The sequence below is a fragment of the Mustela erminea genome, chromosome 6, assembly GCF_009829155.1.
Source record: "Mustela erminea isolate mMusErm1 chromosome 6, mMusErm1.Pri, whole genome shotgun sequence".
In the NCBI taxonomy this organism is placed as follows: Eukaryota; Metazoa; Chordata; class Mammalia; order Carnivora; family Mustelidae; genus Mustela; species Mustela erminea.
Genome location: NC_045619.1, coordinates 114,515,614 through 114,659,792, shown reverse-complemented (window position 1 = coordinate 114,659,792; position 144,179 = coordinate 114,515,614). Strand labels below are relative to the sequence as shown.

General features: G+C 37.6%; 1 protein-coding gene and 1 long non-coding RNA gene across 7 annotated transcripts; one reads left to right on the top strand and one right to left on the bottom strand.

The window, feature by feature from the left end:
* Positions 1 to 29,138: 29,138 nt before the first annotated feature.
* On the bottom strand, positions 29,139 to 137,905 carry ARHGAP12 (Rho GTPase activating protein 12). Of its 6 annotated transcripts, none has more exons than XM_032349344.1 (19): positions 137,797 to 137,905; positions 121,314 to 121,349; positions 118,865 to 119,619; positions 90,554 to 90,817; positions 82,603 to 82,743; positions 81,377 to 81,457; positions 69,904 to 70,029; positions 66,542 to 66,616; positions 57,830 to 57,891; positions 51,647 to 51,728; positions 44,954 to 45,055; positions 41,920 to 42,018; positions 38,669 to 38,768; positions 36,760 to 36,876; positions 34,365 to 34,463; positions 32,997 to 33,074; positions 32,760 to 32,894; positions 32,385 to 32,487; positions 29,139 to 31,531 (listed from the first exon to the last, which is right to left on the bottom strand). In XM_032349344.1, the coding sequence occupies exons 3-19, from the start codon at positions 119,540 to 119,542 to the stop codon at positions 31,357 to 31,359; spliced, it is 2,517 nt and encodes an 838-aa protein (XP_032205235.1). In that variant the 5' UTR covers positions 119,543 to 119,619; positions 121,314 to 121,349; positions 137,797 to 137,905; the 3' UTR covers positions 29,139 to 31,356. The 6 variants fall into 6 exon arrangements, with proteins under 6 accessions (XP_032205235.1, XP_032205236.1, XP_032205237.1 ...); XM_032349345.1 differs by having other exon boundaries at positions 69,904 to 70,008; XM_032349346.1 differs by lacking the exon at positions 66,542 to 66,616.
* On the top strand, positions 49,446 to 59,524 carry LOC116594232. Its single transcript, XR_004287108.1, has 3 exons — positions 49,446 to 49,483; positions 52,754 to 52,759; positions 59,453 to 59,524. It is a non-coding gene; the product is annotated as an uncharacterized LOC116594232 (long non-coding RNA).
* Positions 137,906 to 144,179: the final 6,274 nt, after the last annotated feature.

Below are 144,179 nucleotides of genomic sequence, written 5' to 3'. Positions count from 1 at the left end.
CTCGCGCCGCCTCCAGCCCCTCTACCCGCCGTTCCGCGGCTCCGCCCCACCCTGGACTCCCCGCCTCCTCGCGCTTCCTATTGGTGGCCGGCTGCGGCGCTCCCCGAACCCACCAATCACCGCACGCGTCTCCTTACAAAGGGTGGAGAGACACTTCCTTCCCTAATCCACGCTCTGTGCGGGAAAGCTAGGCTTATGGCTTAACTGAGATAAACGTAAAGTCCAATCAGAGAGGCAAAACGCCAGCAGGATTATCTAATCGTATTTACATAAAGGACCAATACGAGAGCCCGAACTGGCCGCAACAGCCGGCCTTGGAAGGGGGTCCGGAGCGAAGAGCCATCAGATTGCGCTCATCCTGTATGCACACCTGTGTAGGTTCGAGTTTGGGTTCCATCCCCAACTACTTCTGTGTCATTCTCCATCTGGGTATCTCTGTCTCTTCAATTTAGAGAGCACTGGATAGTCTGTCGGGACCCTTCCAATTCCAAATTTCCAGGAGCTGCGGAAGCTGAGTCACCCTCTCGGAGCCAATGCTGTTTAGCATTCAGGCCTGAACAGAAAATCATCGAATGGGAGTCTGGTTTGACTTTGTTTTTCTCTTTCCTTCTGTCTGCAGAGGAAGAAATAGCTGTCTCATTCCCCTTTGCCGGGGGTGGGGGGGAATCAATAGGTGTTTAATCTGCAAGGGAGATGAATTTCCCATCCAACCCAAGGAGATGCGGACTGGCTCTGGGATGAGGATTGATTGAAGTGTCAGGTATCAGAGCCGGAAGGGGCGATAAACAATCTCCTTCAGCAACCCCTTGCTTTACAGATAACAAGTCTGAGGCCCAGACAGGCCAGGGTACTTGTCCAAGGCAGGCCAGCTTTCAGAGCAGAAATACTATGTCTTTTCTGCCCCACCATGCTGGACAGCTCAGATCATTTGCTTTCCCCCTGGGGACTCTGGTTTTCTGTGCCTTCCTCCTCTTTTTCATCCTCTCATACTGTCCAATAATAACTGGCAACGTACAAATCCAGCCCTCAAAAACTGGAGTCAAGGACCAAGCTGAGTTCTCTGATACTAGCCAAGGTTGATGCCTTGAAAAAAGCAGCTGCCTTTAACTTGGCCACAATCTAAACTCTGAAGCATTCCAGTGATTCTGCAACACATAGGCTTTGACTCTGCAAGACTTGCAGATGATTTGACAAGCTTTCCAAATCTTTAAAGGCAGAGTGATGAAGCATTAGGTCAGCAGTATAGTGGCTAATGGCTGGATTCTCTTATTCCCCAAATATCCCAAACCCATAACACCGAATCCGTTGGATTTGGGACCTGTGAAGTCTTGCAGTCATCCAAGGATAGACTTCTTCATTTTACCAAACCCACCTCACCTCATTCCCTGTACCTACATCTTCGACCACCTGCCGTAACCTCAGCAGCAGGCATTTACTGAGCTCCCCTACAAACTCATCAAACAATAAAGCTTTTGTGAGGCATGGGAAGAATCTCAGAAGCATTCCTCTGGCCTATCCTTGCCCGGCTGTCTCTGCCCACCGTCTGCCCCAGGATGCAGCCACCTGCCTCCCCCACCATGTGTACCCATTCAAAACAGCTTTCAGGCTCCCCGTGGTTTTCTTGTAGTTTTCTTCTAGTTTAACTCCTAAAACCCAACTTTTCCTAATTTCTCCCACACTGTTCTGAAAGAGACAAACAGCCAAACTGGTTAACCATCTTCACAGAAACTGGAAGTTCGTGGTGATGTCTAACCAAAGAAGGAAGGAAAAGGAGGAGGGGGAGGAGGAGGAGGGATAGAGGGAGGAAGGGGAGGAGGAGAAAAGAAGAGAAGATAAAGGGCTAAAATGCATCTTTTCCCACCCTACAAAGCAAGGTTCAAAAATCTTTTCCACCATATTCAAAGCAGAGCCTACCTAGTCGGTAGTTGGTATGACTCATTCATTTAACGAACACTTTAAGACCTACTCTATGCGGGCACTGGGGGTATACTGGCGAACAAGACAGACAAGGAAAGCCCTTGCCCCTAGAGCAAATCGGCTCCAAGCTACAGTGGGAGCTGCTGGCAGAGGTTCCCAGGGCAGGGATAATGTGAGACATTCAGCAGGATCCCAAGGGAACAGAAAGGAGGGCGGATGGCAGGGGCCAAGTGCTCAGAGGTAGGGTGGCAGGAGGTGGAGTTGGAAGGGGAGGCGGGGCCAGAGCTTGCAGAACTTTGTGCTCCTATGTAAGGAGCTGGAATTTTATTTTAAGCCCAATGAAAAACAATTGCAGGGTTTTAAGCAGGGGAGAAGCATGATCTGGTTTACATTTGTAAACACCACTCTGGCTTGCTCTGTGGCTAATGGAGCGTAGCATTATCTAGAGAGGAATCTTTTTGGTGTGAAGAAAAGCAATGCATTCACTTATCTTGAGTCCACATTCCCATTATGGACTTGAATTTGCCCCAGGAGAGAACACTGGTACTGGCTACCCACCCAGTCTAGCTTGGGGTACAACTGGGTTTTGGCCATTAGGTTTACAAATCCAACTCTTATGGCTTCTTTGGAACGAACTTCTGGCCAAGTGATTAAAAATTGGTTTCTAGGCATGCACAACTCTGAACTAGATTCTGTCCAAAGTCCTGCGGACCTGCAAGGTTGTATGAACAGTGGGTCAGAGCCTGCAAACCCCTCTCAACGGCAGCCATGTGCTTCAAAACACGCTCATGTTTATGAACTGAAGGAATGAGTGAATGAATGAACAAGTGAAAAAACAAATAAATGGCTGGCTGATTGGCTGGAATGGGTGAACGAAAGGAACCTCCGTGTGTGTATTCACAAATATGCGTGGAGAGAGAGAGAAAGTTTGGGCAAATTGGAGACAGATAGGGTAAGGTCTCGGAGGACAAGGAGAAGATGGATCAAGAGGCCCAGTAGAGAAGTTATTCTGGCCTCTAAAGCCACCTCCTATGTATTCTGGAAGATTCCCTCAATAAGCCTTCCAGTGTCTTTGGCTTCCTGGATATCTATACAAATGACATGAAGGAGGAGTACACCATCTACCCAAGTCCTTTGCTCCTGGAGGGCAAGTTTAATTACCATCTCTTCAGACCCCACAGCTGCATTCACCCCTCCGTGGACCCACAAACTTCCCACCCCACCCCTCCAATCCCCCTCCAGCTCTGGGTAGGGTGAGGAGGACCCAGGAAGAAAGAAGAGGGAATGGGACTGCTGAGACCCCAGGTTAGGGTTCCCTGTGGGGCCAGAGAAAGATAGAAGCAGAGCCTTCCCACCCCCAGTGCAAGGCTGGTCCTCTGGCTCCCAAGGACCCCCCTGCACAAAGGTGGGGCTGTTGGGTGCCAGTGTGGTAAGAGGCAGAACCAAAAAGCCTCATCTGACCAAGTCATTGTTCCCCACGCCCAAACTGTGCCTCAAGGACAGAATCTAAGACCAACACACTAATGACATCTGTGAGGTTAACACCTTCAGCTAGAAGGGACTCTGTCTGAGCCTCTAGACAGAGAGAAAAGCCTCATATGGAACAACATGCTGGCTTAGCGGGACCAGGAAACAGAACAAAATGCCACCATTTTGCTGTGAGCCCACCCTGCTGGGGAAATCTGGCTTCTCTGATTCCAGTGGGAAGTCCCACTCTGCAAAATGCTGAAAGACCAGTAACAAGAAGACACAGGACCTTGAAAGCATTCTGCAAGGTTTGCTTTTATTCTCCTGCAAGGCTTCCAGCAGGAGAGAAATGCTTTCCACATGGCCTGAGAGTGGAGGAGGCTTCTTTCCAGCCGCTTTTGATCCTTAGACACCGTAGCACATAAACAATCATCATCCCACAGACACTTTCCAGAAACAGAGCCTCATTCACTGACCTCCTATACCCACCTCTGAGTTGGGACAACCATGTTCCCACACCATTCTGCATCCCACCCAGCTGATGACCCAAGATCCATGCCCCTTCGTCCCCAGGGAGTTCATCATCCAGCAAGAACAGGCTGGAAACAGAGGGTGCCCTTGACAGCCACTGTCTGTGGTGACTTGGGCTCCCTGCCCCAAAACTGTCTTCCCCAGAGCCCCTGGGCTCCATGACTGCCCTGAGACAGACCACAGCCCACCCCTCCTACTAGCATGAAACCAGATTCTAACAAACCCAAGGATGGGGTATAAACATTCTCATCGATGACAGTGGACACATTAATTATTACAGATTTACTTGCTTCTGCTTTTCAATCTGTAGTACATAAATATAAAAATATTCCCTTAAAATGAACATCGTCTTTGATTCAGCACCTCCAATTCTAGGAATCTATCCCTGAAAATAAGCAGGAATGTGACAAAAGGAAAACATTAGAAATAATTTAAGTGCCCAGCAATAGAGGGTTGTCTCTTGTACTTTGAGTCAAGCTTAGGTACTCTTTTTTTTTTTTTTTAATGAAAACTTACGTACTCTTATCAGACAGAATTTTTGAGTTCACATCCTGCTAAGTGAAAACGTATTTGTTTATAATAAGTTATACATAGGTACTACTGAACTGAAAATGGTATGTGCACTACAAAACCTATAACATGGAAATTTTAACCAATATACCACATTTTTTATTTTTCTCATTAATACTACAGAAATATTTTGGCTTGGAGCAACATGGTATTGGACATGGGCCATTATTTCTTATCTTAACTCTTGGTGATATAACAATTGAAAGGTCAATATATTTTTATACTTGGTTACAAGAGTTACCATAATTGGAAACAATCTTTTATAAAGACACAGATACAAATAGAAGAAAGGCATAAATGGGCACATTTCTTAATTAAGAAGTTAATTTTTCATCCTCATATGCTAAATATAGAGAGATTTTTATTGAAATTAGGCTAAGCAAATTTTCTGCTGCTATCATATCAATCCATAGGTCTTACATTTCTTACACGTTAAATGAATTGTATCCAAAACACTAAAAATTTCACTGCAAGATCTTTAAACAAGTTAATAAATTTGGTTTCTGCATTTTAAAGTGGGTATAGGAGAATTTCTACATAACTGCACTTTTTTCCAGCAATAGAGTCATATAAACATTGAAAATCAAAATGCTCCATTTCTTTCAAAAAGCCTTATGTTTTATTCATTTTTTAAAATACCACCTTAGGGGTGCCTGGGTGGCTCAGTGAGTTAAAGCCTTTGCCTTTGGCTCAGGTCATGATCCCAGGGTCCTGGGAAAGAGCCCCGCATCATCATCCGGCTTTCTGCTCAGCAGGGAGCCTACTCCCCACCCCCTTTCTCTGCCTGCCTCTCTGCCTACTTGTGATCTCTGTCTGTCAAATAAATGAATAAAATCTTTAAAAAATACAATTAAAAAAAATAAAAAATAAAATATCATCTTAATTTTATGAGACAAATTCCATGTAATTATTTATATATTTAAAAGTTAAATAACAGGAATGGGAAGTCGTAAAAATTTCTAACTCATTTTTATATTTATTAACTCTTAAGTAATTTGCTACACAGTATGCATCTAAAGCTTGTGTACACAAGAGATTTTTTTGCTCGTCCTGCATCAGGCTCCCCACTCAGTGGAAAGTCTGCTTCTCCCACTGCCCCTCCCCCTGGCCATGTTCTCTCTCTCATGTTCTCTCTCAAATAAATACATAAAATCTTTTAAAAAAAAGATTTTTTACTCATTCTCTATGTTCTTAATATTGTAACATATGATAAGTATTTGCTATTATATAAACAGTATATATTATATAAATGATATATATATAAAATCATGAACTACTATACGAAATATTATAAAGATTCTATTATATATTAAAAGTTTCATTTATTAACTGAACCACATCACTAATATTCAGTGTAGAACTTCCAGCTTCAAATTCTTTGCTGTAATAATTTGTAGATAAATTTCAAGTGTGGTATAAATTATTAGCTGATGTTTGTTGAGCACTTCCGACGTGTCCGGCATAGTTTAAGCACCCTACATAGATGACTTCATTTGCTTTTTGAAACTCCCTGTCATGTAGATACAGTTTTTATCTCCATTTTACAGAGGAGGAAACTGAAACACAGGGAGATTAGGTAACTTGCGCAAGGTCACACAGTTAACAGGCAGCAGCACTGGATTTTGAACTGTGACATCCAGGATCCAAGGACAGTGCTATTCTATTCCCCACCATGCTAGACCATTTTCTGTGCAATGATGCTCAAGAATCTTGTTGGTGGGGCGCCTGGGTGGTTTAGTCAGTTAAGCGGCTGACTCTTGATTTCAGTTCAGGTCATGATCTCAAGGTCATGGGATCGAGGTCTGCACCAGGCTCTGTGCCTAGCATGGAGTCTGCTTGAGATTCTCTCTTCCTTTCCTTCTACCCCACCCCCAAGATAGATAAATAAACAAGCAAATAAATAAACAAATAAAACCTTAATAAAAAAAAAGAGTCCTGTTGAAGACAAAGCAGGTTCCCTATCTGCATCATTTTTGTTGTTTCAACCGTTACTGAAGACCTCATTTAATATTGAGAATACGTGTCTTTCAATTATCCTTCCTACAGTGGCTTACAGAAACATAATTCATGGTTTGTTTTTGAAGCAGAACTTGGCAACCACCACAACTAAATCATGTTGGAAACATAACTTTCCTCCAACTCTGGGGGCAACACACCCACCCCGCATTTTGTATTCTTACACTAGTTTCTTCAAACATCCGGCAGTTGCTTTCCTTGCACCTTCCAGCATATTCTCTGACAAAATACTACATTTCAGTTCATCCCTACATTTTTGTCCGTGTGTTTTTCTGGCCAGTTTTGCCATGGTATGTGGCTTTTAAGCTTCTAAATTATTAATAGTAGTTTAGCAAAAAACGCTTCAGTACCAAAATACTGTATGACTTTATTTTTTAAAGGTTTATTTATTTGTTTGTCAGAGAGAGAGAGAGAGTACAAGCAGGCAGAGTGCCAGGCAGAGGAGGCAGAGAGAGAAGCAGGCCCCCCACTGAGTAAGGACGCCAACTCGGGACTCTATCCTAGGACACTGGGATCATGACCCAAGGCGAAGGCACCGACTTAACATACTGAGCCAGCCAGGTGTCCCAAAATATTGTATGGCTTTAAACATTGGGGTAATGTTGGGACTCACCCTTATATTCTCAACGTCTGTGTTTTCACATCTTGCCTGTGGTGATAATCTCATTAACTACTATCTCTGTATATAATATACAGTTAAGGTAAGGCCATCGTGAATGAAATCACTATATATCCATTATTCACATAATCTTCTCAAGATCTTAATACACTTTGGGCTGACATTTCAGATCTGGTGATATTGTTTTGGTTTTTTTTGTTTTTTTCTTTTACATCTAGTAAAAATTATGATGAACTCATGCTGGAAGTTGAAGAAGAACCACTCTGCTAATTTCTTGTTCTCTTCTCACGCTCTACATTTGCTTTGCCAGAAGATTTTTAAGCCACCTGTTTATTTATGAAGGTTATTAGTTCGAAGAGTATAATCTGTAAAAATCACCTTGACCTAGACTCAGTAAACTGCAATTTACTCCAAGCAAACAATGCTGGGGGTGGGGGGGCGGTGCTGTGGCCCACCTCCCAGAACCTGCTGGTGCCCCGGGTGGTTCTTTCTTAGGTTTGGATAAAAGCACCAATGAAAGGAAATTGCAGTATTTTCTTCCCTCAGAGGATTGTCTTGCTTGCATCCTGCCTTGGGGACCACAAGGGACTACTTTGAAGTTATTAAAAATTATGTGTTGGCAGATCATATATAAAGACATGAGAAAATAGTCACCATGCACTGAACAGTAAAAGGTTTCAAAAAGAGGATATATATAGGATAATTTAATCTCATAAAAGTGGATATGCACACATATGACAATTATTCACGTACATGGCCGGAAGCAAATCAACACGTTTTTCTTCTGCACCTGTACCAAGCTGCACCCTTCTGGGTGAAGCGGGTGGGAAAGGCACACATCCCCGAGAAAAAGAGTGAGCGAACACGCCTGACCGTCAGCACGAACTCTCCAGCCGAGATAAGCTCCTGCGGTTGGGGGATGGATGGTGGGGGGCCAGAGTCAGGACTCAGCTTTATGGGAGCAGCCCAGGTGAGCCATGGGCCGCCTGAGAACGAGACGGGCACCAGGTGCTGGGGCGGACGGAGCGGGAGGAGGAAGTGTGAGCCGTGGGTCCATCTCCCCCGCTCCCAGCTCGGTCCTGGGGCTTTCTGTCGGCACGGCCTTAAGGAATGACCTGGGTCATTGTAAGATGGCTCTTCCAAGGAACCTCAGGAGACTTCGTGGCTTGTCCTAACACACCAGACAACGTGAGCTGGTATCCTCACATCAAGAGGAGAGACTTGTTCTTGACGTGCTAAACCAGAGTGGAGTATCCAGGATCTGGGCAACATGAAGCCTTTGGTCCAAGGCAGTGGGGTCCCAGACTCCGTGTTCCTACAGGTTCTGCTCGGCGCTCCCATCGCCATGTCCCTCATCTCCAGTCTTCGCTCCTCTGAAGGCAGGGGCTTGGTCTGGGGTCTTGCTAAGGCTGACACCAAACGGCTGGAGTGCGCCTGGCCTCTCTAGGCCTATTTCGCAGGTCTTCTAGGCCTGATGGGAGACCAGGGCAGATATCTGAGGTGACCCGGGGCTGAGTGCCCACCCATGGCGTCAGCCAGTTAGACTCCCACCTGTCTTCCTGTGCTCATCACAGTGGAGGGCTGGATCCCAGACCAAGACACACCAGCGCCAACGGGGAGCATGAGGAGCCCAAGAAGAGTTAAGGAAGGTGCCAGAAGCCCAGCCCCAAAGCTTTTCCTGGCCCTGCTGCTGAAATCAGTCCTGGGTCTGTCAGCCTCTGTGGCCCACTGCTGTTTCCTCTTCCCAGGACCAAAGCCTTGGGCCAAAGAGACAATAAAATAATAATAGTACTTATTAGAGCTGCCTTGTATCGAGCCCCAGTAAAACAATGGGCCCTTTACACACACTTTCTTTTAATCCTATTAGCAGCCCCTAGAGGGTAGGGTCTTTCATCTTCATTTTTTATAGATAAGGAAGCTGAGGCTCAGAGGTTAAATCATAATTTATACAAGGTCTCACGGCCAGGACCTGGCGAGCCCAGGTGCGTCTGTCTGGGAACCCGCCTTCCTTCCTCTAGGCAGCCCTACCTATGTTCAGAGCCGTCAGCAGGGGACTTTAGCTCCTGTCTCAAGGCCCACTCCGTGGCCTCCAAGCACAGGACACACTGGTGTGGCACTTGGTGACCAGCAGCTGGCAGCCCTCAGAGACACCTGCCACTGACCAACTCAGTGGGATTTCACTCCACAAGCCCAGCAGGGTTTCCAACACAAGTGTCCCTGGACGAGGCCTTATCAAGTGATACCAGATGTTCTCCGAGTGGGGGTAGGGGACGAAGGAGATGGCCAGAGGTAGACAGGGAGCCATCCTGGAGGGAAAGGGGAGCTACTTGTGCATGTCTGCAGCCCACACACCAGCTGCCCAGGCCCTGATGCTCAGCCCACTGCGGTATGGGACTTCGGATGCCAGCCAGGGACTGTGTGTGTGTGTGCGTGTGTGTGTGTGTGTGTGTTGTGTATGTGCACGTGTGCGCATGCATGCGGGAGAATGCATGAGTGTTCGTGTGTGAGTGAAAATGTATGCACGTGTGTTTGAGGGGCACACGGATTTTCACCTGCCCAAACTGGGGGTCGTCCTCTCATTGGAGGCACTGAAGGCCAAACATGTGCTCTGTGCACTTGCCAACCCCAAGGCCTCTGTCTAAAGTAGCCTATTTTATGGATGAGGAGAAAAGCCCCACATACATTTAAGAGGCCACCAGGAGAGCTGATTATGATTTTTAAGAGCTAATGCTACCACCCACGACTCACTGTTTATGGACGACCTTTGCTCACTGTCGCTATCGTAAACTGTGTGCGAGACACTGTATGTTCTCGAGCCGACCGAAGCACTTGGCCAGGCGGAGACAGCCAGGACTAATCAAGGTGCCGGGAGGAGCGAGGGCCCCGTGGCTGCTGGATGAGATGAGCGCGGAGACCAAACAAAGGCAGAGAAGCCTGCGGCCCGGCGCGCAGCTGTGTGGCATGCTATTGGAGGTGACAGATCCCGTTAAGTTATGCAGCCAGGCGCACACGGAGGAGCCCCGTCGCCGTAAATCAACAGCAGGCCCGCATCTCTGGGAAGGCTCCTGCAAGCCTGGGGGGTCTGAACAGGCCCACTGCCTGGGTAAAAAGGAAAAAAAAAAAAATGGAAGGAAGAGGAGGGAGGTCTGTGGCTATCCTACAACTCTGAAAGCCAGGCTTTGAGCACCAGGGGTGGCGCAAGAACCCCAGGGATCCCCTGATCTCCCAGTCCAGGGCCCCTGGGAGAATCTCGGGCCCTGGGGCTGCTGACTTGGGCCCAAGGCTGCCCCACCTGGTGCAAACAGGCCTGCAGTCTGAAGGGGACCCAAGGGTGCCCCCGGGTCTGCCTCGGCTGAAAGGCACTTGTCCCGGCACAGCCACAATCAACACGTCTGCAAAACGGGGACCATACCGACTCCGTCCGCTCCTCCCAGCGTTATCCATTCTGATTTCAAGACTGCGCAGAGCATGGGGGCGACATTCCTCCCAGAATGGTGGAAGAAAGGCGGTCCCACCACGGCAAGGCGCTGAACCCACCATCTCTGTCACTTTGCAGACGAGGACGCTAGTCCCAGAGAAGTCACGGACAGGCCCAAGGTTGATGATGGAGCTGAGAGCAGAGCCCAGGCCCCTTGCTGGCCAGCCCAGGGCTCAGTGCAACAAGCAGAGCAGGTCGGGTCTCCGCTTTGTGGCGACAACATTTCCGAAATGGCACCTGCTCTGAGATGATGGCCCCGAGATAAAACCTAATAGGGCTAATTGCTTAAAAATGTGTTGTTTGGTAAAATAAATAAATAAGTGCCACCATCAAGCCTTCAGCTCCAGCTCCTCAGTTTGCTTTGGCTCCCTGCCCCCCACCCCCGTCACCTGCTGCAGACAAAGGCAGGAATTAATCACTGTTATTCACAGAGCAGCACCGTTCCTGCAGACACCATCCAAGATGCTGGTGCCTTAGGGAGGAGGTGAACCACCTCAGTGGTATTGACTTCCAATACTGTGGAAGCAAAGGGAAGAGGGAAGTGAGGCGAGAAGGGAAAGTAGATGAAGGAGGAAGGCAGGAGAAGGGAGAAGAGCGGTGGCTCCCCCGCCCTCTTCAAAAGCCCAGGGTCTGCCTTGTGGTGTGTACCTATTGTGTACCTTTGTAATGCTGTGCACAGTCATGAAAAATCACGTACACGGGGGAGCATTCCGCTTCCCTAAGGGAAAACTCTTTTTGGCATTTATAAAGGCAAAATCTCCCTTGCGATCTTTTCAAAACTAATCGGAAAGTTGCACAACGCGGCGAATGTCCTAATGGCACTGAACCGTACAATTAAAGACGGCTAAAATGATTAAGTTTGTATCATTCCACCACAATTCCACCACAATTGTTAAAAAGGAAGAAAAACCTAATGGGAACAAAAGAGAAAAGTGCTCAATTGTTTCCAGATCTAGCCTCTGGAAAGACTGTCCAAACCCACTGATGCTCATCGGAGTAAGGAAAAGCACTCAGGCCAGTGCGAGCTCCCAGCCTTGGCCAGTGACTGGCACCAACCAGGAACACGCCCTGGCTGTGGGGTTCCTGCTCCAGGTGGACCCTCCCGCAAACTTCCAATCCTCTGCCTTAGAAACCAGGGCAGAGCCGAGGCTCCTGTGTCCACAGGGGGTGGCTGAGCTCCGAGCCCTGGGGCCAGGCTGCCTGGACACTCATTCCAGATGAAAGGAACTGAATCTTACAGGCTGTGTTCCAAGACCACAACCCTCGGAGGGGCAGAGGGTAAAAACACTCATCGAAGGGAATTCATTCAGCATGCCAGGCACGGTGCTGGACACAGACACGGACAACCCCACGAGATGCACAGAAGTACTGATCTGTGTGGTCACCCGCCCGGCATGGGAGTTTTAGGAGCTTACGGGTAGGACGCTGTCTTCGAGAAGCTCAGGTTTAAGGACCTATGCTGGGAGGGCCGCAGGGCATAAAGTTTATGTCATAAAAAGTGACTTGAAAAAATGCATTATTGGTTCCTCCAAAAGTTAAACACAGCTGTGTCATATGACGCAGCCACTCCTGGGTATGTGCCCCCAATGAGCTGAAAGCAGGGGCTCAGACCCCTGTACCTTAGTATACACGGCACATCATTCACAAGGGCCTACAGGTGGAAACGAGCCAAGTGTCCATCAACAGAGGGAGGGACAAACAGAACACGTATATACATACTTAGTATTATTCAGCCATAAAATGGAAAGTTCTGACCAGCTACAAATGAACATGGATGAACCTCGGAAACATCATACTAAGCGAAACAAGCCAGACGCAAAAGGATAGATATTGTATGATTCCACTTCAATGAGGCGCAGAGAAGAGTTACATTCATAGAGACAGTAGATTAGAGGTTAGTAAGGGCTAGGGGTGGGGCCAATGGGAGGCGTAGCTTAATTAGCATAAAATTTCTGTTTGGAATGATGAAAAAGTTCTCGTGATGGCTGCCCAACATGGTACATGTGCTTAATGCCACTGAATTATACAAGTAAAATGGTTAAAATGGCAAATTTTATGTTGTGTCTATTTTTCCATAATAACAAAAAGTTCTTCGGTTACTTAACTCCTCACGGGGGGCAAAAACCCATCTCACCCTCAGATTACAAAAAGCTTCCACAGGCTGAGAGAGAAGAGGCCAGTAATAAGTGGACTTTTGATTCCTTCAACAGCAGAGCGGATTTTCAGACCAAGCTGCCCACTGGGGGGAAAAATACTGGATAAAACAGAAGCAAACTCCTTAAAAGCACCTCTAAGCTGACCAGATGGTAATCAGCAGGCTAGCCTCTAAGGGAGAATGGGAAACCAGAGAGGTAGCAGAACATCAGAGGACCTCAGGGCTTTTACCTGGAGGGACTGTTGCTAAAAAGGGCAAACGAAAGGGGTTTTGCTTTAACAGACTTTGGGCGCAAGGAAACGGAAACCAAGGTCTGGGACTCCTCCAAGACAGGGAACCCAACAGGACACCCTTCCCACATGGAAGCCTCCCCAGGGGCCCAAACCCACCCTCCCCACCCCACATGCACACACAGCTCAGGGGTCACAGGCAAGAGGGCTCTGTAGCTAGCAAGCAAGGTAAGGAAGACAATCAAAGGAACAGCCTGTGCCTGGCCACTGGCCCTCGGATGGATTTGCAGCCTGGGAAGTTCATGGTCCCAGATGCGCCCAGCCTAGCTGGCAGGCACAGAGTCGGTGAGTGTTAGCAGCCACCATTACCGCCTGCCCAGTCTCTGCCTCCTCCGTTGCCTTCTGTGTCCTCCAGCTGCACTTTCCTGGAGGCTCCCACGCCCTCCTGCCCCTGGCCCTTCCCCAGAGGCTCTGCATTCTCCCGGTGATCAGCTAACCTCTGCTCATCCTTTCGACCTTAGCTCCACGGACATTTCCTCGGGAAAGCTAGCTCGGCCCCTATGTCTCAGTCAGGCCCCTTTATAAATATACCTTTTTAAAACTTCCTTCCTTGCTTAAATCGGTTTTGAATTAGACATTTATTAGTGGGATTATTGGATTAATATCTCTGTCCCTCACAAGACTATAAACACATTGGTAGCAAGAAATCTATCTGGTAATATTCATCATAAATTCTAGCATTTGGCACATAGGAAATACTCACAATTATTTTTGAACAGCTGAATTGCAGGAGGTCAGAACGCAGAGTTGTCCCGACTTTGCCACTTGTCTTGTGCCCTTGGTCAGGCACTGATCTTTCTAAAATTTAGTTTCTCCTCTTATATAATGGAATAATGAGAGCTAGCCACCACTTCCCGGGTAAGGTCCAAAGAAAACAATACATGAACAACGTAAGGAACGTTATTAGAGGACAGCAGCTGGAACAGTATCAGAGTATGCTATGTGACTAGCACTTCTTGGGTCCTTACTATAAACCAGGCACTATGCAAAATGCTCCAAATACATCATCTCATTTAATCCTTATTTTAAAAACTGCAAAGATGGTACTAAAGTCTTTATTCTACAAACGAAGAACCTGAAGTCCTCAGAGGTCCAAGAAATTTGCTTCAACTCCAACTGAGAAATTTGGGATCTGAACTCAGGTATCTCCGAGCCCAGTGCCTGCACACTCTTAACCCCCATGCCTCCGCGTCCTCCCTCAGCCCCGCATGGCCCAGCATGGCTCTGAGGCAGCGCCGTCCGCCCTGGAGTTGGCTGGCTGGCTGGCTGGCTAGGAGTCAAGGAGTGGACATCCGGGGTCCTCTCCCATTATTCATGTCCTTCCCAAATTCACTAGAACAAATGTGCCAGAGCACGGCACTCCCCAGTATAAAGAGCCTGGGTCTGCCGGGGACCCCCAGTTCTGCCTCCTGCCACCTCACAGAGGTGTTCCCGTCACTTTGGTGATGGTACCCCTTGCCTCATCTTGCCCAACATCTGCCTGGTTCTTGACGGCTCCTCTGCTCACACACACGCAGTTGCAGTCCATGAGCTCCAAAAGATCATGGGAGGAGAGGCTGATGCTAAAGAAAGTTCTTTCTCATTTAATGAAAGGTTTTTAAACACAATCTTTCAACCTTAAGACAAAAAATAGCTTTAAATTTTTGCCACTTGGATCCAGATCCAAAAGTACCATCTCCTAAGTCTTTGAAGAGAATTACACTCCAGTCTACTTTGGAATGAGTTTACAGTTTCCATTTTGTTTTTTTGGAAGATCTTCATGTAGTTATGGCAAAGTTGCCTTCAACTTCAGTCACAGAAGGAGCTTGGGAAAACCCACTCTGTCCAGTGCCTCACATGGGGGTGTGTACAGGTATGCCTTTAAAATCCCTCTGGGTAGTAAAGATGAAGAGTGACAACTGGAAGGGTTTCCACTGTTGTTTTCTAAGACCCTGAGATTAATTAATATAAACAAGAAAAATCCAAAACAGTAAGAGCTCAATGATTATATTTTGAACATCTAAACTAGGTTATGAGTAGATAGCTATTTTATTTTAAACATGCACACTAAGTTTACTTTCTGCAAAAAGGCATTTCCAGCTCCTACTCTAAGCTCAAGGAAATTAAAACAACACACACACACACGCACACACATGCACACACCATCTCAGACGTATTTTCACCAAAGATAATGAACAGAGCAGACAAATCAGTCTGACAGGTAATTTACCATTAACGGTTTGATTTCATCAGTCTAGCCACAATGCATTATGAACTTGGAAAATTAGACAAGTCAAGGGGATGATAGTATCAGTGTTTAATGTTTATTTTCCATTACCTGGCAGCACAATTATTCTCAATAAAATATAGCCATTCTCTAAAAAAAAAAACTTGAAGCAGTTCGGCTCATAAAATAGTACTATTAAAGTTTCAAGCAGACTCAGCTACTTGGAGAAAGAGACCATGTGCCTTTTATTGATGACCAGTGTGACAAGCAGAAAACTATGCAGGTTGATCTCTCTGTTTAGGTGAAATGAAGGGAGACAGGGCAGTCTCTGGACAAATGAGTTCCATCTTCAGTAAGTGAAAGATGTTTTTCCCCTTCCTTTTTGAATGTCACGCAAAATGTAGTCATTTTCAAAATGAGTTGACAATTGTGGGTTGTTGTAGGACAGAGATCTTGAAATCTTATGTCAATACAGACTAGATCAATAAATATCACACATGCTCTGATGCCTTAAGCTTAGGTATAAACTCATCCAAAAGTGACTGAGACGAGGGTCTTAATAGATCTCACTGCCTATCAAACTTTCCAGAAACTGAGTTTTCAAAATAGGTAAGTTGTTTGAAATTTAGCCTCAGATACCAATATCTCTGTCATATGGGGATGTTCTTCTTCCTAAAGATCTGTTTTGAAAAGAAGGGTGAAATACTGTTTGGAAAAAAGAAATTTAGATTCCTTACATTTTGAGTGTAATTTTAATGTTCCTGGGACACCTGGGTGGCTCAGTGGGTTAAGCGTCTGCCTTTGGCTCAGCTCATGATCACAGGGTCCTGGGATCAAGTTCCGCAGTGGGTTCCTTGCTCAGCGGGTGCTCTCCCTCTGCCTGCCGCTCCCCCAGCTTGTGCTCTCTGACAAATAAATTTTTAAAAATCTTAAAAATAAATAAATAAATAAATATTCTTAATTTTACTCTTGTGTCCTTTAACCAGTTACCAAAGCAGTTGAGAATCCAAGAAGACTTTGAAGATAGCATCTTCTTGGGAGTGGAAGGAATTACAAGAACACCAAAGCAGAGTGTGGGTAAAACAGTTACTAAGGTTTGGTAAGGTCAGTCTGGCTCCTTCTACCAGAAGAAGAGTAAATTGAGGGCTGATATGTAAGAAAAGCAGCACAGTAGTAATAATAATAGAGCTGTAGCAAGGACTCCCATCTGCAGAAACCGAAGCATTTACGGTGGGAATGACTGAGGGAAGAGGTGGTGTGTATCCCATTTCTCGTGTCTCTCTCACTCCGTAGTGCAGCACCCACTAATAATTAATCACTTATTACCTTCACGATTGCTCTTCCCTTCCTTCGTTTATGCTTCTACTGGCTTGCTGGGCTTCCACTTGTGAATTTCTAAGTGCTCTTCAAATATTGGGGAGATTAGCCCTTTGTCTCTGAGAGTCTCTCCTTTCTATTTCTTTTGTGTCAGTCTTGGGAAGTTTCTTTTTCCCCTGGAATTTGTCCATGTTTTATAAATTTTCAATCTTATTGGCATATTTCCATAAAATCCTTTTTTTGAGATTTTAAAAATTTTGTTTCTACTTATTTTTGAAAGAGAGAGCGCACATGTGCACACAAGTGGGGGTGGGGCAGAAGGAGAGGGAGGACCTCCAGCAGCTCCCCACCCAACTTGGAGCTTGATAATGGGCTCCAACTCACCACCCTCAGATCATGACCTGAGCTGAAACCAAGAATCAGATGCTTAACCGACTAAGCCACTTAGGTGCCCCTTCATAAAACCCCTATTATTTTTTAGACATCTCTAGAATTGTGATGGTACCCACCTCCATTTTTGTGCTTGATATGGGCTACTTTCTCACTCATCAGTTTTATTAGTTTTTTTTAATGACTATTTTTTTTACTTTTTTAATCCTTACTCTTATACACTATTTTTTTCTTTTAATGTTATGACTTCTGTCCTCCTACTTCTGTGGGTTTAATTTGCTATCTTTTGCTTATTTATAGGAGGTGAGCCATCGTATTTTCAGTATCATTCAGTTATAATATTTTTAAATTTCTGTTGTGATTTCTTCTTGGACCTCTGGGTTATTTAAAAGTATATGACTTAAACCCTGGCAAACAGCATGGAGGTTGCTCAAAAAGTTGAAAATAGAGCTACGTTATGGCCCAGCAATCACACTACTGGGTATTTAGCCTAAAGATACAAATGCAGTGATCTGAAGGGGCATGTGCACCTGAATGTTTTTAGTAACAATGTCCACAATAGCCACACTATGCAAAGAACCTAGATGTCCATCAACAGATGAATGGATAAAGAAGATGTGGTATGTATGTACAATGGAATACTGTGCAGCCATCCAAAGAAATGAAATCTTGCCATTTGCCATGACGCAAATGGAACTAGGGTATTATGCTGAGTGAAATAAGTCAATCAGAGAAAGACAATTACCGTATGATCCCTCTGATATGAGGAATTTGAGAGCCAGGGAGGGGGGTTGTGGGGAGGTAGGGAAGGAAAAAAATGAAACAAGATGGGATCGGGAGGGAGACAAACCATAAGAGACTTTTAATCTCAAAAAACAAACTGAGGGTTGCTGCTAGGAGAGGGGTGTGGAGAGGGTGGTTGGGTTATGGACACTGGGAAGGGTATGTGCTATGGTGAGTGCTGCAAAATGTGTAAGTCTGACGATTCACAGACCTGTACCCCCTGGGGCAAATAATACGCTATATGTTAATAAAAATAATTTTTTAAATGTCAAAAAATACGTGTATGGCTTAATTTCCAAGCACACGTGACTTTTATTCCCTTTGACGCCGATCTCTTGTGCAACTCCACACTAGTCAGAGAGCACTCTCTATATATGAGTCCACTGAAAGTTGAATTTTTCTTTACTGCCCAGCATATAGTCAATATTGGTAAATGTTCCATGTGCACGTCAAATGAACATGCACGTTAACGTTGTGGGTGCAGTGTTCTACACAGGTCAGTCATGGCAAATGAATGGTGGTGTTTACTTTCCTAATATGCTTTCTGTTACATCAGTTATTAAGGGAGGTGTATTAAAGTTTCTATTTCTTTCAGTTCTAGCTTTCCATAGTTTGAAGCTTTGTAAGTAACTGGATGAAATTTAGCCTTTTTAGATCTTTCTGGTACACTGGCTCTTTTATCAATATGAGTATCTTTAGCTCTGGTAATGCTTTTTTGCCTGAGTTCTAATTATAACGCCAACAGCTTCATTTTGTTAATGTTTACATGGTATATCTTTGCCATGTTAATGTTTACATGGTATATCTTTGCCATTATTTTAAACTTTTTTGTATATTTGCACAACTCCTATAAATAGTATATTTGTAAGTTTTGGTTTTGTTTGGTCTAGTATAATAAACTTTTAAGTAAAGCATTTAATCTGTTTACATTTTCTGTATTATTGTTTCAATTTATCATGTTTAGTTTTCCATTTTTCCCACCTACCCTACATTACCATTTCTCTTGCCCCCTTTTTTTGAATCTTGTGGTTTCATTTCAATTCCTTTACTATAGCTTATTAGCTGTATATTCTTTTACTACTCTTTTGATTACAAGAGAGATCAGAGATTATAGCAAGTCTCTTGATTTATTAAATCTGATATAAATTAGTACTTTCACCACTTCCTAAACAATGTCAATACCTCAGAACATCTTGGCTCTATTTGACTCTCATCATTTGTATTATTATTGTAATATATTTTAGCCATGTGAGTACACACACATATACACATGCATGCATGCAAGCCCTGCAAATCATACCTACATACTAAACTTTTTACACATTTTATTTCTTCCTTAGTCTCCATGGTTTCATTTGGATTTTTTTTTGGGGGGGGGTTCTGCTATTGGAATCAGTTATCTTATTTATCAAGAAAATACTAGTGACAAATTCTCTCCATTTTCATTCTTCTGAAATTTGTCTTTATTTTTCCTCCTCTGTGAACAATATTATTATTATTATTATTATTATTAAGGGGGTTCTGGACACAAGTCCAATATATGGGACCGGGGGGGTTCCCTCACAGCAACAAACAATTCTTGGACACCAATAGGGTGTCCTACAGTTCAATTCAATTCTGACAATATGTATCCGGAGATAGTGTCAGATCCCATATATTAAGGATTCAATCCTCCAAGACTCCCCACATTCCCAACTTTAAATGACAGTTGGCAAGTCGAGGATATCACCTGGGCTTCTGACAGACTGGCTATCAACTGGAGGTTCCAATGACCACCCTCTTCCTTTGGTTTAATTTGCTAGAGCAGTTCACAGACCTCTTGAGAAGCATTTTACTGGTTTATTATAAAAGGACAGAAGTCAAGAACAGCTGGATGGAAGAGATGCATAGGGCAGGGTATGTGGGAGGGGACACAAAGCTTCCATGCCCTCTTCCTGGTGTGCCACCGTCCCAGCACCTCCACCTGTTCACCAACCTGGGAACTCCCCACACCTTGCCTGCCCTTTTGGGTGTTTTTTTTTTTTTTAAATATTTTATTTATTTATTTGACAGAGAGAGAGAGAGAGAGATCACAAGTAGGCAGAGAGGCAGGCAGAGAGAGAGGCGGGAAGCAGGCCCCCCGCTGAGCAGAGAGCCCCATGTGGGGCTCGATTCCAGGATCCTGAGATCAAGACCTGAGCCGAAGGCAGAGGCTTAACCCACTGAGCCACCCAGGCGCCCCTGCCCTTTTGGGTTTTTAATGAAGGCTTCATTGCATAGGCATGAATGATCAAATCACTGGCCATTGGTGACTGATTTAACCTCCAACTCCTCTCCCTTCCGTGGAAATGAGGGTGGTGGGACTGAAAGTTCCAAACTTCTAATCACATGGTTGTTTCCCCTGGTAACCAGCCCCGTCTTTACGTGCTCCAAAAGTCAATTCATTAACATAAACCCAGTTGTGGAGAAAGGGGCTTGCCATGAAGACCTCCATTTCACCTTTATGGCTCTAAAGCGACTGCAGGACCTGAGAACAAAAGACCAAATATTATAAGAACAAATGTTCCCATTGTTCAAGAAATCCCAAGGATTTTGGGAACCGTGAGCCAGGAATTGTAGGCAAAACCCAAATACACATGAGAAATACACATTTGATCCCTCAAATGACCAAACATGTATTTCTCCTAAGTCACAAGTATAGAATTCTAGGTTGGCAGTTTACTTTTAGCACTTTATGATTTTTATTGAGAAGTCCACAACCAATTTTACTATTGCTCATTTGGAAGTAATATGTCCTTTTTCTTTTGTTTTTAATTTCTGGCAGTTTCTCCTCAATGCTCTAAGATGCAGTATTGTGTTTATTCAGTTTGTTTGTAGAGCTTCCTCCATCTATGGCTTTCCAATTTTCAATCTCTTTTAGACAATTCCCAGCCACTATCTCTTCAAATAATTCTTCTACTATATCCTCTCTCACCTTGCCTGGAAATCCTACATGTATGCTAAACTTTTTTCACCATGTCCTATATAACCCTTTTGCTCAATTCTTTATCTTCTATCCTTTTCTATCTCTGAGTTTCAGTTTGGATATGTTCTTTTGACATATCTTCTGGTACAATTCTTTCTTTAGCTGTGTCTAATATGTAAGCTTGCTTTTGAGCTCTTAATTTGTTTCTATATTTTTCAGTCCCAGAATTTCCATTTGAATCTTAATAATTTCTAGTTCTGGGCGCCTGGGTGGCTCAGTGGGTTAAGCCGCTGCCTTCGGCTCAGGTCATGATCTCAGGGTCCTGGGATGGAGGCCCGCATCAGGCTCTCTGCTCAGCAGGGAGCCTGCTTCCCTCTCTCTCTCTGCCTGCCTCTCTGTCTACTTGTGATCTGTCAAATAAATAAATAAAATCTTTTAAAAAAATAAATAATTTCTAGTTCTATACTGAAATGCTGTATGTTTTCATTTAATGTCTTGAACTTGCTAATCACGGCTTTTGTAAAGAAGGACAATGGCAGTATTTGGAACTCACATGTAACTGCTTCTATTATCTATTTTTTCTATTGATTTTCATCAATTACTGCTTTATTTTCTATTTTTAAGTTGAATGCCAAACACTGCTTCTGAAAAATTATGAAGTGGATATTCTGGATGATTCTATAGTCCAGCAAAGAGACTAAATTACTTTTAAAATTGTAAACACATTCTTGCCCTCTTTTTAATTTTTTAATAAACATATAATGTATTAGCTCCAGGGGTATAGGTCTGTGAATCGCCAGGTTTACACACTTCACAGCACTCACCATAGCACATACCCTCCCCAATGTCCATAACCCAACCACCCTCTCCTCAGCCCCCTTCCCCCAGCAACCCCGTTTGTTTTGTGAGATTAAGAGTCTCTTATGGTTTGTCTCCCTCCTGAGCCCATCTTGTTTCATTTATTCTTTTCCTACCCCTTAAACCCCCACATTGCCTCTCCACTTTCTCATATCAGGGAGATCATATGATAGTTGTCCGATTGACTTATTTTGCTAAGCATAATACCCTCTAGTTCCATCCATGTCATTGCAAATATTACCCTCTTTTCTTATTGTGGCTTAATTTGCATACAGGGAAATTCAAAGACCTTAATAGTTTGAGGAACTTTGACAAATACATAACCCATGCCCCTATAAAAATATGGCACATTTTATCACTTCTTATGTCTCCTTCTGAATAATTTCCCATGCCATGGAAAATAAATTCCAAGAGATGAATGTATAAACAAATTGTGGTTTAGACACACAATGGAACACTACTCAGCAATAAAAAGACTGTGGCACACACATCATAGGTTCTGGGTGAATCACAAAACATTCTGCTGAATCAAAGATGATGAATAGAAAAGAGTGAATGTAGTATGGTTACATTTACATAACTCAGGAAAAGTCAAATCTCATCTATAGTTATAGAAAGCCCATCGGTGTTTGCTTGGGGACACATGGAATCTCTGGGAGTGAAGAAAACTGTGGTAGTGGTTTACACCGGCATACGCATTTGCCAAAACTAATCAAACTGTACACTTTAAAGTGCGTGTGTTTTATTGTATGTAAATTATAATCCAGTAATATTCAAAAAGGTTATCCAGCTTTTCTAGTTGTTCTCAGCTGGAAGGTTCATCTGATGAAAGTATCTGTCACAGCAGCCAAAGCGTAAATGTATTAATATAGTTTTGCATATTATGTCAACCACATTGCTTAATATTCTCAGTTCTGTATTATTTGCAAGTTTTAATGCCTTAAGTCATTAACAGAAAGTTTTTAACAACATGGCATTAAGACAAAGTCTTAGGTCACTCAAAAGCATTCTGGTTGTCTATCACCAAGCTACTTTATTAGTACTCTATGCAATGGTTGGATATTTCCCTAAAAATAATGGAAGATAACTTATTTTTATCTCTTTATCCCCAGGACATAGTGTACAATTTCACCAAAGTCTTTGCTGAATTCAAGATTGTATTTACAGCATTCCTTTCATCAACAATTTTTTAACTTCTGAAAAAATTGTCCATTTTGAGACTTGTATTTTCTCTATTATCTATCAAACAACATGACATATGTTCTTGAACTCCATCTGCAACTTCTTCAAGAACCAGAAGCATACTGGGATATAGCTGGTCTGGTCCTGGGGATAGAGTCATTTAAAACTTTTCATGACTTTTCTTTGTTCTGCAATCATAACTCTATTTATTTAATACTTACCTATTTAAAGACTATTTTGTTTACTGGAGATGTAGGCCTTGTACGTTGTAATCTGAATATAGCATATAAGGCACTTTTAGCAGACATCAGGACAGTTGAAGGCCTTAATTCAATGGATTATTTCTTGGTGTGTTATACAATCTATGTTAAGCAGACATCAAATTTTCTAAATAGGTAAGTGGCATCATGTAAATTATACTAAAGTGCTGCATATATCCTTTTATTTTCTCTTAAATACTTTTCATCATGCTTCTAATTCTTAGATTCACATATTCCCTTACAAATAAATGCCTTATTCAGGTATCACACAACTTGCCTTTCCTATTCAATCTATTTCACTTGAATTGAATCAATGTATTTCTCCATTTTCATCTGGTATGATGTGTTACTTTTGAAAATTCTGATAATCAAATAAAAATCACATGTCCTTTTTAAACAGATACCCAAAAGATTTGCTTTTTGTTATAGTCTAATAATTTCACTAGCCTATGTCTTGGTATTGGCTATTTTATGTCAGTATTAATTATTTGCTGTGCTTTTCCAAAATGGGATTTCAATTCTTTCCTAATTTCAGGTTTCTTGAAATTTGTCTTTTACTTGTCTTGATTTTAGTTAATTCCATGTTTGATCTTCTTTGCCTATCTTCAATGACACTTTTTAATCTTTAAAAAACCTTTCCTTAAGTCTTTAAGGAAAATATTTTAAGAAAAAATTTTTTTAAAAACAAAAAAAATTTTTTTATACCTTCTGTTCCTTTTAGATTATTGTTTTCTTTATATGCTCTTATGTTTCTGTTTACAACTCTGAAATACTTCCTTCTATTTCTAATTCTTTTCTGAATTGTCAAGCTATTTCTTTTAATTCTGTTTATTGTTCTTTCATGTCTTATGTCATTTCTTAAAAACTTTGAGTTCTTTTTGCAATAATAGGTTACAGTTTTCTTTTGCGGGCATGTTTTCTGGCATGCTTCCATTTTCCACACAGATGTTATTCTGCTCTTTATTCTTTTTTCTTATAATTTTCTTTGGGATTTGGCCTTGATACTATTATTTTGCTCATTTTTGCATAAAATTAATTTTCTTGAACTTTTGAAATAGGATTCAGAAAAGCTTCATTAACAGATTCATTCTTGTGTTGTTTTGCTTTGTGTTAAAAAACAAAAACAAAAACAAAAACAAAAACAAAAACATGACAGCTTGATTTCTGGGATTTCCTGGCTCTACTTTCTTTCCACACTTGGAACTAGACAATCTTTTTGGTCTGTTGTCCTAATCCTGCTCAATTTTGAGTCTATTCTTAGCAACTTTTCTTCAATGTGACTTGTCGTGCAAGAAAGCTCGGGCAAGTTGGTTTTGAGAATTCCCAAGGCCTAGAATGTTTTAGCCCCTTAAGTCCTGATGGTTATACTGTGGTTTTCCTGTTCTCAGTCCTAACAGATGCTACCCTGTTGCTTCTTTCTTGTTCCTCCCTCTGAGACACCGATATTGCAGATCTTGGAGGTGTTGGTGCTTTAATCCCACCCACTAGTATCTGGAGGGTTGTGAAGATACCTCATTACTTAGTTTTACCATCAATGTGATTACGTTGTTGTTTTACTGTGTGAACTGAAAAACTATGCTGTTGCCTTCACCATCTTCCCTGAGTCCTCTCCATGTATTTAATTTTATACAGAAGCAGGGCGTGGATTTTTTGTGGAACCACTGCTATCATTAAACCCATGCTTTTCCTAACACTTTCATTGAGAATGTTCCACTTCACCTCTAACTGTTTCATACCAAGATAATCTGTTTGTTTAAAACCAGGCCTCATCAATTCAAAAGCCTTCAACATTTCTTGTATTTGACAAACTCACCTTACTTCACCTCAACAAGTACTCAAGAATTATGTCACTCTTAACATGCTAGCTAATTACGTAGCAATAATCTTAGCTCAATCTCAACAGACTGGCATGACCACAACACAAATAGCCAATTTGGAAGGCACACTAATAAAACTACTTGAGATCGGTCATTTTGAAGGCACCTACTTAAAACAGGTATATGTCAGAATTAAATATATACCCCTGTCAGATTACCAATCTCAAAACTATAAACATAAAAGCAGGGATTCCATTGGTTTTGTTTACCATTTTATCCCCAAAGGTTAACACTGTGCTTAAACACCTTAAAAAAAATACACTGAATCTGTTGAATGAATAAATGGGCTCTGAGCAGATTGTTGTATTAACTCCCTTCCCAACTTCAGTTGTTTCCATTTAAAACAGCAATTGCATATTGTCTGCTGCTGGCTTTGTAGAACCATTCATGCGAACTGAATACACTACAGTCCTTTAGAGTCAGAAGATGGGTAAAGAAGGTTGTCACTGTTTTGGCAATGCTCAGACAATCAATTTGGCTAATATAACAAGTCAGGAGACAAGGACATGATCAGAGAGGGCAGTCATAAGATGCAGCCGGATGTCAGGAATGTTACATCAGATCTGATCATCTAACATAATGGGTTGAATTGCGGGAACCTCGCAGAACTAGGTCATCCAGAGACACTGAGATCGCTCCTTATAAAAGGTTTAGTTTCCTCCTTGACACAGCTGCGTTGGCTTCCCTAGAGGCCTTTGATTCCTCTTTAAGTCTAACTCCCCTCCAGGAAACCTGAACACTCTGGACACAAGAGCCTCAAATAAGTCTCACAACAGCCTCTGTGAGTAGCCACTCATCTGATCATCTAAAGCAAACAGCAACTACTGAGACAGAGGAGGGCAGGGACGAGAAAAGAAAGGCAGAAAACAGAAAGAAGCATTTCATATTCCAATGTACTTCTTAATGAACAGATAGGAGGAAGGTTTTTTAAGTTAATTTTACTAGAATGGCAAAACTTCTTCACCCTCTGATTTGCTTAAGTCTGAACAGAAGCATTGTGTCAATGGGCTGGTTAATGAAAATAAGTAACCAACTATTAAACTCACTACCTAGAAATACTAAGATACTTATTAACAGAAACCTTTCACAACAGGTTGAAAATACCAACAGTAGCATCTTTTTCAACCAGGGCATTATATATGTCAACTACGCATAAAAAGTACCATCTTTAAGAGAATCTGGCCTGGGACCCTTAAACATTCTGATAAAGACAAAAATGAAGAATGCTAATTACCATCTCGTCTACGGATTCTATGTACCATGTCACTGTCCATGCATGAGTAAGCATCTGGCGAAATCATGTGCAGGTCGACATACTTTCAGACTATCAAAAATTTCCCTATATCCACGGCTAGATGTTATTCTCTACAAAAGAGAAATTGTAAATAGGCTCTTCAAGATCTCCATATCCCATAAAGGGCACTATTAAAGATCAAAAGTAGGGATACCTGAGTGGCTCAGTTGGCTAAGCACCTGCCTTTGGCTCATTTCATGGTCCCAGGGTTCTGGGGTGAAGTCCCGTATCAGGCTGGCTTCTTGCTCAGCTGGGAGCCTGCTTCTCTCTCAGCCTGCCACTACCCCCCTACCTCCCGCCACTTCTGCCGTCTCAAATAAATGTTAAAAAAAAAAAAAAAAGGTAAATACAAGGTGAAGGAACTTGGATCTCTAGGGAATGCTCTAATTTGAACCATTTCTTTCATCAGTTATTCAGTTTCTAAAATATGATTTCAGAAAATCTTTCCCAAGGTGAAAATTCCTAAAATCTCAATAAGAATACTGTGACATAACCTCAGAAATATTATCTCAGTATAGCATTCCTACACTTCCCAGAGAACATGGTCACCTCAGGCTTTTCTTAAACTGCAGTTTCAAACAGATTTTTACCAAATTGCAAGCATTTTAATGGAGCTGTAATAGAAGTCAAATCACATTTACCACCTTTTCAGACCCCCTCATGAGAGCATATTATGGGACAAATATTCAAAGTTTGGCAGACCTTTATAAAAATGTTCTTTGATTTTAAACTCTTCTGGTGTCATGTACTTGAGATAAGCATGAGGGAGGATTATGAAATATTATATAATGTTTTAGAGGACATATTTTTGAAAGAACTTTGTATTTTTAAGTTTCAATATGCCATACAAATAAAAATTAACTTAGCTTGAAAACAGATGCTCCCAATATGTAGAAAAGTTACTAGTTTCTTCCTCAAATGGTATTATTTGGACATGCCAGGATATGCTTTACTTAAATCGATCACAAACTTTAAAGAGACATAATGTAACTAATCAAGATATTTCTTCCCTTCAGTTTTAGGCTTAACATTTTCTGCTTCCATTAACTAAGGCTGTGAATGTGCGGGTCCCTATTGGTTCTGTCTTGCTTTATCAATCAATGAGACTCAGTTTTACTTGAGTGTCTAAGAGTCCCATTTCTCTTCCCTAAATAAAAACAATCTCTCAAAATGCCCAGGAGGAGAAAGGAGGCGCTGAATGTTATGCCGAATGTTCACTGGTCACTCCACCATGAGCTTTTGGAGTTTGAGGTCTACCTCTGCAAAGGCTCTATTGATAAGAGCTTCCACAGCCTCTTTTGTTGCTCCGATGTCACCAGGAATTTTATCAACATTATAAGATTCATGACGTTGCAAGTTTCAATGCTACTTGCAGCGTGAGCCACTACTAATAGAACTACATGATGTAGCAACCAGCATTAATAATTTTAAAATCTTTACCAGAAACAGTTTTTCTGAAAACATAGAGAGGAAGTAAAACAAAGCCGGGGGCGGGGAGGGGTGGATTTATTGGGGGGGGGAGAAATCAAACTTTAGATTCTAAATACATTTTGTAGTGGTTTGTTAAACAGTTACCTTGTTCCACAAGTGCTCTGTTTATGAGAGTACCATGAAAGTGCTTTTTTTTTTCTTTCCTTTTTTTCCTGTGGGAGAAGGGAAGCAATGAAGGAAATGAAAGAGTTCATTTAAGTGCCATATTCACATAAGGCTAATTTGTAAAAACTCAATCCAGCTGAATATATTTACAGCCACCACTGGCCCACAAAACTGCAGTTGAGAAGACTAATTGAGATTCTTCAGGAGACGTCCCTTGTCTTTAGTAGTTACAGAATGTCTCATTAGGCATTCTGTGCCTCCCCCTTCTCTAGAACACTGAGTCTGACTCTGCTTGGCCTGGGTCTGCGGCTTGTGAATTTCCAGTAGATTCTAATTCACCATTATTATAAGGCTGTTGATTTTGTTTTGCGGCCCCCTTCGCTTTCTGGTTTTGGGGTTTTTTTTTTGGTGTTGGTTTTTAGCTTTTGGGGTTTTTTTTTTTTAGTTTAAAATTGAAGTTTCATTTAAAAGAACTGTATTACTTATATTCAAATACTATTAAAAAAAAAAAAAAAACGAAAACAGAACTGTGCCCCACATCCAGGAATGTAACATACGGGCTACAGTCCCTATTAAACACCGTCTCTAGTCTTGTACTGGAAACGTGCTTCCTATAAAAGAGGATCATTAGAGCTGATGGCTAGAGTTCAGAGAGACTAGCAAACTCCATAAAATCTTATTTTCTACCCATTTTCAATTCTCTATATAGATGCAATCTTTGAGCATTTGGCTTTTATTAGGTCAGCGAGAACATGACGCCCATTTGACTATTTTTATTTTCCTCGTTACTAAAATGACATGTTGTAGATTCCTCTGTGTTGCTTAAAGATGTTGGAGAAATTAGTGTCATGGGAAACCACGTGTTTACTTTAAAATATTTAATTAGAGGGTCTCTCCCATAAGCTGGAAAAGAATCTCTTAGCAAAATTACGGAATAACTCTTTTTCCTCTCACTGCTATCTTAACATCTAGTGTCACAGGCTGACAAGCCTGGATGGAGCTGAACTAGCCCGAAGGTCTCCAGGTATCTGCCATCATGACTGTTCTTCAGTTTTCATCCGTACGTTAAGCAGTGACTCACACGCACACATTTACATACACATCCACATGTACACGTACAAAACCATCTGCCTAAGCCCAGTTTAGCTGAATTATTCCATTTGTGCTTTTCCCATAAGAAAAAAAACCTGCAGACTTGCTTCTAACTAAAAAGTAATGTCATTTTTCCAGAGTAAAGGTAAAATTCCCTACAGTCGTAAAATTTAAATAAGTTATTTTTCTTCTAATTAAATGTAATTACGTATTTGAATATACTATTTCTTTTCACTTCTAACTACTTTTCTAAAATGACATTCTGAAGAAAGGTCTATTAGTAAATGAAACTCCACTGCCAATTTATTTCAGCCTTTAATATACTGTCTACTAAAAATCAAGTTGTCAAGACAGGAAAATATTACTGGTTTTGTTATTACAAAAAAAAAACAAGTGAGAATTTTTAATTCACAAAGGATGAAAACACAAGACATTGATCTCACTGTACATACAATATTACAATAAACTAATTAGCTGCAGACTAATAAAACATTTAAGACTCCACATACATACATATGTACTTTGAAACAAGAAACACAGGACAATTTTAATCTTTGTTATGTCCACAGCTACCAAGAGAAAGAGCATCACTGGTTTGAGTCTAATGGTTATGCTGGCATACAATCACTATATAGGCCAGTTCTAAAGCATATTGTATTGTTCAGGACACTGTTAGGCAAATATAAACGCTCTCATTTTGGGGCTTTTTCTACCTACCCAAAACAATCCGCTTTCCATAGCTATCAAGTAGCTTGGTTTGTTAGCAATTCAACAAGACCACAACAACAAACAATATTTTTACCACAAAACTCAACGAGAGATTTTTAGGCAGATTGCACAAAAACTACTTGTTCCCAAGGAAGGCAACCTGTTAATTACAAATGCAATTCTAAGAAAAGGAGTCTTGGTCACAAATCATTCACTTTCAAATGTTGATGAAGAAATAAAAATTGGAGGGGGGAGAGTGGAGGAGGTATTGGCATGGCAGGGAGTAGAAAAAGTATGAAAAAATGAAGAAAATATATTTACCACAAGAAATCTTGGATTCAGTTGATTTTTTAAAAATGAGGTATAAGAGTATGCCAGTAAATGCAAAAACAAGAAAAAAATCAAAAACCAAAATGCACATTTCCAATGGAAAATCTCTAAACCTCTTATAGTTTTCTTTATTCAGATTAGACATTTCATATACATCAGTTAATCTAGAAAAATACATCTTAAAATATCTTCAACAGACCATGCTCTCGGTAACAAAACCTTCCAAACCCTGTTTTATTATACAAATCAATCTACATTAGTAATGTAAAAAGAAATTCTCAAATTTAGCAATGTCATTTTCCATTTGACATCCATCTAATTTACATATGGGTTTCCACTATTCATACTGCAGTTAGAATTTTGTAATAAATTTTTTTCTAATGTATTCTGTACATATTAAATTATCTAAAAGGTTCCTCTTGTAGTGCATTTACCATTTAGCAAGTCTATTCAGTATTTTTCCAGTACCATTTGCATTACAGTGATTTGCCTGTAGATGTAATTAAAATCTAAAAGTGCACACAGTTAAGTTTCTCAAATAACAGCCTATTTCTGGAGGAACCTAATATTCACGGGAAAGATTACCAATATCATGATTAGAAATGTCAGGTTAGGATGTACTCTGAGACTATACAACAAAATTATATACATAAGCTAAAGGACATTAGTCTTTAGCTTATATTTACATCAAATAATGTCTGTTTCCACAGGGTCATACCAAGAACTCAGTATGGCACTAGATATAATTAGGATTGTTAGCTACAAATCAGGGTAGCACAGACAGCCCCAAAATACCCTGAACTGACTTATGCTAAATTAAACTCCAGTATATCACAGTGTGTTAAGTAATATTAGTGTGCTGCCCAAACAAGCGACTAAGACACCCATCCAATACAGACAGTGTGCAACACAGTGAAGGCGGCAAGCCTTCGCCAAGGAATTACATCTGGGTTATGATGAACTGTAGTACTTAAGACTGCCACTGCATGCAGAACCTCTGAAAAAGAAATACACAGGTTTCAAAAAAGATATACTTCATTTTGTTCAGAATGCCCAAGAGCGTCTTCAAAATAACGGATAGTGAGTACTATTCTATCAAGTGATGAATCTAACGAATGATGAGAAGAAATTCTACATTATCCAGTTTGAGAAAAAAAAACATGTTTTTCTTACCAAATTATCCAGTGTATATGACTGGTTAGAATTGCAAGTTTCAATTTTTACTGAAATTCAGAGTATGAAATGCAAACATTCAGGATAAAATTAATTCAAAATTACACACAGTTATATCAACTTGCAACAAAGCAGCAAATATGAGGGCCTAATACACATCTTGACTCCCATTCCCTTCTGATCCCTCAAAAAAGTGCAAAATCAAAGAGTCACTGCTTGGTCCAAAAATAAAATACATCATGTTTAAGGGCTTGAAATCTGATGGAATCCAGCTTCTATTCCACAGGTTGTCTTCTGTAAGAATCAACGCCCGAAGATGGAATTTATTTCCAGCAGAATTAATTCTACAATCTGATTTTGGTAGACAGTATGAACTGCTATATTACCAGTCTCTTTCTCTGGCTTTAACAGAGTGGGACCAAAAACAATTGCTATACTCTGATAAGTCATTCGGTTTTTTTCTCCATTTTCTATAACTCTAAGGGGGGAAAAATAAATCGTTAAAGAGAATATAAAACATACAACAGGAAAAATTCTTCAAATTGCATTATAAACATAAACAGTTTACACTTAGAAATGAGAAATAGTACTCATCTTCCTAAGATATATTCAAGCTACTTAAAACAAGTAGAATTCAGTCCAAATGTCATATGAAGACTTCTTTTGGATAAACACAGCTGAAAGGTATAATTATATCCACTCTAACAAACTTTGTACGTGTGATATTTCAGCTTAGTGCTTAAAGTAAGACACAGACTTAAGTATGAATACAATTCAGGTAACCATAATTACTCCACTAAGGTGATGGGGAAAAATTTCATTAGTATACAGATTAAATTTTCATTTTACTAATTCTGTATTTGTTTGTTTGATTTTTAATCTCCTTCACTGGCATAATTTGCTATCTAGTGTTCTGTCAGAAAGCAAAAATCAGTTATTAAAATGGTTACATAGTCACCTGAAAGCCATGATGGCTTTTTCTCCAAGGTAATTTAATAGTCCTCATTTCATAACCAAAATCTTATTTTCAGGTTAAGTCAAACAACAATTTCTGAATCCTTACACACTAGGCATTATGTAAATGCCTCGCATAGAATACTTACTTTAAGTATTTTTCGTACCAGACCATTTTACCTATGAAGAACAAGGCCCAAAGGAGTTCTCTTTTTCAAGCTACAAAGACAGCAAGTAGCACAGCTGGAATGTGAACCAGTGTATGAGGGACCCTGGCCTCATGACTACTATACCACACCTCATAACTGTGCACTTCTCTTACCTTTTTCTTTTTTTTCTCCCTAATTACTATTTCTTTTCTGTGGTGAACCTCTTACCTTTTGAGATGTCTAAAAAGAATCTGCATTGTATCTTGATTTGGCTTTGGCAACTGTCTGATGAGGTCCTTAACAGCAGTGACTCGCTGTCTTGGTTCTTGTTCTTTAAAAAAAAAAAAGAGAGAGAGAGAGAGAGAGAGAGCCAGAGAGACGGAAAGATAATGAGAGATTATGCATGAAATTGAAAACAGTGACATATTTTAGAACCTAACATTTGGTAATACACAGTGACATCTGGTGGCCACATTTAAAACTTCTGAAGTAAAACAATCCTTTGAAATAATTTAAAAGAAAGGATCAAACAATGTAGTGGCTTCATCAGTACAGAGGACTTTCAATACGTAGAAAAAACACTGAGTGTAACAACATACTTACTAATTGCATTAACAAAATCATTAAAATGGTTAAATGTAAAAAGAGGTTCTGGTAATTCTCGAAAAAACATTTTGAGTGCTCCAGTAATAACATGAATATCTTCCCATTTACTATCATTCAAGTCCAATTTCTCATCTGAAAAACAGAACAGGAAATGTTTTTAAATAACTTTAAACCAATTCTAAAAGTTAAGAGTGCCTTTTTTTTTGCACATAGCAACAGGGACTATGATCTTACCATGATTGACAGCAAATCTCAGTTTCTGGATCACAGCAAGGTTGCCACTTACTCTGTATATCCCATCAATATCCAAACCTAAGAGAAAATTACAGTATTTTTGTGTTTAAAGTCGGTCTTTGCCTTTTCTAAAGATGCTTGCATGTTTCAGAATCCTTATTCATTAACATAAGCCTAAAATCAAATGGGCAAATACTCTTTTCCTCTAACTGGCTTTTTTATAGAGCTTGGCAGAGGGAGAGGGGGTGGAGATACACTCTGAATTCTACTTAATAAACAGGAACAATTCTACTTTGTTTATTATGTAGACTGTGGATCATCTCAAAAAAAATCACCTCATTAAACTTGAAATACTAACAATTTAAGATAAACTTCTAAACCTGGGGATAGTTCAGAAAGTAAAAGAAACAAAGATAAAACCATTCCCTCCATTTTTTGGCACATTTCATAATGTAAATGTACATATTCAAGCACTCTTTTAAAAATGGTTGTTCTATTAAGTGCTTGTAATAAATAAACTTAATAATGAATTAAAATAAAAACTGATAATTTGATGTAGTTTACTCATTTTTTTAATATGTGGAATAGAATCATGTGGAATTCACCCATGTAAGCCTAAAAAATCCAAATATTCATTAAATGATAATGCTGTACACATTTAAGAAAGCACATTATCTGATTTGCTATTCACAGAAATTCAAATAAAGGCACAGTATCTCCATTGTCATGTTGACAAGAAAGTCAAAGACAAGGTCTGAAATTGACAGAAATTACAAGTTATGCAAATGTTTTAATTTTACAAGATGTTTTTGATGATGTACAAGTTAATGTGATTACCATGATAGTTATTTTCTAGTATAAATATTAGGTTAAGATCAACCAAAATATAAATTGATTTGTCCTACTTAATAGGAAATGGCATAAGAAGGTTTGTCTCTTGTCTCTTTAGACATTTTATAGTTGACGTAACAAGTTTTAAAATGTCATCTCATTTTTATTATAAAAAGAAGCAACTTGCTCTTGGTAAGTAAACACAATCACCTATTTTCTACACTGTCAAATCACTTTCTAATAAACTCAGTTTCATAATCACCACCTTCTTCATTTTAAGCAAAGGCCAACTCCAAATGGCTTCAAAGAATACCATACACTTAATCAGATGGAAGTGCTGAGTTTCAACAGGTGCCTGAAAAGGTCTTAATTTAAAACAGATAGACGTAATCATTAAAGCGTGCAATTTTGCAAACGATGCCTTTCTTAACATCTACGACTGTTCCATCACTCAAAATCGTAAAAAATCCTAAGGATTTTAATGCCAAAACAATGGGTTAGTGTGCTTAACATAAAAAAAAAAATTCATTTCCTTACCATACGCTTCAACATGTTCAATGCATAACTTCACAAATTTTGGCACTGTGCCATTTTCTCTCTGACAAAGATTAGCAAGATTGGCTCCAAATACCTGATCTGAAAAGAGATTTTATTTTTTTCAATCAACCACCCTGCTAAAATTGAGTTTGCAAAATGGCAATCACTATTCACGATGCTACAGAAAACATACAATGCACCCTGCCATGGTCTGCTGTGACTCGTGCCTTCTGTAAGCTGTCTACCCACCCGTTCCCATTCCACTTCCAACAATTTTCCTGCTTTACTCAACTCTACGCACACCCCCTTTTCACCTGAAAGCCTTTTAGTCTTCTATACCTTTTGCAGAGATCCATCCTCTCCCCCAAACTTAGCTCCTTTTATCACTCCCACCCTCAGCCAAACTGTCATCTCCTTAGAAAAACCTTATGACCAGCCTAAGGTGACCCAGTTACAGTCACTCCCTATTTCATTACCATGGTAGACTGTTCAGAGTAGTCATAATTATCTGGTCTGTCTCTTGTTTTTATGGAAGTTTCATGAGGGCAGGGACCTCTTAATTCTCAAACCAATAGGTATTCATGGCACGCAGGCTCACACCCAGTACTTAGTAAACAACTAAATATTTTTTAAACTATTAAAACAAGCATGGTGCACATCCGTCATTGCTAACCCTTGATTTCACAAAGTATATTTCAAAGGCTGTTCTATTAGTCTTTCAATCCAACACTTCTGAAATGCCACATTAGTGCTAACTATTCAGGAAAACAAAGTATTTGAAGTCCTGAACAAATAAAAAATAAATAAATAAAGCAGCAACAGTTCATATTTCTCAAAAAAGGCCTGGTAAAAACTTAATAGCGATTTCTATTCACTGATTTGTCAGGTTTTGTTTTGTTTTTTTAAGTTCTAAACATAATATGCTAAATTCTTATGTGTTATCTGGACGTCCCTATTTACCTCTCTTAAGGTTAATCTGAATCACTTAATTAGCCAAACTCTACCGAGAAGTTTTAAATATCTTTTTAATGAAACCAATTTGCGTATTTTAATTTAGATGCTTTGCAAACAGATGTTCCAGCGATGGTCTTTTTTAGAAACTTTGAGGACATATATATATATATATATGTTATATATTATTACCCTTATCTATGTCTTCATTTACTAATTAATGTCACTGAGTCCTTTATTAGAAAATTTCATCATCGAAATTAAAAGTGCTTGTAAGAACTAAAGGTATACAGGAAATGACAGATGCTGGCGAGGATGCAGAGAAAGGGGAACCTTCCTATACTGTTGGTGGCAATGCAAGCTGGTACAACCACTCTGGAAAACAGCATGGAGGTTCCTCAAAAAGTTGAAAGTAGAGCTACCCTATGACCCAGCAATTGCACTACTGGGTATTTACCCTAAAGATACCAATGTAGTGATCCGAAGAGGCACGTGCACTTGAATGTTTATAGCAGCAATGTCCACAATAGCCAAACTATGGAAAGAACCTAGATGTCCATCAACAGATGAATGGATAAAGAAGATGTGGTACATATACACAATGGAATACTATGTAGCCATCAAAAGAAATGAAATCTTGCCATTTGTGACGACATGGATGGAACTAGAGGATATCATGCTTAGCGAAATAAGTCAATTGGAGAAAGACAACTATCATATGATCTCCCTGATATGAGGAAGTAGAGATGCAATCTGGGGGGTTTGGGGGGTAGAAAAAAAAATAAATGAAACAAGATGGGATCGGGAGGGAGACAAACCGTAAGAGACTCTTAATCTCAAACTGCGGGTTGCTGGGGGGAGGGGGGCCAGGAAACTGGGGGTGGGGTTATGGACATTGGGGAGGGTATGTGCTATGGTGAGTGCTGTGAAGCGTGTAAACCTGGCGATTCACAGACCTGTACCCCTGGGATAAAAATACATTATATGTTTATAAAAAAATTTAAAAATTTAATTAAAAAAAATAGACTATCTGCTCTGAAAAGCTGGGGGGAAAAAATAAAGAAACTAAAGGTATATACAAGTATATGTGATTTTAAAGAAGACTCTGCTATGAAGATCTTGTTAGTGCATTATTGCTATTGTTGCTCATAAATGAAATAATAAATATAAAAAATAATTAGGAAAAAACACCTTATACTAATTTTAGAATCATCTGGAATGAGAACTGAAGGCAAACAATCAAGATAAAATTGTTCATAGTTAAACTTTCTGTGTGCACTGAAAAATCAATTTTAATCATTCAAATGTATTTTAAACCAATGAACCTGGTAACTTCAAAGAATGAAAACATTTTTACTGTTAGAAATTTGTCAGTTTTTAATTTAAAATGTCTAACTTCTTATTTTGGCCAAAGTTCATTATTATAAACATCACTTCTACCTACCTTTAATATAACCCTTTTCACGAACAGCTTGCAAAGTGGGGCGCCGTGTAAGAAACTTCTTCAAGTTTTTCTTGGTTTTCTTCTGTTCTGAAGAATCTATGCTAGACACTTTCGTGGCTTAAGACAAACGGATATTAAGCATTTCATAAAATAAAAACTTAACTGATGAAAATTGTTCCACCTAGCACTCAAAAATATTAATTTCATATGTAAAAATCAGTTATAAACTTATTCTAACTTTAATATAGTTTAAGAGTAGTATGTCAAGAATCAAGTTAACAAAGACCTAATTTCAAAGGGCTAAACCATTATCACCAAATACTGAACACGAACTGTACCTTCTTTGGTTTATGTGCTAAGACACTGGTTATTCTAATTTATACTCATTATTTCATAAATGATACTACTTATCTCCTTTGACTCTCCATCAGTTTTAGAAGGTAAAATGATGAGGGAAAAAAAATGTCCATAAAACATAAAAAACTCTATCCTGAAGTATCCTTACAGGGCTAGGAGTCTAGAAATATATATATCTATCCATCACTACTATTTGTACTTTAAGTTAAACACACCTCATCATAATTACCTCCAAACTAAAAATGGGACCATCTGAAAAATTTCCCACATTGCCATAACTCTGATTTCTTTTTTGGTTCCAAAAAAAAAAAATACCCAAAAAGTAAATTTCTTGAAAAGAACCATATTTGAGGAAAGTTGAGAGCATAAAGAACATATTAGTAAAGCATTAAAATAATCAAATTTTCATGTGTTTACACTGTTACATGTCAATGACAATGTCTGTTAATAGGCCTAACCTTCATTAGAATGTGGAAGAACAAAAGTAGAAATGGTTTTCTAATCATTCAGTTAATCCAAAAGTCAATCCAAGGTCCAAAATTCTCAGTTAAATGTGGACTTGTTAAAATATTTTTAACAAGTTCAGAGCCACAGCTAATTTCCTATTTAAACAATGTAATTCACAAGGGGCCTGCATCAGAAAATGCTATTCTCAAATATGCTGGCTTTAGCATGCATACACACACACACACATATGAATGATCTGGGGATATGAATGCAGGCAGTTGCTCCTGCACACTCCTATCCTAGCAGAGATGGTTGCCCAGTGTCCTGTGTGCACTATGGTACATGTCCCATGACTTTTGACGTCTTAAAGTATAAGATTCTATCTAGATCTTAAACAGTAATTATATATTTTTTTTAATTAATTTATTTATTTTCAGAAAAACAGTATTCATTATTTTTTCACCACACCCAGTGCTCCATGCAATCCGTGCCCTCTATAATACCCACCACCTGGTACCCCAACCTCCCACCCCCCCCCCGGCCACTTCAAACCCCTCAGATTGTTTTTCAGAGTCCATAGTCTCTCATGATTCACCTCCCCTTCCAATTTACCCCGACTCCCTTCTCCTCTCTAACACCCCTTGTCCTCCACGATATTTGTTATGCTCCATAAATAAGAGAAACCATATGATAATTGACTCTCTCTGCTTGACTTATTTCACTCAGCATAATCTCTTCCAGTCCTGTCCATGTTGCTACAAAAGTTGGGTATTTGTCCTTTCTGATTATTTATTTTTAAATCAATATAGTTCAACTTCCTGGATACCTCAATAGAAGTGCATTCTAATACACTTTTTTTCTTTTAAAGAACCACAACATCGTAAGATTAGTAAGATGCTGTATGGGTGCACACGATGAGGCTGAAAAGTAACAAAAAGTTAACAAGGAAGAGAGTACTCCTAAAATACTGAGATTGCAAATACCTGACCTTGGGATTTCCTGGTAACACTGGAGATTCCACTTTTAAATACTCGAGTATTTAAAATACTCGAAAAGTAAGAGAAGATGCTCAAACAACTAACAAAACAGGTAAAGAATAACTTACAACGAAGTTTCTTAGGATCCTTATGGTCCTTCTCTTTATCATGCTTTTCTATTCCTGGGGAATCTGGTATCTCCTCTTCGATTGCTTCATCGGTTTCTGTCTGTTGATTAGAGATTTCCCAAACACGTATTACTTTTGAGATTATTTTAGATGTAATAGCACAATTCTCAAAACTGATCCTCCCAACTGACTTTAGGGACCCAATCAGTACACAGAATATCTGATATGATTTAGATACTTGGTAAATCTTTAAAAGTATTCTTTTTCCCCCTAAACAGGAGGAATTAATTCTGAATTCCAAAAAAGAAAAAAAACGTTGATTATTCACAGGATAATGAGTTTATATACTGATGATGAGGCTATCTTCCCTCATGTAGATCAAATGCTTAAGAATGACAGTAACAAGAGTCAAAAGGTTCTGACCTACAGGCTATGGTGAGAGAACATGATGAAGCTACATTCTGTGCTAACAGTACAAGGCTAACTAGCCAATGGCACATTAATTTTTCACACCAACAATCTTTTCAAATTATATTTTGTATCAATAGCTAGGAATCGCACTCACAGATTCATGGATGTTAGGCACTGAAAGAAATCCTAGAGCTCGTGTACAGCCTAACCAAAGTCTCTTCTGCCGGTTAAAAAATTGAAGTGAGTTCTCAAAGCTAAAATTACTGCTTTGCCTTTCACACTGATGTCTTTGCTCCACTCAGAATTTATTTTTGTGTATAGTGTTAAGAAAGGTTCTGATTTCTTCCTGGATATCCAGTTGACCCAGCACCACTTAAAGTTTATTCTTCCTTACTTTTCTACAGTGCTACATCTGGCTTGAAGTGTCCAAAGAACGCTGGTTTCTAGGCTCTTTACTGTGCTCCACAGGTCTGTAGATCTACCCTGATATGGAGAGCATGTTGTATTAATTAATACAACTAGAGAAGTCTTGACATTGGACAGAGCAAGTCCTTACAGTTTCTTCTTCAACAGTGTCCTGCATATTTTTACCCTCTATATTCTGGTATGAATTTTAGAATAAGCTTGTCAAGCTCCACCAGAAAACCTACTAGGATTTTGAAAGAGATTCAAAAATCTCAAGTCTATAAATTTATAAATCATTTGGAAGAATATTTTATCTTTATACTATTGAATCGTTTAAACCATGATATACTTCTCATCTAATTAGACTTTCTTTAGCGTTTAAAGTTTTGCAATCTTGCCTGCGGAAGTCTCATGCATCTTTCTACATTTATTGTGCATATTTCTACAGTATCTTTTGCTACTCTGTAAACAGTAAATGTTTTAAATTTCATAGTAATATGCTACTCTCTTTTCACGTGGGCTTATTCTCTGATCCTATGGGCTTCAACTAAAAACAAAACAAAACATGGGGGCACCGGGTGGCTCAGTGGGTTAAGCCTCTGCCTTCGGCTCAGGTCATGATCTCAGGGTCCTGGGATAGAGTCCTGCATCAGGCTCTCTGCTCAGCAGGGAGCCTGCTTCCCTTCCTCTCTCTGTGCCTACCTCTCTGCCTACTTGTGATCTCTCTCCCTCTGTCAAATAAATATATAAAATCTTTAAAACAAAACAAAACAAAACATATTTTCTCTGCAAAGCCTTCCTGGACTCCTAACACTAGGTTAGCCCCTCACCATCATTAACTTCATCACATTTCATTGTATTAACTGCTCAGTTGTCTGCCTCCAGTCATCATCTTCCTTTGGCTGTAAACTCCACGCAGAAAGGTGTAGCACCTGGTTGCATGCTGCTCTATCTCCAAGGCAAGCACTCCCACATGTGTTAAATGAATGCAGCCATACTTGCTTTTAAGGGATTGGAAACAGATTATAGTGACTAGAGTGAAAAGCCCATATTAGGTAGAACAGAAGGTACACTTGAAAAGATAGATCAGGCTCAGGTTGTTGAATTTTAATGAGAGTCACAGAAGCTTTTCTGAGCAGGAGAAGATTATAAAGTTAACATTAGGAAGTTTTATATAGCAATGCTATTAAGAATGGACTGGTGGGGGATGAAATAAGAAAAACCATTTAGGAAGTGACTCTTGTTTAATATATAAAGTCCTGATGATGGTTTCAAAAATAAACGGAAGGGAAGAGACAAGATTCAGAAATACACAATATTACAAATTGCAAAAGAAGAATATTTACATAGATGGGTAAATAATGGGCTAGAAGAGTTAAAAGAGAAGAAGAGTTGATACTCAAGATTCTAAATCTGGTTGTTCTGAACTGAGTACACCATAAGAATTTTAGAGTTTAAAAGGATACTTGGAAAAAAATCAAACCCAACGTTTCTATTTTGTAAGTGAAAACACGAAACCCACAGACGTAGAATACTTCAGTAAGATCACAAAACTCATCCTAAGATTTCACCTATAGTCTCTGAAAGACTTCTCACTCTCCAATAAAGCCTGTGATTCCCAAATTTTCTTCAATCTGTTTAGTTTAAAATGATAACACACTCCCGTAAGTATTCACTTTGCTTTTTGTCACTGACATATGATCCTTAGTCAGGAGTCATGTCCCCCTATAGTGAGGGACAAGAAAATAGTCTCAAAAAGTACAGCCCCTGTTTCTTCCTGCTCTTATTAACAGCAGAATATAGCAGCAGAATATAATTGGAGGTTCTTTTTGGTTGTTATACACATACACTACATATAAAACATATTATATTATGTGTCTACTACATATACATATATATACACATTATACACACACATGTAAGAGGTTAATTTACCAGGAACATGAGGGTACTGAACACCTCCCTGGCTGGGGGACAGGGCAGAACTAGAACACCACCAGGGGTAACTAAAGAGCTGTCACAAGGAAAGAAAATGTGCTCATGAAGAATCTACAGCTTCATTCATTTCATACCTTTACCTAGGACCTGTCACCATCAAACAGTACTATTCCCAACTCATTAGTCATTGAATAAATACTATGTACTAGAAACGGTTTGTCGCTCTTCTTGAATTACTTCTTTTTAGACCAATGCCTCATGGGAAAATTATTTAAAATCCACTACTAGCAAGTATTATATAACTGAGAATATTAAATCATTCACCAGCCCCAAGGAATTGCTAAACCACCATTGCCTTTCCCACCTCTTGTCAAAATACATATTAAAGAAGTGTTTATCACATATAAACTGGAAACCAGATAGGCAATAACCAATTAGAATGCAGAAAAGAAAAACAGCTCTGAAATAAAAAAAATTTACATAACTCAAACACATACCTGATTACTGATAGTACTACTAAGAACTTTAAACCAATCGTTAATAACCGTGTCATTATCAGACTGAATTAGCAGTTCTGTTCCTTGACGGGTCTTCAGCTTTAGAGAGAAAGATGAAAAAAAGAGGATGGTTAGTGCTTTCAACCAAATAAATGAAATTTATGTATTTTTAAGATTTTATTTTTAAGTAATCTCTACACCCAATGTGGGGTTTGAACTCACAATCCCGAGATCAAGAGTTGCATGTTCCACTGACTGAGCCAGCCAGGAGCCCCTAAATAAATGAATATATTCAAGCCAAAGTCCACAAACCCCCGGCAGAACACTAGATGCCATATTATATTGAGTGATGAAAGATTAATGCACAGCAATGGAAGACCTTTTAATATAAAATAATCCCAGAGGAATTATTTTATAAAACATGAAGTTTTCCTCACAAAAAATTCTCAGTGAAAATCCAATAATTTAAGGGTCCCAAATTCCAACACATAAATGCCATAAACCTTGCTGAAATCTAGCATCCTGTATCATTAAAAAAGTAGTTCAAGGAACAAAGCTGTGCATTTTCCATTAGAACTGAAAGAAAATTCATTTGTAAAGAAATAAAATCTGTGATATTTTTATGTAAATCTGAGTGTTTTTCTCTCTCTAGTTAAAATTAAATATAGAAAAAATATATGATAGTGTTAAAACTTTCATGATTTCCTACTTAATAGGCAAATAAATATAATAGCCTAATATAAAGAGAAGGCCCAGACAATAAATGTTACATCACTTTTGGGCAGAAAGTACTAAATTGTGTCAAATCATGAGCTAACTCATGTAGAAATACTATGTATTATTATGAGGGCAGAAACTAATTTATGTAGAATTTCTTTGGTTCAAAGTTTCTTACACTGGATTGAGGAAAAATTTTGAGGTATTAAGAGAAAGCATTCCTCCTATTTTCTGGCTGGTAACTGTTTTATTTTTCTTCCTTGTGGAACATATGGTAATGTTTCCCAAACAACATTCTGAAACATATGCCTCAAACATAGTTTCTAAAGTAATATTTAAAAAAGGTATTCCACCAAAAAAAAAAAAAAAAAAAAAAAAAAAGGGAAAAAAGCACTTATATGATATTTATTTGGGAAATACTAGATTAAAGAAAGCTAAACAAGATTCTCTCCTTCAAAATGTCTCAGGGCTTTGATACTCCAGGGTGCTCTGATTTTTTAAGGAAAGAAAAACATCTGTACCACTACCTACATTTATTTGACCATGGATTTGTTTTCACTCTGAAATCACGTATTAAAACTGCAAGGCTAATTCAGGAAACACTGACTTCCTTTCTTGTACTTCTTTCAAGAGAGTGAGTCAAACCAGTCAACCAATACTAAATATTCAGTGCATATAAGATAATCTCAGTTAGAGGTTCTTCCTTAAAGATCAAGAAAAATACAGTCTCTCTACTTAAAAAAAAAAATAATCATCTAGTGGGATGAGTAATTTACAGATGATGGTAATGTAAGGTACACTAAATTAAATGCTATTTTAAAAGCATAAGTAAAAAGGCAGCACCGGTGTTGTGGTAGCATTTCTGATGGGTCTTGGAAGATAGGTTAACACTTGACAAGCAGAGACTGCCATGGGTCAGTACTAATAAAGAATAAAAAACACAGCAGGAAAACCTAGGTCTCACTTGAGAACCAGCAACTCAGGAACAAGACAGGAAAGAATGGACACATGAGGTTATAAAGGAAGGCTGGGTTCTGGAAGACTGTTTGCAAAGACAGTCTGAGTAATTCCTCCCATCTCCATATACACACCCTTCCGCCATGTGCCTTTACTGCGCCCCCAACAACAGGAGAGCTCTATTTCCCCACAACCTGAGTACTCAGCTGACCTTCTGACTGCTTTAGCCAAAGGAATACAATGATGTGTGACTTTCTAAATCTAAGCCTCGGGAAGTGTCGTAGCTTCCACTCTCATCCTCCTGGAAGCCTGGCACTGCCTTGTGAAGAAGCCTGGAGCAGAATCCTTGAGGGCGAGATCTTATAAAGAAGGAGGCCTAGCAAACTGCTGGCACCGATATCAGACACGTGAACAAGACCATCAAGATCCGGGAGAGCCACTGAATGACTAAAGCCTCATGAATGGTCCCACATTGAGATCAGAATCACTCAGCTCAGCACAGGCCAAACAGAACAAACAGAACGGCTCTTTTCCTAAGCTACTAAACCCTGAGGTAGTCTGATATGCTGCAATAAACAACTGATACAGAATCCTGTATTACAGGGAGGAGAAGGGGACTGTATTATTTATTTATTTATTTTTATTTGAGACAGACAACAGAGAGGGCACGAGGGAGCACAAGCAGAGGGGAGAGCAGAGGGAAGAGCCCACTCCCCGCTCAGCAGGGAGCCAGACACAGGGCTTGATCACAGGACCCCGAAATCATTATCTGAGCCAAAGATAGCCCCTTAACAGACTGAGCCACACAGGTGCCCCTACGGTGGTGGTGGTGGGGAGGTGTTAATGACAAAATGGAAAGGTCTCAATTTATTTTCCATATTAGATTTGGCAGGTAAAGGAAACCCCCCCCCCATTTTAAGATTTTATTTATCTACTTGTCAGAGAGAGAGTGACCACAATAAGGGGGAACAGAGAGAGCGAGAGGCAGGCTCCCCACTGAGTAAGGAGACTGATGTGGGGCTCAATCCCAGGACTCTGGGATCATGACCTAAGATATGGGCAGACACTTAACTGACTGAGCCACCCAGAAGATCCAAATGAAACCATACCCTTGTTATTGTCGGTAGGGAAAGGCAGATTATGGAACAAAGGCTCTTCATCTATAGTCTGAGATCCAATGACTTGTGCAAATGAAGCCAAGCTCTTCATGCCAGCTTCTTCTTAAATTATGATACCAAACTGGCTTAATGACCACCTTTCCCTTAATCAGTCACATTGAAATACAACTCAATTCAAAAAGAAGAACATCCAATTAGTATAGTTAAGAATGTGAGTCATACTTAGAAAACAAACATATTACCTCAAATACATTCTTTTTGCTGGATTTATCCTTTGAAGCCATCTCCACTGTCGCCCCCTTTAGGTCCACTGTGAACTCTGGCTTGGACTGATTACTCCCAAACTTCATTTTAGAAAAAAAGAAAAATCTTTGTGATGTTCATGTACATGTGCATATCAAAAAGATTTAAGACCAATTATTAACAATAAACCAAATAAGCAATTACCCCAAATTTGTCTTTATTATAAAATAACAATTCCTACTTTAAAATGGAAATGTAAGATATGAATATATTGTTCATAGAAATGGAAATAAAATAGCTCAACTTCCATCTTAATAAGAAAAACATAAAATAAAGCCACACAAATCTTTTTTCACCCATCAGTATAGGAAAAAAAAAAAATTCCAGAAGTTAGATGAAAAACTGTTTTCAATGATGTACTATATACTGGTTAACTGAACATAATAATAAAAAAAAATTCTTTGTTTTTTCATACAGTATGGAGCCTTCATATGCTGGAATAAAGCCTAGAGAGGGAAAATGGGTAATACTGTATTTGCAAATTTACAAACACATGTATTGTTTGGTTTTAGCAATTTTATTTCTTGGAATTGATCCTAGACTATATATGACTATAGAAAATAGTCATATACCTATAAAATAGGTAAAATGATGTGTTCAAAAAGGCAAGGCAATATTCTTACATATGTATAAATAATATCTGGATTTGTCATATTTATGGATTATGCCACAAAACAAAAATTAATCTGGGTATCTGCAGATATCAAGAGCTTTTCCACCTAATAAACATTCTCTAATCCTGATTCTGTGCTTTCAAGAGTTATTTCCTTATCGACTATTTATGCTGTCAACAACTAACAGTAACTTGTAAAAACAAAAAGCTCTAAGATCCATATTCTTTTATTCAGCCTTTCTTAGAAATTATAACTAAAGCCAGATGCTAATAAGGCCTCACCAATTTAATAAGGAACTGTGAAAAGAATAGGGTGGTTTGAAAAGAAAAAGCACTTAGCAAGCTATTACACTTTGTTAACCAGATAAGGAAAAGATTAGCAAGTAGCAGAAAATTATGTTAAAAATAGACTTACTCTGTATCTTGCCATCATTAAGTTAAATTTTTGTTTAGTCTCTTAACTAAGAATAGAAAATAGCATTCCTATTTACTGAAAGGTTAAGAGATTTTAAAATCTTAAAGGGTTAATGAATTGTAACCTTAAGGTCAAAGATTTATTTTAGGAAATTTCATTTCTTAAAGTATTTTCAAGTAAAACTGTGCTTGTCATTGGAAATGGATCTTACTCATCAACCTGGTAAAATCTTGTGCACTATTTATAATGTCAATAGCTACTCAGTAGCTTCGCATTTAATAAATGGTTCGACTTCATCTGTTTCCTTTTACTTCATCTTTTCAGCTAGCAATGTGGTCTTAAATAATGTACTTGTAACAAAACAGTATTTAGAATATTATATTGAATTTATTAGTGAAATCAAAACAAAGTTTAAGATGTTATATTAAATTTTCATTAGTGGAATCACAATAACAATCACAAAAATTTTAACTTTTCTACAAAGTCTTGGCCTTTTTAAGTACTTTTGTCATTCAAAAGACATTAACCATAAAGCTACAATGGGCAAAGGTAAGTTTTTGAGTAAAAATGACATATCTCAAAAGTTATAAACCTCAAATGTGCACATTTAACTGAACTGAACTTGTTGCCATCACACGCTCTGTCAATGGTTAGCTATAAGCTAAGATACAAACAACTAACCAAGTATGACAGAGCAACCAAATACAAGTACAATGATAGGGCACGGAATGCTGGTAAAAAATGCATTCAAAATGGCTGGCAAAATTTTGTGTTTGTTATTCATCCTTTTTCAAACTTTAGTCCCACTCTACCATACACCCTCCAACGTATTCAAGGCAAAGAATATGGAATTATTGTGGCAAGGGGCATGCAACAAGAACACATACAGTGACAGCTGAAACAGGAGCAGATTTTACATATGCAGGCCGTCGACTGACAGAATTTTTCCAAGAAGAAAGCAGCGAAAGCAAGAACTCAGAGACTGAGCCCTGTTGGCAGAATGACTTGATGGAAAAAGGGAAGAAAATGATGATGTCATAATAATGCACAATGGTAAAATGACACACAAGAGAAAAGCATATGGAACCAAATGGGACACAAATACAATTCCACAAGCAGACACAACACAAAGCTTAACTTCCAAATATTTTTATAAAGGCCTTCGCATTTATATCTCAGAATATCATCTGACTCTTACTACATAAATTCATATTTTATTTTTAAGGCGAATGCTTTTTAGAAATTACATTAAACAGACTTGCCTTAGCCTATAATCACAACAGAAGACATGAGGGTTAATCGGGAGAATCACATCGGGCCCACTGCCACCTTGCTCAGCCCACTACTCAGAAAACCCTGAGCTTCCTCCTTGTGACCTGCCGGGCAATGTCCTCAGGTATCCCTTTCTAAGTTCTCTCTGGGGAGTGGCCCTACCATCCAATTTGCCTTCCCCTTCCTCTAGGACAGTGGTTCTCAACCACGGGCAATTTTGTCCTCTAGAGGCCATCTGACGAAGTCTGGAGACGTTTGCAGTTGTCACAACTGGAAGTGGGGCTGCTTCTATCTCCCGCTAAATACCACAGCATTTATAGGAGGGCCTCCAGAAGAAAGAATTATCTGACCCAAAAAGGAGACAAATTTTAGAAATTTTGAAGTACATATAAGCAAACTTGATTAACTAGTGATATTTGTGAGGTGATTTTTCTAATACTCAAAGTACATGATGAATGATATCTGAAAGGGAACACAATATATGTCATGTCCTATTGTCACCATGCACTTGTCAGTTTTCCCCATTCCAGTGTAAGCCATGAAAACAGAGACCATGTTACTTACTTCTAAACTTTCAAACTTAACACAATGTCTAGAACAAAACAGGGTTTTATGTCTGTTGAACAAACTGGTGAAATGAAGTAAGAAAAAAAGCAAGTATAATTTATGCTATTGATACCACAATCTAGTAGATAATACTACACAGAAAACAACTGGAATGTAACCAGCCTAAAGGAGAAAAAACAGCTCATGGGATGATACAGCATCTATGTAAAGTGTATATTACGTGCTCGAGTTGCACGCTGCATATGTACATTTTGTTTACCCAATATTAACTACCCATGGAACCAAACCTAAAATACAAAGCATGAATTATTTGAAAACAAAAACAAAAACAACTTCAAATAGTGTGGATGCTTTTGCTCAGTCATCAGTGAATATATGAATATATGCTCGGGAGTGAGCAAAAGATTTGAACCAGCTCTTTTTTCAAGTGGACCAAGATGTAGGTTTTGTACTACATATGAAAAATAATTTTTAAAGAACCAAACTTCTGCAACATGTCCCCTTAACATATACCAAACTCAAACTAATAATAATGATCATAATAACAACAACAACATAAACCAAACTCAACTGGAGGAAAAGCAATCTCTTCCAACCTCAAAGGTAAAAAATGGCTCTGCTACAGATCAACTAACACCTTCCTAAGAGATACTCAAGGACAATTTTCACTTATAGGTGATTTCTGGTTTTGGCTTTGATACCAGTCTTTAGAATCTCATCCTCAGGTGTGATTTCACTATACAAACAGGATACATTTTACCTACAATAAATCCACTTGGTGACTGAGCAAAGAAACAAAACTATGATCTTCTTCCAAATCCTTTTTAATAATTGTAATTACAGAGTTAATTAAGAAGTCTCTCACATATTTCATCAATTTTTAATATTTATGAATGTTGTATAATGCCAGAATACATTAGATACATTCATATACTTTTTATTTGAATAATCTTACTTGCTTTTACTTAGACTATTTAGTTTTCATTCCCTTCATAAGTGTTACATATGGAAAGAAAAAGCAAGAAAGTCTGACCTTTAAATATGTCATAAAACAAAAATTAAGAATTGACTGCAATAACCAAGCACTTTGTCTCCTCCCACATTTGTTTAGTTTTTATTAAGACTGTAAATACAGTATGACTATATTTTATTTATACTAATCTGAAATGATAATATATTGTATGATTCACAATATATTAATAAAATTTCATTTAAAAGCAAAAATTCAAATACTGAATGAATCTCCAAAATTAAAAACCCATTAAGAATTCTACAATTTCCAAATTGGCTAGCTCAGTGAATTTTAAACTCTGCTTCCCTACTGCCACATGGCAACAAAGTGACACAACTCTGGCTGATGAACAGACATACCTCACACCCTTTGTCAGGATCAGATTTTTTTTTTTTTTTTAAGATTTTATTTATTTATTTGACAGACAGAGATCACAAGCAGGCAGAGATGCAGGCAGAGAGAGAGAGAGAGGAGGAAGCAGGCTCTCCGCGGAGCAGACAGCCCGATGTGGGGCTCGACCCCAGGACACTGGGATCATGACCTGAGCCGAAGGCAGAGGCTTTAACCCACTGAGCCACCCAGGCGCCCCTGTCAGGATCAGATGTAATTTTGAGTTCTCAATTATGTAAAACCCTCAAGAGTGAAAACCTTAAACAAAATGCAACCAGCCTCTACTAACAATCAACATCTTCACATTTAAAAAGAAGTTTCCATTTTCTTTTAAAAGCATACAAACCTGTCTACCTAAATGATGCCTCTTACCATAATGCTCTACTTTATTTGTATATACCACAACCTCCAATCCTTAAGTATCAGAAATTATCAAATCAATGCCCATTATCCAACTTTCTTTGGGTACTTTTTTAAATTTATTAATCTCTAACTGTTCTCCATTCTTCTTCTTTCATTCATTTCCTGCACTCAATTTCAAACAGAAGTTGAGCCATAAGTAGGAGGAAATAATTACATAACCCTGTAGGAATGCATTAACATAAATGAAAGTACCATATGTTTTACCTCAGGGGGAAAAAAGGAGAAACACATAATTATCAATTTACTTTAAGATAAGTGAAACCAAAATTTCAATCTTTAAATATGGAAAGCGTATTACAGGTCAGTTCCACTGTACTGGCTAAACAATGAAGCAAATCAAAGGTAGAGTAAAACAGAAGAATCATTCTAGAATGTTCATTTTAGCGCCCAATCCAGAGAATTTAGGGGCTGCCACATCAAAGTATTTGTGGACTAACATGCTCTGTGGCATTCCTGGTTCAGAAGAATGTTAAATGGTTGCGTTATAAATGCAGATGAGTAGAATTTGCTTGAATTTTATAAATAGATTTTTTTCAAAGAAACTCAGTAAATGTTAAGAAAATATTGGTTAAGGTAGGATATAAAGCAAATTAAAGACATTAGATTGATTTTACTTTAAATTTTCCTTAAGCACTGACCTTTCAAACTCAATTACCAAAAAATTTTTTTAAATATCCAGAGCATGGACTCTGGAGACAAAATGCTACCTAGATCTGCCACTTAGTACTAGCTATACAAAATTCAGCAAGCTCCTTAACTGTTTTATACCTCATTCTCTTAACTACAAAAGGGGAACAGGGGATGAGAAACAGTAGCTATATCAGACTTAAGAGAGTAATATATACATAATCTGCCCTTAGAACAGTACCTGATACATGAAGCTTTCAAAAAGTGTTAGCTGTTACATGTCACAAATTATAGTTTTTAGTATTTGTTTTACAAATTAACCAAAGAGTAATAATAGTAAACATTCAGATACACAAAAACCTTCAAAATCCCATGAGTAATGGGACATTTACTTATTCTTCTAAAAGCGGGCTGACATTATCTACAAATACAGACACTGGAATCACCAACGGGTATCCAAAGATCAGATCACAATTCAAGGTGGGGCTTGACATATTTCTTTGCTTATTTTCTAACTAAATAGCTGAATTAGCCAAGTCAAGCACAAGAAAGCTTTATAGGTATCCCCTGCTTTTCGAAAGTTCACACCACACCACTTTGCTTCTACAAAACACAAAACACATTGTTGTTTTTGCTAACCAAAACAAATCTGATGAGTATTTTCACTTTCATTAAAAAAGGTGAAAAGTGAAAACAGTGTTCGGCATTTGCTGTGCTGCGAGCAACTACGGAGCCAGCACACACCCTGAACAGCGAAGGTGGTCCACCAAGCTCCTTTTCAGGAAACCACACTCAGCATGTCAGCACCTCAGTTTTAACTGTGTGAGCATCTGTGTTTTAGCTCCTTTGGTGCATTGGTTAGCAAGATATATCCTAAGGTATCAGAAAAGCCTAAAAGAGGTTTTTTTCTTGGTGGGGGGGCGGTCTGGGAATGCTCAAAAACTTTCCCATATAGATTAATGATAACTGCTTCTTTACTTCATAAAGGTTTCAGAAGAACACCCTGCTTTCGGACAGCAGGGGAAACCTGTAATACCCTGGAGCTTATTCAAGAAATCTATTTTGTTCTATAATGTCCAAATAGTAACACCATCTTTCAGTTCAATGGATAAAATGGACTCCATTGATTTTAATAATACAACTAATCAAATTTCCAACTAGCCTTCCTCTTTTGTTTCAATTCAAAGTGCATCTTTTAAAAAAACTTCATTTACTTTTATTTGCATACTAGTTGTAGCTAGCTAGGACTCTGAAATACTTTGTGAAAATCAGGTATGATACCATCCACGTAATTTATATGTGTAAAGCCTTACCCAGCTTGTGCTGCTTCCTTGAGTTTTGGTGAAGAGTAAAGATGAACCTTGCAACACGGCCCAAGATGACAACCAGTTTTTTCTGTAATTATAAAGAGAACCAACTAGAGCTTTGCTATTCAGTTTTTCCAACCAAATTTAAAATATTACAATCTAGTTATCAATGTCGTCCACAATTTACATTCATTATTGAGATTCTAAGTGTTTTTATTGAGGATATACTGCTAATGGAATTACATTCATTTTATGGTCCCAAGACGGACCATAAAGGCCCCCAAACAAATGAAGGTAATAGAGACACCTTATCAGAATAACTATATACCTAATTATGTTCACGTGGTAATCCAGCACACTGGATCAAAGGTACCAAACTACTTTGAAGGAACATGAATTGAACTCTGTATTTGGCAAAAATTATTCATTATTAAAAATCAGGCAAATGTGTCCACCTCACCTAATTCTTTATAGATACAGATTATTTTATATTTCTTGGATATCTCCCTTCCCCTAATAAGGCTATACCAGGTAAGTGGGAGATACTAGGCACCTAAGTAGATAGTAGGTATAATAAATTACATACTCATTGATCAGAGGTCACTAAGATGACATTTCTTTTAAAATTTTGTGGGTTTTTTTTTTATATTTTATATTTGTATATGTTTATATATTTGTTTATAATGACATACACAAATTGATTTTTATTTATTTTTATATTTCTTGGTTATCACCCTTCCCCTGATAAGGTTACACTATGTAAATGGGAGATACTAGGTACTATAAATTACATACTCACTGATGATTAGGTTACTAAGCTGAGGGCTTTTTTAATTGTCTAAGCTATAAAAAAAAATATAGATAGATATCTATCTATATATATATATAGATATCTCAAAACTCTAAATATAAAAATGTATAAAAAGGAAGGCCCCATTTCTTCTCCTTCAATCCACATTGTAGAAAAAAAACAATATTTACCTTATAAGAGAATTCAATTGATGGAAGGCTAAAGTGAATGTCAAATATATATATGCATACCTTACTGCCAAACATACTGACAGTTTTGTGAAAACTCTATGGGCACTCAAAAGGAACACTTTCAGAATGTAGAATTCAGTAACTATCAATTAGACCTACTTTGTTATTTTCTATGTATACTTGAACTTCATGCATTAAAAGTGAAATAAGGTTTACTACTATTGAGTATTTTTCCTTTTGCTTCCTGTTGGTTTTGCTTTTGGTTGTTAATGCTACTTATTTGGTGAATGGCTATTCTTAATGATTAGATCTTTACTGTACATTTATTCATGGTTTTGACGTGCCTTGTTTTTAACTTTTCTGAATCATTTTTCTTTTTTTTATTAAGATTTTATTTATTTATTTGACAGAGAGAGACACAGCGAGAAAGGGAACACAAGCAGGGGGAGTGGGAGAGGGAGAAGCAGGCTTCCCACTGAGCAGGGAGCCTGATGTGGGGCTGGGTCCCAGGACCCTGGGATCATGACCTGAGCCACAGGCAGATACTTAATGACTAAGCCAACTAGGTGCCCCTGAATCAATTTTCTGATGTCATATATATATATATATATATATATATATATATATATAAAAAAATAAAATATTTAGGTGGGTTTTGTTTTGTGCTTCAATCTGAACATCTTTATCTTTCAACAGAGGAAGAGAGTCCATTTACATTTATTGACACTGATATATGCTTGGGCCTTTCGTTATCATTTTGTAACGTCTTCCTCTTATTATTTTGTTTTGTGTGGATCTTAAGATATTAGAAGGGATTTATTTTTATTTGTAAGTTTATTTTATACTCAATCTTCTATTTCTATAGAGAACAGCTACTAACTCCCTCCTCTGGAAAATGCTAAAATAAGTATATTTCCACTTTAAATGAACTTTTTTTTTTTAAATTTTATTTATTTGACAGAGAGAGAGAGATCATAAGCAGGCAGAGAGAGAGGAGGAAGCAGGCTCCCCGCTGAGCAGAGAGCCCGATGTGGGGCTCGATCCCAGGACCCTGGGATCATGACCCGAGCCGAAGACAGAGGCCCAACCCACTGAGCCACCCAGGAGCCCCTTAAATGAACTTTTTAAATTTAATTTTCAAATTAAGAAAACTGCAGAACTAGTCAATGTATCTAAAAATATTGGGTATTTGAATACTGGATTAACAACAGCTGCCTCAAAGACTGAAGTTCTTGTGTACCTGGGTTGCAAGCAGAATTAGTCACATTTTTTCACTGGAAAAAAATAAAAATGACTGACGGCCACACTATGGTTATTCAGACTTGTGTACCTGGCAGGTAGACATTATCTCAAAAATAAATGAAGTGAGCCTGTCATTTAAATGATAGTATTTGTTGACAAAAAATTGAAGCTTTCAAAGGGAAAACAGAATTTTGGAAAACTTGGCATATCTGCCACTGTGAGGTTGACAATTTTCCAATATCTAATGACTCTTCTGATGATGTTACTGATTTGTGATTCTTTGATATTGTAAAACATGTCAACATTTGAAAAATCAGCAAACTTAGTGAACCAGTGCTTTCCAAAGGATCTCCAAGATGCCACAAAATTATGTACAGGTAGAGATAGTAAAATGCACCAGAGACCAATGGAGTTGTTTTTTTTTTTAAAGATTTTATGTATTTATTTGAGAGAGAGAGAGCACGCGAGAGCACAAGAGCAGGGTATGGGGCAGAGGGAGAAGCAGACTCTCCGCTGAGCAGGGAGCCCAATGTGGGGCTCAATCCTGGGATTTCAGGTGCCGAAGGCAGACATTTAACCGACTCGGCCACCCAGGCGCCCCAGACCAATGGATTTTGAGGTAACCAAGTATGAAAAGTTCAATAACGGTTTTACTCAGTCTTAACTTGTGGCATTTTGGTGAAACAGAAAAATATATGCACTTATCTAAGGAGAGTATTAAAACACTCCTCCCTTTTCCAACTTTATATATGAAAGGGGGGATTCTCTTCATATACACTTCAGCCAAAATAATGTGTCACAGAAACTGACTGCCAGCAGAGATGAGGCTCCAGCTGTTTTCCATTAAGCCAAATATTAAAGATTAGCAAAAATGTGAAACAATGCCACACCTCTCATGGAAAATTTCTGTATTGGAAATACAGGGGGTTTTCTTCATAAAAATGTTACTTGTATTAACATATAATGGGTTATCAATTTTAAAAATTAAAAAACTTGAAATTTCTCAAATCTACAGCTATAAACTATACACACAAAAGTTCTTTGCAAGGGGCTCCTGGGTGGCTCAGTGGGTTAAGCCTCTGCCTTCAGCCCAGGTCATGATCTCAGGGTCCTGGGATTGAACCCCGCATCGGGCTCTGCTCAGCAGGGAGCCTGCTTCCCCTTCTCTCTCTGCCTGCCTCTCTGCCTACTTGTGGTATCTCTCTCTGTCCAATAAAAGTAAATAAAATCTTAAAAAAAAAAGTTCTTTGCAATAATCACAAATGAAACAAGATGGGATCGGGAGGGAGACAAATCATAAGAGACTCAATCTCACAAAACAAACTGAGGGTTGCGGGGGTGGGGGTGGTTATGGAGAGGGTGATGGGGTTATGGACACTGGGGAGGGTATGTGCTATGGTGAGTGCTGTGAAGTGTGTAAACCTGGCGATTCACAGACCTGTATCGCTAGGGCTAATAATATATTATATGTTTATAGAAAAATAAAAATTATTTTTTTAATTTTTTAAAAAAGTTCTTCGCATTTTGCAAAAATTAATCAATAATTTTTAAGAGTTTTTTAACGAGGTCCTCAGATCAAAATGTTTAAGAACCACTAATAGGAAACTAAAAAACTGGTTTGCTCAACTCTACATAAATTTAAAGATGATGAAATGGATGATATTCTTAGAAAACATAAATCACCGGAAGTTTTCCAAATGAAGTAGAAAATCTAAAGGGCTAATTACCACAGCGAAAATGACAACAATGAAAACAGAGAAAGTGGCCAAAGAACTATCCGCACTACACATGCCCAAAAGGGAGAAAAAGGAAAAACAGACTCCATTCACAAGTGACTTCACCCATGGAACAATTTAAGGATCAAATAACTGCAGTATTTGTAAAGGTATTCCAGAGCACTTAAAAGAAAAATTTCCAAGTACTAAAATGTGACAAAGACAGGTCAGATTAAGAAAATCTTAAAAACTTAACTATATGTAAATTTCAAACTCTTCTTTACACAACAGGCTGATCTCTGTTGACTATAAAATCATAGCCTTTTGGCAGTTTTCAAAAACTGGGGAAAATGCAACCTGCTTACAATTTTATTTTATTTATTTATTTGACAGAGAGAGATCACACACAGGCAGAAAAGCAGGCAGAGAGGGAGGCGGAAGCAGGCTCCCTGCTGAGGAGAGACCCTGATATGGGGCTCCATCCCAGGAGCCTGATCAGGAGCCTGAGCAGAAAGCAGAGGCAACTCACTGAGCCACCCAGGCACCCCACAGAGTTAATTTCCTTAATTCATCAGGAGGTACCACACATTAACTAAAAAAGCCAACATCACAACAAACAGATAAAGGGGATGAACTGACAATTCACCAACAAAAAAAGACAAACAAATGTCTTGGGATACTCTACCACACTGCAAAGTAATAAAAATTAAAAATATCATTCTCTAGGGCGCCTGGGTGGCTCAGTGGGTTAAGCCGCTGCCTTCGGCTCAGGTCATGATCTCAGGGTCCTGGGATCGAGTCCCGCATCGGGCTCTCTGCTCAGCAGGGAGCCTGCTTCCTCCTCTCTGCCTGCCTTTCTGCCTACTTGTGTTCTCTGTCAAATAAATAAATAAAATCTTTAAAAAAAAAAATATCATTCTCTAATCTCTATTAGCAAAGATAACAAAAGCAGACAACATATTGAACTGGCAAAGGTGTGGAGAAATCCACTGCTTCTGGAAGTATGAACTGATTCAATGCCTTAGAGCATAATTTAGAACACTATCAAAATGACTGCTGCATATAGCTTAGCAATTCCACTTTTGTAAAATCTATTCAACAGGGATATTTATATACTTGCAAATGAACTATGTAAGATCTAAGTACAATACTGTTTGCAACAGCAAAAGAATGTAAACATTCTAAATGTCTAGCAACAGACAGGCATATTTACCTATCATATGGCTAAATAACTAGGACACAGCTACACAGTATATAACCATGGAGAAGTTAGAAACAATGTGGCGGCTCCACATGCAACAAAATAGAACCATCTCCAAAATAAAACTGTTCAAAGACTGTGTTTAAAAAAATTAATCTATGCAGGGGTGCCTGCTTGGCTCAGCTATTTGAGCACTGGATCCTCGCTTTCGGCTCAGGTCATGACCTCAAGGTTGTAAGAGCTAGCCCTGTGTTGGGACTGGCACTCAACTAAGAATCCACTCAAGATTCTCTCTCCCTGCCCATCTACTCTTCCCACCAATGTGCACACTCACACTCTTTCTCTCAAATAAATAAAATCTTTAAAATATATATATTAAAAAAATTAACCATGCATATAGATACATATATATCGTCTATCTCAAGGAAAACACTACATCTCATTCACTTAACTAGTTACTTCTGGATAATGGAAACCATGGTTGGGTGACTGATTTTTGGCTAAATATTTTGTATATTACATTAAGTGTACACTCAATGCTTACTGAAACAAATTACTTATTTATTTTTTATTTTAAATATTTCACTTATTTGAGAGACAGAGCGTGAGGATAAGCAGGGGGAGGGGCAGAGAGAGAGGGAAAAGCAAAGAAGTTCACTGAGCAAACAGCTTGATGTGGGGTTTAACCCCAGGACACTGGGATCACAACCTGAGCCAGAGGTAGACGCCCAACCAACTGAGCCACACAAGCACCCCTGGAAAAAATTTTTCAAATAAAGCTAATGCTTGCTCAGAATCCTCTGCTTTATCCCCCCTGCATTTAATATTACCTTAAAAAATATGTCAAGACAAAGGAAGACTTTCATACATTTTATGACAATACTACATACATTTTAGAAAATTTGAAATTTGAAAATTATTTGACTTTTTATGAAACTTTCAATCATTTTTACTAGAATATAACATACTCATAATAGATAACATACCCATAGCTTTTATTTATTTCAATCAAATAAAACATGTCAGAACGTTAATGGTTTTCATACTTACCGAACCTTTTTCCCATTTTCAGTAATTTTTGTTACATTTAATAATCCATATTTTTCTTGGCCCTATGGAACAGAGTAATACCGTTTACATATCATTCATATAGACAATGAGGTCCAAATTCTTATATATGATGAAATCAAAATGATCTGGTACTTTAAAAATTAGCTTGGAAAAAGAGATTAGTCACTATGTAATGTGATTAGTTCTAAAGTATATTAGGAATACAATTTCCTAATACTTCTATATAGTTATTTTCAGTAATTTTGCAATTAGATCTTTCCTCTTCTCAAATCCTGGCAGCCATAAGGTACTCTGCTATCAACTCAAATTTCCACATGAATAGCACCTATCAGCAGTAGAAAAATGATTTATGACTTCCTGCTCAAAGAAAGTAATATAATACCATACTGACAAATAACATAAAAAGCAATTATCTACTTTGCTATTATTTTACAGCAATACAGTCTCAAAATTCTTTAAGATACTAACCTGCTTTGTCAAATGTGGAAATAACTAGATAGAACAAATGCAATAACTACATTAATAAGTTACTCAAAAGTAAATGTTATTATGCATAGAACTGGCCTCAGGGTGGCATTAAAAATTCAATAATGCTTCATTAAATGTATTATCAGATGTACACTGGGGCTCTGCATAAACCAGATATACTAGTTTGCTGATGTCAAACACAGTGACACAGCTATAACATCAAACCCCATGAAGGCATGAGCCACTTTGCTGAGGCTAACGGTCATCTTAAAATTCCTCCAGGTAGAAGAAAGGAAACACTTTCTCATTGCTTTAGCTTCTGACATGGAACTGAATGTAATCAAAATGAGTAGATATCTACAGCAATCACCAATATTAGTAAGCACTGTGTGTACATGACAGAGCAATTATACTTCCACTGAAACACACAAACACACACACACGCAGCACATAGAAAAAATATCCCCAATTAGGATTTATTTTTATTTAATCCATACCTCAGCTATTTTCTCAATGTACTTCCATTAGAAAAAAATAAATCTTTCTTGTATGGGAGATAAACATAATTTGGAGTATTTTCTCAATAAGGTTTAAAAATAATGCTTGAAAATTTTGCCTAGTCTGATAAAAATTCTCATCTATAGACAAAGCTGATAAAGTATTAATATGAATTCATCTATGGTATACTGGGAACTTGGGGAAATCGTCGTAGGAAGTTTTATTGTAATTTCTTCATGAAGCATAGTATAGATCTCCTTAGATATCTAAGTCTAATGCTTCTAAGAACTGTGCCCCTTAACAAAAACATCAATCACACAGTTGTAAATATGTAAAAAATATTTACAAGATACTAAGTAAAAACATTCCTAATTTACTATCAGAAGCAGGAAGGAAAAAAAACTCAAAGATACAGGAACTAAGTACAACGTTAATCTGAGGATGGCACTGCTTATGTGAGCTAAGGAGCATGGGAATTAAAAGAGCAGAGGAATGGGAATCAAGTCTACAGAAAATGCTGAAGCTACAACTGAAGAGGACAAAAGAACTGAGGCATGAAGGGAATATACAAGAAAAATGGAAGGGATAGCAGTAGTGACAGATAAGCTTAAGGATGAGAGAGACATTCTAAATCAGGGATTCTTACCTGAGTCAATGGATGGACTGAAACTGGTACAAAATTGTGCGTGGATAGTATATACATTGTTCAAGGGTCCAGAACGCTCATGAAATTCTCACAGGGATCAAGACCCCAGTACTACTGCTCTAAGTACTAAGAACTCTAATTTGAACATAAAATAAGGACAAAATTTGCCACATTCAAAATGTACAAACACAAAAATACTTAGCATACATGTTAAGTGTTATGAGAAAGGTGTATCTAACTTCACCCAAGAAACAGAGGGAGTAAAGAAGGTGGCTTCCTGGAGACTCCTGAGCTAAGGAATGGGGGTTAGCTAGATGATGACAGTGAAAACAACAAAGTACATGGGCGCCTGGGTGGCTCAGTGGGTTAAGCCGCTGCCTTCGGCTCAGGTCATGATCTCAGGGTCCTGGGATCGAGTCCCGCATCGGGCTCTCTGCTCAGCGGGGAGCCTGCTTCCTCCTCTCTCTCTCTGCCTACTTGTAATCTCTCTCTGTCAAATAAATAAATAAAATCTTTAAAAAAAAAAAAAAAAAGCCTACAGGCCTTTAAAAAAAAAAAAAAGAAAAAAGAAAACAACAAAGTACAGAGGTACAGAAGTGAAAGTAAGTCGATCATATCTGAGGGTCTTTAAGTTCCCTCAAAGTAACGGGTGAGGTGAAGTAGCAAATGAGACAGTGTAAAGAATGAACTAAGAAAGGGTGGAAAGACTGGAAACCAACCAGAATACATTCTAGTAATTACCACAGGAGATGGTGAAGGCCTGAGCTAGAGCAGTACCCAAAAGCAAGTGATGAGGAGCCAAATTTGAGAGATCCAGAAGACAGAATTAACTGGGACTGGGTAGGAGGGTAAGAGGGAAGCTCTGAGGAAAACTCCCAAGCTTGAACAACTAGACAGATGGTGGTATCTCAGTTTTAATGAGACTTTTTTAGAGAAGTTTTCCCAGACCACTCTTGTGAGAGCTCCTCTACCCCTCCCATTATTTACCACTGCCCCCAATTTGGTTCCTTCATTGTACTTAATGCAAAGTACAATTAGGTATCTTTTATTTACTATCTATTTCATAGGGCTATACACTGGGACCACATCTGCTGTGTTCATCAATGTATGACCAGTATCTACAGCATGTAGTTGATGTTCAATACGATACATAGCTGTTAAAGTAATTAATTAACCAACCTCTTAGCAGTGCTATTCCAAGAAAGGAATACAAAAGAATGCCAGTCAGTAATGGAGAAAATAAAGCTTTAACTTAACTTAAACACTTAAGTTTCTGAATTTGATATAAAAAGTGCTGAACAGGCAGATGAATAATAGAGGTTTGGCTATACAGGCTATACAGGTGAGAGATTTGGGGAAAAATTCGGACAGATTTTGAACATGCTATTTGGTGTACTTTCACTACTTAACAGGATTCAAAATCAACCAATGTTTTTGTGCTGCTTACTAAAAAAAACCCCTTAAAAATATCTTGTTAAATCTTATGAAAAATGCCCATATTTACACATTAATATTTCTTAGTCTAAATACATTTGCTACTCCAAAGGAAACTTCATACTGAAAATTAGCAGTAATGTTTTAATAAGGACTAGCAAAATATGGTCAAATTTTAATCAAAATGACTGTACTTAGATTACCCTATCCTAACAGGGTAAGAAAACAATAAGATGTTAGTTCTATTAAGTAATCTAAGAAAACTTCTACAGGCTCATAATAACTTTACAGGCTCCAGAATTTTTTTTTTCAATGTGAGGCTTGGACTCATGACCCTGAGAAATCAAGACCTGAGCTGAGATCAAGAGTCGGCTGCTTAACCAACTGAGCCACCCAGGTGCCCCTGCAGATTCCAGAATTTCTAATCAATGTTGCATACATTTAGTAAAACAGGAATTTTCCCAATTTGGCTAACAATTACTATATACCAACATCAATGCAACCCATCAAAACTCTTATCTTCAGTTAATCATGCAATCAGTATTTTTTTTGTAATAAAGAGTAAGAAACTTTGCATGGTGATATCATTTGAAGAACAACCAGGTGAAGAAACTTCCAGAACAGGTAAGTTGACAGGGAGAGAAAACAAACTAGTGGCTGCCAGGGGAGAAGAAAAGGTGATGGGGAAATGTGGAGTGGATGCTTAATAGGTATGGGTTGCCCTCTCAGGTAATGAAAATGTCCTGAAGCCAGGTAGAAGTAATTGCTGCACACGATGACACATGATGCTGTATGTCATTTGAATGTATACTTTAAAATGGTTAATAACTAATTTTCCATTATATGAATTTCACCTCAATAAAAAACATATATTTTAAGGGCACCTAGGTGGCACAGTTAAGCATGTGACTCTTGAATTAGGTTGAGACCATGATCTCAGAGTCATGAGATTAAGCCCTGTGTCGGGCTCTGTGCTGAGCGTGGAGCCTGCTTAAGACTCTCTGTCTCCCTTTCCCTCTCTCTCTACCCACCTCTTCTTTCTCTTTCTCTCTCCTCTCTAAAAAAAAAAAATTAAAAATAATATACTTTAAAGAACTAGTTTTTTAAAAAATTAGATGTTTAAATCACATTTTTTAAAAAGGCTTTAGAATGGTACCATTCAATGAAAAAAATCAGCAAATATGTCCATGATACTTTTGCTAAAGAAAGCGTTAAAACATTCTTTTCTCCAATGCATTTTTTTTTTCTCTCCAATGCATTTTAATACCATAATTAGGGAATACAGGGTCAAAAACTCAAGTTTCCAAATTATATATTCTAAAATTTTATTCGGTATGCAATGAATAGAAACTTCAAAATGCATATTTATCACGAGTATTGCTCAGCCATAAAAAAAGAATGAAATCTTGCCATTTCCAAGAACATGGATGGAGCTAGAGAGTATGATGCTAAGCAAAATAAGTCAGAGGAAGACAAATACCATATGATTTCACTCAGATGTGAAGTTTAACAAAATAAAACAAAGGGGAAAAGAGAAAGGCAAACAAAGAAACAGACTCAACTGCAGAGAACTGATGGTGAGCAGAAGAGACAGGTGGGGAGATGGGTGAAACAGGTGGGGAGATGGAGGAGGGCACTTGTAAGGAGCACGAGTGATGTATGCAAGTGCTGAATCACTATACTGCCCACCTGAAACTAATATTACACTGTACGTTAACTGCAACTTAAAATAAAAACCTTAAAAAGATAAAATAAAATGCACATCTGTCACAGACACACTGGAACAAACGGAGACCGGGTTCTTAGATCAGTCCACAAAATCCTATTTAACCCACAGTGTGCTCATATTGTACATAAATAGAACAATGAGCTTTTTAAAATATGCTGGGTATTTCAAAAAAGGATTTGAAGGGGCCATGAAAAATAACAATAATGCATCTGAAAACTGCAAATGAAACCAAAAAAATAAACATGTTTAAAATTTATGTTAAGGGATGAAATTTTAAATCTGGCTTGATTAGAAGAGATTACATGAAAACATCATGCTAAATGAACAAAGTCTGTCAAAAAAGACTACATATTATAGGATTCTATTCTTATGAAATGTGTAGAACAGGCAAATCTAGTGAGACAGAAAGTAGATTCCTGGTTGTTCAGGGCTTGGTGAGACATGGAGATTAGACAGGTGATACCAAATAGAATGTGGCTTCTTCCTGAGGCGATGAAAGTATTCTAAAATTGACCGTGATGATGGCTGCACATATCTGAATATACCAACAACCATTTAACTGTATACTTATGTGGGTAAATCATACATTTTAAGAATTACATTTCAATAAAGATTTTCATAAAAACAAAACAGAAAAGACTGAAGAGGCAGATGGGCAATCTGCAGAGATTTTAAGATGGCATTAGATAGCTAACACGGATTACACTATTTTTTTTTTAAAGATTTTATTTATTTATTTGTCAGAGAGAGAGCGAGCGAGAGCGAGCACAGGCAGACAGAGTGGAAGGCAGAGTCAGAGGGAGAAGCAGGCTCCCCGCGGAGCAAGGAGCCCGATGTGGGACTCGATCCCAGGACGCTGGGATCATGAACTGAGCTGAAGGCAGCCGCTCAATCAACTGAGCCACCCAGGCGTCCCAACACTATTTTTTTTTTTTTAAATGACAGCCTTTTGGGATCTTTTTTTTTTTTTAAGATTGTATTTATTTATTTGACAGAGAGACCACAAGCAGGCAGAGAGGCAGGAGGAAGCAGGCTCCCCACTGAGCAGAGAGCCCGATGCGGATGCCGGGCTCAATCCCAGGACCCTGAGATCATGACCTGAGCAAAAGGCAGAGGCTTTAACCCACTGAGCCACCCAGGTGCCCCCAGATTACACTATTTTTATTCCTAAATGTGTAGCTTCCTTTTTCTTACCACGAAGGCTTAGGATCTTAACGCACAAAGAGGGAAAAGATATCTCCTTGTATGAACTGGGTAAGAGTGAGAAAAACAGGTGAGACTCAGGGAAACACAGTACAGAGGGAGCAGAGGGCCAAGAGAGGGAAAAGTCAAAGAGGGAAAAAGCCTCAGCATGGAGGGGCAAGACAGCAGGGAAGAGGTGCCCTCTGCAGTGGAAAAGCAGAGTTGTATGTTTATGTGAAAAAAAGAATGGACTCAGGTAGAATGAACAAAAGCTGTTTCATCTTTCACTCTAAGACAAAATAATCAAAGATACTGGTTAGGCAGTTCCCTGTGGTGGCCAGCAGGGGGTATCGTGAATCCAGGATGGTCCCGTTACTGTCAAATTTGAGAAAAGGGGTAAATGGTTTGGGAAATAATTTGCAAACTGTCTTTTTAACTCCATGTGGAACATTTGCAAATTCATGTTTCTAGGCTAACCTAGAGATTCCTTTTTACCGAAATGTAAATAATTTACAAAAGTTTTCCTTAGCAATTACGTATTACCCATATTTAAAATACGTTGGAGAGGGTTTCTTCTTTTTTCTAGATGCACTGATAGAGTATTGCAGTAATACCACCTTAGACGGATACAACAATTGTTGACAGCACCACTAAAATCATGTTCACTTTTATGTTTAATGTTTTTGTACCCAAAACAGTATTAAATAATGCAAAAGACAAAAAAGAGAAAAAGAGTCACTATCTATCCTTTAGTAGGAGGAGTTTAAAGCCTTAGGAGGGAGGAGTCCCTGAGGTAACATTTATAAACACTATCTAATAAGTGACTTAGAAACATAGGAAAAGGGGGCGCCTGGATGGTTCGGTGGGTTAAGCCTCTGCCTTCAGCTCGGGTCATGATCTCAGGGTCCTGGGATCGAGCCCTGGGCATTGGGCTCTGTGCTCGGCAGGGAGCCTGCTTCCCCCTCCCCCTCTGCCTGCCTCTCTGTCTACTTGTGATCTCTCTGTTAAATAAACAAATAAAATCTTAAAAAAAAAAAAAAAGAAATTCAGGAAAATAAGAAGAGATCATTATTATGCTAAGGTTAGTCTGGCAAGGCCTCTTAAAGAATCAGTCTTAAAAACTTTTCTAACTTTGGGGTACCTTGGTGCCTCAGTCAGTTAAATGTCTGCCTTCAGCTCAGGTCCTCATCCCAGGGTCCTGGGATAGGGCCCTGCATTAGGTTCTCTGCTTAATGGGGAGCCTACTTCTCCCTCTTCGTCTCCCTCTCCCTACTGCTCCCTCCTGCTTGTGCTCTGTGTTGAATATTAATGAAATCTTTTTAAAAAAATTTTTTCTGAGTTTAAGTGTAGAAAAGCCAAGGACAATTGTAGGCAGGGGGAACTCCCTGAGCAATGTCAGAAGGAAATGTGTAAAACATGTGATATGAACCATAAAAGATCTGATTCTGTTAGGGAAAGGACAGAGAGAAAAATAAAATGACTTTTGTGAAAACCTTTGCCTCTAAAAAAATCAGAAGTATCCCATAAACAACTCTATTACAGTTTTACAAAATAAGGAAGTAACAATAAAAGTCTGTCTTTTAAAAAGCTTTAAAAGTTTCATTTATTCATTCAATATCTACTGAACAGCTAACATATGGTACACAGTAGTTATGGAGCTTATTCCTGCTCTAATGAAACTTTTCTTTTTCTAGTAGGGAAGACTGACACAAATAGAGGGTTTGAGGTTTCCACAAGAAATAAAAAATGAAAAGTGCTATTCTACTTAATAGAATCAAGTAACATATAATTATATGCTACAAAGAGCATTACAGAGAAAACTGACCAAATCTAGAAGATTCGAATAAAATTCTCTGGGAAAGCTAAGTCTGCACCGAACTCTAATGAACGAACAGAAGTTAACAGGCAAAGATGTGGGAGAGAAATGGTTCAGTGGATAGAAGAATGCCATGTGCCAGGACCTTGAGCTGAAAAGTAGGCTCTTTTGAGGAAAAAGATACAGTGTGGCTGGAGGAAAACAAGCAGGGAGGCAAGAAGAGGACACAAGTAGGAAGTGAGGCTGGAGAGGCAGTCAAGAGCCAGCGCTTGCTCAGTCTTACAGTCCTCATTAAAAATTCTGGCCTTCATTCTGAAGGAGAAGGAAAGCCACTGAGGGGGTATAGCAGAATCAGCCAACTATAGGAAAGACGCAAGGGACTACAAAGATACCAATCAAGTAACTTTCACCCAAGTTAAACCAGGTTTCTAAAGTCAACTGGAGATTTTCAGTTTAGGGCAAACTTACAGCTGAGCTACAGATCTCTAATATCCACCTGGCATGGACTGGGTACTGTATTTTAAAGTACAGAACAAAAGTGGTGCCTGTGGTCATTAAGAAGGAGGGAAACTGCTTACCTTTGAACTGCGGGCCTGAGGAAAAAAGATTAAAGTATAATATGATAGCATTTTCCAGGAATTTTATGTTTATTTTTAAAAACCAAACATGAATGTCACTTACAAATATGGTATATAAATTAATCACAGAGATACCTTATTTTGCATAAAAAGGGGCTTTTAAGTCTCTAAAACTGATTAAATTCTTAATTTAAACCTATCTTAATGGTTATTATCTGGAAAACCAATGAAAGTTAATAGAAGCCCAAGAAATATTTATATGTTACATTTAAAGAAAATTAACTTATTGAAACTGATTGAAATAACTGGACTATATTATACTATAGGCTATCATACTAACTGTATCTTGGTGCTTTGGTGAAGAGGGAGAAGACTCATTTTCAGGAAAGCAGGGTTTTGAGGCAGTTGGAGATTCCTACAAGAAATAAGTAATGAAAAATGTTACTCTATTTTATATCATTATAGTTCTCCCTCTATTCACAGTGGGAGAGCTTAATAAGGGAAGCTCCGAAAATTTTTTCCCTAATTATTTCCTTTCAATATTCAGCTCTGAAACTATTATGGTACGGATTTGCAAACTACAGTTGTCTGAAGGTTTATGAAATACGGTGTATTTTACACTCATTATAGTTTAATTTAAATACTGCATACAGAATTACTCAACAAAAATAAGGCATGCTGCCTTAAAACCATGATGTTTTATCCTTGAACTGACATTTAAATGGGTAAAATCTAAACATTCAGGGATAAAAATGTAATATCACCATACGAACTGGGCTCTTAGTGTACCATGAACACCAGGGACTAGGTAAGCCAACAGTCACAGGAATGACAGGCAACCGCCAGAAAGAGAACTTCATTTAAGTCAATGGCTACGTAAGACACTTAATTAAACTGCTATTAATACTTAAAGTAATTTACAGGTAACTTTCCAATTATTAGAAAAAATGAGATTTTTTTTCAAATGCAAAGAAGAAACTTTAATAAGTCACCAGAAAAAAAAATCTTTTAACACCTAAGCCTACAAAAATATATAATAGGAGCAAATTAATAATGTGTTTTTTAAAAGCAATTCTACTTTGTCAGTATTAAAACACACTATGTGATTTCTACCTCAGGTGTTTATAAGATTCATTATAGAGGATAAGACTGAAAAAACACATTTTTGGCACCAACAGCCAAATCTTTTCTATTCCCCTAAATGCTTTGCATAATCTCATGAAAAGAGAATTAGAACAATCATAGGCCAACACCTCTTATTTTCTTATAAAACCAAATAATGTCTTTGCATATTCATTTCCACATTTTTATCAATCTACCATACTTATGAAACTGGACATGGTACTGTTAACAAATCTGGATATTCATATTATATCACGATATACAAGCCATTAACACATCCATTCACTTGGAAAAAAAAAGTCTTCGGGTTTCTACCTTATAAAATTTGTAAACACAAAAACTAGATAGTAGTGCAAGTTTACTGGGAAATCCTTGAAGGTAAAACCTTACAAATCAAACATCCAAGGCCTATACTACTTACTAGTGAAGAAAACATTAAAATGATATCAAATTATATCTTTGCCAAAAAAATTACACATAATATCCAAATCTAGTATACCCTCATTTTAAGTATTTTTTTTCTGACCACTTCAGATGTTTCACTTTTTAATTTCTTGACTTCTAAAAGTGCCTAATATTAAACATTTGGAAAAAAGATGATGACCCACAAAGCAGAAAATAAGTGAATGGTAATCACAATTTATTTTTCATGGGATCATCAGTCCTACAAAAATAAAAACCACAGCAAATAGAGAATAATGTATATACAATAATTATAATTACTATAAACAATGATTTTACACATATTTATGTATATTTATAAATGTATATGGATATATATCTTAAATGCCTACAACTAGCAGATTTTAGTAAAAACAATACCTAGGCAGAAACAGACGCACCCACACATCTACACACACACACACACACACACACACACACACAGATACACACACACATCTACCTCCTCCAGTGTAGTCTGACAACTGAATTAGGACTTAGATAATCAGTTTGTTACATAGTAATAGGCTTATTACATTTCAAGTCACAAACCCTTTAACCTTTATCATACATTAGTCAGCTAGTTTGTTCAGGTACAGTCCTTCTTTCATACCTCAGATCTTAAAAACATATACAGTAGGTGGTGATAATAAACAGAAAAGCTTGCTTGGTGAATAACCACCCAGGATTCCATTAAGGTTAAGGCGCAGGTTTAAAAAAGAAAAAGAAAAAAAGATATTTCTACCAAAAATAAGTAAATCTCTGTTCTCAAGAAAATCATGCTCCCATAACTCTGACTCAGATTGAAAAAAAAAAAAAAAAGAAGTCATGAGAACTTCAGGTAACTTATTCTAATAACACACTGAAAATAAATCTCAAAAAAAATTTTAAAAGAGTAAGAAATTTTAAGTCTACATCAGCAAAATAATCATCCTTTTTGTTCCAAAATGAAAAGGCAGTGGAATTGGAATGGCTTTTGCATTAGAACATTATATAGGACATTTACAAGCCTGCGTGCACTGAATTGTTAATTTTGTTCTTGGAGTTAAATGAATTTTCTGTTAAAATCTCTAGGAATCTTAGCTACTCATGTTATTCTTAATGCTAAAATATTTTCAAGTTTTCTTCAATGTCAGATTCCAGAATTTCTTTTCTTTGATATGCCCTCTACGTTCAAATCACAAAATATCCTTACAAAATATAAATTACAAACTGGTCTACTACTTTCATTGTGGTTCTATTAGTCTATCTCATATGTGTAGACTGTTTCTACAGCTGTGCAAAAAGTCTTCCATTTAATTTCACGAAAACCAACATTACAGTCACTAAAAAACAAAACAAACTTGTTTTGACTGATGTGAGATAATTTGCAAAGGAATTTATAACTCAAAGTACCCAAACACAGAGAAATATGCCCTAAGAAAGTTCATTCTGTTTTCACTAACACCTGAAAAATGCAAGAAACCTACTCATTATGCCAGAAGAGAAGTCTGATGGTAAAACAGAGTCCCCAGTGACAGATATCTTTTTAAAATACACTTTTTACAGTGTTGCCACCGCCCTCAAAGTTTTTACATATTAGTATGGCTAATGTTCTACAAATTCATACAAATTTCCTACTCCATCCCCCAAAATGAAGCTACAACATAAAGAAAAAACTCACAAGGAAGGTAGAAACTTTATGGGTTTTCCATTCTGATCTTTGCATCAAAATCTATCCCTTATTTGAAACAGAGAACATTCCTTCTCAGATTCATAAAAGAAGTCCTTTGTGCAGAGAACAATTAAGGAAACAGAGGATTGGGATTCCAATTCTCCCACGGGATGAAGAAATTAATTAAATATCTTTATTATTAAAACCTCCCAGAGGCCAAACAACTACAGATACAGAACTTTAAAACAGGGTTATCAAAAATATCTATCACCAGCTAGGCTCAAACATATACATTATCAAACCACAGATGAGTCAGTCCACTGTGCAAAACTCAATGAACTACAAAACCAAAACCCATTCCAGGACAAACTGATGCTACACACAATAAAAGAATTGTTACCAAAGAACGGGATGCAGCTAAGAAAAAAATAAAAGAATAAAAAGAACTTCCGATATTCTTAATAAATTTTCTCACAAAGACCTACCTTGTCATTGGTGTCCAACACAATGGTGCTATGTCTCCACTTTGTTAATACAATTGGTTCTTGCAGCCGCCTGTCCAAGCTCCTACTTTTAATTATTTCTCTTTGCTGCTGGGATGAAGCATTATACTTAAAAAAAAAAAATTACACCTTATAAATAATAGAAACGAAAGTGGAATCTAACTATGACATACGATGTTCTGCAAAGTTCATCACAGGAATTTTTCTGGCCTTGGTATTTTCATCTTTGACCACACTGTGGCCCAACTGAGATGATCAAAGATTTTGGTGTTTGAGAGACCCAGTTAACATAACTTTGGCAAAATATTTAGTCTCCCTATACCTCAGTTTCCTCAACTGTAAAACAGACATAACAGAAAAATCCTTTCATTCACAGATGTATTAATAATTGATAATAACGTATTAATAACATAATAATTAAGCAGTATAAATATGCCAATACTGCCCTAATAGTAGGTTCTCAATAGAATATTAATTACCGTAATTTCTAAAATTGGACAAACTTTTTTTAAGGTTCCTTCTACCTTGAAAATCTACATGAGTTCAATTTTTGGTTTAGGTTTTAAAAATGATGACTACATATACAACAGTATCTCTTCACTTATTTAAAGGGTTGGTTGTTTTTGGTTTTGCTTTCATTTATAGGCCAAACACACCATTACTTGTTTCTCTGAAGTTGTAAAACATAATCATGTCTGAAGGTAGAGATAGTACTAGTTTGAAAAACCAATCCTGAATATATCAGTTGTGTACAAAGAATAGATAATAAGTGCCTCCGAAAATAACATATAAAATTAAGAACACATCATCAATAAGGTATTAAATCATACATTTGAAATTCAAGTAGATCACCAAGCACAAACATTTCAGCAATCTGAGATTTAACAGTTATGCTGTTCTATACATCCAATTTTAATAAATTATAAATAAAATAATATTAAATGACAAAAGAAAATTAAAGGCTCTATTCTTCTGAAAGCAAAGGATACCTAATACCTATCTACCTCTCCCACTCCTAAAACGCCCAGTAAATCTTAAAATTTTAATGATTCATGGGGCACCTGGGTGGCTCAGTGGGTTAAAGCCTCTACCTTCAGCTCCGGTCATGATCCCAGGGTCCTGGGATCAAGCCCCACATCAGGCTCTCTGCTCAGCAGGGAGCCTGGTTCCCCCCCCCACTCTCTCTCTCGGCCTGCCTCTCTGCCTACTTGTGATTTCTGTCTGTCAAATATACAAATAAAATCTTTAAAAAAAATTTAATGATTCATTATACTTTCAGTAAAATTATAAGAATGTTTTTAATATTAAAAAATTCTTCCAACATCATTCTCCACAATATGCCATTTCTTTACTTCCCAAAATGAGCCTACACACAAACCCCAACTATCTCCCAAATCTGTTACTTCATTCTTCACATTAAAATTTGCCAAAGCAAGGCAATCACATATGGCATCTGCTTTTAAATCACTGCTGCTTAACAAACAGCAATCTAAAAATTTGTCACAGAAGTTCACAGAGGGATCATTTCTAGGAAGAACAAAAATGAAACTTAAAGGCTATCCCCCAAAAAATTCACTGTCAGAAATCTCTAAGAAAAGAGACCTAAACAGAGCTATACTTTCAACAGAATCATTAGCAATAATTAAAATGTATAGTTGTGTAAAAGCATGTGCATGAACTTTAACAGATACAACTACCTTAGCTTATGAGCTTTGTAACTACTTCAATTGTTTAGAAATCCTTTCAATGAGGCAACAAAAATAATGTGAAACTAAACTGGGCAATAATCACAACTAATCACAACTGTAAATGTGCTGGTAGTTTTACCAGACAACAGTATGTTCACAAAAACAAAACATAAATAAAATGTCAGGTATAAAATATAGTCTAGTTAACAAGATGGCTAAGCTTAAAACTTTCTAATCCCCCTGCAAAGAAACCAAACTTTTCTAATCCCTTTAAAAATACCTTTTTTAAGAATTTTAGAAGAAAACATATACAAAAGAATAAGGACTATAATGAAAACCCACCAACAAAATTTAACATATCTCATATAAAACAATAGCTTTAGGTAACTTTAATATTAATTAATTAATTAATTAAAATAAAAAGAGGGGCACCTGGGTGGCTCAGTGGGTTAAAGCCTCTGCCTTCAGCTCAAGTCATGATCCCAGGGTCCTGGGACTGAGTCATGTATCAGGTTCTCTGCTCAGCTGGGAGCCTGCTTTCCCTCCCCCCATCCCTGCCTGTCTCTCTGCCTACTTGTGATCTCTCTCTGTCAAATAAATAATAAAATCTTAAAAAAAAAAGAAAACACAGACATACTAGATCCCTTCTGAATACATCTTCCAGATTCCATTCCTCCCCCTCTTTCCCCAGCAGCACCATACAACTCAGTGGTCATCACTGTTATCACACTTTGATACATACTTATTTATCTATAAATACACATACTTGTAGAGTTTTAAAAGTTATATAAATGGAGTCCTACCACATGCATCATTTTTCAACTTGCTTCTTGCATTCAATAAGTTTATTAAAAAACATATTCCATGCTGATGAGTATGCAGTTCTAACTCATATTTTCACTGCTATATATATTACATTGTAGATAAATGTAATTTAATAATTTTGCTATAAATGGACATGTATAAGGTGGGAGTACTAATTTACATTTCTACCAGCAGAACAGATTGGTTTGCACAACCCTAGTTGGTACTGTTGAATTTATATGCATTCGGGTATATAAAATCTTAAGTACACACACACACATTAAAAAAAAAAAAAAATGTGAGAAGTGAAATGTTAGCTCATTGTTTTAATTTATATTTTCTGATTACCTGTAAATTTGTACATCTTCTCACATACTTATTTCATGTATTTCCTCTTCTGATTATTGCTTAGTCATGTTTTTTACACAATTTCAACTGGGCTTTCTTCTAGTCTTATAGAAAGGACCAGGAAGTTCTTAATGTATTTTAACTTCAAAGCCTTTTTGTAAGCTACATGAGTTAAATATACCTTTTCCTAGTCTATAGCTCAGCTTTTCCCCTTTGTGATGGTACTTTTTATATTAGAAAGTGTTTTTTTTTAATTTGATGTAATCACATCTGTCAATCTTTCCTTTTATAGTTTTTCCTAATTATAGTTTTAAGAAATCCTTCCCACTCTGAAGTCAAAGATATTTTTTATATATCCTTCTGTAAACATTAAAGTTTGCTTATTACATTTGTATCTCTCATCTACCTGGAATTAATCATTAAGGTGAAGTGAGGTCAAGAGCTACACTTCATTTTTTTCACATGAATAATAAATAATCTTAGCAACATTAACTGCAAACTCCAGACTCCATGCTTAACCCACTGATATGTAATGCTACATGTGAGCTTTTTATTCTGGTTTATTTCTCAACTAGTTTCTCTGTATGTCTGCTCTTACTACCCCATCTTAATCACCATAGCAAGAACCTCACCCCACACACACCCCACCTGCCATTTTCAGGAATACTTTATTTCTTCATAGACCTTTGTTTGAAAATAAAATTAGCATCAGTTCTCAAAAACATGGAGAGGGAGAAAGTAAATGGAAAGGCAGTGAATTTATAGATTAATGCGGACACTGTTATAACACTGAGCCTCCCAATCCAAGATCATAATGGTATATCGCACCATTATTCAGGTTTTACATACTTCAATTCTGCTCTGAAATTTTCTTAAGATCTTACAAACCGGCGTACCTGGGTGGCTCAGTCGGTTAAGTACTGGCCTTCAGTTCATGATTTCGGGCTCCTTGATCGGGGGGAGTCTGCTTCTCTCTCTCCTTCTGCCCCTCACCCCACTCATGCTCGCAAGCACGAGCTCGCTCGCTCTTGCTAATAAATAAAATTTTTGGAAAAAAAAAAAAAAGATCTTACAAACCTAACAGGCATATTCTTAGTTATACCTCTTCTTGTTGCTACTCCTGGTAATGAAAAGGGGATCTTTATTTCTGTCACAGCTCAAATCTGACTTTTTACTAGAGAGACGGGTAGTTTTGGGGTTTTTTTAAACATTTTATTTATTTGAGAGAGAGAAAGAGTGAGTGAAAAAGAGAGCACAAGCCAAGCAGAGAGGCAGAGAGAGAAGCAAACTCCCCACTGAGCAGGGAGCCCAACATGTGGCTTGATCCCAGAACCTTGGGATCACAATCTGAGCTGAAAGCAGACACTTAAACGACTAAGCCACCCACACACCCCAAGAAATGGGTAGTTTTTATGTTGATTTTATATCCAGCAACTCAACAGCTTCGAGTATGTAAATTCTCTTCATTTTTCTAATAATTAAAACAACTGTATCTTTCCTCTTGACTTGACTTTATTGTTGAACAGAAGCAGTGATTTTAAAAAAGTTCAAATCTAGTTTCTAATTCTAATGAGAAAGCTCCTATAATCCCACAAGTATGGGATTTAAGTATGAAATTTACTGTAGATCTGAAATAACCTTTAGCATGATATAATATCACATTTCATTTGAAGTGATTTTCTTATGGAAGCAAATTGTTGGGTCATGATTTTTTATTGTTTCTGAAAAATTTTTAACAGGTGTGTTTAGACCATTTATATTTAATGTAATTATATATGTTAGGATTCAAGTTTGCCATTTTATTTGTTTTCTAACCTATTATTCATTTGAGTTTCTCTTTTCCTGCCTTCTGTGGGCTATTTGAAAAGTTTTTACTATTATAGTTTATCTATGGTTTCTTGAGTCTTTCGTTGGCTTGTTAGTACTTATTCTAGGGATTAAATTCACATGATTAATTTATCACAGTCTACTACTATCAATATTTCACTATTTCAAGTGAAATGCAGAAATCTTACCAACAATTATATCACTCTCCCTCTTTATGGTATACAGCTGTTTTAAGTATCATCTCTACCTACAGTGAGTTATTTCAGAAATGTTTCAATTTTTGTTTTGAATGTCAAACATAATTTTTAAAACTAAGACAAGTGTCCTCAGATATTCACCCTTTCCATTGTACTTTCTTCATTCCTAATGTCTTCTTATCATTTCTCTTCTGTGTGAAGGACTTCCTACGGCAAGTCTTTGAAAATATGATGCTGGTAATAAATCTCTTAGTTTACTTTCATTTGAGAAGGTCTTTATTTACTTTCATTCCTGAAGGACATTTTTGTTGGATGTAAAATTATAGGTTTAGAGTTTTTTCTTTCAGCGTTTGAAAAATGTTATACCACTTCCTTCTGGCTTCATGGTTTCTAGTAAGACATCCACTGCATTCAAATAATTATCACCCTATAGGTACTTTCAAGATAGCTGCTTTCAAGATTATTTAGGAGGGAACGAAAGGGGAAGTCTTTACTTCTCAGAAATCTGACTACTATGTGTCAAGATGTGGATTTCTTTAGGTCTATCCTGTTTTTTAGGTGTTGCTCAACTTCTTGATTTCTGTTGGTCTTTTACCAAATTTGGGATGTTTTCAAACATTGTTTTCTGCAAATATTTTTCAACCTCACACTCTTTCTTCTCTTCCTCTAAGAACTCCAATGAAATGTTAGATCTTCTGTATTTTCCCAAAGATTTCTGAGGCTCTGTTCATTTTTTAATTTTTAATTAAATTTTTAATGTTTAATTATAATTTTTGCTGCACATGCCCATTTCAATACTATACTTTGTGATACATTTACTAACAAATCATCAGGGAAAGCAAGTCATTATGACTGAACTCAGGTAACAGCAGAATATACCCCCCCACAAAGTGGAAGGCCTCTACAAAGGTAAACATCAAAGAGTACTTCTACTGGAATGGCTAAAGAATGAACCCAATGATGCAATCTACCACTGCAGGAAATCTGGTGATTTACCCTTTGATAGCTGTTATAATTGTCTCCCTATATTGAAGTTCTGCACATCCAGGAAAATCTGTCAACATATATATTTAATTTATCCTGGTCAGTATTTAAATTTTTTTTGTTATTTATTTATTTGATAGACAGAGATCACAAGTAGGCAGAGAAGCAGGCAGAGAGAGAGAGAGAGAGAGAGAGAGAGAGAGAGAGAGGAGGAAGCAGGCTCCCTGCTGAGCAAAGAGCCCGACTCAGGGCTCGATCCCAGAACCCTGGGATCATGACCTGAGCCAAAGGCAGAGGCTTTAACCCACTGAGTCACCCAGGTGCCTATCCTGGTCAGTATTTAAGGCATATTTTCCAGTTATACCCTCATGCCTTCTTTTGATTTTAGAAAATTCCTAGAAATTATTAGAAATTAGATATTATTTCCCCATCTTTCCTCCATTCTTCTCTTCTGGAACTCCTAGTTTATGAATACAGGAAACTTCCCACCCATCTTCCATTTCTTTTAACTATGCTTTAGTATTAGTTATCTTTCTGCCCTTCTGTCTATAGTTTACACTACTGACTATACTTGTTAATTCCAATGACTAGCTTTTTCATCTGAAATATTTCTATTTTTTATCATAGTCACCTATTCAGATATCACTCATTTTTATTTTTCATAATTTCTTGTACTTTTTATTTTTCATTTTATTTTTTTGAGTGCGCAGCAAAGCAAAGTTTACTGAGTGATAGCAAAAAGCTCCCAAAGAGGGAGGGGACCAAAAAGAGTTGCCTTTCTTGTTCTTTCTAAATGAAAGCCTTCATTTAACTCCAGACACCTACAACATTATTTAAAGTCCATATTAAGTTATTAACAAAATTAATTTCAACTGGAGTACAATGTTCTGATTCTTAGATTTTTTTTTCGTGTTTATATTAGCACTGGTTTCTTCATATGTTTTATGTGGAATTTTGAATACCAGACTCATTTTGGGTGGGAGACATTTTGTTTTGTTCTCTTTTCATTCATCCTTATCGCCTCCCCTCCCCCCACCCCAGTGCTTCCTCTAGTCTTGTTTTATGGTTCCCTTCACCTATACCCAATCTACAGCCAGGTATGCATAAATGTATATGTGTACATATTTTGTCTCACTTAGCTGTCATGTATGTACATGCTTCTGCTTTAGAGATTTATAGCAAACTCCTTGAGGATAAAGACCAAGCCCTGTGCATCTGCATTCATGATAATATCTATACAATGCTGACCACCAAAGATGTACTCAAAAAACAAACGCTAAGTTTCTAATATCTGCACTGGGAGTTACAAAAACCCTCTGAGAGACTTATTTTGGACTTACTAAGTAGAGGTTCTAAAACATTTTGCCTTATTTCTTCATTCCCACTATACCCAAATCCAACCTTCTCCTCACATTCATTTTAATTAGAAATTCAAAAAACTACCCATTCTGCTTTTATCCTAAGTGGCAAATCCTGGCAGAAAATGAGATAATACCACTAAATGGCTCAACAATGATCACAATCAACACCCATTTCCACTGTTGTGGAACTACCCTGAAAGGTTTTCATATGACTCAGTCCCTTCCCTTTCTTCTTTCTTTCACCCAGGACATCTCCACAAGTAGGTATTTTAATGTTGAACCTATAAGTTTTCTGACCAGGGAGAGTATAGGAGTTAATAAAAAAACAAATAGAATATTAAGCTATGCCTTAAGTATAGATTTCAAATTACTCCTTGTATTGGGTCATCTGGGAAGCCTCCTCTTTCAGTGGACCCCGACCTGGGACAAATGACTCAAAAGAAGTCTTGTGTTCGATTCCATTACTCCAGGCAATTAGAAACTACTATGAAGAAAAAAAAGAAACTACTGTGAAGGAAGATGCAATACAACAAAAGATTCCTCTATAACTCAAATGGTGAGGAACTGACAGGAGCTACAACTGGAATTTGTCAACTGTTAGAAAAATGTAATATGTTTAAATTATGTAATTATTATATTAATAAAATATTTTTCTATAGTCTAAATCATTTTCAGTGACTTAAGTCTTCAGCAGATATATCTTTTGGTATCTTTTTTTTTTTAAGATTTTATTTATTTGTCAGAGAAAGAGAGCGCACAAGCAGGCAGAATGGCAGGCAGAGGCGGAAAGAGAAGCAGGCTCCCTGCCGAGCAAGGAGCCTGATGCGGGGGTCAATCCTTGGACCCCAGGATCATGACCTGAGCTGAAGGCAGTGGCTTAACCGACTGAGCCATCCAGAAGTCCCTCCTTCAGTATCTTCAAGTCGAAATCAGATTTCGTATTTTATAAGCCCAATAGCTCCATCAATGTCACACAGTTTTCAATACTGAACAGTTATATACCAAAAACATACTCCTTTCCCAGCACATAGGTATTACGTATTTTGGCTCCCACTACCCGTAAGATTTTTCTTTCCAATTTAATCACTAAATAGGATTTTATTTGTAAATGGTACTGGTTTTGAAAAATAAGAGCCGATGTATTCTATTTCTTCCCAGTATATTTACAAATAAAAATATTGTTAATCTTATTACATATATCTTTTCTCCTAAAAGTTGATAATAATCATATTAAACTTGGAATATTATTTCCCACTAAAACATTTTATTAAAAGACAATTAAATTAGGGAAATTTAGACCATTTCATATCTAATTCTTTGTAAAACAATCAACCTCCTCCCCAAAAAACCACAATGAAACAAAGCTAAACAAACATCTCACAAACAAAAAAACCCTAAATGTTACTAAAGTATCATTCAACTGCTATTCTCTAGTTTATAAAATACTATAGGTTTCCAAGGGGTTGGTACAACTTCAAAGTTTAAAAGGTAAATATGGTTTTATCTGAAGAATCAGATTCCAAAAGTACTAATTAATGACGAAAACGGAAAAAAAAACATGAATGTTTTACTGAACTATATTTCATAATTTTAAAGAGTGATAATAGAAAACTTCTATCCCTGAAATATGTGAGGAGCGATTTATGGCATTTTAAGTATATTTTTATTTGGATCTTTACTCATTGTCAGTATCATTTTAGATATATATTTTTAGAAATATATATATTTAAATATATGTATATTTAGATAGATATTATCTATGGTTAATTTTAAATAAAAACCATGTGATAGGGCACCTTGGTGGCTCAGTTAAGCATCTGCCTTCAGCTCAGGTCATGATCCCAAGGTCCTGGGATCAAGCCCCACATCAGGCCCTCTGCTCAGTGGGAGCCTGCTTCTCCCTTTCCCTCTGACTGCCACTCGCCCTGCATGTGCTCTCTATCAAATAAATAAATAAAATCTCAAAAAAAAACCCCAAAAAACAACAGAAAGTGACATAACCATGAAGACAATAGAAAGATCAGTAGTTGCCAGGGGCTGAGGGAGGTAGTGAACAGAGGATTTTTAGGGCATTGAAAAGACTTGGTATGATATTATAAGGAAAGACATGTCAGTATACTTTTGTCCAAATCCACAGAATATACACCACCAAGAATGAACTCTAAGGTAGACTATGGACTTCAGGTGATTATGATTTGTCAATGCAGGTTCATCCTTAGTAAAGAATATACTACCCTGGGGAGTGATGTTGATAATGAGGGAGGTTGCACATGTGCAGGAACCAAAGATATATGAGAAATCTCTATACCTTCCTCTCACTTTTATTGTAAACCTCTCACTGTTCTAAAAAAATTAAGCCTTAAAAAAAGAAAGCCCACAATGTGATAATATCTTCATAATTCTTTGTATGTTGAGTTCTGAAATTAAAATATAGAAGTTATCATCATTAGCATTAATGTTATGTTGCAAACAGCATTATTTTCAAAAAACAATCCTATTGTCTATATGTAAATTTTAATACAACCTCTCATTTTGAAAGTATTAAAAAATGGTTAAAAACAGTTTCTTCTGCTGAGCTGTATTTTACTTGTGTAAAATACATGCTAGGGACGCCTGGGTGGCTCAGTTGGTTGGACGACTGCCTTCAGCTCAGGTCAAGATCCCGGAGTCCTGAGATCGAGTCCCACATCGGGCTCCCAGCTCCACGGGGAGTCTGCTTCTCTCTCTGACCTTCTCCTCACTCATGCTCTCTCTCACTATCTCTCTCTCTCAAATAAATAAATAAAATCTTTAAAAAAAAAAAAAAAAAAAATAAAATAAAATACATGCTAAAATACATGTAAAATACATAAATACAAATGCTTATTTGAAGATCTGACAAGGTTGTTGTTTTGTTTTGTTGTTTTTTTGTTTTTTAAAGACTATTTATTTATTTATTTATTTGACAGACAGAGATCACACGTAGGCAGAGAGGCAGGCAGAGAGAGGAAGGGAAGCAGGCTCCCTGCCAAGCAGAGAGCCCGATGCAGGGCTCTATCACAGGACCCTGGGATCATGACCTGAGCCGAAAGCAGACGCTTTGATCCACTGAGCCACCCAGGTGCCCCCTAACAAGGTTTTTTTAACACAAGAAAATTCTGGGGCTGTACCTGATAGCTAAATTAACTAAAAGAATTATTATTTCCTTTATTCTCACCCCTCTCCCCCACACCCTGAGTCAAGTTTGCATTATAGCCCTACATCGTTCCTTGATATCTTGGCATTTTAAAAGCTGTCAGATTTATAATGGAGTTCTTATGCTACTAACTCAAGACAGGTCACAAAGGTGTTCTTAATAATCAAGTGCTCACTGTATAGCTTATTACACTAGTATCAAACCTTATAATTTCATAAAATAGAGGTCAGATAAAATTCACAAAAGAAGAAACCACAATTATTACTACTTTACTAAACAGTGTTTTCCAACCTTCAAGTTATTAACATCTAGTGATTTTTTTCTATATCCATGTATCTTTATAATAACAGCATTTTTCTTTAAATTGATTTTCTTTGGCAAAAAGACAAATTTCTTTAAAAATTAAAGTCTATCTAACACTACAGATAGGTCTGCTAACATTATCATTTTCTAAAACATCAAAATTAACTACCAATTAAAATTTAAACTTTTGCTCAGATATCATTTAAAATTATCTCAATACTAATAGTGTGACAAGCACATGACCACTCTGAAGCCCATGGCCTTAACATCAACTGAGCCCTGATGTACTCATCTGGAAAAAGACCCAGTGAGACCCTAGAAGATTTTATCAGCACATGCTGCTAATGACGGACACAATTACAACCCATATTCACATACGAGAATAAACTGGAATACTGAGTCACTTTTTTCTCTTAAAAAAAAAACAAAAACGATTAAATGTTAAGACCAACCTCAAAAATTCAATATATGCAAGATGACTAGATATAAGATGACCTTATTGGCACTGAAGGAAATTCTTATTTCCAAGAATGATGGAAAAACCAATTTCAACCAAAAGAACTTTTGAATAGAAATTATCAGTATTATATAGCAAAGATCATACACAGCTTAGAATATTTTAGCCAAAGGATTCTCAATGAATTCCCAAAAAAAAGTTCTGCTTTTTAAAAGTTGAATAAAAATTTTAAAGTAAATCTGCTGAGACCATTTTCAGATATTATTATATCTACTATTTTAAAATATAAATTCAATGTTAAGGTTTATTACCTTTGGCAATTCCCATTCTGAACGAGATCCATCTGCACTGTAGTAATACTGTCTACCTTGATCATCAACATGCTTGAGCCACTATAGAAACAAAACAGGTGTAAAACACAAAAAACAAAAAAAGTTTTATTTTTTTAATTTAAGTAAAAGTGAGTTTAAGCTTATGCAACTGGAGATATTATATCTTTTTCTTATGAACTTTATTCTGCATACTCAAGAACACCGCAAAAAAATTTACAAGCTTATACTAATAGATTTGAATTTTAAGTTTGGTAAAAGTAAATAAACTCAATATTAAATGTGAATTTATTTCCTCTTTCAGTATCAAGCTAGTTCTAATGTGAAGCACCACTTAACACAAGAAAATATAAAATAAAGACACACAGATATACATATATACTAGACACAGGGTCACACTCACTTGAAAACAGGGCTGGGAAAAAAACGAGAGAGTATTTTTTAAATCTTCAAATATAAAACTACTAAACACTGTAAGCCAAACTTCATGTAAAACCCTAGGAATTACCTCCTGTAGCCAACACATTCCTCATTCAATATCATTTAAGTAACACTAATAATAAAACTTCATATGATAAAACATAGGGACTATGAGGGGCAAAAGACTGGAAGTACTGCTAATTTAACATATGATCTTAATTGTGAAATACATGAAAACTAATGTGTCATGTTCGAGTGCGAAGTAATTAAAGCAAGCACAACCAATCAGTTATCTTCTCTGATGATACCAGATGTTAATACATAAAATTTCAATATGCATTCCCAAACTAATTAATCATAAGGTACTAGATTCATGGTTTTTGTTTTACATAACTTGATTATAAAAGAAAAAGGAGTATAGAAAGTGAGGTGGTATATCATAGTGACACATGCTGAGAAAACTATTCCTTAAAAACCATTCATTCCTTGAGAAAAATATAAAGTAATATGTTTACTGACGAAGTCTTAACAGAATGACACTCAACAGGTCTACTCTTAAAAAGTTGTCTTAGATGGTTTTGACACCACAAAAATCACTGTAATTATAAGCAATTTAAAACCATGAATCAGTAGGTATATAATGAGATTTCATGTTGTCAGTTGGCATGATTTCAGAATTACAATAAAGAATATTTTCATGTGTTTTTTAAATACTACTAAAACTTCAGAACACGACTATTTTATGTAAGGATTCTGCCCCAAAAAACTAGATGAGAAAAAAAAAGTACCTTTTCATTAGTATAGTCACTGGTATATAAGGTATGCCCACGTTCATCCAACTCTTCTGACCAACCCCTTGGAGGAGAACCACACTGACTATCTGACTGGCTGTAACAAATGCTGTGGTAGTTTTCTTCTGATGAAAGAAGCTATAAATAGTCAGAAACATAAGGATTTTTCTTCTTTGAATATATATATATATACACACACACACACACACACATATGCAGCCATTGCAAATCTAAACAATAAACTGTAATAGCTATAAGCACACTAAGATATCCTGACTATATCTGAAAATTTAATTCACAAATTGTTAGTCTTTTAAATGGTACAATGTTACATGGTAAGGGGAAATTTATAATAGTTATATTATCACAATGATGTAACCCTGGAAAAATTCACCATAATAAAATTGAAAACTATGTTTTCAGAATGAGAGATAAAATGCTACCTTCTATTATTTAATTCTGCTTTTGAACTGAAATCAGATTAAAAACTGACAGGAGTATGTATGGATATATACAGCCCTGTGTAAGCAAAATACAGGATGACAGTACTTCCTCAGAACGAGTTTCTTGAAAATTCTCATGCCTGGCAAACAATAGTGCTCAATAAATAGAATTATTATTTTTTTAATGTGTGGAACTGGAGGGGGGGTCACTAGTCTTGTAATACTGTATTTTATGTTCTCATTCATTGCTTTTATTTGGCTAATTTATTTCCTCAATCACATGTTTATTAAAGATAGTTGGAAACTAAACTTCAAAACAGGAAAAATAATATTGAAAAAATTCAAACGAAAGAGAGGTGAAAAATTCAGTATGAAAATAACTTAGGTATGCTTTACTTTTAAAAGCATGATAAAATCCAGACATACAAGAGAAGCAAATAAGATTGACAAAAGTTAATTTCTGCTTTTTCAAACAATAGGCACCATAATGTGAGTAAGTAGCAATTTGCTTACTGCACTTAAACTTCATTCATTCACGAATATTTATGAGATTAGAGTTCTTATAAATGACCCCTCCAGGATCACTTCTAGGTAAAATACTTCCTGCAATTAAATCTGACTCAAACTATATCTTCTATCATCATAATTTGGTCTAAAACACTTAACTGTGTAGATTTTCAATGTTGTAGAAAAAAGAAACATACTAATAGTAACATGTTCACAAAAACTGACATAGACAACTTTACAGAAACCCTGCATAAAGTGACCTATATACATTTTTTAAGAGTAATGTTAAAAATGGAAAACCTATTTTAAAAATCAAGACTTGTTTTTAAATTGAGACCACTTAAGTACAGTACAATAAAATCTTCTAGAAACAGAGAAAAGAAATCTATACAATGGAATATTATTCAGCCATAAAAAAAGAACAAAATTTTACCATTTGCAACGACACAGATGGACATTACGGCCATTATGCTAAGTCAAATACGTCAGAGAAAAACAAATACCATATGATCCCACTTATGTGGAATCTTCAAAACAAAACAGAACAAGCTAACAGATAGAGAGAACAGACTGGTAGTTGCCAGAGGTGAGGGAGAAGGCAGGTTCACCCATTGGGAAAAGGGCTAAAAAGCACAAATTTCCAGTTATAAAATAAATAAGTCACGGGGATATAGATATAAAGTACTGCATGGAAAACACAATAATACTGTATTACATATGTGAAAGTTGCTAAAAGAGTGGATCTTAAAACTTCTCACATGACAAAAAAATTCTTTACTAGACTTAATGTGATCATTTCACAATATACACAAATATAGAATCATCACATTGTACACCTGAAACTAACCAATGCTGTATGTCAATTATGTCTTATAATAGTAAAACTAATTTAGGAAACAAAGTCACTAAATCAATATTTTCATAAACATGACTTTCTAGCTAATGAAATGCTCCCATAATTTCCCAATTTTTGTGCAGTAAGATGTTCCTTTTTTTTTTTAATTTTAAGATTCCATTTATTTATTTGGCAGAGAGAGAGAGAGATTTCACAAGTAGGCAGAGAGAGAAAGGGAAGCAGGCTCCCCGCTGAGCAGAGAGCCCAACGCGGGGCTCGATCCCAGGACCTGAGATCATGACCTGAGCTGAAGGCAGTGGCTTTACCCACTGAGCCACCCAGGCACCCCAAGATGTTCCTTTTTTGCATGAAGAGAAACATGTATCTCAATATGTTTTATTATTTTATAGAACCAGAGGTACTGGGATGCTTGGATGGCTCAGTCATTTGGGCATCTGCCTTTAACTTGGGTCATGACCCCACCGTCCTAGGATCCCACATCAGGCTCCTCATTCTTTTGGATGCCTGCTTCTTCCTCTACCTCTGCCTGCCTATGCTCGCTTGGTAAGCATTCTCTAAATGCTTTCTGTGCTATACTCATAACTCCATTCAGCAGGGTACTTGGCTCAGTAATGTTGGGGTATATACTTTGCAGCAAATATAGCCTTATAGAGTGTGCTACAGAGGCGTTCCATTTACAGGACAATGACACGTAGGTACTGAAATGACCACCTGGATTAAAACAATAAAATATTACATAATTTTTTTTACGACTCATCAAGAAGCAAAAGGCTAAGAAATACTCAGAGGTCAAAAACTAAGTAGAATGTAATGACCAGCTTTCTCTTTGAAGGCATATGTCAAACCTCACACTAGAACGTTAGTTTTCAAGGCATCAAGTAGTGGGGAACAGGAGTTGAGACTACCAAAAGTACGGAGTATAACCGGATTTCCCCCTGATAAAGAACTGACACCCCAAAGTAGTACACCCTCAGATTACCAGTGAGGCAGAAATAAGTCTTGTCCTTTTATTCCACACAATGGAAATAACAGGAATCTTCCCAGATAAGTGGGGGGGAAATGGGAGAATCCCCAACCGCAAACCAGGCTTCACGCAATCTAAATTACTACTACTTGGATGGCCTAAAAAACTAAAGCTGAAAATTCAGTTTCAAATGTTTACAGGATACTAGCTTCCTGGCAGAAACAAAAGCAAGTCCTCTCTAACAGAACAAGCTTTCAACCCCAGCATTAAAGACTTCCTATATATAAAAATGTCTAAGCACTATATATAGTCACATATTAAAACACACATACAGGGGACACCTGGGCAGCTCAGTCAGTTAAGTGTATGCCTTCAGGTCATGTTCCCACAGTCTTGGGATCAAGTTCCACATTGGGCTCCCTGTCAGCAGGAAACATGCTCTTCCCTCTGCCTGCTGCTCCCCCTGCTTGTGTGCTCTCTCTCTCTCCCCCTCTCTAACAAATAAATAAAATCTTTAAAAATAAATAAATAAAACATATGTAGACACGATGTGAAACAAAACACCTTGATTAAGAGTCATCAGAAAAGCAGAATAATTCAACTCTTAAAGACCTTATATACTAGAATTATTTTATATATATATATACCCAAGTGGCTCAGGTCACGATCTCAGGGTCCTGGGACTGAGTCCCACATCGGGCTTCCTACTCAGCACGAAGTCTGCTTCTCTCCCTCTGCCCAAAACAGCTCACCCTCTACCCCACTCATGAGCTCTCTTGCTAATAAATAAAATCTTTAAAAATAAATTAAATTAAATTAAATACAAAATAAGACTAAAGAAAGATATGAAATACATTATCCTTCACTGGGTCTTTCAGTACAGGAAAAAAAACTATAAGGAACATTACTTGACAAGTGAGAAACACTGAATATTAACTGTGTATTAAATAACATATCAATATTAAACTTCTTGGGCACAATAATTTTTCACCAAAAACTGACAACAGTTTTGCTGGAAAACATCCTTATACTTAGACAACAAAATATTATGTTGTCTTAATCCAAATGGTTTAGAAAAGAAATTACTAGGAGGTAGAAGGAGGAAGAAAAGAAGCAAAATGTGGCAAAATGTTCAAACAGATAAATCTACATGAACCGCTACCTAGTATGTGGATGTTCACTATACTGTTTTTTAGGTTTAAAACTTTTCAAAGTAATAAGATGAGACGCTCTCCCAAATAAATAAAAACTAAGATGTTTTTAAAATTTAAGGACTGGGGTGCCTGGGTGGCTCAGTGGGTTAAGCCTCTGCCTTCGGCTCAGGTCATGATCTCAGGGTTCTGGGATGGAGTCCAGCATCGGGCTCTCTGCTCGCGGAGAGCCTGCTTCTCCCTCTCTCTCTGCCTGCCTTTTCTCCCTACTTGTGATTTCTCTGTGTGTGTGTCAAATAAATAGATAGAATCTTTAAAAAAATAAAATAAATAAAATAAAATTTAAGGACTAGTTTAATAATAAAGATGAAAAATAATGAACAAGAACTACATCAAAAATCATTGAGAATGAAGCACAAAGAGAAACAGAGATAAAATTCACAAGTAAAGGGAAATCAAGACATGACCAATGCAAGCAGATTAAATATTCATCTAATCAAAGCTCCAGAATGAGAGGAAACAGAAAGTGGGACAGAGGCTATATATAGACAAGTAGGAATTTTCTAGAACTAATCAAAGATAGGACCCCTCAAGTTCAAGAATCCCAACAAAAGGGGCACCTGGTGGCTCAACCGCTTAAGAGTCTGCCTTCAGCTCATATCATGATGGGGGTGGGGGGGTGGTCCTTGGTTGGGCTCCTTGCTCAGTGGGGAGCCTCCTTCTCCCTGTCCTTTTTCCCCTCCCCCTGCTTGTGCTCTCTCTCTCTCAAATAAATAAAATCTTTAAAAAAAAAAAAAAGAATAGAAAAGGAAAAAAAAAAAAAGAACCCCAACAACACCCTGGGCAGGAAATAAGATACCTTCACCTAATCATATTATAGAAAAATTACAGATACGAGATCTTAAAAGCTGCCAGCCAGAAGGGACAAGCTGTTCTTTAAGGAATGAAAAATCAAACTGACAGCTGAATTTCCAACATCAAGAACGGAAGCCTGAAAACAGGAGAATAAAATCTTCAGTGAACCAGGAAGAAACAAACAAGTAAGCAGTCAACTTATAACTGTATATCACGGGGTGCCTAGGTGGCTTAGCTGGTTGACTGACTCCCTTCAGCTCAGGTCATGATCCCAGGGTCCTGGGTTGGGCTCCTTGCTCATCAGGAAATCTGTTTCTCCCTCTCCCTGTTTGTGCTCTGTCAGATAAATAAGTTTTTAAAAATCCTTTAAAAAAGAACTGTGTATCAAGTAAAGATATTCTTCAAAAATGAGGAAAAATAAATTTCTAGACAAAAACTAAGATTCTATCACTAACATCATCACTAAATTTTAAACTAAGATTCTATCACTAACAAATCCTCACTAAAAAAATTTTAAATGTATGTGCTTAAGACAGTAGTTATCCAAGATAAAAGTTATCCAAAATAATCTGACTTGCATAAAGGAGTGTGAGGGGGAAAAAAATGTCAAACAGGAGGATGAATTTAAGAATCACCATGTACAACAATACGCGGGCTAAAAACTGAAATAAAAGACAACAATAGCAAATGGCACATACAGTTCTCACTTGGCTCTAAAGAGCGAGAGGACGCTGACTAGGCTCTGGTGAGTATGCACGTTAACATTTCTAAAGGCAGGGTTTGCAACAGCAGCACTACTGACATTTAGGGCCAGATGAGTCTTTGTTGTGGGAGCTATCTTGTGTATCACAGGATGTTTAACAGCATCTCTGGCTTCTACCCAAGAGATGCCAGTACCCCTCCTTGAGTTTAACAAAAAAATGTCCCCATTGTCTAATGTCCCCCAGGAGGCAAAACTGTACCCAGTTGAGATCCACTGCTCTAAGATAACCACTAAAATAATAAGCTCTGAATTAGATGGAAGAGTTAACACTTATTCCCCTTCTCAAACCCCACTAAAAGTACTGAAATATGTTTTTAAAGACTTATACTACCAAGAACAGGGAGAACACAAGATGTAAGCAATCACAAAACTCTGGAAGCTGAGAAGCAAATGAACAAAAGACTAACTCATCTACAAAGAAAGCAGATTCTAAAATGGTGAAGGGAGGCTGTGGAGTTGGAGAGGGAAGTGAAATCCAACCGCTTTACAGAGCAGAATCTTCAAATGGCTCAGGAAGTAACAGTATTAGGTCCTCCTGGAACTAGGGGTGAAGGCAGGGGTACTGCAATGAAGACTAAAATTGCCAGAATCCCTTTCCTTCTGGCCTGCTTGCTAGGTGTGCACCCTTTCCTTTTCCTAGTTGAAGTACAGGAATTAATTACCTCTTACAAGAGAAAAACAGTAAGATTCTGATTTGGAAGACAAGAGGCACAACTGGGACACAAGGTACCAAACAGAAACGAGGAGACTGAGGGACTATAAGCAAAACTAATACTGACTACCAAGAGGCTGCAGCCCTGACTTTCTTGGCAGATTTTAAGACTTCTGTCAAGAGTGAAGACTGAGTAGTCTAAAAGAAAGACCTAATGGTCTTGATACTGGAGACTCCTGGCAAGCAGCTGATCCGTATTGCCATACAGTGAAGTTCAAAATGCCCTCCAACTGTTGAGAAAAAAATATTTCCAACCTAGAACTCTATACTCAACAAGCTACCAATTAAATGTAAGTGCAGAATATAAACATTTTTCACATACAAAGTCTCAGTATCACCTCCTATATGCAACCTTTCTCAAGAAATTATTAGAAAATGTGCTCTAGCCACTTTGTAATTAACTATTTTTATCCAGTTTGTGCAGAGGCCAAGTAAGCAGAGATTCTGATATACAAATCACTCTCATCTATTTATTAATATGGAAAGCTAAAAAACATGCTTAAAGTTGCTGTGTGTACTTTAAATCTCCTTATTCTATAATTGAGCTCTCCCTAATTCTTCCAAATTATTAGATTTTACTTTATTATTCACATACAGGACAATGTAATTTGATATCTTTCTAAATCTACAATTCAAATAACTTTCTCAACATTTTTCTTATTATAGTAACACAAGAACAAATTTCTCTCACTACTCTTGATCTCAATCTTGAACACTAAAAAGTACAAGTTATCACCAAACCAAAGCTATAAATAACCAACTGAAAAAATAGGACAAGAGGAGTCATTAACTACAAAAAGTTTTTCGATTCTGCTAAATACAGGATGCGCCACCTGATTTTCCCAGCTCCTACCTAAAGAGTTGTTTTTATGCCACATGCTTTCTGTAAGAGCAGTGTGTCCTATGCAGGCATAGGGGCCTCCCTCTACCAAACAGCAGGATTTAATTCCATTCTGTCAGTTCTACCCAAGCTTCTCCTGCATGTCTAAATGGTCCCAAGGAATCTCTCCAGATCTCTGACATGACTGTCTCTCAAAGTATAGCTGGCCAAGTTCACTGCACCACCCTCTAAGAGGTGAAGGTGAAACAAAGGTTGGGGCGGGGCAGGGTGGGAGTAGTAGTATGAACACTAGACACAGAAAATAATGATTTTAGACTGAACAGTCATACTTTACAAGATGGCCCATTTATAGCAAAGGAATTACATTATACTTATTTTCCTTACATATAAATAAAAAGTGATCTTGCACCTCTGAAACACTGAAAACATCTCAGTAGTCACAGCAAACCAATACAGAAAGTGTCTATTTTAATTAGTTCATAACTTTGTTTTTATTTATGTGGCTAAGTCACATCATATATTTTCTTTCCTTTTTCTAAAAAAGTCCCTGATTTGGCAATAACAGTAACTATATTAGTATCTTCTATAATGTGAGGAAAGCCACTGGTACTAAGCAATTTTAAATTACTTAATTCAGGAACTAGTAAATACATTATAAGGTTAGCTACTGTCTATTAGTTAGATATTAGAATTAGCATTAATATAATGAAAGTGGGAAAGAACATTTAATAGCTTAGAGATTTCAAGTATTCTATCATTTCAATACCAAGAAACAAACCTCTCATTTCCTTGGCCTTGAATAATGAAAAGAGAGAAAGTTTGGTAAGCCACTGGTTGATTCCTTAATTATTCATACCTCTTGGTCTCCTGGACTCTGGAACTCTCCCTTGCTTATGCTCGTATCCCGAGTCCAACGAGGTGGTTTCCAGGTTCTTTCCTGGGTTCCTCTGTTATAGTAATAACAACGCCCTGAACTATCTTTATGAGTTTCCCATTCTCCATTAATCTGAATTGCTGGGCTCCCAGGAAGCGGAGGGAGAGCAGACTGGGATATTTTCAGTTCTTGTAGATTAGCATAGACAGGAGAATCCGGACGTCCTTGATTTGGAGGTGTTGTTGCCTGTGAAAAATGTGAAATATTCAAGCTTAAACTGGCATAACATTTACAAATAAAAATTAAATGAAACATGAGACCCAGAAAATACATATAAGCTTATTTTAAAACACATATACAGGTGTGTGTGTGTAAATATATATATATATATATATATATATATATATATATATATATATATATTCTCTCTAAAGAAAAAACAATTTCACAGTATTAAAATTCATGATTTGGTTGAAGAAAACATAAAAGTTTCAAACACAATCCAAAATATACTTAGTAACTTTCCCTCACCCTGAAAGAATAGTCCACTAGAAGTCAGGAACTGTGAGTTCCAGTTCAAGATCTGGCACTAACAAGTTGTAGAACATTGGATTAGATCATCTCATCCTTCCTGAAATTGAATTTTTACATCTCTATAAATGAGGGAATCAGATTAAACCACATAGGTCTTCTTTGTCTCTGAAAGTCTATGATTTTAGGCAATTTTTTTTAAATACGAAAAGTCTTACACATGCGTAATTCAACATTTATTCAGAAAACTATCAAAAGAAAGATTTTGATAGAAAACTGTCAAATATTAAATCAGGAATATAAAAGTGAAAGGTAAAGGAGATAAAACATTTCAGCTAAGAATTTACTACATTCCATTCTTCCTCAGCTAGAATTTCTCAATACCAATAAATCATATAATCTCCTCCTAGGTTCCTTATTTGTGAATTTCCTAACAGTGGAAAAATAAGAATCAGCAGTAACTGATTTAAATGCTTAATCTCAATCTACATTTTTACTTATTATTTTTATATGTCTCACTAGATGTCAGTCAAGAGCAGAATATTCTTCATACACTTTGCATTCTCAACCTGCGCACCCATAACATTTTGGGTCAGATAATTCTTTACTGCAGGGGGCTATCTTGTGTTTTATAATGTTTACTAGCATCTCTACCCACTAGATGTTAGTGGCATTTCCACTGTGTCTATTAAAAAGTATCCAGATGTTGCCAAACATCCTCTGGGGAAATAGCTGACCCTGGGCTGCTTTACTATATAAATCCTAGGGTTATACTCAGAAATTTAATTACTTCTATAATGTACCCAAGAGCTTTATGAATGCTTAAAAATACAGAATTTAAAAAAGGAAATGCAGATGGATACACTGAATCAGTCTTAATAAAATTAAAGTACTTTAACTTCTAAAATATTATTTTGTCTGTAAAATAATTATAACGGATATAAGTCACAGAATAAGATTTTAAAGGGAACACATTAAAAATAACTCCACACATGAATACGTATGTAAAACGATTACATTCAGTCTTTTTACACATGGTAATTACCCAACTACTGTATTCAATGATACAAATGAGACTGTTTTCCTTGAAATGTTAGCTTTGAAATTAGACTACCACCAAAGAGCACCTTTCTATGAAGAAAATCTATCTAGGAAGACAGATTTCCATGCAGTATTTCTCTTCCAGACTAATTCCATATCCTGGTGAATTAGCCAAGGTAACAATGTTTCTCTTACTACAATGAAGTCTTTTAATATAACAAACAATTCTATATAGCAAATCATTTCCCAGAACCTTATCTAGAGAATATTTATTCAACAAGTGTTAAAAGAAGTTCTTACTTTGTTCCTAATGCTTTACTAGACTGGGAGAAATAAAGACACCAAGAAACGCCATTTTCTAAAAGCTGTTTATGGAAAATTATATTAAATCTTTAAGAAACAACCAATTCCTATTATTTAAACAGTTCAAACAGTTTTTCTAATTTAAAAAACTGAAATGCTTCAACACAGTTTATGAGGCTAGCATAATTCTAAAACAAAACTGGAGAAGAATTAAATGAAAGAAAATTATAACCAACCTCACTTATAAATATAAATGAAAATATATGAAGTAAAACATTAGCAATCAAATCCAGCACGGCATTAAGTAATTCAGGAAAGAAGTAGAAATATTAAGAAAGTCTGTCTATCTGTCTAAGCAAATAAAGCCTAAACCTAGCAGGGGAAGAGAAATAAAGATCAGAGCAGAAATTAATGAAATAGAAACCAAAAGAACAGTAGAACAGATCAACAAAACTAGGAGCTGATTCTTTGAAGAAATTAGTAAGACTGATAAACCCCTGACCAGATTATCAAAAAGAAAAGAGAAAGGACCCAAACTTAATAAAATCATGAATGAAAGAGGAAAGATTACAACCAACACTAAACAAATACAAACAATTATAAGAATATATTATAAGCAGCTATATGACAGCAAATTAGATAATCTGGAAGAAATATATGCATTCCTAGAGACATATAAACTACCAGAACTGAACCAGGAAGATACAGAAAACCTGAACAAACCCATAACGAGTAAGGAAATTGAAGCAGTCATCAAAAATCTCCCAAAAAAACCAAGAGCCCATGACCAACAGACACATGAAAAAGTGCTCAGCATCAACCGCATCACGGAAATACAAGTCAAAACCACAATGAGATACTGCCTCACACCAGACAGAATGGCTAAAATTAACACGTCAGGAAACAACAGGTGTTGGCAAGGATGCAGAGAAAGGGGAACCCTTCTACACTGTTGGCGGAATGCAAGCTGGTGCAGCCACTTTGGAAAACAGTATGGAGGTTCCTCAAAAAGTTGAAAATAGTTGGGATGCCTGGGTGGCTCAGTTGGTTAAGCAGCTGCCTTTGGCTCAGGTCATGATCCCAGCGTCCTGGGATCGAGTCCCACATCGGGCTCCATGCTCCGCGGGGAGCCTGCTTCTCCCTCTGACTCTGCCTGCCACTCTGTCTCTGCTCGCTCTTGCTCTCTCTCTCTCTCTGACAAATAAATAAATTAAATCTTAAAAAAAAAAAAAAGTTGAAAATAGAGCTACCCAACAACCCAGCAATTGCACTACTGGATATTTACCCCAAAGATGCAAATGTAGTGATCTGAAGGGGCATGAGCACCCCAATGTTTATAAGCAGTAATGTCCACGATAGCCAAACTATGGAGAGAGTCGTGATGTCCACCAACACATGAATGAATGAAGATGTGATACACACACACGAATATTATGCAGCCATTAAAAATGAAACCTTGCCATTTGTAATGATGTAGATGGAACTAGAGGATTAAGTCAATCAGAGAAAGACAGTTACATATGATCTCACTGATATGTGGAATTTGAGAAACAAAACAGAGGATCATCGGGGAAGAGAAAAAAAAAAAACAAGACGAAACCTGCTAGGGACACAAACCATAAGAAATTCTTAATCATAGGAAACAAACAGGGTTGCTGGAAGGGAGAGGGATGAAGGGGCGGGGTAACTAGGGGACAGACATCAAGAAGGGCATGTGATGTAATGAGCACTGGGTATTATATTAAAGCTGATGAATCACAGACCTATACCTCTGAAACCAATAATACATGAAATGTTAATTTTTTTTAATTAAGTAAAAAAAGAAACCATCTAAACATCCAGAAATAGAGGAATGGTTAAGTAAACAATGATGTATGAGGCAATTTATATATATTTTTTGAGTGGCAATAAAAAGGTGGCTCAGTGGGTTAAAGCCTCTGCCTTCGGCTAGGGTCATGATCTCGGTGTGCTGGGATGGAGCCTCGCATAGGGCTCTCTGCTCAGCGGGGAGCCTGCTTCCCCCTCTCTCTCTGCCTCCCTCACTGCCTACTTGTGATCTCTGCCTGTCAAATAAATAAATAAAATCTTTAAAAAAAAATGATGATGATGATTTTTAATAACATTATAAAAAGTTATGAGCTTAATGGGAATAACAGAATATAAAACTGCTTCTAACTTCCAAATAAACTCCAACTAAGAATTTACAAGTATGGAGAAAAAAACAACTAAAACATTTATCAGTCTTCTTTGGATAACGGGATTATATATATATTTTTTTTCTATGTGCTTTATTTCTCAATTTTATTTTTTCCAATTTTACAGTGAGAATTACTACCTTTAGAGTTTGATGAAGATAAGAATCCAGGGCACTTGCTCAGTCCAGGAGACTCATAAAAGTGACAATAAGAGTATTAACACGTAGTGCTGTTGTGACTAGTCTTTCTTAACAGGTGGTCAGTGGATCATCTGTATCAGGCTCAGGAATGTTTATCTTTAAACTTAAAATTCTTGAGTCATATCCCAGAGTCACTGGGGGTGGAAAATGGTGAAGAATGATAGTCAAGAATCTGTATTTTTAAGTATTCTATGGGATCCTTATGTACACTATTATTTGGAACACACTGATAAAATTACATCTTGAATGCATTCAGGGTAAACTACTCCCTCTGGTCCAATAAACTTCTATTATAAAAATCAAAGTACTTAAAGGCAATTCTGTTCATACAACCAGTTGTTTCTCTGCAGATAACCAAAAGAATTAAATTAATAACAGCCACTTTCAACATATGAATCACATAAAAATTAATTTTGGATAATTTTTAAGACTTAAGTATTGTGCACTTAAACTAACAAAGCACCTTGTTCATGAACTGTAGACAAGAATCAGTGTTTTTTCAGACCAAAAAAAAAAAATTTTAAAGGAGAACACAGAAACAAAGTTAATTTTATGGGCCATATCTGTCATTAATTAACAACTGAATTGGGACTAGTACCTCTCCACATGACCCAATTTTATATTTAAAAAAAGCCCTGGCCTGTTCCACTTTATCTATACAGAGACTAAAATAGTCCTCCCACTATCCACAGAAAGAAAAAATTGGGGAACCATATATATAAGAAGGTAACTTTATTTATTTATTTTTTCATTTTTGGAGGCTATCAGGAGAAGGAAGGGAAAAATCAAGGGGTCGGGGTGGGGGAAATCAGAGGAGGAAGACTGGATTCCAAGAAACAAACTGAGGGTTTTAGAGGTGAGGGGGATGGGGAGATGGGTTGGGTTGGCCTGGTGATGGGAATTAAGGAGGGCACGTATTGCATGGAGCACTGGGTGTTACACGTAAACAATGAATCTTAGAACACTACATTAAAAACTAATGACATACTGTATGGTGACTAACATAATAAAAAATATTAAAAAAAAAAAAAGAAAAGTACTCTAAACTTAGACTCTCCCTGAAGCCCTACTTTAATACCAAAAATACTGAGATTTGTCCCCTTTTTTAACATTAGTTCAAGAACTGCTTCTAAAATAAACTTCAGAGAATGGCAGAATACATATTAACTAAGGAGCTATACCTATTGTTTCTTAAATAGCATATGCTACTCAGTATTAATACTCAGGTACCTACCTTTATAATAACCACTAAAAAAACAGTAACAATGATGAATTATATTTACATAAATATATTTATGTTTATGTTACTGAATAATCACTTTAAGTCCCTGCAGCCTATAATCATATCTTTGATTTAGTTTATGGGTAAACAAACAAAGCACTTACCAAATATCAGACTCCAAAACAAAATTTTAATTATTTTTTAACTCTATTTTAATTCATGTGGAAAGAAGACATTTATGTGCCTTTGGTAATTTACCTGCTTAAACTCTGCCTTACCATAATTACTAATTATAATACTGGGCCAGTTAACAGAATAGAGGACAAAATAATAACCAACAAGCCAATATTCAGTTAACAACACTAAAATCTGTTTTAGTTTCACAACTGAAAATCATGTATCAATTTTAACTGGAAAATATTAACTTTTCAAAAGAAATCTTTTTGCTTAAGACCAAATTTTAGAGACAAAAACACATTAAAAAACAAACACCTTGTTTGATAATTTTACGATATAAATTCTAATGTTTGCATCTTAAAGCATGACCGCACTGAGATTTCAGGGTCTGCAGAGCACAAGGACATTTTCTCTGATTTTACTTACTTAGCTAACATGAGAACTAATTTCGAGCTGTGTGGAAGATGTAAGACTGTTCCTGTCCTTAAGGGCCAGCAACCCGAAAGAGAGAGATAATAAAATGATTCCAATGGCATGACTTCTGCTGCAGAGAGCTCCATGTACAGGATGCTCTAGGGCACAAAAAAGTGGCAATAAACAAGAAGACAGTGAGATGTGACATGGAGGAAAGGTTCACAGCAGAGCTTTAACTGGACTGTAAACGGAAGCAGGAGGAAGCCAAGGAAGTCCAATGGAAGTGGTGAAGAGCGCTTCAAGTACATTTAAACCTGTTTTTAGCTGACATAACACAAAGAAATAAAAAGCGGCCTTCCCAAAATGAAACATAACTGGTGGCTAAGGAAAGTCAGCACTGTGAAAAGCTTTAATAAATATTATTTTCACGGTAAAAAAAGAACAACCACAAAAAAAAAAAACCCTTTTCTGTTGTTTTTCTATTTATTGCACTTGCGGTTGCTCAATTCCTATTGGGTTTGATACCTTATATTAATATATTAAAACTTTTTTAGCCCCTCACCTTTCATCTTGCTTCTGTCCTCTTCCCCTCCTCTTTGATCACCTTGACCAACAACTGAACAACCCCTTTACACCATCAGAGATCTGCCACCATTTCTGCCTCTCCCCTGACAGACAAGAAGGCAGGCCCCAAGTAGGAAAGCTGTGAGGTAATAAATGCTTATTTCTAGGAAGCCATAAACAAACATACTGATCAAGTCATTTCTGTGCTACCAACCTGCAAAATCAGATGCCAACTGACAATAGTGCAATCATGCCATGCTGTAAACTAAATTTACTGGTAGGTAAAGACAGTCTGTACCTAGAGGGTGTACAGGTAAGAGCTGACAGACACCACAGTGAAAAGACCCAGGTAAAAGGGACCTATCTATACATAGTCACGAGGGTGTGCACAATTAGAAAGTTTATCATAGGTACAAAGACTTGCCAAAGAAAGAACAAAAGACAAACTTTCCCTTAAAGATTAAGCCCACACCCACGTCCTCCAGTAATTTTCTGTTGTGCCCTTACAATGCACCTCTTCCTATAACCTCACGATGCTGCAGCTTACTGTGGTACTTATTACACTGTACTGTAATCTCAGATTTACTTATCTGGCTTTTCTTCTAGAACTTGACTATCTTTAAGGTAGAAATGTTTGCCTCGTTTATCTCTTCATCTATAGTGCCTAGTATAGCACCTGCACATGGTAAACACTCAACACATCCCCGGATGAAAACGACTTTCATATAAACTAAGATGCTATCATGGAATTCATATACTGAAATTAATTCCTTACTCCTGTTTTATTAGGCCATGAATTTGAGCCCTCCAACATCCACCTCTCTCCCTTAAATGATGGACATGTATTTTGAAAGACCTGCTAGAGTGGATCCTTTGCACACTCCTCAAATTCCTTATATCCTCAGCCTGAACAACCATAAACAGCTAGTTCACCTTCTCTTTGAGACGCTCCTCTATTCCTCAATGTAGAATTCCCATCTATCTAGGGCAGCACGAACACAAATATAATGTGAGCCAGGTATGACATGTAAAATTTTCTAGTGGGGACACCAGGGTGGCTCCGTCTGTTAAGCATCTGACTCCTGATCTCAGCTCAGGTCTTGATCTCAGGGTTGTGAGTTCAAGCCCGACACTGGGCTCCATGCTAGGCATGGGGCCTACTTAAAAAAGAAGTTTCTAGTAGCCACTTTAGAAAGGTATAAAGAAGGAGGTGAATTGAATTCATATATTCGCTTAACCCAATACATCTAAAATATTAGCATTTTACTATATAATCAATATAAAAATTACAAGTCTTTACAATCCAGTGTATACTTTCTAGTGTATTTCAATTCAAATCCTAAAATTTCAAGAAGTACTTGATCTGTATTTAGATTTCATAAAATTTACAACTGAAAAAACAAATTCACATACTCAAATTATTCTATATCAGTTTTTAAATTTAACTTAAAATAATTGAAACTAAAATAAGTTCAGTTCTTCAGTCTATCAGCCACGCATTCAAGTGCTCAATAACCACAACATAGCAACCGGCTGCTATACTGGACAGTATCAATCTACAGCATTCTGTGTTCACTTATAGTTCACCTCATACTAAATTATGTTTAGTTGTTATTTTTCAGTCTTTCCAAAGAAACTCAAAGCCCAAGAGTTTAGAGCAAGATCATGTCTTAAACACACTGTATTTTCAAAGTCTAGAAACGAATAAACTGAAGATCTCTTCTCAAGCCCTGACTCAGATTCTGAAAAATTTTCCCAGTAACTACTTTCCCAATCCATAAAAAATTTTTGAAAAAAGAAAGATAAATGCAACAGCTGACAGGAACTAATAATTTACTGCTGAAACCTCATTGTTAAATGTGTACTGAAAGTATTCAACAAGATATGCTTGTCCTTGGTCAGTTAAGCAAACAAAATTCTCCAATAGGACATTATGCTGAAAGAGCAAGACTTAGCTACAATTTTATACTGATGAAGCAACATGCAATGGCCTGGTCCACTGCCATTCATTATCAAAAATCTCTCTCTCTAGGGACTTGAATGCTAACTGTATAATCAGCATTCAGAGGATGACTAAATAATACTCTATGGCTTCTGAAAGTTCTAGAGACTAACAAGTTTATGGCACAATCACGAATGAAAAGAATGAATCTGTGTTTATTTGTTGAAAGCACATAGTACACGCAGAAGTCTAAGCTTAGACATTGAGGTTTCTCATTACAGCCAAAAATAAATTTCAAAAAAAAAATAAAAATTAACCAAGTACACAGTACACATTTAATTGGCTGATATACCATCCTTTCTGTCATTTTCTGAAAAAAATCCATTCTTCTCTTTTTTGGGGATATATGATTCTGAAGTAAAATATTCTGAAAAACTATCTAAAGAAAATATAAATTGTCACTCAAATGAAGAGAACCAAATAAATGGATTTCTAACTTACCACATGTACCAATTTGTTAAGAACCCACAAGACAACACTATAATACAGTTGCTTGAATAATCTAATAAATTCCAAATTCAGTGCATAATTTATAGAGTTTAAAGTATGATATCCTTAAAGCTGTACTGAAAACCTTATACCTATACAAAGCAAATAAAAACTAGATGATTTCCATCACTTTAATGGCCACTTTATACTAACGAAGAAATATTTAAGCCCTGAATTCCTTAAAAGATATTCAGAAAAGGTATATTCCTATAGATGAACCTAATATAAAAATGTGTGTGTACATTCACTCATATGTATGCCTGAAAAAAATCAAGCCTATATATAAATTCTTATAACTTGTTTCATGAAATTATGGCTGGTTTGTTTACTTGTATTCTCTTATTTATTCTGAAATGAGATTTTTTTTAAAAATTGTAGAAGAGAAAAAGGCCATTAGTTTTAAACCTATGTAACAATTCTGAAATGAAATTCTACAGCCTAAGCTATAAAGGCAAAAACACACTGATGATACCTATGGAAGTCAGTATCTAAAACTTTAAGTTTACCTAGAAAATCCAGAGCAGGCAAGGAGGAAGGGCTAGTTCACGGTCATGAATACTCTGGGTTCACTCTAAATCAGAAATGTAGTCACTGTGCTTAGAACTAAAAGCTTCATAAGCCACAGTGAGAATATGGCTCCCAGTTAAAGCAAGTTCACCAAGCTGCCAAAGGATAAAACAGGACAGGGTAGAGAAAAGAAAGGTAAAATGCATGAGGCAGAAGGAGACTGTTTGTAACAACAGTGATCAAAAGTCCAAGACCTGTCCAAACGAGCAGTTCATCCTCAAGTTTCACAAACTGAGGCCTGTCTATACACTGGGTAATCTCTCTGCAACGATAAGCACCATCCATTTTCAGAACTTTTTTCATCTCATAAAACTGAAACTCTGTACACATCACACGGTAACTCTCCATTCCCTCACTCCTCAGCTCCCCGCGACCAACATTTCCATTTTCTGTCTATAATGAACCTAACCATGCTAGGTACTTCATGTAAGCAAAATCATACAGTATTTGCCTTTTTGTGACTGGTTTATTTCATTTTATGTATTGTTCTCAAGATTTCATCCACGCTGCGGCATGTGTCAGAATTTCCTTTTTAAGGCTGCATAGTATCCCACAGATACTGTGGACAGCAGATTTGGGACTTTTCAGCCTCCATGATTGCATGAGACAAGTCCTATAAGTCTCTTAAAAAGTGTATCTATAGATACCCTATTGGTTCTTTTTCTCTTGAGAAACCTAATAAGAGCCCTTTTCTCTTCAAACACCTCAAATAAAATTTACCATTAACTCTAAAGGTCATCATTCAAAAAAATAACCCTGATACCTTACATATTTTCCACATCTTGACATCTTACATATACATGGAAGACTATTAATCCAAAAAAGGAGGAAAAAATCAGCACCTAAGTTTAAAAGTAATTTTGTTTCTCTAGACCTCCTCATACATCCTTACTGCCAAAGAGAAAAATACAAAACATTCTACTTATATTTCAAAGTACATGAAATAAAATTCATCTATTAAGTACACTCAAAATCTACAGAGTTAATGCTATCAAAAACTGTGGTTTATTTCCCAAATCCTCAGTTTCCTCTTAGGGCTCTTCAAAACTAGTTCAACTACAGTTTAGAAATTTTTTTAAAAGACTCTTAAATACAATAAATATGGGGCGCCTGGGTGCCTCAGTCAGTTAAGTGTGTGCCTTCAGCTCAGGTCACAATCTCAGGATTCTGGCATCAAGTACCACATCAAGCTCTCTGCTAAGCAGTGAGTCTGCTTCTCCCTCTCTCTCTCCGTTTCCCCACCCCCCACTTGTGCTCTCTCTTTCAAATAAATAAATATTTTTTTAAATGTTTTAAAATAAATAAATACAAAAGATACATTCCCCTAAGTCAAATTAACTACTGACCCTCATCTAAAGACTCAGAATTACCCTATCCTGTCCTAATCCTGTTGGTCTCCTCTGATTCCAAATCGGTTATTTATACATGCTTGCAGCTTTTCATTAGGTATCTGAACATTCAAGAAGAAATAAAAAGGTTTTCATCCAGTGTTCAGAAATCTCTGTGTATAAAAACAAATGAGAAAATCTGTGATAGAGATCTAAATTAAGATTTACTGGCTTCTTGTTTACTGTGTCTGTTTAGGATACTGTTGCTCTTCAGGATGAGACACACTGAACATGGCATAAAGATGCTTTGCTCCTTTTAACAGAACAAAGTGCTAACCATAGAAGAAACAAGTCTGGTTATCACAGTTTTCAATCTCCATATTCTCTTTCAGTGAATTCACTAACATGAAAACTACTGCGTAACAACAGTGATACAGCACAGGAGGTGACTACTATAAAAGTATCCATATTTTTCTATTTATATTTAGTTACTAGAGGAACATTAAAATTTATTCATTCCCACTTCAATCATTAAATCTGTAGCTGAAAGTTAAAAAGATCACATCCCTTCCCGCTTGATTATACCTAAAGAAAAGCTAGTTACTTAGCTGTTACAACTGATAAACACTATTTTTCCTTAACTCATTTAAATTACAGTAACAGAACTGTCAATGAAGAAAAAAATTACTTGAAATATGAAATAGATGCTCTTTCTGTAAAAACAAATAATCTAATCTTTAGGTATATGTTACATTACTAGACTGTTTAACAATGCCACTGACATGACATGGGTGTTTAATAATTTTTTCTTTAAGATTTTATTTATTTATTTGAGAAAGAGACAGTACTAGCAGGAGAAGCCATAGAGGGAGATGACCGGGATCATGACCTGAGCTGAAGTTAGACACTTCACTAACTGAGCCACCCAGGCGCCCCAATGCTTTTCAATAATAAGCATGACAAATCAAGTGAAGGAAAATCTGGCATACCTGAGAGAGAGGTTTTACTAAACATCTTACTTACTAAACATATTACTTACCAATATGTTACTAATATATTATTTACTAAACTAAGTAATAAAACTTTAAGTTTTACCATACTTTGCATTCTCCTATAAATTTCAGAAAGGAGTAGAAGAAAATGCAATCCAGCTTTTACGTTAATACTGAGTTTCAATTTTCTTAATTCACACATAAGTTGTTTTTTTTTTTTTTTTTTTTTTTACTTGAGAGAGAGACAGTGAGAGAGAGCATGAGCGAGGAGAAGGTCAGAGGGAGAAGCAGACTCTCCATGGAGCTGGGAGCCTGATGCGGGACTCGATCCCGGGATTCCGGGATCATGACCTGAGCCGAAGGCAGGCGTCCAACCAACTGAGCCACCCAGGCGTCTCACACATAAGTTTTAATACCTATTTAAAAGACAAGAATAGTTCTCTTAACTACAGACTTAGGTATCACAAAGACCTTTAGAGACTGCCTTGAAAAGAATTTTATTTTAAAATAAAACTTCAGGGATACCTGAGTGGCTCAGTTGGTTAAGTGTCTGCCTTTAGCTCCAGTCATGAGCCTGGAGGCCCAGGACTGAGCCCCATGTCTGGTTCTCTGCTCAACCGGGAGTTTGCATTTCCCTCTCCCTCTACCCCTCCCCTTGTGTATATATATATATACATACATACTTTATTAGTAGCTAGCCAACTTCAAACAGACACACAATTAAATGCAGAATCTCTAGCTTTAAAAATTAACTTACTCGGGCCACCAGGGTTACTCAGTAGGTTAAGCTCTGCCTTCGGCTCAGGTCATGATCCCAGGGTCCTGGGATTGAGCCTTGCATCAGGCTCCCTGTTCAGTGGGGAGCCTGCTTCTCCTTCTCCCGCTCCCCCTGCTTATGTGCCCTCTCTAACAAACCTTTAAAAAAAAAAAAAATTTAACTTATTTAACTTATTCTTCCCCACATATTTTCCCTCAGGCCTCACAGATCATCCTATGCACTGCCTTATCCTACTTATTACCTGGATTTCAACAAATCACCTAACATGCTTACACTTGGTTCTAGTTAAAAAAAAAAAAAGAAAGAAAAAGTCAATACAGATTAACAGACTGACACTATAGGTTAGCAGGGTTTTTTCCTAGCTTATTTACTAAAATTATATTAAATGATATTGCTTATATTTCTTATGTTAAGTACATTAAAGACTAAATTGGAAAATCAAGAAAAGGACTTGTGCCAGAGAATAAAAGAACATTTCTGTTTGACAATGTATATATTAATTGGGAAATTAAACTGAGAAGTCCTATTCTATAATGTCCAGGTCTTTTGATTTCATTAGTAGCCTTTTATGCTCTCTTTCATTCACTTACTCATTCAACAAATGTTCAACACATCCGTAACTGATAGGAAAGAAAAATTAACAGACAAATTGCTGTCCTTGAGAAGTGTGCCAACCCAGGAATAGGAAGCAAGATTCAGAGCAGTTGAGTGTACTTCCCAGACTTTAGGTTGTAAGTTCCTCAAAAAACTGTATCATATCAGTTTTCTAAAAGAATATTAAAATTGACAAAAGATTATCAAATATAAGTGTAGTAAGCAATATTATGTTAAAAAATAATAATAAAAACATGCCTAAAGTAGTAACATTGTCCATATAGGTGGAAAAACAAGAATGCATGCCCCAGGCCCACTGATACATTGTAAGAGGCCCAATACAGTATATAAAATACTAAGTACAAATTTAAGAATTTTTGGTTGCCTCAGAAAAGCTCTTTTGAACTTTCTGTTTGAGCTTCTCAAAGAGAAATCCACAAAGTTTCCAACTGTCTTTTTTTTCCCTATAAAATTTTCCTTAAGCAGGAACAAAAACAATACATAGCAATTAATATTTATTAAGCATAAATTCCATTCACAGCACTTGACTTGACTTATCTGTTAATCTTCTCAACACCCAGGAGTTTAATTATTCCTCCTCATGAGGAAGTTGCTAAACTCAGATCAAAACTAGGTCTATTTGATTTCAAAGTCCGGGCTGTTACTCAGTACCTATATTCTTGCTAATGAGAAGAAGTAAAACAAATCATTTCTTGGAGCTATGTTTAATAAACACTTTCACTATCACAGTGTAAAATATTTTAAAATTTAATAGCTGAAACACTGTCTCTCCCTGAAACTGCAAACAGAAAAACAACATCAAGAAATACTAAGTGCTTTAAAAAATAATTTAAAAATAATTAAAAATTAAGTGCTAAGCTATTCAATTTTAATTCCAGTTTGCCTTTTAATGAAAGATCTGAATTTCATTACTGTTCCATACTTTCAAAAACACGCCTAGCATAGCATAAGTAATCAATAAAGATTTTAAATAATTAAATAATACTCTCCTGTCTATGAGCATAGCAACCATACAGTTCAGTTCAGATTTCAGTGCCTCCCACTGTCCCCAGAAGTACATTCTCCACTTCCCATACCTGGTCACAACAAGTATGGGACAGACCTTCGTTCTGATTTTTGATTCATAAAGTATGGGTGCCATATTGACACCATCAAAAATACAAGCTCAAAAATTTTTTTCAACTGTCCAACTAATTTTTCTATGCACAATAAAAGTAGAATAATTAACAATGCAAAGTGTATCCCACTAGTAAACAGATTACTACTTTATTCAATACACAGTCATCCAACTTATTGAGTGCCTTTAAGTATGGCGCATGAGGTAGTTTTAAGCAGGAAAAGACAATTCTGAAGATTTATTTTCATGGCTCTGCAGTACTTTGGAAATTATAAAATAATGGTCATGACATACCCACCAATTTATCAAAATAAGTTTCAAATACATTTCTATTTTTTTTAAGATTTTATTTATGTATTTGACGGAGAGAGACACAGTGAGAGAGGGAACACAAGCAGGGGGAGTGGGAGCGGGAGAAGCAGGCTTCCTGATGAGCAGGGAGCCCAATATGGGGCTCAATCCCAGGACCCTGGGATGATAACTTGAGCAGACACTTAACGACTAAGCCACCCAGGTGCCCCTCAAATACATTTCTGACTGCAGCACCATATCTCTGTCTACTCTCCCAAAGTAAGGGACTGGATACCTTCCCCTCCATTAATTTCTCATAGAGAAAGGGAGGCAAAACAATTCCCCATTGTGAACCATTCAGCTAGATTATGTACACAAATACTTACGAGATTTTAACTAACGTCACCTATGGTCTTCATCTGTGGAAAAGTTACTAGATACAAAAACTAAGAAGGCCAGATGTATACTCTGGGCTCTAAGAGGCAAAAAATGACTAGGTAGAATTGTGAGGACAGAGTCTCCAAAATAAGACTCAGTCTACATCTATAGGACTTTAAATGAATGTCAGAAATAATAAACACACAAATTCATGCAGTAGGAGAAATAAGTGCTCCAAACTTAGAGAGTAAGGGAAACAAGGTTTTTGTTTAGATTTTTTTTAAATCAGACCGAAAGTTGAATATCTACATTGAAAAAATTATAGTAATCACAGCCTACAGTAAACAAAACTATTACCTAGAATTTTTCAGCATTTTCATTTTAGGGCAAATTATATCTAATATAATTTGGCAAATTATATCTAATAGCACAATTTCCCCCCCCCCCCAAAATTACACTGAGTATGTCCTGGAGAGACACTAAAAACTAGCAAACTACTAAAAAGACAACTAATAGTAATAATTATGAAGACTACAAAAGTCTTGGTCTCTTTACAGAAAGGTACAATAATCTTTAAATACTGTAACTAATGCTGGAGCATGGATTAAAATACACTTTAAAAAAACTCCATATTATGCTTAAGGAAGAACCAATATAGTAGGCAGACTTTTTTTTTTTTTTTGGTGAGTTTTCCATTTTCTAACTTCAGCACAAAAGATATTTAAGGCAGTCTGATTCCTTCCTCTTTTCCATCCTTACTAGAGACATAAGTCTTTCACTTCTTGTCATTCCTATTTTTGCATATTCAAGGTTTTCAGATCTTGAAACTGAGTATTTTCATATTGTGCTTTCCTTGTGGGAATGTGACTTCATGCACAACAATTTTTGATTCAAGTATAAACTACTCCTAAGGCAAGAAATTTCCAACACTTTGGTATTACTATAATTCATTATAGTTTATATGGGTTTACATCAAAAAAATCAATTTAATTCTATGTATTGTAAAAAGACCACTGAATATATGCTTTCTGATTTAACCAACACAGATTTTAACAAATCATTCACCTAATCAGTTGTCAAACTGAAAAAGAGTTTAGCCAAAAAGTATATAGCCAACTTTTAAAATATTTTATCAAAAACTTTTATCATTGTGGGCACCTGGGTGGCTAAGCTGGTTGAGCGACTGCCTTCGGCTCAGGTCATGATCCCAGAGTCCAGGGATCCAGTCCCACATCAGGCTCCCTACTCAGCAGACAGTCTGCTCCTCCCTCTGACCCTCCCCCTTCTCATGCTCTCTCTCTCTCCATCTCTTCTCTCACTCTCTCAAATAACTAAATAAATCTTTTTAAAAAAATTTTTATCATCATCAACCACAAACCACTAACACATACCATTTACCTACTACACAAAGGAGTACATTCCAAGGGGAAGAATCTTGCAATGCCTCAATCAAATGCCATTATCACATAGCCAGATGTACACTTTCACCAAAACAGCAATTCTCAATCTGAACATTACTCGAGAGTACCAAAGAGCTTTTGTTCATGTATGTTCTATCAATTGCTACCTAGTCATTACAAATTAAAGAAATTTTAAAATTTGTTCGACTCATTTAAAAATAAGCCCATTATATGTTAGCATAAATATCTATTAGTGAAAACTAATAAGTCTCCCCAAAAACATTAATGAGAAAGATGACATTGTTGAACATTTACAAATCTCTTTGTCCAGACTCACAAATCTACTTCTACATTAAGTCTTTTGTAATATTTGTTTTGAACTACATAAAGGGAAAACGATCTTATGAAGATATGCAGATAGAAAAGGGAGAAATATTTTAATAGCCCTTCCAGATAATTATGGACATTGTTCTGACATTCTACCAAAACTCAGAAAGTGGTAGTTTCTTCTCTTCCAAATATTAAAACATTTCATTAGGCAATATGAAAGACAAAGAACAAAACAAAATACTCAATATTACCAATGTTTCATCAGAAAAGTCTTAAGACTAAGAAGTATAAGCTCAAGGTGGTAGCTATAAATTTTTAAAATTCTAATTTGTACTTTAAAGCTTGAATTTTATCATTGCAACAAACACTGTTTTACTTAAAGCGATGGGCTTACTTTGTTCATATCTGAGAAAATATCTAACAAATGCCCTAGTTTCTCAATCACTCCCTCAGGTAAAACTGGTGTACTGTGGAAAGCAACTGGTTCAACTCCTAACACAAAAATGTCAAGTTTTTGGGGCGCCTGGGTGGCTCAGTGGGTTAAGCCGCTGCCTTCGGCTCAGGTCATGATCTCAGGGTCCTGGGATCGAGTCCCGCATTGGGCTCTCTGCTCGGCAGGGAGCCTACTTCCTCCTCTCTCTCTCTCTGCCTGCCTCTCTGCCTACTTGTGATCTCTCTCTGTCAAATAAATAAATAAAATCTTTAAAAAAAAAAAAAGTCAAGTTTTTATTTTGTCATATTTAAGTATTTTTTAAAAGATACAAGTACTCCCCCGACTTTGCAAACTGAGAATATAGAATTGTTTCTTCAGTGTAATAAGAAAATCATCTCTACCTACCTTACATAGCCTGGGTGAAGCAACCGCATATGTGAGCATCTCTTCTGGTGCCTGACACATTGAAATGCTCAGCAACAGCTAGTTGCCCTTTACCTTCCTCTCCAATTGTGGTTATTTTCATGAGTCCCCTCTAGTGTATTTTTGTATCTCTCATCGGAAATCAATTTGTTACCCACTTTCCAACTACGTTCAAGTTATCGAATTTTACACTGCTATGAGTCAGAAAAGCAGGCAAAGAGAGCAGTATTCAACCACAGGTTCCAGAAAGAGGGCTTCAGAAGTCAAATACCTTGTAGAAAGGCCCTGAGACAAAAATTTCTCTGATTCAGAAGACTATTCTGCATCTCCTTCCTTAATGTACCAAGTTACATTCATGATTTTCCAGAAATCTGAGCTTATGTGTTACTATACCACACTTCAAAGTAATTATGGTGATAAAATTATTTGTTAGTCATTCTGAGTCTAAACCATCTGTCTGGCATTTACTGAAGCAATTGCTAAAGATAGTCTATGCATACAGATGAGATTTTTCTCAAGAAAAATGCAAAAATGTTTCCACATCTGTTGTTTTTGTTGATATGTCACCTAGATTAGCAAATTCTTTCCTAGGCAGGAAACAGGGTGAAAACATAGAATATTTATAATGTACACATTTTTTAATGACTCTATTATGTCATTTTTTTCAACCATATTTTCTATTACTACTCTACTGTGATCCTAATACCATTATATGTGTGTGTGTGTACACACACACACACACACACACGTATCAAGAGACAGAGAAATTTCCAATATCCCAAGTTAACTGACACAGTGACTTTAAACATAATGTCTGACTTTTTTAAATCAGACTAGAATATTCATGCATTTAAAGTCTATCAGAATTTACCTACAGATGTGAAAAAATTTGTGTGCAACTGACCTTACTGAGTATCCAAAAATTCTGAAACATAAATATATTAACTCCATATTCCAAAGGATAGATATATCCCAAGGTATAGCAATAACTGTGCTATATGAACATTCATTGTTTCTTATTGTCTAGCATTCTCCTTTTCACATACTAGCACTACCCCCCATTCCCTTCTTTGGTTATCTGCCCTCCCCCAAACGATGTGATTCCGATAGGACTGCCAATTACATTACCCTGCTCACCTCACACCTTCTTTGTGAAGAGACTGGAAAAAATGCAGTTCTGACAAATTGGAGTACTCAACCTACCTAACAGAGTAATTGGCCCAGAGATGAGCACAAGACTTAATCAAGCTAGGTTGAGATGTCCCTGCAAAGGATTTTTTTTTTAAGATTTTATTTATTTATTTGACAGAGAGAGAGCACAAGCAGAAGGAGAAGCAGGCAGAGGGAAGGGAGAAGCAGGCTCCTGCTGAGCAGGGAGCTCAATGCAGGGCTTGATCCCAGGGCCCTGGCATCATGACCTGAGCCGAAGGCAGACACTTAACCAACTGAGCCACCCAGGAACCCCTGGCAAAGGATTTTACATATGAACTTCAGGTCTTCCTTTCGGATCTAACTATGATGATAAAGACATGAATAGACAGTTACACATCCGGTGTAGTCGGGAGGGTTCTCCAGTGAAACAGATCCAACAGGATGTGTGTATATATAGAGAGAGAAAGAGAAAAGTAAATTATTTTAAGGAACTGGCTCATGCAATTGTGGAGGCTTGGCAAATCCAGAATCTGTGGAGTAGGCTGGAAGGCTGGAGACCAAGGGAAGAGTAGCAGTTTAGGTTCAAAGGCAGTCTGCAGGCAGAATTCCTTCTCGCTGAGGGGAAGGTCTACTCTGTACTCTAGTCTTTCTAATGAGACCCATCCACATTATGGAGAGAGTATCTGCTTTACTCAAAGTCCATCGACTTACATGTTAATCACATCCAAAAGACACCTACACAGAAACATTCAGAATATATCTGACCAAATACCTGGGCACCATGGTCCAGCCAAGTTGACATACAAATTCAGTTCTTCATCACAAGTTCACCTCTCGGCATCTACAGGCATATCTTAAGGTGGTGTTTTCTTTTAAGTGAGTACTGTACTCACGATACAGATTATTTACTAAATTATTTGCTATCAAAAGTTTACTGGCAGAAATAGAACACAATCTTGGGCTTTAAAGACTACATTCTGAAAAGGCCAAGATATGCACAAAGGAGAATATTACTTTGCTGTTCTAATTTTCTAGCACAAAGAATTCTCTCTACTTGAAATCTGGATCTTCAAAATTTTATTTGCTGAACCAGAATCAGTCTGGCAGTTCCAACTTTGCCAGCTCCCTCTCTGGCCTTCAGAGCAGGTGGTGTCAATGAATGACTTGGTATAGAGAGGTATAATGTGGGAAGACCTCGAGAACCAATCTCAGAAACAGAGGATATGGTTGGTAAGTACCATTTTGTCTCTCTGAGATTTCTCCCTTATTCTGGGAACAGCATACTTACAACTTCTCTGGAGGAACAGTTTCTCTAAAATAAATTCCAAATATGCAGTTTGGGTACAGCCCAATCATGCCCCTGGCCATAAGTGTAAGCATGTCACAAGCTAAGCCCAATTCCTTCTCTGAGATTTTCTGAATTAGAACTAAGAGAAGAAAATAAAATACCCTAATACAAAAACGAAGGACGTGAGCCTAGTAGTTACTAGCAACTCATCTATAGCCATGTGGAAGAAGTCTGTTGGGAAGTATAACAAAATCATGGAGACATAATCAGAGACAAGAGACAAAAGCAATGAAAGGAATCGTGACAGTAAACCAGACCCTGGCTCCAATGAATAAACCCTTCCTGTAGTCTGGTTACATGAGCCAATAAATTCCCTTTTGCCTCACCATGGCACAGTTGGTTTCTGGCACTTACAGCTAAGCTCTGATTAATCATCAGGCTTAAAGTAGAAAAAAAGTAAGTGAAAGTAAAATAAAATAAGGCAAAATGCATTATGGATTAATAAAGTAAAAGGACAGGTAAACTTTAGAAGAAAGTTAAAAGAGACTCTAGTTGTCTTAGAAAATGCAAAGGCGAGAAAAGGTCAGGTAAGAGGTAAAAGGCAGGCAGACATAAAAGGAGTTTTATTTACATGGATAGTGAGCCCAATGCAACTGTAGGCACTGATGCAATGTAGGTCCCTTCTTAGTTAGACAGTTCATGGCTTTCACTAGATCCTCAAAAAGATCACCACCAAAAACAACTGAAGAGGAAGCGGCCGGAAAAACAGGTCAATACTAAAATAAAGCAGGCTCTTAGTTCCAGAAAGAACCTAGTAATACCAGTTATCCTAAAAGATCTCACTCAGTTTTGCCTTTGGAATTAACCCAAATATAATTGCAAGCTGATCTAGCTCCTCTACCAAATTTCCATCTATCTAGATATTCATGCCTAAATTTCCCTAAAGATTTATCAATCTTTACTCCTAATTACTCTGCCAAAAACTTTCACTTCCAGAATCTAGGTTTCTGGGGGCACCTGGGTGACTCAGCCAGTTAAGTGTCCAGCTCTTGGTTTTGGCTCAGGTCATGACTGTGACATTTTGAGACTGAGCCCCAGACAGGGCTCCAGGCTGGGTATGGAGCCTGCTTAAGATTCTCTCTCCCTCTGCCTCTCCACTCTTGCTCATGCTCTAAAAAACTAAAAATGTGCAGGGGGGCGGTGGGGGGAAGAATCTAGGTTTCTGGATACCTTGAAATTTTAACACAATTTGGTGCAAATGTGCATTTCTTGAGAAAAGGGTTGGTATTTTTCATCAAGTAGTCAATCAAATAAAACCAAATTTTAAAACTATTATTCTTTCCTGTTTTGATTAAGAATAAAGATGTGAAGAGAAGATAATCTTGGGAAGCAGAAACAGAAGATGGAGCTTCCCAGATGTTTCAGGGAGGAAAGTACAAAGGAAAGTTAAGGACACTGAATAGTTTTAAAACTTCAACATTTTGCCTAAATGTGGCTAAATAATGACTGCACTCGTTCCAGCAGTGTGGCAAGGGGAGGACTTAACAAAAAGATACACTGAGCAAGGATTTGGATGACAGGGGACATTATTAGTTGTTGCTACACAAAGCTAATTCATATCTGTTTTTAGATTCAGCACCATCTATGTGGAAACAGATTTAGGTAAATCTCTAACAAACACTGAAACCTTTTATACCTAATCTGTATTAGCCAGAAAATCCAATTAGCCTGAAAAATTACATCCCTCAAGCATTCTTCTTAGTATAACAGATATTGTTTGTATAAGGCACAATTTTTAAAATGTTCCCTACACTGAAATTGCACATACAGTATGATTTTTACTTTGTAAATATATATGTATGTATGTATAGTTTAATTTGTATTTTTAAATACAATAAACATCTATACTAGCAGTCGACACTGTTTCGGATTAAGGAAAGACTAAAAATAAATATTTAAATGCTTTTCAATTAGGAACAAAGTGTAGATCTGTAACAAATTAGGGAATTGATTTCATGAACCCAGTATATAAGAGTAATACCTTGAAATGCTGACGAACTATTTCATATATAAAATTTTCCAGATTAATTTAAGATTAGGTTCCAAATGCCAGGAATGGATCAGTTTATCACTATTAATGAAGATATTCTTTCTATAAATGTATCTACCACCTAAAAATCTAGAACTTAAACATTTCTAGATTTAAGACCATGATAAATATTCATATTATATTTTAAAATAATGATTCTAGGCATTAAAGTTGTTTGGCCTTCCTAAATTTATGTCAGGTTGTCAGTCCTCTAACTGACCTTTCTCTGTCTGGCATTTTGTCAGGCTTATAGACAAAGATCTACCATACCATTTCTACTCTCCAGCTTTAGACAACACTTTCTAATAATTATATGGAACTGAGAAACTCGATACTCAAGCCTGGTAAAATATATATTAAAGTAGCATTAGTGAGATCATGAGAAGCAAACAGAGCATATTTTTTTTAAAGATTTTCTATTTATTTATTTTAGAGACAGATTAAGTGCATGAGTGGGGGTGGGGGGGTACAGAGGGCAGAGGGAGAGAGAAAAGCAGACTCCCTGCTGTGCATAGACTGATATAAGGCTTGATGCCAGGATCCTAAGATCATGACCTGAGCTGAAGTCAATGGCTTAACTGAGCCACCAGGTGCCCCTTTTTTAAGGCTGTTTAAAGGTTTAGAGCTCTGAACTAACTTACTGATTTTCAAAGTTTCATATTCTCTGCAACCATTAGTATGAACTTTGAAACGACCTAAAAATCTGTTGCTCATAGGAAGACAATAAAATTATGTATCCATTTTACTGGGAGCAAAGAGCCAAACACAATTTTATAATTTTTTACTCAAATTTTGGAATCTCTGCATTGAATTAGAACTTTTTACCTCCGACTCCATCTCCCTAATATTCTTTGATATGCCTGTAGGCAAGGATCACAGCACTTCTAGGTTACTGTTTTTCAAAAAGAAATATGCGTCTTTACCAGGACATTAACCTAGGTTTCCTTTTCCCCTTTAACTTGAAGTATTTGTTGCTAAACACTGGTCATCATTCCAGAAGCCTTTAGCCTATCCACTATATGCCAGGTACTATACTAAGAACTCGATAGGTAGAGACAGACAAAGGCATAGTAACTAGCATGGCTTGGAGATTACAGACTGCCTAGCAAGAAGGAAGAAAATCATCATAAATGTGGTGAGCACAACAACAGAGGAGCACAGGATGTGATGAAAGCTAACGAGAGGATATCCCATGGATGACCAGACTAAGAACACTGTTAAAAGGTCAAGAAAATTAATACTTAAAAAGTACCACTGAAAACTTATCAATCACTTCCAATTCTGGATAAAAGGAATATATGTACATTCCCTATTCCTCAAACTAACTACAAATAAAAACACTGAACATAATACAAAGCAAACAAGAAAACATCTGTCCATCGGTAGATGAAAGGATAAAGAAGATGTGGTACACACACACACACACACACACACACACACCACACACACACACTGGACTATTACTCAGCCATAAGAAAGAGACTTGCCATTTATGACAATATGGATGAACCTAGAGGTTATAACGACAGGTGAAATAAACCAAGCACAGAAAGACAAATACCGGGGCGCCTGGGTGGCTCAGTGGGTTAAAGCCTCTGCCTTCAGCTCAGGTCATGATCCCAGGGTCCTGGGATCGAGCCCCACATCGGGCTCTCTGCTCAGAAGGGAGCCTGCTTCCTCCTCTCTCTCTCTGCCTGCCTCTGCCTACTTGGGATCTGTCTGTCAAATAAATAAATAAATAAATCTTTAAAAAAAAAAAAAAAAAAAGAAAGAAAGACAAATACCATATAACTTCACTTATATGTGGAATTTGAAAACCAAAACAAATGACTGAACAAATCAACCAGAAACAGACTCATAAATACAGAGAACAAACTGGTTGTTCCAGAGGGGAGAAGGTGGGGGGATGGGTCAAATAGGTGAAAGTGATCAAGAATTATTATTAAATAATTCAAACACACACACACACACACACACACACACACACACACGAAGACTCTGAAAGGTAAAGAGAAGGTAGACCAACTAGTGACCTCAGGACCCAATGAACAACATGGTGGTTGAGTTTCCTATATTTAATTTTGGCTTCATATATCCCAGATTTAAAGGGGGAAGTAGGCAAAAACCAGAAACACTAACGGACACAGACCAAAAAGCCCCAACAAATTCCTGCTCTGTCTAGCAAAAGGACCAGAAAAGGGGAAGAATGAGCAAGACTGAAAACTTTTTTACATAACCACTCTACAACAGCCAAATGCTAGAGGAAAAAAACCAACAGCCCTACCACACATCTCCAGCAATGGCAAACAGGTAACCTGTATTTACACACTTGCCAGGCCGTTACAAGGCACCCCAAAACCCCCATGAGAGTGGTGTCAGAAAAGGCAAAGAGAAAAGGACAGTCATTGCCAGACAGTAACAAAACATGTTCCACCCCCAACACACACACACACAGTCTACTGAGAAAGTCAGAACTTTCACTACTGCCAAGTGGTAAGGAAGCCATCCTCTAAATGGTATTAGTGGAAGGTATGTGGACCAAGTAATGAGGTACTTCAACCCCTCCCAGACAGGGAGAGAACAAGGAGACCTAGTGGGGAACCACAAATTAATGAGAAACTCTTAGAAAAGCCCCCAAACATGGATACTTGAGAAATTTAAAGCCTCTGGTACCTAAAAATCACAACAAACAAACACAATTCAATTTCCTTCCAGATTAGTCTAACACCTCACACTAGGGTCGATTCACTTTAGTTCCCGTTACCCAGTAACACATGTCTGACTTTGACAAAAAAATCAGAAGATATGACAAAAGGCAAGAAAACATTTGAAGAGATAAAGAAAGTAAAGTAAGACATAAAGAGATAAAGAAAGCACTGATGTTAGAATTATCAGGGAATTTAAATAATTACATGTTAAGAACTATGAAAGAAAGACAACATTCAAAAACAAAGTAGGCAGGCAGATGGAAAAGCTAAGACAGAATCAAAAAGAAATTCTAGAAACTAAAACACTATAACAAAAATAGAAAATGTCTTTGATAGGATGATCACTAAATATGCTGGGAAAGAATCAACAGCACAAAGATATGTCAAAAAAAAGGTCCCAAAATGAAAACAAACATTTTCAAAACCTACAGAAAAGCGTATCATACACAAACTGCAAAAAAACAAAGATGCGGAGAAAAGCTTGAAGAAGCCACAGGAAAAGACACCTGAACTATTGAAGTAGAGTAAGAAAGAAGTACAGCATATTTTTCATAAGGAACCATGCAAACAAGAAGAGGGGGTAAAATACTTAAAAGTGTTGAAAGAAAAAAAAATCACCAACAAAAATAATCAGTCTAAAGCCATAGGAGCACAATACTGCATAATCTTTACCAAAAGGTTTGTGAAAAAGTGGGGGAAAGCAGATCTGAAGAGACTGCCCTTGGATAAGAGAGGCAATGCTTGCGCTGTACGAGTGGGAAAGGGGACTGCTGATACAGGTGTACTAACAGATTTAATGGGGGAAATAACATTAGAAACGACGACAACAGCTCTCTCTGTAAGTAAGTACTGAATACTTACTATGCTAGCCAGCCCCAAGATGGCCCCCAGTGATCCTCCTCTCCTGACATTCGTATCCCTATGTTGTCTCCTCCCACAAGGAATACAGCTAAAACGTATAACCAAAAGGAAACGATAGTGTTCGACTTTCAAGACTCTGGCTTTTAAAAGATAATGCCTTGTCCCATCTTGGACTGCTCCCTCTGAGGGAAAGCTGGTCTACATCATTCCAGCACCTTTGAGGCAGCACAGCTAGCTCCCTGTGAACCAGATGGAACCAGAAGCAGCTTCTCCAGCCCCAGCCAAGCCTTCATTAAGACCATACCCTTGAGAGCCCCAAGCCTCTAAAACCACTCAATTAACCTACCTCTGAGTTACTGAGCACAGAAACTGAGATCATGTTTACTGTTTTAAGCCACCAGACTTAGCAGAAATGTATCAAGGAGAAACAGATATGTAATGTATTTATGCACAAGGCATAGCTCAAAGTATATTAGCTACAGCGGCCCACATAACCCTCAACAACTTTGGGATCTCCATCTTAAGAGAAGGAAACTGAGCCACACGGAGGTTAAGTACTTTGCCGCAGTTATGGCGCAGCTGGTAAGTGGTATGGAACCACATCCAAATCTAAAGCCAGCACTATCAACTGCTGTGCAATACTTCCTCTCCAAAACCAAAGATTTTCCATCCCAAAGCTTTTATTTAGGCTGTCAGTAGAAGGTAAGGTTATCTGAGATAAGAGAGCAGGGAAAAACAGGTGAATGAGAGAGAACTGAAAAAATGAAAAAATTTTAGAACACTTGAGGTGAAGAGTTAGGAAAAGGACCAGCTAGAGAGATCTAACAGGATTTCCAAATGGTGTTAGGGGTTCAGGAGAGGTTAGGCGCCACGAACTTCCATGCAGTGAATTTACAATGAGCATGATGAAGAGAATCCAGGACTGCTAGCATACCTAAAAATAAAACATAACCTGAAGTGCACAGTAATAGTGATGATTATCGGCAACGGAAAACATGTCCTTCCCAGGTCCCGCTCGTTCAATAAGGAGCATGAACAAGAAAAAATCCAAGAAACATTACATATCCTATGTCCAAGTATCACATAAGACTACAAAGAAATAAAAGCCTGCAAGACACATGATAGTGAACTGGTAGTGCGACCTCATGTAACTGCCTTGATTTTTTTTTTTTTAAGATTTTATTTATTTATTTGACAGAGAGAAATCACAAGTAGATGGAGAGGCAGGCAAAGAGAGAGAGAGGGAAGCAGGCTCCCTGCTGAGCAGAGAGCCTGATGCAGGACTTGATCCCAGGACCCTGAGATCATGACCTGAGGCGAAGGCAGCGGCTTAACCCACTGAGCCACCCAGGCGCCCAACTGCCTTGATCTTAAACATCAGAAGTTTCTCTTAAGAATCTTCCCTTTTCCTTACTTTCATTCAAAATGTCACAAGAAAATTTAAAAGCTACAGGAAAAACAAACTGGTTCCATCACAATTAGACCACACCTAAGAGCAGCCTCACAAATACTGACTCAACTCGATGACTAAATCTTACAACAGAGCTTTGGGCCAGAAATTAATCAATTTTCAATTTCACTTAAAATTAGACTTACCCAAATACATTCAAGTTCAATTTCCTGCATTTGCTTTTAAAATTATTTCACTTGACTTGACAAACTGGTAAAAAACAATCTCAAAATAAAATTAGGTAAGGGAGCAAAAAAAATAAAATAAAATCATGGACACAAAATTTTTTTCAGGCTACTGTTCTAGGCAAGAACACTTAGACACTTAGGACACAAAGTGCAAGAATGAAGGTAGAGATTTAAATAAATATTCGGGGCGCCTGGGTGGCTCAGGTCATGATCCCAGGATCGAGCCCCACATCGGGCTCTCTGCTCAGCAGGGAGCCTGCTTCCTCCTCTCTCTCTGCCTGCCTCTCTGACTGCTTGTGATCTCTGTCAAATAAATAAATAAAATCTTAAAAAAAAAAAATATTCAAGGTCAATAAACCAGTTTCAAAAAACAAGTAGCTAACATTCCAGGGGTATCTTTCCTCAAATGCCCATGAGTACCTGAAAACTTAATGGAAAAAAATGAATCCAGTTAGAAAACAAATTTTGTCTAGTAAAAGAAATATCATAACTGGGTAAGTTAAGTAAATTCAATAGAAAAGAAAAAAAATCTTCTCCACACATAAAGCCCCATAAAGGCATAAAAAGTATGGAAACCATAAAGTCAACCTTTATGAACTTGACAATTTGTTATACTATTCTCCATCTCATTAAATCAGGACAGAACTCGTGTAGTCTAAAAACAAAGCAAACAAACAATTCCTAACTCCTACAAAGATTCTGATTAAAATCTGTAGTATTTTTGTTATGATGGTGTAAGTGTTGCATAATTCTACTATTCCTCTTACCCTTATTTGTTCAGTGGAGCTGCTGCTAAGTTCATCGCCAGACTCAGAATCCTGATGTACTCTTTCAGAGCCTTCTCCTGCTGAATCACAAGACTGCTCCTGGGAGAAGCTAGTTTTCTCTACATCCAAGAACTCTGGACCGGGAAAGTGACCAAATAAGCGCGTCCTATTCTGGCCAGAAACCTTAGGAGAATGTGAGTCACTGTTAAACTTTCCGTTATTATGGGTCAGGTCCAAGCTTAGGGTCACAGTCTGACCTGGATTATAGTTCGGTCCAAAATTCTGATTTGCATCACGAATAAGACCTGTTCCTTGAACAGACGATGATGGCTTTCCAAAACTTGAAAGCTCAGGCAATTTGTTCACATTTTCTGTTGACCTCTGAAGATGGAGATTCTGTATCATTTTCATAGAATTATTTGGCAGTCCAGCTGCCTGTTTAACAGGCGGCATGAGAGCTTTACGGGAGACCTCCTTAACATACTGGGCTGGCACATAAAACGCCTTGGAATTCTCATCGGGTTTGACTTGCCACCAGTCATCATTGGTCTTCTTCACCAAGATGTATCGTTCCCCTTGTTTTATCACAATCTTTCTGTCCTTAGCTTCATATTCATAATCATATTCCACTTCAATATACACTTGTCCTGGAATAATCTTCCCACTTCTGTCAGCCATTTTTATTCAACAATGTTCACCTCTCAAACAGGATGGTATGCCACATTATGGCTTTAAAGCTTGTTGTATTAATAGAGCTATTTTTATGTAAGTGGAGGAAAAGAATGAAGAAAACGTTAACATAGCCTAGATTTTTTAAGATTTATTCATAAGCACCATATAATATAGGCCCTTAAAGAATATTACCTTCAAATCTCAAACCCCAGAACCTAAACATGTGTCTAGTATCATATGTATTGTCCTATATTAAAAACACTAATTCTAACTGTAATCTACATTCTCTAGTCATTTATGAACAAAACCAAATCAATTACTGGAATAGTAAATACCCTAACCAGCCAGAGAGAAAAAAATTCAAAAATGAGAAGTGAAAACTTTCCTTCTTTTCATGACTGCCTCAAACCTCCTTCACTTTCTTAGAAAGGCTCAATAAATATGTCTCAGGCACTTACCAAGGGCTGAGCGCTGAGCTAGGTTCACTTACCTGAGAACTTTTTTGAAAGTGGAGCTGAATTTCAATAACTCTTTACCCCTTATTTTCTAAAATGATCAAGAGTACTAATGAGCTTTTAAAAAGTTAGCCAATTATACAAGTTTCCTTTCCTAACATAAACAGATAAAAAGGACAGTATTGTAATAGTTGGACAAAGTACGCACACAAAGAAAAGAAACTCCTAGCTTACTTTGTTTCCCTCTTAAGTCTACCTCAGGAGGGCCACAATTCTTGTCAGACTGAATCCCACAAATGCAAAGAAATAACAAGTCTTTATATCTGGATATGTTAAAAATTCTCATCCCCTCTGCCGAAGTCTGAAATAGATATAAGCCCTAAACTGGCTTGAGAAATCCAGGGATTCATTTTTATTTCTGTATCAATTCCAAAACAGTTCAGTACCTCAGAGAGAGTACTCAAGCCTCCAAGTGATCACAGCATCTCGATATTGCTACAACTCAAGTCAAGGCCCAACCATAAATGTGTTGTGCTGAATTGTGTTTCCCAAAAAAGTATGTTCAAGTCCTAACCTCAGGACCTGTGAATATGACCTTATTTGGAAATAGGATCTTTGCAGATGTAATCAATTTAAGTGAAGTCATAGGGTGGGGCCAAAACCCAATGACTGGTGTCTTTATAAAGAGAGGGGGATTGGAAGCAGGGAGAAGACACACAGAGGAAAGAAGGTTACGTGACAGCAGAGGCAGAAACTAGAGTGAAGCAGCTTTAAGGACTGCCAACTGCTAGGTTGGCAAAGCTAGGAAGAGGCAAAGAAAGATTGCTTCCTAAAGCCTTCATAAAGTGAGCAGAGCCCTGCCAATGTCTTTATTTTGGACATCTAGCCTCCGGAACTGGGAGATGATAAGTTTCTACTGTTTTAAGCCACTCGGTGTGTGGCACTTCGTTACAGCAGCCCTAGGAAACTAATATTCAACCCAGAGCTCAAGGCTCCCAAGGGAAACCTAAGCAATTCTGAATACTGAGATATACCAGAACTGTGTAAACCTAAGGTGCCGTGACAACCTACCAATCTTCAGCAGCCAACTGTTGGGCATCATATTGTGGAATGTATATGTGCAGTTAACAATCATTCCCCTCAAGACAATTTTCTTCTCTATAATAGATAAAGCCCATAAGCCCAGATGACAAATAAGTTATTGATCCAATTTCGGTAACAGAAATTTATTTTCTAGACAAACTATCTGGATAACAAACTTAATATGGTAATGTTTCAAAAAAAAAAAAAAAGAAAGAAAGAAAGAAAAAGAAAAAACTTACCTTAAAAGAAATAAATATCCAGTATTACACTTAAACCTATAAAAAAAATAAAGTTCATTAATTTCAAGCAGGATTGCTTTAAAAAGGCTAATAATGTAACGCTGCTCTTGCTTTAGAATAGCTATAATGGATTGCTCACATTTTTATAATAGCTCCAATGTTACAGATCACAATTGTGTTGCGTGCCATCCTCCAAACCGTACCCCATAAAAAGGTATGCTTCAACACGACCCCCTTCTACTTCACTTACACGTAATTTCAACTTCATTTCTGCCCTTTATTTTTTATCCTAACAAATACCTTTTAAATTTTCTAGTAATATGAGAAACAACTTTTGTAAAATTGTTAAAGTGACGGAATACATTTTCAAGTTTACGGTACTGAGCAGATAGACTGAAAACAAATACTAAAAAGCTACTGGGAGTCCTAACATATTTCCCCACAGACTACTTACTAATTATAAATAGAGGAATATGCCCAAATAAGAGAAATGCAGCAGTCATGAGCTTAACCAAGTGACAAACTTAATTATACCAACAGTGGGACAACCTGGATGATATATGCTTCCTAATGTGATATACACAGTGTCACGTAAGTTGTACTCTTGTCAAAAACATTTTAAAGCTAAGCTAATTATTAGAAAACAATTCCAAAGTGTAGACATCCTATTAGATAACAGATCTGAACTCTCCACAAAATTCAATTTCATAAAAAATGAAAAAGGGAGGAAGATTCTTCTACATTAAAAGAGACCAATGGAGGCACCTGGGTGGCTCAGTGGGTTAAAGCCTCTGCCTTCGGCTCAGGTCATGATCCCAGGGTCCTGGGATAGAGCCCCACATCGGGCTCTCTCTCTGCCTGCCTCCTTGCCTACTTGTGATCTCTGTCAAATAAATAAAATCCTTTAATAAATAAATAAATAAAAATAAAAAATAAAAGAGACAAATGAACCACAGAAACCAAATCCACCTAGTGTTCTACAAGGTACCTAAAACTTACCATATCCAAAAGCTACTTTCTGTCTCTATCCCACCCGGGACCCCAGCAAGTCTGCATGGTGTCCCCATAGCATAGCAGTAATACAGATTCTAACCTTCCAAATGTTCAGCCTTTACTTTCGTTTCCAGGAAGTCAATCACAATGTGCTTTTACCTAAATAGAAGTTTTTCACTACAACTTTTCAAAATTCCACACTGAAGTACTTATTCTCAGGTGATTTTTTTTTTTCTTTTTCCTTCCAGGAAGTAATAGAATAACTTAAGCAACATCTCTGAGCTCAGATGTACTATAATTAGTCAGATATTTACCCACATGAATGGAGAAAAGGAAAGTATGAAGAATAACAAGAAAACTGTAAGTCACACTAGGAGCAGAGAAGCTAGGCAATGGGGAGCAATGATAGGTTAAAAGCCAGTCCGAGTTCAGCCCCTTTCACTGCCAGGCTTTATGACTACACCTTGCCCAGTGACTAAAAAGCTAAGTATGAAGGAGGAGTTAGGGAGAAAGATAAGTCAATTCAACATGAGACACGTAATCTAAAGCTTTAAAGAAAATGAGACTGGAAGGATAAGGAAAATGGAGACATAGACAAAAACTTCTATACAGAAAAGGCAGCTGGGTATCAAGGCAAGCGATATGAGCAAGAGTGGACACAATGGGATAAGAATAGGGGAACTGGAGCCAAGATCGTGTTCTAGTTATAATACTGGGGTGGTGAGATGGGGAATGAAACTGGGAAGCCCCAAGGAGACACTATTAAAATTATAAACTTCTAAAAAGTCACACAGCAGGAATTATGTATCACAACCCAAGATCTGGGAAAGTTACATAAAACAAGAAAAAAGCCTTATTATAAGCTATGGGTTCAAAGAAAATCAAAACTGTGGGGTAGCTCTAGAAACTCAGATCTAAGTGAAAATCATCTTTAAATATCTAAGTTATGTTACCTAATTTTATTTAAAAATATAACCTATATTAAAAATTTTTTTACCTTTTTAACTTTTCATTTGTTTGTTTCTTTCCCTATTTTCCAAACTTGTGGAAACTAGTCTTCTCTTTAGACTAGTTTAACACTGTTTATCCTGATATCTTAACCTCTCAAGTATCTTGGTTAGATTCCTTACTGATCCAACTATAATGCTCTGAAGGCAACTCTCCTCCAGTTGAAATATGTTCTATACTCATCACCACAATCCTTTATCCGTATTCATCACGAGGTCACTTACAAGTAATTACCCAACCACCAATACATATAAAGTTTTCTCATACCTACTGCCCAGTACCAACCACTTGTTTACTTGGCAGTTTCATAAATAGCCATGAAGGCTTTCCATGCCTCCTACCAGTCTTCTTCTTTCTCATGTTTCAACAAGAACAGATAAACACACACACAACTGCTTACATCTTTTGCTTCTCTTCCCCCACATCTGATTCAGAACTTCCTACCAGGCTATTTTAAAATCTAATGGCCTCCTCCTTTTTCTGCCATTTTTTCTCCTTTTCTTTCCTACCACAAATTACATAGCTCAGCACATGTCATCTTCCTCCCCCAGGGCATCTGTTTTAATCAAGTACATCTCTCAGCATGATATCTTTACTAGATGTATCCAAAAAGTAAACAAGTAAACACAATCTTAAGAGACATATAGTAAATGCACCCATAATTAATAAGTCTACAATTTTTTTGGAATGAGTCTACACATTAAGCCTAATACACAGATGTACAACCAATTTAACAATTCTAGTGCTATGAGCAACAAAATATTAATATAGCCTCACACATAAATATTAACTAACTTCAAAATACAATTTAAGCCATTATCCTTGACGTGAAGTTCTCCAAGAAGATTTAAAAGTACTTGTTTAAGGGGCACCTGAGTGGCTCAGTGGGTTAAAGCCTCTGCCTTCGGCTTAGGTCATGATCCCAGGGTCCTGGGATAGAGCCCCACATCAGGCTCTATGCTCAGTGGGGAGCCGGCTTCCCCCTCTCTCTCCGCCTGCCTCTCTGCCTTGTGATCTCTGTCTGTCAAATAAATAAATAAAAAGTGAAATCTTTTTAAAAAAAAAAATCACTTGTTTAAAATGAAGAATCCCTAAACAGGCCTCTACTAAAGAAATCAATTAAACTTAATGAGCACAACAAATAGTTAAGGACAATTCCAGTATTAAGTTTCAGAATAAGAAATTATAGTATATAATTTTGTAAACCCTATACTTGTACAACAAGAAATCATAGGCCACTAGTGAGCACTTCGTTTTTCATAATGCATGATCCCTATTTTCTAAGAATAAAAGAGTACAGAATATAAGACATTTATTTAGGTCTAAAGAACAGAAGAAAAATACAGTAACTGATATTATCAACTATTCTAGACATAAGGAAATAGCAAAAATGGGGACAGCAGAGGCATACAGGAAATAATTGGTAACTAGAAAGCAGGACAGAACACAAACATAAACTAGTAAAGGAAATTCAAAACCAAGATTTAAATCTAAAACAAAAATGAGGAAACAACAAAAGAAGCATTTGGGGAAGCAAGCATATTCTACTAAAAATGATATTTGCATGGGGTATTTTAAGGCAATTTGTGCCATGAAGTCTTAGTCAGAAATGAGTGTGGACATGATGACTTTTTTTGAGCTGTTACAAGAATGGAGAAAATATTCTTATTTAAAGGAGAAGAAATATGACCTTGGGTTTGACAATGAGTTTCAAGATAAACCACCAAATACACAATCCATTGGGGGGAAAAAAAAAAATAGGAACACCTGGGTGGCTCAAATGGTTAACCATCTGCCTTTAGCTCAGGTCATGATCCCAGCGTCCTGGGACTGAGTCCTGAATCAGGCTCCTGGCTCAGCAGGGAGTCTGCTTCTCCCTCTCCCCCTGCTCAAGCTCTCTCTCTCTCTCTGTCTCAAATGAATAAATAAAAAATCCTTTTAAAAAAATTAGAACTTTATTAAAATTAAAAACTACTGCTTTGTGGAAGACACTGCTAAGAGAATGAAAACATCAACCACACGCAAGGAGAAAATACTTTCACTTATCTGGCTAAGGATTTGTATACCAAGTAAACAAAGAACTCTTAAAAGTCAACAAAAAGAACTTTATATGGAATAGGTTCTGAATGGAATGGAAAAAGGATATGAAAAGATACCATGAAAGAAAACATAGATGGCAAATAAGCACATGAAAAAGTGTTCAACATTATGTCATTAGAGAATTACAAATTAAAACAAGACACACAGCACACACCTATTATAATGGCTACAATCCAAAAAACTGACAACACCAAGTGCAAGTGAGGATGTAGAACAACAGAACTTCCATTCATAGCCCGTAGGAATGCAAAATGGTTCAGGCACTTTGAAGACAGTTGAGCAACTTCTTACAAAGCTAAACATGGTCTTCCCATCTGTTCTAGCGATCACCCTCCAAAGTATTTACCCAAATAAGTTGAAAACTTATGTTCACAAAAGGCCCTGCATGCAAATGTTTACAGTTGTTTTATTTATAACTGCCAAAAACTGGAAGCAACCAAATGTCCTTCAATAGGAGAAAAGATAAACTGTGAGACATCCATACAATGAAATATTATTCAGTGATAAAAAATAAGGTATCAAACTAAGAAAAGATACAAATTAATCTTAGATATATTTTGCAAAGTGAAAAAGGCCAGTCTGAAAATGCTACACACTGAATGACTTCAAGTGTATCACATTCTGGGGAAGTCAAAACCATAGAAAGAGTGATTGCCAGAACGGGAGAGTGGGAAGGAGCATTCTGTAAGTGAAGCACAGGAGATTTTTTAGATCAATAAAACTATCTTGTATGATCCTGTAATGGTGGATATATAACACTGTACACTTGTGAAAACCCATTAATCTTTATAACACAAAGCATGAACGTCCATGTATGCAAATTTTAAAAAATCATTCAGGAGGTTGGGGGAATCACAGGATTTCCCAAGAAAGCAGGTGAGACAATATAGTTTAACAATATGACAAATACATGGAACAACCTCTGGAGAAGGATGCTGGAATTATCTTGGAAATAAGTGAAGTCTATAAGAATAGAGGCAAAAGAACTACACAAGTACTCTATTCTAAGCTGATAAAAACATTTCCCAAGGGGGTATAAGTCAAAAACTCTGATACCGCCATATATGTATACTAAAACCAAATAATTAATTAAATGGAATTCAGATGATGGGAGCCAGGTTTCTCGATGACTGAGTGGGAATTTATAATCCTGCAGAAAAGTTTAGAATGATCCATGGATTAGATTTGGAGACATCAATATAAACTCATTTTTAGCTTACTACAGATAAAGTTACACAAAGGTGATTTCAAAAAGAAATATTACAAATGGGTTGGGGGGAAGGGGTAACAGGATGGTGAGTATTAAGGAGGTCATGTGTTGTGATGAGCACCGGGTGTTATAAATAACTAATGAATCACTGAACACTACATCAAAAACTGATGATGTATAACTGAACATAATAAACAACAACAAAAAAAACAGGAATATTATAGATATATCTCTATATATTGCTTAGTATACATATGCATATTTCCTTTCTGTCAGCAAAAATGACAGCCTAGCAGCAATAAGTATACCTAGCACCCAGATACAGTTTCTAATATCATTCCCCAAGGAACCAAGGCTCTTGGAGAAATGGCTGATCCAAGTACTGTGGCAGAAAATACACAAGATGAGACCAGAGCATCTTAAGTGCCACACTGACCCTTCCCCTCTGGATTTTAAGGACTCAATTTAAATCCAAATTAAAAGTGATACCATGCATATTTTATATTCATATTAAAATACCTTACATTATGCCGACATATGTTTGAATAATTTAAATAAACTCATGCTTCTTTAGGTTCTTTATCATCAAAACATGAATTACAATTATTTAACAGGTAGTGTTCTCTATTATCAATGGTTGTTATATGTTCAAAATCATTCTAAAATAATCTCTATGTGGAGAGTAAATACTGATCTAGCTGATATATGACAGCAGAAAGTTAGGAGACTACTGTATCAAAAATTTCACACACACAGTACTTGAGTATAGTACCCTGATCAAGCCCTTTCAGACCAAAAAGGACTAAAGATTAAACTAGAATTTATTCCCTTCAGATCCATCTGCACACACTAAGAGTTTTAATGTGGTGGTGCAGGATACCGGAAGATTGCCTATAAGATAAAAATAAACAAATAGAACTAGTAAAAAGTCTAAGGAACAAAAAGGTTTTCTTGAGCCAGTAAGTTAACTTCCTCTCCCTTCAGATTCTCCTACTTCATAAGCACCTATATTGATAATGGCTCCATGCTAACCTTTAAAACCACCCTTCTTTGATGATCAATTCTGCTTCCATATTTTTCAGTTTTTTTTTTTTTACTCTTCTAAATGCACTCCAACCAATGGATTCTTCTATACCCTCAACACCTGAGTTCCATTTTTAAATTTCTTATTAAGTACTTTCAAAAATAATCATTTTTAATCGAAAATAAACAAAGAGGGGCACATGCGTGGCTCAGTCAGTTAAGCATCTGCGTTCAGCTCAGATCATGACTGGGATCAAGCCCCATGCGGGGCTCTCTGCTCAGGGGGACCCTGCTTCTCCCTCTGCCTGCTGCTCCCCCTGATTGTGCTCTCTCTTTCCCTACCAAATAAATAAAATCCTTAGGGGGAAAAAAAAACCCACAAAGCAAAATAAAGAAAGAAATTAACTTTTTTTACAGTTCACATAAATTTGATCTTGCCTCTGTGGCATCTCACCTGCCCCCCTTTTTAATAAGAACACCTTGATTTTCCTTTGGGGAAGCACCCACACTCATGATCTCAGACCATACCATTACACAAGTTGTCATACAATAATCAGAAAATCATAACCTTGGTCTTTATAAAGCTTAATAGGATTTCTAGCCCTCTAATAACTTACTCTAGAAGAAAAAGTTCATTTTCTTAACCCATTCAGATATTCCTCCAAAACTATACACATTACCCTCTTAAAGAAAATCTTTGAAATGACTATTCACATTCAATTACTTTCAAATGTTTACCAAATTCTTTGCTTTAAAAAAAGATATAATCTACAAAACAGAGGCAAATACAATTGTAGTGATTTAACATCTGGCCACTGCAAAGTTCTAGTCAGACATCAGTAACTTAAAATTTTAAAAAGGGGAAAAAAAACTATTCTTTTTAATGCTTAAATGATGCCAAACTACTCCAAAATTAACAATGTGATAAGAGCCACTACAGGCAAAGGACTTGAATAGATATTTTTCCAAAGATGATACACAAATGGCCAATAAACACAAGGAAAGATGCTCAATGTCACTATCATTAGGGAAATGCAAATCAAAACTTCAATGACACCACTTCATACCAATCGGAATGGCTATTGTAAAGAACAAACAAAACAAAAAACAACCAAGGGGCACCTGGGTGGCTCAGTGGATTAAAGCCTCCGCCTTCAGCTCAGGTCATGATCCCGGGGTCCTGGGATCGAGACCCGAGCTGAGTTGGGCTCCCTGCTCAGCAGGGACCTGCTTCCCTTCCTCTCCCTCTGCCTGCCTCTCTGCCTACTTGTGATCTCTCTCTGTCAAATAAATAAATAAAATCTTTAAAAAAAAAAAAAAAAACACCCAAAATAAGTGTTGATGAGGATGTGGAGAAACTGCCCTTTAAAAAAAAAAAAAAATTATTTTATTTATTTATTAGAGAGAGAGAGAGCGCAAGCAAGAGCACAGGAGAGGGAGAAGCAGACTCCCTGGTGAGCAAGGAGTCCAATGTGGGGCTCAATCCCAGGACCCCGGGATCATGACCGAGCTGAAGGCAGACGCTTAACTGACTGAGCCACCCAGGTGCCCCAGAAATTGCCATTCTTGTGCATTGCTGGTAGGAATGTAAAATGGTACAGTCACAGAGGTAAACAGTACAGTGGTTTTTCAAAACACCCAGCAATTCCACTTTGGGTACACATCCGAAAGAACAGAAAGCAGGGACTTGAAAAGATATACGTACATCCATGTTAATAGCAGCACTAATCACAACAGCCAAAAGATGGAAGCAAACCAAACGCCCATAGATAAATGCCTAATCAAAATGTGGTATATATATACAATACTATTGTCTATGTATTACCAAAATAGTCACTACAGACTACAAATCACCTTATATCTGTCTACCCAAAAACCACAAAAGTCAATAAATCCTCACATAGGTTTTACAGATCCTCCCTCAAAGTAAATTTTAAAACGCAAACATTCAAACTTTTAGAAAACCGAAAAGTAGCACTTATGTAGCACACAAATGATGACCTACTACTACTATCAATGCCTCAGAGCTTTCTGTCCTCTCCTGGGAAAGAAAACACACCATGATTCTTAATTTGTACTAAAATTTAAGTTCTTTTACAAAACACTGAAAATCCAATAATGCAAGTTAAATCCAAACAAGATATCACATACCTACCACAATACAGTTATTTTTACAAAACAAGACAATACAAAGTGCTGATACCAACAACTGGAACACTCATACAGAGCTAATGGAAGTGCTACAAACGGGACAGCCAGTTCAGTAGTCTCCTACAAACATACATTTTCTGCAGACTGTATTCTGGGCCATGAGACAAATCTCAATAAATTTAAAAGGCCTGAAAACATACTAAGGTATATTCTCTAACAAGTGAATTAAGTTATAAATTAACAAAACATAGCTTAAAACCCACAAATTTGTTGGAATCTAAACAACATACTTCTAATTATCTCATAAGGAAAAGAGGAAATCTGAACTGAAATGTAAATGAAAACATGACATCTCAAAACTTATGGGATGCAGCTAAAGTAGTGCTCAGAGAAAATTCATAGCACTAAATACCCATATTAGAAAAGAAGAAAGGTCTCAAATCATTGATGTACACTTCCACTCTAGGAAACTAGATGAAGAGCAAATTAAACCCCAAATAAGCAGAAGAAAAGACATGAAAAGAGCAGAGAAGAAATCCATAAAAAAAGAGAGAGAAAAATGTTAGATGAAATCAGAAGCTGGTTCTTAAACATCAGTAATACTGATAACCCTCTAGTCAAACTGATCCAGAATAGAAGGGAAAAAAACACAAATTACCAATATCAGGAATGAGACAGGGGATATAACTATAGATGTAAAGACATCAAAAGGAAGACAAGAGAATATTATGAACAACTTTAAGCCAGTAAATCTAACAACTTAGATGACCAGACAAATTTCCTGAAGGACAAATTACCAGAACTTCAGAAGAAACTGATAACCTAAGTAGCCATGTATCTAATAAAAAAATTGATCTGTCTTTAAAAATCTTTAAGATCTTCCCACAGGGCACCTGGGTGGGTCACCTGGTTAGGCGTCGGCCTTCGGCTCAGGTCATGGTCCCTAGGTCCTGGGATCAAGCCCGACGTGAAGTCAAGCTCCCTGCTCCCTCTCCCTCTGCTGCTCCCCCTGCTGTGTGCTCTTAAGCATGCACTCTCATGTTCTCTAATAAACAAAATCTTTAAAAATAAATAATAAACAAATAATTTTCCTACAAAGCCCTGACCCAGACGGCTTCCCTAGAGAGTTTTACCAAAAATATAAGGAAGATAATGCCTGTTACACAAAGCTTTTGAAGAAAATTGAAACAGAAGAAAAACATCCCAATTCATTCTATCTGGTCACCATTATCCTCATACTAAAGCAGACAAAGACATTATAAGAAAAACTAAAGACCGACTTCCCTCATAAATATAGACACAAACTTATCTTCAACAAAAGACTCATATTTAAATATGCAGAGAACTGTACAAGTCAATAACACAACTCAATAAAAAATGGGCAAAAGATATAAACACTTATCCAAAGATCTACAGATGGTAAGACCATTAGAAGATGCCCAATATCTTTAGTTATTAGAGAAATGCAAACTGAAGTCACAAAGAAATAACACTACACATCCACTAGAATAACTAATATTTAAGACTGACAATACACCAGTGTTTTCTAGAATGTGGAGCAATCAAAACTCTCACACACTGCTAGTGGACATTTTATAAAAATGGTAAAACCACTTTGGAAAAAGTTTGGCAGGTTCTTAAAATTTTAAATATATATCTACTATAGGACCCAGGAAATCTACCCCTAGGTATTTATCCAAGAGAAACGAAAGCATGTATCCACGCAAAAACATGTAGGTGAATGTTCACACCAGCTTTATTTCTAATAACCCCAAATTGGAAACAATCCAAATGACCATCAAGAGGTGAATGGATAAACTAATTGTGGTATATCCACACAATGAGATATCACTCAGCAACAAAAAGGAATTAACTATTAATACACACAACAAACTGGAAAAATCTCACAATAATTTTCCTGAGTAGGAAAAAAAAAAAAAAATCCAGACAAGAAAGCGCATACTATATGGTTCCATCTACACACAATTCTACAAAATGCAAACAAATCTATAGTGCTGGAAAGCAAATCAATATCGACCAGAAAACAAGGTGATGAATTACCCTTAAGCTCAAGGAAATTTGGAGGGCAAGGTGGGAGTTAGATATGTTCAAATTACACATTTAAAATATATGCAGCTTATTACACAGCAATTATACCTCAATAAAACTGTTTTTAAAAAACCCTAATGAGGGGCACCTGGGTGGCTCAGTGGGTTAAAGCCTCTGCCTTCAGCTCAGGTCATGATCCCAAGGTCCTGGGATCCAGCCCCACATCGGGCTCTCTGCTCTGCAGGGAGCCTGCTTCCTCCTCTCTCTCTCTCTGCCTGCCTCTCTGCCTACTTGTGATCTCTGTCAAATAAATAAATAAAATCTTTTAAAAAATAAAAATAAAAAAATAAAAAACCCTAATGATATAAATTCAAAGTACCAACTATCACTCCCACACACACACACACTAGAATGGCTTTAAATACATATAAAGGCTATTTCATGTGGTAAGGATGCCAGCAACTGGAATTCTTGTTCACTGCTTGTGGGAATGCAGAATGTTAAAGCCACTTTGGAAAACATTTTGGCAGTTTCTTATAAAGTTATTAAGCATGCATTTACCTTACGATCTAGCCACTGCTTTTCAATACCTCTAGGTATTTACCCAAGAAAAATGAAAAAATAAGTCCACGCAAAGGCCTTATATGAACATTCACAACAGCTTTATTCATAAGTGCTAGAAACTGGAATCAACTCAAAGGCTTATCAGCTAATGAATGCCTAAACTAATCGTACATCCATCTGTAAAACACGAAAGAATACAAACCAAAAGAGATCCTGGGAAAGGCTTGGAGGGGGATGGGCAAAATGTAAGATTAAGGGGACTGGGAGATACAAGCTTCCAGTTATGGAATGAAAAGGTCATGGGAATAAAAGGCACAGTATAAGGAATATAATCAATGATATCGCAATAGTGTGTATGGTGACAGATAGTAGCTACACTTGTGGTGAGCAAAGCATAAGGAATAGAGAATGCTGATGGGTGCCTGGGTGGCTCAGTTGGTTGAGTGTCTGCCTTCGGCTCAGGTCATGATCCCGGTGTCCTGGGATCGAGTCTCATATTGGGCTCCCTGCTCAGCAGGGAGCCTGCTTCTCCCTCTCCTATTCCCCCTGCTTGTGTGCTGTCAAATAAATAAATAAAATCTTTTAAAAAGAGAGAGAGAGAGAGAGAGCCTTCTACATCTGGCTTGTTTCACTTAGAACACTTTTGAGAGTCATCCATGTTGCTGTATGTAGCTGTAGTTCACTCCTTTCTATTACTGAGTATTACTCTATATTAGCATACACATATTATAACTCAATAAAACTGATTTTTTTTAACAAATCAGTAATATGCAGCCAAATATTGGTATTTTAAAGATACCACTCGAACTGCAAAATGTAATCTAAATTACATTAGTCAGGGTTAGGGACCTGAAATTTAAATCTAGGATTTGCCGTTTCTTGGCGCTCAGATGCTGAGCCCCTTAACTCACCTGTAAAACAAACAATATAAATCTCCAAAGATTCTTGTGAAAATGGAAAAGAGAAAGTATTCTGTAAACATAATATCCACACTAATCACTGCTTAACTCAAAAAAGGGTAAGTTTCAGGGGCACCTGGGATGGCAAAGTCATTTAGCATCCAACTCTTGGTTTCAGCTCGAGTCATGAGTTCAGGGTTGTGAGATCGAGCCCGGTGATGGGCTTCACACTCAGTGCAGAGTCTGCTTCAAACTCTCTCCCTCTGCCCCTCCCCACTGCATGCGTGCTCATTCTTGCTCCCTCTAAAATAAATACATCTTTAAAAAAAAAAAAAGTTGTGAGTAGAAAAATTGTGACAAATTAACTAATGACTTAAAAAAATAATCCCTCCTCTGGGGCGCCTGGGTGGCTCAGTGGGTTAAGCCGCTGCCTTCGGCTCAGGTCATGATCTCGGGGTCCTGGGATCGAGTCCCGCATCAGGCTCTCTGCTCAGCAGGAGCCTGCTTCCTCCTCTCTCTCTCTCTGCCTGCCTCTCTGCCTACTTGTGATCTCTCTCTGTCAAATAAATAAATAAAATCTTTAAAAAAAAAAAATAATAATAATCCCTCCTCAAATGCACATGCCTCTGCCTCTTCCTAGCTATGTGATCTAAGTCAAGTTACTAAACCTCTCTGAGTCTTGTTTCCTTCCATTTGTGAAACGGAGCTTATTAACTAGATCTTCTTACAAAATACTATTATTTCTATGCTACCAAACCTTAATTTAGCAGCCATCCTACCCATCCAAAGTACAATAGTGTAGGTAATATCAGTGATCTAGATCAGGGCTTCTGAAACTTCTAGTGAGCAGAATCACCTGGAGAGCTTTTCTTTAAAAAAACAAAACAAAACAAAAAACTTTTTTAGATTAGTACTAGACTTAGAGAATTATGCAAAAATAGTACAGAGAGTTCCCATATATCCTATACATAGTTTCTCCTACCATTAACATCTTATGTTAGTATGGTACATTTATCATATCCAGGGGTATATACGAATATATCATATTCAGTAACATCCATGCTCTATTCAGTCTTCCTTAGTTATCCCCTAATAGACTTCTTCTATTCTAGGATCCCATCCAGAATAGCACATACACATTTTGTAGTCATCATCTGCAGTTTTTAAAACACAAGTTAGTTACTGAAACCCAGACATTCCTAATGAGAGCACTATTAGGTGGGGCCCAAAAATTTGCATTTCTAACAAGTTCCCAAAGGTTGCTGATGTGGCCAATCTAAAAATACATGGAGAATAGCGCTGGTCTAGATTCCAGACTCCAGAAGTGATGCTCAATACAGCAGCCACTAGCCAAATGTGGCTACTGAGCACATTAAGTGTGTCTAATCTAAATTGAAAAGCCCCGTATAGGGGCGCCTGGGTGGCTCAGTGGGTTAAAGCCTCTGCCTTCGGCTCGGGTCATGATCCCGGGGTCCTGGGATCGAGCCCCACATGGGGCTCTCTGCTTGGCGGGGAGCCTGCTTCCTGCTTTCTCTCTCTGCCTGCCTCTCTGCCTACTTGTGATCTCTGTCTGTCAAATAAATAAATAAAATCTTAAAAAAAAAAGAAAAGAAAAAGAAAAGCCCCGTATATGTAAAATACACCAAGGATTTAAAGACTTAGTCTGAATAAAAGAATCATGTTGATTACATGATGAGATGATTAAAAAAAAAAAAAACTTGTTTCACTTGGGATTTTTCCCCCTATTTTTACTTTTTACCATGGGAGTACTAAAAAGCTTGAAAATTACCCAAGTGAGGGGCACTTGGCTGGCTCAGTTGGAGGAACACGCAATTCTTGATCTCTGGCTTGAGTTCAAAACCCATGCCGGGTGTAGAGATTACTTAAATAAAAATAAAAATAAAATAAGGTTACACAGGTGACTGGCATTATATTTCTATCGGACTGCAGCGTAGTTTGTGGTGTGGGCAGTAGAGCACCAAGGGTATCACCTGGGGACTTGTTAGAAGTTCAGGTGATTCCCATGCACATTAAAGTTTGAGAAGCACTAATTATCAACAGAGGAGGGATACTTAGACACGTCAGCATTTGGCAGTCTGGTTCAAATAAAAAGCTAATCAACTGCAAACTGAAACTGCATGATATTTGTTAAGTCAATAAAAGTAGCAGGGAAATGGCTGAATCACAGCAAAGCCATCAACAACTAAGGATGTGGCATAATTAGACCAGTTAACAATTGAAGAAAAGAAAAACCACAAAGATAGTGACCCAATGGGTTCCTCAAAAGAGGATGATATGAAAAGCATGATTTGATGATGATAGGTGATACCATCATATCATACTTTTTCATGTCTGACTCATTCCACAAAACAGTGCATATTTGCAATTAAAACTAAAAATGTAAATACAAGAAAATAAAAGTTTAATTTCACTTTTCTCTCCCACTACTAGAAAACTGGAATGTCCATTTTGGGCAGATTGACCTTAAGTTACCTTTTCTTAGTACCAATTTTCTCAGGTAAGCAAAATACTGGTAGTGCCACATAAGGATTTTACACATCACTGTATTCAGTTTTATTTCAGTCAACTTCGAATTTTTATTACCCTATTATTCTCAGGAATGTCAACTGCACAACTTCAAGTACATAAATTTGTAAAGCCCACGGTCTATCCACCTATTTTTAAAAAGCACCAAACAAAAACTTTCTAAATGAAATGAAAACCAAATGATTAACTACAAACAATAAGCTGTTCTTCTACAGCATTTATACTACATATTTTCACTTGTGCCTCACAACTGGTATAGTAAGTAAAAAATAAATAAACACCAAAAGATACATATTGACTGTATACGGATAACAAATCTTTACCAATGGCACATTAAGAGTCAATGAGTTATCGACCTTTTCCAACTTTTATGGCTGATAAAGCATGAACAGAAACCTATCAACAGATACAGGCATACACATACACACATATAATCTGTTTCATTACACTTAATTGTTTTTCCCAAAGCAGAAAGCTACATGCAACCAGGGGTCACACATATGCATCCAGGTTGTCTGGTTGTTCAGGGTGCATGGCTCAAGGTTAACTCTTCAGATCCTGCTTTTAGGCACTCTGCTGGGCTCCCAATCCCTATTCTGAAACGTTTCCCAGGCATTTCAAAACACAGCAAAAGAGAAAACTACTAGCACCAGCAGCCGAGTGTCTACTCAGACAAGAAAAGGTACAGAAAGATGACCCATTCTGTAACACACCTTCCTATAGATCAGGTAAGGAACACTGGATATGGACAAATAACCGCTCTAGGCCACTGTTTCCCCCCAGTTTTCGGATGAAACAGGCGTGGCTAGGGGCTAGATACTTTTTAACAACCTTTCACTAAAACTGAGTCTTCCGAGGTCTCAGCTTCGGAAGTGTGGCAGAATCTCAACCAGAAGCCGAGCTTTCCACCACATTTCCTTCCCTTTTGGAATATGTGCATAAATATTCGATAAAAGCTGCTCTCGTGTGTCATAACTAACCATAAAGCAATTCCAGTGTTAGCTGACTTTACCCATCATAAACACTTCACTTGGAATGACATCCGAACTTTCCTAAAGGTATGCTTTAAACATTTTGCTTTAACCTTTGCAAATGCATTGAAAACTGCTGCTGCAGTCAGAAGGAAAACATCACGTCTCTGAAACTGAAGGCCCTGCATTTTTCCGTAATGATGACCCTGCAGACATTTCTTCTCAGAGGGTCTGCAGTAACTAAAGACACAACACGTAAAGGACAGCCATTCTTGGAAGACAATCAACTACGCTGAAATGGGAGGGCACCACGCTTGTAAAGAGTTTTTTTTTGTTTTGTTTTGTTTTGTTTTTTAATTCAAGGACTTTGAGGAGATTGCTCCCAGAAGAGCCAGAGTAGCAAGTGTCCATTCAATGGGGCAGGGCACTTCTAAAGACTGCAGAGACAAAAGTACCCGTTTAAGGTCAGCAGTCGTCCAGGGGAGGCCTCAGGTAGGCTCCCCGGGGGGGCGGAGGCTTACACACCCAACAGCAGTTTGAGAGCGGGCACACGCAGCTGCAGAAGGCGAGGAAAGAGGGCGGCACCAGCCTGCCTTTTACACACACACACACACACACACTCCTTCCTAGGGGCGGGGCGGGCGGGCGCTGCCCTCACACAGGAAGTCAGGAAACCCGGGGGGCAGAGGAGCCACAACTTCGAGCCATTTAAACCCTCTCGCCCACGTCAGTCAATGCGCGGGCAACGGCTCCCCTTCCCCCCGCGCCCACCCTGCGCCCTGCGCCCCACCCCTCCCGAGGCGCTCCCGGCCGCACCTCGCGCGCACCTCGGCGGCGGCGCGCCTCCCGCACACACCTCCCCCTAACTCCGCCGCCCTCGGCGGGCACAGCCCCGACCGCGGACGCCTTTGTGCAGCACCTCACCAACCTGCCCTCTGTCCACGGGGACCCGCGTCCCGCCACCTTACCGAGAGCACGGCGGCCTCGCAGGAGGCAGCTCCCTCTTGTATTAGCACGGGGTCTGCGGGACGCCGAGGCGAGCCCGAAGGTCGCTCACACCCCGGCGGCTGCGGCCAGCCCGTCCCCGCAGGCTGGTCTCCGAGGGAGGGTAAGTTCCAGGGCACGTCGGAGCGCGCCGGCGCGGGGGCGGGGCGGGGCGGGGCTGGGGGCTCACGTGACGGTAGGGGGCGGGGCGAGGCGAGGCTCACGTGACGACCCGGGCGGGCGCCGGGTGAATCGGCGGGGGTGGGTGCGGGAGGAGGGGAGGCAGAGGGCGGGGCGGAGGGATTGGATTAGGGACTCAGGCCGGCAAGGTTGCTGCCCGCCAAGTGGGCGTAAGCACTTTGTAAACCTGAAGTGGGAAACGTTGAGAGAAAACGCTCGGGAGAAAACAAGTGAAAGGCATAGGGGAAACGGACCCAACAGTAGGATGGCAGGAATGGGCCCAGGGAAAGAGGGGCGGTGGGCATTGCCCGCACCCTTTCTTGGCCCACTGGCCTGCTGGGAGCTGCTGCCAGACGAGGTCAGTCCGTTGTTCACTGCCCCGGAAATCCCGCGGGGAGACTCGGAAAAAGTGCCACACGCCACTTCAAGGGGACGAAATGGAACTCTGGAGGCACTGAGTCCATGTAGTGGGGCCATGCGGAGCTGTCCTGCGCTGGGGCTACCAGGGCAGATTGCTTCACCAGCTGTACCCACTCAAGGATGACGGAGGCCCTGGGGATCCAGGAGCCGGCCGTTCCATGATCAGGCTGCTCCAAAGCAGCATAACCACTCATTAAGCTGCCTACGGGGCCTGCTGTGTGTAAGCCCCAGGGCCACAGTGTCGTTGGCCAAAGTCATCACAGATCGCAGCGTTTGCAGTTTGGCAGCACAGAATCCAGAAGTCAGAGGCATTAAAGGTTTTTCATGTGGGGGTGAGCCTATGGCGGCAGTAGTACTGGACTGGGAATTTGGAAAAGACACCTAGCTTCTGCCTTTGTCGCTTCTTGACCTCAGCTGTCAACGGAGTATGTTGACTGAGCGAAAAGACTCCTCCTTCTTCTAGCCCTAAATTTCATGACTCTGAGGAAAACTAACTCATAAGTATTAGGTTCTAAGAAACCAGTCCTTTAGTATTCAATTGTTGAGTGTGTCTGTTATGGTGCTGGATAAAATTTTAATGATACCGGATTAAAAAAAAAAAACAAAGCAAGGTATGGTTGGGGAGGCACTCTCCGGAATTGGCCCTTTTCTGTTCTTATCTCATACTTAAAGATGCCATTTGTGTCTGCTGTCCTCATAAGCTGAACTTCCTGTTGTTTTTTAATGACTGCAAAGAACCCACTGGGCTACTGGTAAGAGTTTAAGAGCTGTAGTTTTCCACCTTCTTATTAAATTAAATTAAATCTAAGGGGGGATAGTGCTTAAGTTTAAAATATTTCCCTTTTAGAAAGGAAAGCTACAGAAAAAGAAAAAAAAAAAAGCCAAGACCATACTGTCTCTATCATTGCACTCCCTTTCCTTGGCACTGATTTTTTTTTTCCTGTGTTTCTCAGTTTCTACATGTTCTCTTTTCTATGCCCTTGTTCAGTGTATGGAGTAGTGCTCCTGTATGCTTCTGAAACTATTTGCCATAGAATCCCTCGTGATCTCTTTCTAGAACCAAAACAAGGAACGACTGTGAAAAGTAAACTGTGCCCTGATAGGAATGTGCTGATAACTTTATCTTCCCTACTCCTCACCCCTGAACTGGGCACCCTTGGTTTCAGGAATAGATAGAGCTGAACAGTTTGCACATAGTTGCTGATCTGCCTGTGACTCTACTTCCTATTTCACAACATAATCTCAGATGATACCACAATGCCCACAGTATGCTGATCACTACCAACAGCAGATGGAGTCGGATAAAAAGAGCTCTCACCCATGTGTGTTGTTTGAAAAGGACCTGATGGAGAGCTATGCAATCATTTGCAACACTGCCTCTAGTTAGTTTTTAAATAACACCAGTAGCATATGTCTGGCGCCTGTGCTCAGGATCGCAACAGATCATTTTCAGGATATTGACATTTAACTGGCTACTAATGAGGTAGCATAGAGTTCCAAAATGTAGAATTCAAATGTAAGCTCCACAAAGGCAGAGGTTTGTGTTTGATTTGTGTGTATGCAAGCGTGTATGTGTCTCCAAAGTGCCTGAAACACAATACATTTCTGTTGAATGTATTTTTGAGTGAAAACGTACTCTGTAAATGGCTAGATATGCCCTGCTTTCTAATTCTTTAATAGGTTTTCATTGTGTATTTCTAAATGAAAAGGCATGAAATTATATCTGGCATCCCTGCTTTGGCTAGGCTCTAGAGGAAGGGAATTTGGCAATATCTATCAGAATTACAAATGCATACACATTCTGAATTTACTTCTAGGGATTTATCCCGCAGATGTATTTCCACACATGAGAAATGATAAGGTATTTCTTATAGTATTGTTGAGAATAGCAAATGATTGGGAATAACACTAATATCCATCCTCGGGACCCCTACTTAAATTAGGATAAATCCATACATTCAAATGTGGCTACAATAGAAGCAAAGATCTTTTATGTTTTAATATTATAATCTCCATTTTTTTGTTGTTGTTAAATGAGAAAATGGTGCAGAGTAATGTATTGGCTTGTATATGCATTAAACTAGGACAAACTAACTGTTGAGGTATAAGAAATCTGTGGATGGAAGTCATGGAAAAGAGCCTTTATTGTATTCATATCTAAAATTTTTGATATTCAAACCATGAGAGTGCTTTATCTAGTCAAGAAGATAAATAAAGGGGCACCTGGGTGGCTCAGTGGGTTAAAGCCTCTGCCTTTGGCTCAGGTCATGGTCTCGGGGTCCTGGGATTGAGTCCCACATCAGGATCTCTGCTCAGCAGAGAGCCTGCTTCCCCCTCTCTCTCTGCATGCCTCTCTGCCTACTTGTGATCTCTGTCAAGTAAATAAATAAAATCCTAAAAAAAAAAAAGTTAAATAAAATATTTTATTTACATTTTTTCTGGTATCTTTATTTTGTTATTAAAACATCCAGGCTTCGTCTATTTATCAAAGTTTACCTAATCAGAATAAGTATATCAAGTAAACTGGTACATACATCAGATAAACTTTTTGAAGATTCAGTTATTTTCGTTAACTTCTGATTGAACAATAAATACTCCTGAAATAATTTAAGATCCAGGTCTTACCCTTAGTTTGAAGCCTGGTATACACCATATCAAATATACGTACATTTTCAAAAGGTCTTTATTTTTCTTGAAGTAGAGCCTGACTTGAACAAATTATAATGACTTGGATCCTCTGATTTAAGTAATAAAACTAGAATTTTGTGAACCCTCTGTTCATCTCCTAATTAAGGTCAAGAAAAATATATTTGGGATAAAACCCTGAAGGCATATCTTTCTGTGTGTATCTGTTAACTCGCCCACTTTGGAATATCAACTGCCTCCTGTCTTCCACAGTTCACCAAGATGCCCTGGAAATTATTTTGCCTATGTTTCACCATCTTATATATTTCTAGGCTTAATTCCCAGAAATTTAAAATGAATTATAATTACAAACTACAGTAGCATTCAAATTTACATACCACCATCTACTTAAGGATTTCAAGGGCTTGTAAATATTTTCTTGTGAAATCTCAGTTTTCACGATATAAACTTATATGAACAGTGTTTTTACACTCTTTTGAAAGACAAATGCAAACATAAATAATTAGGACTAAACGGCGAATTGCCACCTGGAAATTTTTCCAGAACTCCATAGGCTGCCTGATACCAGAAAATGCATAATGGGCTTTACAATTTAAACTATGTAACCAGCCAATCAATAATTAAAGACCTATTTTAATTTCTTCTGCTCATATCCTTTAAATTAAATATGAACTCTTTTAAGCTTTATATATAACTCAGATATAAGAAATGACCCTAAAGTTAATAAAAATCAATGATGAATAACTCATCATCTAGAACTCATGAAAAACCTTTGGTATTTGTCACGAGTAAGCAGTAGAACAATGTTTCAACATGAAACACAGCTAAGATAGAAATATTTCTTGATTTAAAAACAAAGATACTTATCTAACTTTGGGAATTAGGCAAAAATGTCTGCTTTCACCATTCCTAGTCAACATTGTACTGGTGGTTCGACCAAGTATCTGGCAATAAGTAAATTTGTAGATAAAACTTTAATGTACATTTATATAATGTCGTACAGTAGATAAAACACACAAATCACATTACTAAAATCCATATGATTGGGCAAGGGGGATTAAATAAGATAAAATAAATAAATAAGTAAACAAGATAAAAGTACCTACCCCAAACCTGGCATTTGGTAGGTAGTCAGCAATGATAAACTTGAAGTTCTTTTTTTTTTTTCTTTAAGATTTTATTTATTTATTTGACAGACAGAGATCACAAGTAGGCAGAGAGAGAGAGGAAGGGGAGCAGACTCTCTGCTGAGCAGAGAGTCCAATGCTGGGCTTGGTCCCAGGACCCTGAGATCATGACCTGAGCCCAATGCAGAGGCTTTAACCCACTGCACTCCCCACGCATCCTAAACTTGAAGTACTGTGGAGTTTTTCAACTCTGCGAAAGAGTCAATTGTTCTAAAGTAGTGGAAGACAGACCTTTACAGGTTTACACAGGCAAGGGATGAAAATAGACTTCTTTCTGGGATGCCTGGGTGGCTCAGCCGGTTAGCGCCTGACTCTTGTTTTCAGCTCAGGTCATGATCTCATGGGTCCTGATCTCATGCGAGATCATGTGAGATCAAGCCCCGCATCAGGCTCCACACTCAGCACTTGGGATTCTTTCTCTCTCCCTCCCCTTCTCCTCTCCCCCCACCTGCACTCTCTCTCTCTCTCTCTCTTTTTTTTTTTTTCTCAAATAAATGAATGAATAAATAAAATCTTTTAAAAAAGAAAAGATACCTCTTTCTTAGTCTGGGCTCCTCCAGAACCTGATCTTGAGGCAAGGATTAAAGTGCAGGACGTTGATTTGGATGTGAGGGAAGGAGACAGGGAAGAGAGGAATTGGTAAAGAATGTCTGTGGTGGGCAGTTGGAGGTTAACCCCCCCAGGGAAGCTCTGGGAGCAGAGTGAGAATAACTTCTATTTTCAAATAAAGCTGATAGCAGTCCTGAGCTCAAACACAAACTTCAGTTTCTGAGTTTTCTTTAAGATATACACAAGATGGAACCAGCCGCCATAATCCCATTTTCTTAAAGATGCTGGCTGAAGCCTCCTCCTCCATGGTAGCAGGGGCCTTGGCTCCTTTTAGGTGAGTGTGTGAACTTTGCATTGCTTGCAGTGTATGTGCTGCCAATTCACTCTTATAATTCTGTATAGTATTGGTTTGAAGAGTCAGTCCTGGAGAATTTTCTCTGTTCCACAGTTAGGAAGAAACATTTGTTTTTGTGTGGCCGGAATTATGTTTAAAATACTAGAACATTAAAATGCATATTGTCACGGAAGCTAGGGGGCTCATTCGTTAAGCGTCTGCCTTTGGCTCAGGTCATGATCCCAGGGTCCTGGCAGGGAGCCCGCTTCTCCCTCTCCCACTCTGCCTGCTTATGTTCCCTCTCTTGCTGTGTCTCTCTCTGTCAAATTAAGTAAAATCTTTTAAAAAATAATAAAATGCATATTGTCCTCTTTACCATTACGTAAATTAGAACCCTGTCATTTTCCGGAATCAATCCAAGTGTGATGCTATGACTACAAAACTCGAAGTCAGATCAACTATAAATCAAATACTTGGCCATTTGGACTGTCTAAATTGCTGAGAACCAAGGAATTTTTTATTTTCTATTTTTTATTTATTTATTCTTTTTTTTCCCAAGAAATTTTTTAAAAGCAGGGACACTGGTACATGGAACAGAATTCATGCAAAAAACTTACCCAATTTGAAATTCTGCGTTCAATGGGCTGGTTATTCTCCTTACTAACCACCATCTCCAGATTCATTCTGTGCCCTTCTCTGTCCTGCTTTATGCCCTGGAAGCCAGTCCCTTGGAATTGTATCCAAACCCAGGCTTCCTTGTCCTGTTGGTTTGGGGTTGGGAAGTACTGACAAAGATAGAAGGTGCAAAGAGAGGAAGGTCTGGTGTTTCCTACCCCCATTCCCTGTCTTGCCAAGGTTCTGGTGGTGAGGTAGATGCTCACCTCCACAAATGCAGTTCCCTTTAGGCAGCTCTCAGGTCAGGATGGTGGGAATGATTCTTGACTGTTCTAATCCTGGAGTGCCTAATCACCCACCCTCTTGTTGGCTCCTTTAACCCTACCCACACCTCTGTGAATGGTCCCATCATTAAATTTTCTTCCACTAAATTCAT

Excerpts from the sequence above, each read along its gene's own strand:
- ARHGAP12 (XM_032349344.1), bottom strand. The coding sequence starts at position 119,542 with ATGGCTGACAGAAGTGGGAAGATTATTCCAGGACAAGTGTATATTGAA. Across the intron at positions 57,892-66,541 it reads CACCAAAGCACCAAGATACA|GGCCAAGAAAAATATGGATT; the intron begins GTTAGTATGATA and ends TCTGTTCCATAG. Across the intron at positions 31,532-32,384 it reads CTTTTTAGACATCTCAAAAG|AGTTATAGAAAATGGAGAAA; the intron begins GTAAGAGGTTCA and ends TTCCCCCCTTAG.